At 37.5% G+C, this 121,896-nt stretch overlaps 2 protein-coding genes and 1 long non-coding RNA gene across 6 annotated transcripts; 2 read left to right on the forward strand and 1 right to left on the reverse strand.

The window, feature by feature from the left end:
- The first annotated feature begins 2,455 nt into the window (after positions 1 to 2,455).
- CAMKV (CaM kinase like vesicle associated) lies at positions 2,456 to 61,750 on the forward strand. Of its 2 annotated transcripts, XM_087924109.1 has the most exons (11): positions 2,456 to 2,784; positions 43,276 to 43,384; positions 45,661 to 45,792; positions 47,265 to 47,339; positions 47,884 to 48,026; positions 49,006 to 49,122; positions 50,132 to 50,207; positions 50,483 to 50,619; positions 51,013 to 51,091; positions 51,393 to 51,480; positions 55,421 to 61,750. In XM_087924109.1, exons 2-11 carry the CDS (start codon positions 43,290 to 43,292, stop codon positions 55,775 to 55,777), a joined length of 1,299 nt encoding a protein of 432 aa, XP_087780235.1. In that variant the 5' UTR covers positions 2,456 to 2,784; positions 43,276 to 43,289; the 3' UTR covers positions 55,778 to 61,750. The 2 variants fall into 2 exon arrangements, with proteins under 2 accessions (XP_087780235.1, XP_087780234.1); XM_087924108.1 differs by lacking the exon at positions 2,456 to 2,784 and having other exon boundaries at positions 43,194 to 43,384.
- LOC148126883 (uncharacterized) lies at positions 29,039 to 74,308 on the reverse strand. Of its 2 annotated transcripts, XR_015741677.1 has the most exons (5): positions 73,994 to 74,308; positions 48,290 to 48,418; positions 43,752 to 43,826; positions 40,736 to 40,849; positions 29,039 to 31,414 (listed from the first exon to the last, which is right to left on the reverse strand). It is a non-coding gene; the product is annotated as an uncharacterized LOC148126883 (long non-coding RNA). The 2 variants fall into 2 exon arrangements; XR_015741676.1 differs by lacking the exon at positions 48,290 to 48,418.
- A 257-nt stretch (positions 74,309 to 74,565) lies between these two features.
- Positions 74,566 to 114,824, forward strand: TRAIP (TRAF interacting protein). 2 transcript variants are annotated; one of them, XM_026725746.2, is made up of 16 exons: positions 74,566 to 74,663; positions 76,637 to 76,737; positions 77,795 to 77,852; positions 80,816 to 80,899; positions 83,428 to 83,467; positions 91,473 to 91,600; positions 99,561 to 99,655; positions 100,814 to 100,927; positions 102,115 to 102,202; positions 103,755 to 103,844; positions 104,053 to 104,141; positions 105,298 to 105,447; positions 108,123 to 108,165; positions 108,601 to 108,720; positions 109,485 to 109,535; positions 110,428 to 114,824. In XM_026725746.2, exons 2-16 carry the CDS (start codon positions 76,640 to 76,642, stop codon positions 110,551 to 110,553), a joined length of 1,374 nt encoding a protein of 457 aa, XP_026581531.2. In that variant the 5' UTR covers positions 74,566 to 74,663; positions 76,637 to 76,639; the 3' UTR covers positions 110,554 to 114,824. The 2 variants fall into 2 exon arrangements, with proteins under 2 accessions (XP_026581531.2, XP_087780233.1); XM_087924107.1 differs by having other exon boundaries at positions 74,577 to 74,663; positions 111,399 to 114,824.
- Positions 114,825 to 121,896: the final 7,072 nt, after the last annotated feature.

Below are 121,896 nucleotides of genomic sequence, written 5' to 3' on the forward strand. Positions count from 1 at the left end.
GTTGTTGCATCAGGATGCCAGCCAACAGCCCACAATGCAACTCTTTTATGGTATTGAGATTCGCCACTTCTCAAGTAATGAGACCTTTTGCATATACTAGAGCAGTGTTTCCCAACCTTGGCGACTTGAGGATGGCTGGGGAGTGTAGGAAGTTAGCACCCACCCCTCTCCTAGAAAAATGAAATAGCCTACGAAATATTTAAAAGGCAGAATATTTCCCCTAAAAAGAGTGAAGTAGAAACTCAGAGAGGCAGAAACTCAGCCCCCACCCCCTTTCCTAATGAGCCATTGAGGCCTAGGCCAGACTATTCTACATAATAAAGGCCTCTACCCATCTCACCACCTGGCCTGGGAAGATTGTATCAGCCAACACTCAGGTGAAGCCATGTGGTCCAGACAGAGCCTACAAAATTAGTTAAGACCCCTGCCCCTGGGAGTCTGACAGCCAATGGGATATATTTCTTACACAGGAACAGGAAACACTAAGGTGGGGCCTAACAGAGGGTATATAAGGCTCTCTCAGCATCTTGGCCCCTCTCTTCTCTCTTTTCCTTCACCTTGAAGCATGTGGTCACCCTTTTCACTCTGGAGCTCCAAGCCATGTGGTCCTCTCCACCATTAAACCATCTTTCCAAACAGCCTCCATGTTTCCAGTGTCTTTTTTCCCCACTTGGAACTGAACCCAGAAGGATAATTCTTCCAACAGGAGTAAAGTCCACACATCTCCAAATGGCAATGGTTGGGAAACACTGCAGTAGAGGGATAGCACAGAAACCAGAGGAAAACCCATAGCATCATCTTCCAATTCCTCTCAGATTACTAAAGAAGTCCTGTCTTTAAGGGAAGTGTGCTTTACTGTTTCAGCCTGCTAAAGCAGGGCATGGAGATCAACAGGCCCCGGCTCAAGGAAGTAGCAGTTGGCTACCCAGTAGGTTCCTGGAATAGATGGGTTCCCACTACCGTGATGGATCACCGAGTATATTTTAATATGGACCACAGTAGGAAAAAAAATGTATTATTGAAACAAGTTGACAGGCATCTATTTCCAGTGCAGGTAAGCAAGTCACAACCACCCTAAAATTCCCTGAGCGCTACTGAAGTAGACATATTAGCAAAAGGCTGTTTCTTGAGATTTGGAAAAATGTGATGACTTGAGGCTCTGGAGGAATGCTGTAATTTAATAATTAGCTTGCAAGTCCTTCCGGGTACAATTCCATCTTCGGCTCTAAATCATAAAACTTAACGAGCGGCTGCAGATGATCTGTTGTGCCTTACTTTGCAATATATAGCTAACACTGGTGAGCCTTGTGGATTTTCTGCAAGCAAGCCTATAACCCCAGTTCCAATTTTACTTTTCCCTGTCTTCTGAACACAAAGCAGCTGCTGGGCCCCAGCCCTATAAGAACACTCCGTACAGCAGTCTCAGCCTGTGCCTGTTGTGTCAGTACAATGACTCATTTGGACTATGTAACAATAGGAAATATGTGCATTCACAAAGAAGGTACAGGGACAACTCAGTGATGTATATGAGTATTGAAGAAGTAACTTGAAATGTAGGGGAAAAAAAACTCAGTAAACTTGGGTGCAGCTTCCAAAGTGGTTCCAAAAACTTGGCAGTAAATTGTATTTTTAATGTCAGAAGAGAATTTAAATGCATGACAAGTATATGCTATTCCTAGCAACTACACTTAAATGATATAACTGCAATTGGATTAAAATTAATTCCGTTTTACTTTTTGCACTAATATTTTGGAGGGTGGCCCCAGCAGACTATTCAAAGGCCTAATAAGTTCTTCTCTGTAAAAATGGCTTGACTCAGCTTTCCAATAAACCTCATCAGGCATGATGTTGGGTGTTAAACAAGGAGATTCATTGTTAATGGAGCCAGGCTTTCGGCCACTCCTACCTGCTCATCTCAAAAGATAGGCTTTCATCAGGACTATGCCCTGAAGTTGATGCACAGTACAACACAGTTTTACAACACTCCTCCCAAAAAGTTATTTTGCAAAAAGAAGACATCCCATACACCTCTAATATTCCATCTATTGCTACTGTAGCTGAGGTGTTAATGGAAGTCATCCCAAACTAGGTTTGACAAGAAAGAGTACAGCCTGACCAAAAAGAAACCTGTGCATGCTACAACTCTGGGGTCTAAGTCCATTATGGTGGTGGGACTTAATATCATAAATACCATGAAACTTATATATTATAAACAACATTCCTAGGCTGAAAAGATTTGCATGGTTCCAGCTTCCCTTACTGAAACTGGCTTATTATCGGGAGGAAATCTCTTTTATTCCTACACCTTAAAACAAAAAAAAGGTAATCATGCATAGGACCATCAACAGCCTTGAAAAAGGCGGTGGGCGGGGCTTAAAAGTTTCCGGGTGGCATAGTTGGACGCTGGCCCCGCCTTTCCTGGGCGGGTCTTTGTCAGTTTCGTCTTTCGTAACTTTCCTACTTGGAACTCAACTGAGATGCTCAACTTGCGAGGAGCCGCGGAGCACCGAGCGCTCTCGGCTCCCTCCTCAGTCGACGGGATCCTACGGCGGACTGGGGCGCAATCCCTCCTCCTTTGTAACCCCGCAGTGCCCCTGGCCCGGGGAATAACCGAGCGGGCTCTGGTGGAGTTTTGATCCCATCCCCAGGAAGGCTCCAGAACCGGAGCGGAGGAAAGGACAGGGAAGGAGCGCGTAAGGAAAGGAAAGGAAAGGGAAGCAAACCAAAACACCCCGGACGTTTCCATCCCTCGGATCCCCACCGTCGGCCGGAGCAGATTTGCAAGTAAGTGCCGGTGGCGGCGCGGCTCGGGCAGCGTTTTGCTTGGTGCAGTCTGGAGCTGGGAGCGGGGGAGCTTTGGAGCGATTGAGCGCGGCTGCCGGACCGGGAAGGAATTCTTCCTCGGAGCTTAGGGACGCTGCGGACGCGCGGTGCGCTTTGGAGAGCAGCGTCTCTTGGGGAGGACGGGGCTTCGCCGCGGCCGTTCGACGGGCGATGTATCGCGGCGTGTGGTGTTTGTCATGCTCTCCGCCTGGGGCCAAGATTGCCCCGGACCTTGACTTTGGGAAAGTGCCTCTTGAGCTCAGCTCTTGGGAACTGAAATGTAACCAAAGAAGTCCCTCCCTCTCCCTCGCTCGCGCTCCCGCTTGTTATTTATTTATATTTTCACCCCCCCTGTCCTATGCGCCTCTTCCGCTACTTAACGGGGTCCGCCCCGCGCAGGTAAGCAGGGCGGGCAACCGGGCAGGGAGTTCGGACTGGGCGACCACCGGGGCTCCTAAAAGCTCACACTGGGTGGTGCGTGGCCGGTCCTGGATCGGACCTCGCGAAAGTTGATCTGCGGCCAAACGGCGTTTTGCAGAACCCGGCAGCTCTCCTGCTTAGGCGCGCGTGGTTGCGCGCAGCAATTGGGGAAGAGAGGAACGTGAGCCCCTTCTATAGTCCGCAGCGCCACGGCGGCGCCCCCCCCGCTTTGCTCAGTCTGGGACGGAAGGGAAGGGGGAAGAGGAGCGGGGTCTGGAGCCCCCGCTCCTCACCTCTTCCTCCTCCTCCTCCGGAGAGCCTCGGACCGAGGCGCCTCTCTCCGCCCTAGGGAGAAAAGGGTTGGGGGCAGCTGAGCTGCGAGTTGGTCTGCTGCTCCCATGGCGCCGCGCTGGATTCCTGGCGGGCGCGGGAAAATCTTCTTCTCTCACACACCTACACCGTCCCGTCCGCCATCCCATTTTTTGTGCCTTCTTCTCCAGCGCTCCGCCGCCGAATTCCCGCGGAGCCAGAGCGGGACGAAAAGGCCCTTGCTGCGCCCGAGCAGTGTCGGGAGGGGAGGGTGGCTGCTGATGTTGGGGCGACCCACTCACGGAGCGACCGGAGTTGGTGCCCCCTCCTCCCCAGACTGGCATGAGCAAGTGTGACTTCTCACCACCATCCGCTCGCTCTCTCGCTCTCTCTCTCTCTCTCTCTCGCCTCCCCCTTTCCGTCGAAGCACCTGCTATTTTGATTTCCTTTCAACTCGCACTCTCGCGCTCATTTCCATGACAACAAGGAATGTCACAACTAAAGATTCCGTCTTAATTGGAGGGTGGGGGATGGGAAAGCAAAGACCTGATCCGATTCAAAGTTTGAAGCCTTGGGTTCCGAGCTCTATCGCAGTTGGATCCTGGATGGAAGTGGGGTGGGGGGGTAGGAAGGGGGAATCTAAATTTGGCCTGGCCTGGACACTTAGTCGTCGGGATGTGGGTCTCGACCTGCGCTTTCTCCTCCTCCCCTCTTCCCTAATTCCGATCCCCGAGGCTCCCCCGAATGGAGCCGAGTGCCCTCAACTTGGCTGCAGTGGCTAAAATGGGCCCGCACGGTTGCTTTAACCTGGGAAGTTAAGGGCAGAAAAGGAAGGCCAGGAGGATGGATAATAAGCACGTGCGTGCCCGCCCGGGACCTTTAATGATCTAGTGAACGAAGAAGGGACGGTTGCTGAGAACGAGAGATAAAGATCTCAGTTCCATCTGATCCCCATAAGTTTGGTCACATCTTGAAAGATAAAGATCTCAGTTCCATCTGATCCCCATAAGTTTGGTCACATCTTGAAAGATAAAGATCTCAGTTCCATCTGATCCCCATAAGTTTGGTCACATCTCGAGAGATAAAGATCTCAGTTCCATCTGATCCCCATAAGTTTGGTCACATCTGCATAAGGCTGCATCGTTCCTTCGCTGGGGGAAGGAGGTCCTTAACCGACACTGGGCTTTTTTGACATCTTGACACATGGATAAAAGCAGTGACCTAAATTTTTTTAAAAAAATGGTTAAATGCCTTTGACTGACATCATTGGGATCATCTACCTATTTGATAATCGTAAATGTGCTGGCAAATCCACAGCAAGCATTCAGAGTTTTACAACAAATCTCCAAGCACTATTTGCCTATACAGATGAATTAAAAAATATTTTATTTGCAGGAACCAATGGGCAAAAGAGTATTCAGAGAGGCTTGCCTGTAGACAGGTTGTGCGGTATTTTTTCCAGTATACATTGATGCATGTCAGAATCATATTCTTCATTCAATGTATATGCTTCACTGCTTATTCAGTGCTGTGAGAGTCCATATTGGAAGGAAAGCATATGGATTAACGGTGCATGAAAAAAGGAGCAGAATATGAAATCAAATTCCAAAATCATTCCCTTCCATATGAAAACCAGATGATTTCAAATAGCAAATTCCTGACTCTTCTCAAGTCATGAAATATTAGTGCCTATTGACTTAAATGGGGTAGGGGGGAAATCCAGAGGAGTCAGGATCTTCCAATCTGTCCAGCAACTTTTGGCGTTCTAAATGATGGAGTACAAATTCCATCATTCCCAGCTCTGGATACAAAATCAACCCATAGTGTGACTCAACCATGTGGTCTCTGTCTCCTCAAAACTGACAGTGACAAATGCTGTTTTAATAAAAAGAGCTGGGGAACTGTATAGTTTTAAAAAGATGAGCATCATTATTATCTGCAGTGTTAATATTGGATTAAGCAGTTTATGTTTAACTGCTTAATCCATACTGTAAATATGCATTTATATATTATCAAAACATAAAAATATAAAAAATATAAATAAATAAATAAAAATAAGCCAGACACAATTGAAGAGACCATTTTTTTCATTCCTGGTTTTGTGGTGCTCTAAATCAAAAGATTCTCTCTTTAAAATACAGGCATACCTCGGTATTGCCAGTTCAGTTCCCGACCGCTGTAATAAAGCAAATATCACAAATCAAACACTTTGTTTTTTATTTGGTGGTGCACATCAAAGTTACTGTAGTCTATTAAGTATGCAATAGCATTACCTTTAAAAATCAGTGTACATACTTTAAGAAATATTTTATTACTAAAAATGCCAATCTTCAATGACATATAATTTTTTTCCCAGGGGAAGGTCTTGTGAAAAAAATTCCTGTCATCCGCGAAACACAATGAAATGAAACACAATAAAAACACGGTATGCCGGTATAAATAAATGTGCCCTTAATTGGGGCTCACTGTGCTGTGCCTCTTCAGGTTTTAATTCAACAGTGACCATCAAACAGCCTTCAACAAACTTTTGAGGACAGTGCAGCCCTGCCAAATTCTTTTTCCAGTTGAAAGTTGTGGTTGTTTCAGCTTACTTAGTTAAGGTTGGGAAAAGCAAAGTTGTAAGGAGATACTACAAAGCTTTATGCGGCCATTTCACCTGTTACAGCCTACCACAAGTCCCTGCAAAGGACCCAAAATATTCAGTCCCACCAAATCTAATGATTTGATTTTCACCAGTGCTCCCCGTGGGCTTTTGAATGTCGCAAAATGTAAAAGTAATTAAAATTTTGCCCATTCCAACTGTAGTTGATTGATCTGATCATGTAGCATGTAACCTCTCCTGCCTCAGGTTCCCATGGGCTGACAATTCCACATATCTACACTCCATTATGATACCTGGGGGAGACCGTGTTCCATTGGTATGGTCAGGGGCTGATCAAATAGTGGATATTTTCCCTCCCTAAAGACTTTGCCCCTGCTCTTGCCCCATATGATTACCAGCCCAACTTACTACTGTAACCGATCCTGTACTATATAAAATATTAACACTCATCTCTTTCATATGAATTAATTCTCTTATGCTCAGCTCCAGGAACTTTTCATTGATTTCCTTACTTCATCATCCTACCGTGTGAAAGGGATGGATTTCCAATCCGTGTCAGTTTCACATGTTTGCAGTGAAAATCCTTCCTATCTTCTTTCCGTATCAGAGTGTAATTTAGGAAATGTAATGAATTGCCTATTAAGTGCTGTGCTTAGAGGTCCCCAGACAGCCAAATAATAATGTAAGGCTATGCTTTTCAGGAACATAAAACAACTGCTTAAGAGGTCATGTGTTTATGTACCTATAATTAAAAGCCAGTCGGGTTTTCTTCCAGGTAAAGTGATATGGGGCCAAATACTAATCTGATACTGTTAAAACAATCTCCTTCCAGAGTATGTGAAAATGGATGGGAAATGGATACACAAAACTCGCTAAAGAATTGGTGTTTTCCTTTGGTCTCTTTCAATGAACAGCTTTGGTTTGGCAGAACTAAAAATTCCACAAAGTCCCTTCCAAGATGCATGGAAAATTATAATTAATTGCATAGGGTAAAAGAAATAATGTCATCTCTTGGGATTTCCACACACTTTCTAGACAAGCTCCTGGAAGCAGAGTAGAAAGATGTACTGGTATGTATTTTTATTTTTTATTTTTTGTAGAACAAAGACTATTATAGCGGAATGGATATTTATTATGTTTTATTATTTCTCCAGCAGTTTCAAGTGGGTCTCTATTCTCCTTTCACTCTCTGCTCCCATATCCCCATGTACTAGATTGGAATGTGGGGGACCATAAATGGTCCTAAGTCCCCCATGGAGTTTCTATGGCTGAAAGTACACTCAAATCTGTCTCTAGTCTTGACCACTACTCTTACTCTAAGACTAAGTTGCTACTCTACTCAATGAGCCTCTCAGCCTTGGCAACTTTAAAGTGCATGGACTTCAATACTTAGAATTCCCCAGTCAAAATTGCTGGGAAATTCCAGAAACTGAAGTCCATTCAGTGAACTGTAACATTCTGTTAGTGAAATTGCGTATGGTATTCCCAGACTGAGTCATCTTAGCTAATGATGCCAAAGAACTTGATGCTGAAGATTTAGCAGTGACTTTGGGGTCCAGACTTGGATTTATCACTGACCTTTTAAAGCTAGAGAAGATTTTTTTTATCAATCTAAAATAATTACCACATCATGTTCTTAACATAACATTTCATGAGAATAAATGATTAATCAGATTTGCCACAATTTTGTTCAACTACCCATTTCTTTATATCCATAACTTGGAGATTTTCAGTAAATTTCATTCTCTCATCATCTTGTTTATTTCTAGTCAATGTCAGATTTGATTTTTTTTTCCCCAGTTGTCTCATATTTTCAATCTCGGGGCGGGGGGGATCCAGATAAATATTCACATTTAATCCAAGCATATTTCCTGTACAATAATTAAAATAAAAATGTGTGTGTGTGTGTGCATGAGATTCATTTTTATTATAATGTACTTTTTAAAGGTGAGAACATTATAGAAACAATCAGAAAAGTGCACTGTCCAATAATAACCCTGTTCTAATTTGTGTATTCACAGATTGCAAATTAAATTAAAAATGTGGAGTGAATTAAATCTTTGTGCATCTATATTTGTGGGTTGTTGTACTGTGCACAGGTAGATGGTTGATCTTGTTGCCATATTAACAAAGGCAGTCTTGGGTTAAAGGAGGTTTTCAAAAAAAACTTTTCAAAACCATGGAATAGCAAACAATTATTAAAATGAAAAAGAATTTTACAGTAGCTATTTCTTAAAAATAAGAATATGTAAATAAGCATGTTTTAATGGTACTGTTTATTTTCCTGTGCATGCTACGTTCATTATATATCTTAAAGTAATGTATGAAGTTGCTTATGGCCACACTTTTCATCAGTCTAAAATGAGATTTTTTTTAAAAAAAAAAAAATGCTCAGTTCATATGCTCAGTTCAAGTCTATACTGATACTTGGATTTGGTTGAGAATGCTGAAAATTTGCTTTCACAAAGATACATTGAAGAAAATTTTTTAGAAAACCTTTCATTGCTTTTTCACCTATAAACTCAAGCTCCTTGAGAATTTTTCCATCAAGAAGTAATAATTTTTCTGACAATATGACATATGAGAAGCAATCTGCCAACATGTCACCATTTATAGCTAGAGGCATTTGTTTGGCTAGAGAAATTAAATGGATCCAAAACCAGCATTAAAAAACCCCTTCTGATGGATATAGAGACCAATGCATGGAACACCTTCAAGTCTGGGGAAACATTGGCAATGCGTGCAACAGAGTTTAAGGCCCACTGACTTTAAAGCACACTTTGTAAATCCAGGAATTTTCTACTGCAGAAGTAATAGAACATACTGTTCCCCCTCCTATTGACTTAAAAGTCCAAATTTTTAATTCCGCTTTACAAACGTTGTTTTATTTTTTGCTGGGGTATCTTTCCCCAGGGCACAAGAAAAGTACTGCACATTCTTAATGCATCCAGAGTTTCTTCTTGCACTGCAGCTTAGAAATAGATTCATGCTAGAGATTTAAAAAATAATTGCTTTCAGGCTTTGGAAATGATCTGAAGTAGCAAAGCAGTATTAATGTCTCTTCTACTGGCAGCAAACAGGTTTTGCAAGTTCTTGCTTTGACTAAGTAGAAAAGTGACTAGATAAAGCATACTTATGCTGTAGTTTCTGCCATTAAAATCCCCAAATCTCTAAAAGGCAGCGGATTGGCAAAAGAGAGTGGAGAACACAAACTACAGCGATTTATTTATTTATTTTGCTGCCTCTATCAGTGATGGACCAGAAAATTTGGTTGCTTGGGAACAATGCTGGAATTCTCATTGTTACCAGACTTATTCTGATTTTTTTTTCTGCCATATACTAGCATAGCTCACCTCCTACAATTGTTAAATGGGTGTATTTTACTCAAATGGATGCCAGCATTTCATCTTTTTAGGAAAACGTGCCTTGTCTGTTCCTCTTATAACAATTTAGGGTGAACTTTAAGAGATAAGCTGCATTGACTGAGCCAGGCAACAAAGAAAGTCTTGTTTAATAGTCACATCTATTGATTAGGAAGCTATATCTCATTGTTGTACAACATTTGCTTTTTCTGGACATTGACTCCAATTCTGACCATTCATATTTCAATTGCCAGTTATCTTGTTTTATTTTCACTTTGTTCTTACACGTTTGCACATCCATCTTTAGGAAAGTATTGTTTTTACTGTACAATTAAACAAAAAGAATTTAATAACTGGACTTACACTGTAGCAAAGTTCCTATTCAAAGACAATCTTACTATGAGGTGGGGTAAGACGGATTTGGGGTTTACTGTTAAATAGTAATCATTTTATTGATCAGATCTTTTTTTCTACAATGAGAATGAAATTTCTAATAAACAGCCAAATATATTTTACTTGGGACTATTTATAGCAACCAGCTCAGTGGAAGCTTAAAAAGATTACTAGAATCTTTTTACCATAGCATGATGTAATTGCAAATACTGTAATGTTATAAATCTTTGCATTTCATCCAGAAGCTGCTGAAGGATCTTCGTGAGTTGTTAATTAGCTACAAAGCAAGGTTCTTGGTACTTGCCCATGACATATACGACCTGAAAGATTTCAAAATGTTTGCAGTGAGTGAAAGACATATTTTGTTTCGAAATTCTAGTGAGGATAACCCAATTAGTTTGTTAACACAAAATCAAATTGGTCTTTCCTGATATCTTTACCCAACAGAAAAACAAGTTGTTGTTGTTTTCCCCCAGTTATTACTGTACAGCCATGTTGCCATCATTAAGAGTAGAAACCCCAATAAAAATAAGCAAATGGAGGGCGTTGCAAATTGCTATAGGTAACCCTGCAAAAAACTTTGAATGCCTTTAAAGGCACTATGCTTCCCAAAAGCTGATCGCCCAGAGAATTTAACCCTTTTTGTGACACCTGAACATGGCTTCCCAGTTTCCTTCCAGTCCAGTTACCTTGTAATAAATATATAGATGACTTTGTGGAAATGGGGATGAGGTGAGGGAGAGGGATGCTTCCTCAGAAACAACCAGATAAGAGAGGCAGAATTTCCCAGTGGCTTAATGGGTCACCTTGTAAGCCATAGGGAGCTTCTGAATCTTGTCTGATTGATTTCCAGGCAGTGTCTCTCCCTCTGCTTTCCCCAAAATCACCCCCACATTCCTTTTCTCTTTACTGTACCTCACCTCTGCCCAGTTTCATCCCCTCCTTTCTTTTTCTCCCCCCACACCAATGTTGCTACTTCTTTCTCCTTCTTTCAACTCCATCCTGTTTTTGTTCTTTTCCTTTTCTGCTAAAAGAGGGAGGGAAAAGTGTACATAATTATAAATTTCTGTGTAAGGAAGTGTGGGAGAAATCAGAAGCAGATGGGGCTCAATTAATTTTATAAATAGGCTACCTTATTAGTAATATCTATGTGTGCGTGATTGTCTGGCTCTCGCCCCCTTTTGTGTGGTTTCTGATTATACATGCATATATACTATAAGTGCGTGTGCATTTTGGTGTATATTTTTATTGGGTAAGAGAAATCTCCATGACTGGATTTGCTTGAAATTGAAGTTGGAAGTGATAAGCTAGGTAGACAGCTTGAGAAAGACAGACATTAAAAAGGATTTTTCATTTTTCATTTTTTTTCCTTCCTTGTGAGAAGATTCTCTTAAATACCTGGTACTCAGGACAAAAATAATTCACTGTAATTCACCATACTTCATTTTGATTCAGAGCCAATTGGTGTAATGATTAAGACATCAGGCTGAAAACTGAGAGAATGTTAATCCACTCATCAAACTTCAGATGCAACAAACAGAATTTTTGGGAGACTGCACTTCTGTTGTTTCTGAAGTAGTCCAGACAATTAATGTAATTTTTGTCATTTGCATAATTATGCAACTGATGTTTTTAAATCCCTTGCACCAATGTACTCTTTTGTATCATATTTGGATTTAATGGAGAGCCCTTAACTCTCAAACGATCTATTAAATCAAGATTCTACCATAATTATAGTTGTCACCATGGATTTCTTAAAGGAAATGAGGAAGACAAATGTTCATTTTGAATAGTTACTAACATTTTCTTAATTCTAAGATATTGAGATAAAATCTTACAGCAAAGTGAAAAATTCAAAACTAGATCTAAACTTCATATTTACTGAACTTTTCCTGACATCTTTGCTCATTTGCAAGATTATGTACTGGTGACATATTTCTGTGTTTCTATTCAGAGATTGCATGATATGATCTATGGTGCTCTATCGTACCTGAGTGCTATCAAACACATTAAAAATCACATTGAAGAAAGCAATTGAAAACTCTGATTACTGGCCAAATTAAAATTATTGCAAATCTTAATGACTTCAATGAAGTTATCATATCCCTGTGCAGTTTATACTCTGACCCTGGTGGCCAATCTTGCAGAGGCTGTAGCCCTTTCTTTTGCTATGGTTGTTCACCAACACACTGACAAGAAGTCTGGCTAAACTGTGGAGCTGCAACAAACAAGTAAGGACCGAAAACAAAACTTCAGTTCCATTTTGTCCAGATGTTTCCAAAAGGATGTAAACACCCAAATGCATATGCACTAGAAACTCCATGTTCCATGAACAAAGAAGAAATGCCATACAGAACACACAAATTATCTAGAACTCAAATGCCAACATTACATTTCATATTCCACGCCAATTCCAGTTCCAATGATATATTCAGCCCCACCCCCAAATGAGCTAAGCTAACTCAATGGCTCATTTTTACCTGTGCTGTGGGGCAAAATAACTTGAATAAGCCTTTCCTACAATGGAGGTATTGTTCTTTACTAATGCTATTGTATCTACCAATATTGCTCTTATTATTCTTAGCACTCCTATTGCCTTCTTTCAACTTGTTCTCTCATTGCTAAACCCAAGAGAACAGTAATAAAACACCATATTTGAAGCAAGAACAAGTAGCAAATGTAAGGACAGCTAGCAAATTTGTAGAACAACATATTTTCTGTTATCCTCTTACATTCTGCCCAAAATCCAAGTTCATTTTTCTCTTTGAATTGCTGCTAGATAGCAATGTTGTTAATTTATAGAAGTGGTGGGGGGGGGGGGAGTTCGGCCATCTCTTACTATTTTCCCCTGATCTCAAAAGCAAAGCAGCAATATATGGGCAGAAGTCCAGTAAGAAGAATCCGTTCAAAGAACACATTCTAAAATAACTCTTTGGTTGATCTACACTCTAGAGACTGGATCCATACTTCGGTCTTTTTCCTTGTGATCAAAGATGAGCAATCTTCCCACATGAGCAACTTTGGACAATTAATGCAGATGGGTTTCACTCTTCTTGCATATCACCCATTCATTTTCTCTTGAAATTAGCCATTCTCAGAGATAAATCATTTTTTTCCAGAATTCAAGAGAAGTCATTCTGTTTCAAGAGAAAAACATGATCTTTCCTCAAGTGAGTGCATTCATTTAGCTGCCAATGTTGTATCACTGGCATTACTGGATTGAATTAGAGTTCCCCATTCTCATTCCCACACATGGCATTTTTTTAATACTAGAAAGCCATTGTTAGATTGTACTTTTATTTCATCATTTAGAAAAGAGAATACCCTAAAATACGCAGACACTGAAATAAATATCAGACACCTATTAAACCTCTGTGAGAGGACTTATCTGACCAGCTTTTGTTTTATTTGTTTTTATGGTTAAGAGACAGGGGCAGAGGGAGACTCACTAAAGCAACTCATACACCATAGCAAGTAAATTCAAACAGAGGAATTACATGAAGTACCAATGGCAACAATTGGAGGATACCTGGACAATTCATCAACAAGTAGCAAGCAGACTTAGCCCAATATTCCTGGAATAAGACTAGTCAAGCAGACAAGCTCTGCATATTCATAAACTGCAGCTTCTCATATTTCGGATGAAAAATGTCTATGCTAGCAAAATTACAATGGCTATTCAAACTATATTTCATCCTTGAAAATATAGGCAGAGGCTTTAAAAAAGTTATTGCAAGCAAAATCTGGCAATTATGATCATGATGAGACCCTGCCAGTGAAAAGGGGACAGTTGGAGGGACAGAATCCAGGATTTCAAAGAAAGTCAGACATACGGTAGAGGACCAGTGGATCTAGGAAATCGGAGCTGACAGTGTGAATTTCTTATAAGATGGTCTTGCATGGTTTACATCAGGGGTGTCAAACTCACGGCATCACGGCATCATCACATGATGTATCGGGACTTTTTTCCCCTTCACTAAACCGGGCATGGGTGTGGCTAGCACGTGACACATCCGGCCCTCAGATTGGGAATTTGATAGCTCTGATCTACTTTACACAAGTTTCCCTTGTTTAACTATAGTAATTGGAAGAAGCCATTCCATTGCTAAGAGATATGGTCATAAAGCACAACATCATGGAACTAGTCCAAGTTGTCCAAGTTGTGGGGAGTTCCAGTGAACTCACTTCATTGTTAAGTGAATCCCACACAGTTGTTTCTCATGACATTACACGATTGGCATTATTTAGTTTAGAAAACTAAAATATATTCACAGGAAGTCTTAATAATTAATGTTTATATAGTCTAAAATAGTTTTGGACTATTCTTCTATGTGTTCCTGTTAAGGAAAATCCATTCAGGCAAGTTTCTTTCAAGGACCCAGTTTTAGTTTGCTGTTATCTTTTGGCATTCAGTATCCTGCTAATTTCCATAGCAGCTATGTGAATGAGTATATAATTGGAGCCACAAACAGGACAGGACCATGTATACCTGTCAGACTCCTATTTTCTTCCCTAAGGACAATGGTTGTTTGTCTCCCATCCTCAAATATTGGAATACAATTCCAGTCAACCACATCAAGCAACAATATATAAATGACAAGATTGTGAACCATTTGCCCAGATGATTCTTCCAGTACTCTATGTAGTATTATTTTGAATCTTGGGATATTTTTTTTCCAACTACTTCCTGTACATTTAGGTTTGTTCTTTGTTACAAAAGATTTTTTGTGCCACTCATGGCTGCCTCCAGACAATTAATGAAGATGTTATTGAGCCTGGAACTTAGCCATTAACCTGGTTTTCCTGCATCAATAATCATGTGACTTCGGTTTGCTTTGGAGAAACATCTGAATAAAACACTTGCAAAAATCCTTTATCTCAAAGGTTATCTTCAGAACATGCTGCATCTGGAGGACATAGTCCAAGGCTAATTCTACAAGCAAAGCCCACCTTAGGTATACTCCAAATGCCACAATCAAGTTCCAGTTATTTGGTTATATATTATTCTTAATCCAGTTTATGCTGAGCCACTAATTCTATCATTACAGAAAAATAAAGGCTGTCGAAATTTCTTTCAAGATTTATTTTCAGTAATCTCCTTGTCCTAGTTTTGGCATAAGAGTATTGCTGCCCTTTAACAATTTCAATTGGTTTCTCCCTTCTCCATGATTTTGGTAGGTTTAGTATCTTAGACTGGCAGGACAGTACTGCCCAAGGATCTATTGTATCCCTAGCTTGGAAATTAATTCTAGGTTAGACTTTATATTTAATTCCTAATTGGCTCTCACTGAAAACAAATCACTGCTTTTTGAAAAATAATGGTTTCCTGAATAAAACCTAAAGCCATCACTGTATGTAACATAATGCTTGGCACCCAACATAACGCTTAATGATTGAGGCCAACTTCAAGTGTAACTAGAAGCATAAATGGGGAAAATGGAAGACATTATCATTTGGGCAGAAATCAAAATATAAAATGGATAATATTTTTACTTTAATATTTTCTTATTGACTAATGTACAGACTAGAAGAAAAAGATCCATATATATTTGGCATAGAATCCTCCATATAGTAGGCTACTGAAAACTTCGGGCCATTTAATATATTGGACTTTTAAGCATTAAAATATGTTTTCCTTGTTCAAAGCAAAAGTTGTGAATGGAACAAGTATTGCCACCATGAATAATTAGTAAGGCACAATTACCCCAAATATTTTTTTGTTTATTGTAAAAGTACTATAATTGGAAATGTATACAAATAGAGCCTTATAGGATAACCCAACTCTATTGTGTAATGTATGAAATAAGTTGTTCACTATCTACAAAAAATTAACATGTTTAATGTACGCTGTGCTTGAAAATTGACAGTAAATTGTAGTTGGTTTGCATGAAAGTGCCAGAACTCCTGTTTGGGCTGTAGTCACTATTCAAAATAATAAAGCTGTTTCATGCATAGTAGAGACAATAAAGGTCATTACCAGACCATTTTGACACATTTTTCCTAAAAGCTTCAAACAATTTTTAGTTGCATTTTGAGCTCTCTTTTTTTTTTTTTCTATCACATTTTGAGTTAGCATCTGCCACTTATTTTCATGGTTCTTGATCTTTGGAAGAAAAAAAAAGTATAGACCAGAGCTGAAAGACTTAGACCCAGGATCAAAGGGACCATCCCTTACTGATTTGGACGACAACAAATAGATAGGGTTTCTGAGCACTGGTTTGTTTAAGAAAGGGACATATTGGGTGGGGAAATGATGAAATAATCATACCGTGATGCAGTCTTCCTCTTTTGTACATGCATCCCAATGTTTTCATTGTCCACAAAGACATAATGGGTAGAACTTAAGTATAGTATATAAAATCATACATTGCAATGTCCTACCTGTCAATGAATACTTCAGCTTCAACCATAACAACACAAGAGCACACAATAGATACAAACTCAAGGTAAACTGCACCAAACTTGATTGCAGGAAATGCGACTTCAGCAACAGAGTGGTCAGTGTCTGGAATACTCTACCTGACTCTGTGGTTTCTTCCCCAAACCCCAAAAACTTTAACCTTAGACTGTCTACTATTGACCTCACCCCTTTCCTAAGAGGTCTGTAGGGGGCGTGCACCAATGTGCACTACCGTCTCTGTCCTATTGTTTCTTTTTATTTTTCGTATATGTATCCATTTCATGTATTCATAACTATGTTTATAATTATACCTGTTATCTTGTAAGTGATTGACAAATCAAATCAATCAATCAATAAACTTACGTTGGGATTTCGCAATATATGTTTTATCATTCTGATGAAATCTCAGCTTGTTGTGCACCTCTCTGCTCCACTTGAAAACTTCCCTGAAATTCCACAGTCCTATCATGTTCTGCTCTTAGGAGTCTTTTGTTCCACTGAGGCGGAAAAGAGGAGTGCTATCTCCGCCTCCGTAGAGACATGTGCAGCAGGCAATGATGTTTGCTTCCTTCTGTGTATAGAATTGTTCTTGGTGTGGAGGAATAAGAGAAGATTGCTTCCCACCTCCTTTTGCATTTAAAGAGGCTAGAGTTAGTGGGATTATATGAAGCTAGAGATGCGCAAATCTCTGCAAGGAACAAACTTGATTCATGACCTCACAATAGACCAGTGTTTAAGCCACCTAGGTGTTTCAGAAGTACAGGGACTATTAGGACTACAAGAATTCCCAGATAGCATGGCTAATAGCCATGTTGGTTAGGAATTCTACAGATTACCAATACATCTAGAGCAGGGGTATCAAACACGATTTCATTGAGGGCCACATCAGGGTGGTATCTGACCTTGGGCCAGGGTGGGCGTGGCCAGCTTGACCTCATTCATGTCAGGGTTGCCTGCGGCAGCCCGAACACTCTGCCTGCAAAAACAGGCTCCCGATCTCCGTTTCGGGCTGAGACAGCCTCCTGCAATGCTCTGCCAGAGAAAATGAAGCTAGCACGGTCCACACGTGGCCCTCCCGAGCTCCATTTTCACTGGCAAAGGCACCGCAGGACAGTCCTTTGCTGTTTCCAGGGTGACCCCATGGGCCTGATCTAAGTACCCCGCAAGTCGGATCCAGCTCCCAGGCCTTGAGTTTGATACCCCTGATCTAGAGAATATTAAGATGAGGAAGGCTACTCTAGACCAGTGCAGTGTAATATAATTTCTAACAATGATCCATGCTGTCCTTTTTTTAATGCTGCCCTGAACTTGCTCTTTAGAAAAATCCATGTAATAGCAAGCAGGCATTCTTCTAACATTAGCTCCTCCCTTTTGGAAGTTCCAGTGACTTTAATGACTTTCCCCATCTTATATACAGGTAGTCTTTGGCTTATGACCACAACCGAGACCAGTATTGCAGTCATAAGTCATTCTGATTGTGAATTGAGGCACCACGTAATTGGACCCACCTTTTTTTTTTTTTACCATTTTTATGCAGAAGTTAAGCGAATCATAGAGTTGTAAGTCTGAATCCACCCTCCCAAATGAAACTGATGAAAAACATTGCAAATCCTGGTCCTGTGACTGCGGAACACTACAACCAGCTTTAAATGTAAGACAATTGCCAAGCACCCAAAATGCAGTCGCATGGCCACCGGGGGGGGGCAGGGGGGGCGGGGAGAGCGCAATATTTCATGTCAGCCGGAAGTGCTTTTCAGGCTGTACAAATAGTCCACAACCTACAGTCACCATTGAGTCCAAACTTCGTGTTGCTGAGAAATTTGTTAAGTGAATTTTGCCCCATTTTACAACTTTTCTTTGTTAAATTAGTAACATGGTTGTTAAGTGAATCTGGTTTCCTCACTGACTTTGCTTGTCAGAAGGTTGTAAAAGGGGATCACAAAGACCCCAGGACCCTGCAATCATCATAGCTGTGAGTCAGTTGTCAAGCCAAATGAAAACTACAACCATGCCGCAATGGTCACAAGTGTGAAAAATGCTTTTTTATAAATATTGTCTAAGTGATACAAAGCACCAAGTTCTGTGGATTTTCAAGGCATGGCAAACAGTTGTGTCCCCTTCCATTCTTTTTCAGTTTTATAATGCATAGGACATTATCCAGGGGTTTTTCTTAAAAAAAAACCAACCTACCAATAAACTTAGAAGTGGGAGCATTTTTTAAACTGATTTCACCATAAACCTCCCTCCCTCAAATTGTACCGTGGGACTTTGGTTTCAGTGGGATTTTAAATTAAACCTCAGCCTGATTTCTCATGAAATCATTTGCAGGAAAAAAATAATATAGAACCTTGTGGTACTTAGAACGCTACCAGGTGATTTATCCGTCTATTTATTCCTCTTTTCATTCATGAATTCATGGCACATTACATATTCATCCTTCCTTCTGTTTCTCCCCACAACCGCCCTGTAAGGAAGGTTGCGTTGACAGATAGTGATTGGCCCAAAGTCACCTCCTGCTCCTGGTCCTCAACCATCTCATCATTTTGGCTATGTAGGACAATTAGTGTGGAAATGACCAAGCTGGAGAAGAATGTCTTAAAATATTTAGACCAATCTTTTTTTTTTTTCAGCTCTTAATACAGCTTGCACCATAAGATAGCAATAAAACTTGCGATAATATAAAGAAAATTCAAATATAGTTGTGAATCACCCACACCTATTTCAGGGTAGCTATATCTGGGAACATAACCTTTTGCTCTGAGAAAGCTGGCATTGCTGGCAATCATTCTATTTTTGTTAAGAGAAATGCAAAATGTGTGTCTGTGTGGTGTGTGGTGTGTGTGTGTGAGAGAGAGAGAGAGAGAGAAAGCACACATAAATGATATATATCTCAGCAATCAACTTAAACTGATCTGCCAATATCCTCTTTTATGATTCATGCATAATTAGTTCACTGAGATTTTTCTTAATGGCAACCAAATACAAGACTTTTTTTAATGCTATTTTATATATTACCATTGTTATTTATAGCAAGTTTGCTTGCAGTGATCAAAGTCGGAAGTGGACTGTGCTGTGATGGGAAATGCACACATTTCTCTTTCTATCTAGTAGGTGAATCTGCTGGCTTCATTCCCATGCTCTCTGGCTCTCAATATTTGCTGCATGAGTCACACTTGATGACAAATACATGAGCCGCATCTCTGAACCCTGTTTCCAACGATCCTTTCTTTGTGCAAAATTCAGCATGTTGTTAGTCAGAGCAGCTGTAGTATGCTTTGCGCTATACAAATCAGTTGCAAATTAACTCTTTGAAAACATCGTGGCTCCAAGCCAGAACACTTACCCCAAACAATGTGATTTTATACCAGCAGGCATCCTGTTGAACGTGTGCATTCATCTCTTGAAGACCTGTGGCAGTGATGAATTAGACTCATAAAAAGCAGTTTCTTGCCCTGAACTTCCAAAAGAGATCAATGCATTTGTCCTATTTTCTACCAAGTTCCCTACCCTGTTCTTAACATGGAGGTGTTTTTTTTTTTCTCCCTTCAACTGAGGGATAAACCAGAGGTTGCATTTTAGTCCCAGTTAATTCAGCATGAGTATTTGCAGGATAATAAGCTAGGAGTGACATGTTTCTTTTCAAGCACAACAGATTTCACAATCTCCAAAATAGCATGTATAAAGCATATTAAAAAATCTGTTTCACGAAGGTAAATTTTAAAAATGGTATTCTTTCACAAGATAATGAAGTTATATATTACTTGATTCTAAAAGGGGGCAGAGGACCTATAATGGCATTCATTACTGGTATAAGAACAAAAATGAAGGAAGATAGTGCCTAGATTGCAGTATCTAAGTTAGTTATTTACATTTACAAAGTGATTATATGGGGTTTTGTAAAATTTTATTGATACAACGTGCCTACTCCTGTTTCTTTATCAGATATTTATTTATTTACATAGCTGCACATCTCACTCATGTAACTTTGGGAGGCTTACAATAAAACCATCTAATGCAAAAAGTAAAAACACATATCAATCATTAAAAACCACCATTAACACAGCCGGGAAATAGGCTCAGGGTCCCAGACTTAAGCACAAAATCAAGTTTTCAAAGTCTTGCAATAATACTGTGTAAGGGAAGGCTGTTCCATGTGATATCAAATAGCATTTAGCCAAGCACTTTATTGTTGTAAAATTTAAGTTGTTGTTTTAATATATTGATTTTTTTTTCTTTTACTCCTTGTTATTTTCCCAAGTGGTTGCATTAAGTGCTTCCTATTGTATTTTGTGATGGAAATCCCCTTAGTCAAAATACAAGTTTTGTAATTAATAAATTCATAAGTCAGCCCCTCAAGAACCTTTGCACAAAAACTTCCCTCCTTCTCGGCCTTTTTAAAATGTCTCCCAGTTGTCATTGTAGCAGTTTTAAAAAAACATCAAAAGTTTTTTTTTCTCAAACACATCAATTCATTGGCTGTATATTGATGGAACTTGATGGTATATTGATGGCCCATGTATTGAGATTTCCAAGTCTTTCCTTTTTCCCTCAATGGGAAAGGGTTAGAATAAGTACACACTAGCTTTATAATGAGGCAGTAGACAGCTTTGTAAAACTGATATACAAAATAAACTCATTTCACAGTATATACTAGGAATGTAAGTTTCTTTGGCTAACTGAATTTTCAGAGCATCTCAATTCTGTTTGTTTTGGCTCTGAACTGTTGATATTCAAACTTATTCTCACTCAAAAACTGTCTAGTAATTACTGCAGAGTTGACATTCATACACTGTAGACATATTTGAAAAGCTGTTGGCTTTCTTTTTCACTAGATTTCCTAGCAGAATATTGAGTTAACTCTCTTTACTGTTCATTGCTAAACTGGTTTAAATAATCACCATTTCCTACCCAATTGCCATAAGCTGGAAGCTTGGCACGGCAATCCTTCTAGTGAATTTGTTTTTAAAAATGATTTTCAGTGAAAGAGAAATTGTGAAAGGAACAAAAATTGCTTACATTGCTGTTTAACTGTCTGGGCTCTATCTTAAGTTCTGTTGCTACAGCAAATGCACAGAAACTGCTTTCTCAAAAGAGAGCAAGAATCAAGAGAAAAACAAGAGTCCAAAGACTTTAAAAGGACAGGCTGGGGCAGTTTCGACTAAAAGGTAACTGCACTTCAATAAGACAAGTCATCACTTAGCAGCATCCTGGATTCACTGATGTGAGTTGGATGAAAGACATGCAATTGTTTTGCAGCTGAGACACATTTCTTTCTATTTTTTTTAGGCAGCCAGACAATCCAAGAGTTGTACAGGGTAGATAGTGATGCAATCCAAGAGCAGGCAGAATTTTTCACACCCACACACACATATTTTGGGGTTGTTGTTGTTTTCCTTCCCAGGTAAATCAGAAAATTGAGATGATCAGAAATTGCACTGATATTTTTTGTATTGTTGCTGCCGTAAATTTTGGCATGATGAACTTAGAATACTTTAGAAGCTGTCTATCTATGGGCTACAGATCACCCACCCTGAGGAATACTGGGGGGAAAACACAGCATTTCACCAATGAGAGAGAAGCAGAAGGAGAACAGCCTGTGACTTTTACTAAGCTTGTCCCAGCTGTCCAGAGGATTCCAACAGTTTGCAGGTCCCAGGAATGATATTAGATGCCTCTTCTCTTAACAAAGACACCTTGACATAATTTCTGAAGGGAGATATTCCCATCCAGTCAGTCAGAGTCAGCACCTAGCCCTCACTCTCCTTCTTGTCAATATAGTGGCACATAGTTTGATCTATCTAGACTTTCCCTCCAGAAGCACATCCCTTTCTGTTCCAACCAAGAACTAGTTAATAATACCCAACATTTATTTTATTTCAGAGTCCTCTGGAAATATTAATTCTCCCAGATTTCAATGAAGCACAATGATTTCTACTCACATTCCCAATGTTTGTCTGATTTGCTGTCCACCCTGAACTTTCTCCGCAGTTCAGCTTCCCTGTGATTCTTGGTGCATTTTCAGCAATATATTTGATGCTAGTTGTCATCTTCTGCCAACATTTCTCTATTTGATATCCTCCAATTCTTTTCTAGAGTTGAAGTTTCCACTTGAGAAATCTCCAAAACAGAAGAATTTGAAGAAAATAAATATTTCCTGTTGTGTGTGAGAGAGATCAGTGGAATTTAAACTCAAGATCCTCAGAACTTGACCCTTCTTATCTTAAAGCACATTTCTGTTAGCAGAATTAAGTAGTTCCATTTTTAAAGCAACAATTTGATTCCATTTCACTTATACGGCAGTCCTGGGTTGACAGTTCTTTGTTCAATGAAATGGGTGGATTGACTCAGTGATGCAAATCAATGCTTCTCAGAGATCCTTTATCTTTTTTTAATGAACCAGATCTGCAAACCGATCAGCGATAACAATTCATCATGTTCAATTATGATGTGAAATTGATGCAGAGGCAAACTAGATCAATATATTAGCTAAACATTCTCAACACTGCACCAAAATACTCTGGAATATAAAGCTGAATTTGACTGCATTTCCCCCAGTTTTCAGATGCTTTTTATTTGTAGTAGCTTAGATGGGGCAAGCAGCAACATAAACACTGCACCTAATAACATTTATTTTTCTCAGATCTCACTCTCCAAAGAATGTTTAAAACTATAAATGTGATAGTCTTATATTACTTTCATAATAATGATGCAAAGTAGGTTGCAAAATCACCTGATTATATACACTTGAGTGCCACCCAGAGTTGCCAGATGAGATGGACAGCTATATATATTTGATTAATAAATAAATACTGCACTGATACAGATTTCTCTGATTCAGGATGACTTCTCTTAAGTTCCAACATTAGCTCAACAGATTCTGGGCTATGAGAACACTATTGTCATTTGGGCGATTCCTTAGCATACTTTCAAGAAATGTTTCTTTTTAATGATTTCACCAGAAAAATATATATATTAGCCAAAGGACTTTAAATATTGTTACGTTATTGGATCAATATTTTGTGTATTCAAGTTTCTGCCTAGTCAGGGAGCAGTGAGAATCTGATGACAATTTCTTTTAGAATTATAAGATCTGGTTTGTGCATATCCAAACCACCAATATACAAATCAAAATCACATTTAAGTTTGGCTAAACCATTTAAACTGTGTTTCACCTGTGTCTTTGGCTCTTTTTTATTCTTTTCCAGTGTTTATTGTATTTCATTATTTTATATAAATTATCTGGTTTTTGTTTAGAAAAATAGCTCATAAATATTTAGAAGACTGGTCGAATGAATGAAGTTGCCATTAATTTGTAATAAGGAAAGAAATATGCAATGGTAATGTAATAAGAAAGTATATATAGAAACATGATAAGGAAATATAAATGATGTCTTGATGTTGACATAATGATGTATATAATTTTATTTTATGTTTTAAAATTTGAAAACTGAATAAAGTTAATGAAAAAAAGAAATTGTCAGGATTCCAAGTAATAGACCTATATCAAGCAAAACTTCGAGGCAGGTAGATTTTTCAAAGAATAGCTTTATTGGATATTTCATATTGGCACAGATCTGGTGAAAACCATCTCTGAAGATTCCCGTGGTTTTCACCTAATTAAAAGTAAAAGTTTGTCACTTTCTCAAAACAATCAGTCACATGGTCCAATCATAGTGCTGTCTCATTGCCTGGAGACATCACTCCGCCTTCCTCTGACCAGGTGTGAGAACGTCCTTGGTTCCCAAGAGAAAGTATTTTGTTTTGACTGCAAAATCCTAGCTATCTAAAATCCCCCCTTCCCTATCCCTCAGCTCCAGCGTGGCAACACTGAAGCTGTCAAGATGGCTTCAGTCAGGTCAGCTTTAGGGTTGACAGAAATGGCATGATAGGTTGGGTAGGTGTAAACTCAAACCGGGGTCTAACCACTCAGTTGTCAGTTATTCATTTTAGAAGGTTAAAGTTAGTAGACTAGTAAACTGCAAAGTTGTCCACATATAGCATGCTACTATATGGCTTACAGGAGGGTCCCTCCTCCATGAGGAAGTCTTCTGCAAAGACCTTGCTATCGAGCCTTCTCAGTGATGGCTCCCTCTCCTCTGATACCTCAGGTATTTGGACCATTGCCTCTGTATTAAGCTTTCAAAGAGCCATGGAAACTGAGCCATGAAAAGCAATTGGGAATGAGAAGGAAGGTCTTAGTACTGTGGAGTCAGGGAATACTGGCTGGATGTTATTAGTTGTTGGTGTTTGATTTTTTTTTCCTATTGCATTACCCCTGCTGTCTATTTGGCTATTGTAAGCCAATCAGAGTCTTTAGATTAGAGTGGCATATAAACTGCAGTAAGTAGGTATGTGAATAAATAATTTTGAATTTTGAAAGCCAAAGCTAACATTTGGATTGGGCCTGGTATTTGAATTAGAACAATATATTCTGACTCATTTAGCCATAATTAATACCTAAGTAAACGTTAGAATATTTTCAAGTTGGCTTTAATAAAGTCCACGCAAAATGCAGCACGACAGTTCCATCTGTGTTATTATATTGTACTGCTATTATTACATACTGTCTAAAGTATTTGTATTATAGAGTGATATCCAAATGTAGTGAATAAATAACTAATACAGGTAGTCCTCAACATGCAACCACAACTGATAGCAGAATTTCCATTGCTAAGCAAGGCACTTGTTAAGTGAGGTACACCTGATTTTATAGCCTTTATTGCTTTGGTTGTTTGGCAAATCACTGCAGTTGTTAAGTGATTCATCCAGTCATTAAGCAAATCCTGTTCTCCACATTGATTTTGTTTGTCGGAAGTTGGGTGAGAAGGTGACAAATGGCAATCATATGACCCTAGGACACTGCAACCATTGTAAATACATGTGAGGTCCCAAATGCCTATTTTGGCAACATGACATTGGGGAGGCTGCAATGGTCATAAGTACAAGGATCTGTTGTAAGTCACTTTTTTCAGTGCTGTTATGACTTCAGTCACTAAAAGAATGGTTCTAAATCAAAGACTACCTGTAATGGGAAAGCAGTGATGCCATACTACTAATCCATAACTGACTGTCCTCAGCAGTGTTAAATAGAAGTTAAAAGTTGGAGGCAAGGCAGAAACACCATGACACCCTGTAATCTGAAGAACTGGAATGTCATAAAATCATTAATGTAAGATTTTCCTTCCAACTATAACCAGAGATAGCATAATATTGTGTCTCCTAAGTCCAGTTCAATGGATCCAATCATGTTGAATGAATCATAGCAAAAGACCTCAATGATTTAATTGTTGTGCTTTCTCTTAAGGAATGTTGGCAATGGCATCTACTCAAATTTCCAAGGCTCCCTTCACCCCCGATTCTATCCTGAACGCTGATTATCATGAAGTTATATAATTAATTTCTTCTAAAAATGATATAGATTTAAAATCCACCCACCCTTCAACTCATTTCAATATCTTTGCTCAGAAAAAGTAGAAACAGAGCAGTAATTTCCCTTGATCATATAAACAAAATAGGGAGAATGGGGTGAATGGGACCATCTCGTTAAGGGAAGCAGAAGCAACCCATTTCCAAGGATCGCTGATGAATTTTGATGTCTATTATCCTTTCCCCAGACAATGATCCCCAAAGGACTAATGGAAGATTTTAGTCCTTAGAGTAGTTTGATGCATAGTGTAGCCCATCTGCAATAATCTCTGGGTCTGTTAAAATTATGGCATTCATTAGTGAAGGCTGACTAGCTTTATTCATGTAAAGAAAATCAAATTAAAGGGGTCTTTGAAGTTCTACCTTTTGATCTGTTCCAAAACAGCCTGCTCATCATCAGCTCCAGAAGACAATATTGAGTGGATATGAAGACGCCATTGGAATAGTCTTCCCAACAACATTGGATACAACATTCTAAGTTCTGCATAACTTCAGAGCACCTGTTTGAATGTTCCCTTTAGGTTTTATTTTGGTTGAGAGATATACAACCCACGGGACTTCCAATTGCTGCCCTTCATGTATAACCCTCAAAATCCCCCCACCCACCCCGATTGGGCTGCCAAAATTCAGCATCAAACTGCAAGGCAGGTTGTTTTTATTGATTTTTAGAAACGGGAGATAAATAAAAATGTTAAGCTTTACACAGACTTTTACATATCTTGATATTTTTTTTAATGTTCTAACCTCTTTTTCTGAAAAGGTTTAAAAGGAGTCCAATTTCCATTTTCCAAAATGACCTTTTCTGGTAATGTTACTATGTTACTGCTGGCCATAGTAAAGTCACTTACTCTATAAAGTCACTCTCCTTCCGTGTAACATTTTTACGTCTGAAACAATAAATATGCTTTCTAAATCGAATCACCAACCTGAGATTCGGTATTTTTAAAATCATCTTTATAACATTTTTAAATAGAATGCTTTTAGGTGCACTTTTTTATTATGCAATTTAGAAATTAGTTTTATGGAAAGAAAGATAAACCTATCTCTTCCACATAAGAGATGGAAGATGATATGACATGTTCTTGGTAATCTCCCATATCTTTCTCCATCATTTTCTTTATCATTAAATACCTTCTAAGAAAAGAAAACCAGAATAGCTGCATAACATCTTTTGACTGGGAATACAAAAGTGTCTATCTGAAGTGATGGTCCCAGTTCAGGGACCAATTTCCTGTTATCTTGGGAGCACTTTGAATTCCTAATTCAGAACTTGGCAAAGTAGAACACTAGCTGAGTTTTTAATTTTGTGTAGCATATGTCACTTTGCATTTACCAACATTTAATTTCATCTGCCATTTCATTGCCCTTTCTTCCGACAGTGTGAAATCCTTCTGTAAATCTTTTCAGTCTGCTTTATACTGTGTTGAATAATTTAGCACCATTTGAAAATTTAGTCATTTTGTTATTCATTCCTTTTTTCAGCTCATTCATGATTTAAAAAGCAAATATCACATTAATGTGGTGATTCTTCATTCCTGAAATGGGGATTGGTCATTTGCGTCTGCCATATTTGATAGAATTCTTGTTACATTTGACATCCAGAAAACAATCTTGTTCCTTTATCTGATACCATTAGCTTGTCAAAGGAAGGTATTCCTTTTTTTAAAGTTAAAGCAAGATTTGGATACAGTTTTATGAAGCTTTGATTCGATAAAACATGACATGAAAGTTCCATCAGCTGCTCTTGATATCAATTTTTGTTTAAAACTAGTCTGCAGTTGGAGGATATCAATTACGGCAGGGCTCCCCAACTCCTGGTCTATAGATCAGCACTGGGACTGGGCCACAGCACGCCAGCAACCAGGCCACGCAAACAAGTGAAGCCCCATCTGCGTGATGCAGGTAGCACCTAAAACCATGCCCCCTCTGGTTCTCAGAAAACCCTTTCTACACCAAACTGGTTCCTGGTGCCCAAAAGGTTGGGGGCCACTGAATTACAGCATATAGAAGGAGTTAACCTTTAACTTTAATTACAGCATATAGAAGGAGTTAATAACTTTCTCAGTGCAGTCCCACAATGGCTATTTTAGCAAGGCAGCACAACAGCATAATAGATTATTTAGATATGTGATTTGCATTATGGAATTGACAAATTAAATATTTCAAACCTGATCTATTTCCTTCCAATGCCTTCTTTCTTGTTGAAGGGTGGCACCCTCCCCCCCCCCCAATTCCAATCAATACCATGTTGTCTTCTCTATTTTTATCTTCATTATAATAAGTGGATCAAACACATGACATCATATAGAAGAGATTTCAGTTTTCTTCTCTCATACAAAAAGTTGAATCAAATGACAATCACTACTACATTCATAATATATGGAATGTATCACTATACATTCCATATATTATGGAATGGATGCAATTCTGTTTCTCTGAATTACAGCTAGCTAGAAATAATTAGTATAAAGGGGAATGGATCCATTTAGCTTCATGAGCCACTAATCTTACTAAATTAGTTGTTAACATAATTTCTTCAGGACTATTGATTTCAATGGGTCCCCAAAGCTCTCAGCTTTAGCTAGGCAGTACTCAGTAGACGTTGACCAGTTAATTTTAACAGTTTATGGGTTTTGTAGGAATGATAGACTTTTGCCATGTGCACTTATCATTTATCTGGTGGGTTTTTTTTTAATAGTGAGAGTTGGATACCAAAACAACAGCAAATACTCAAAGTGGAACTTTTTGTTTGTTTATTTATTTGTCTGCTGTTATTCAAAGGGTATAGATCTCAGTATGATCCCTTTTCATTTTTTTCCTAGCGCAAAAAAAACATGGAAAAGAAAGTGAAAGGGTTGGGGACTCAGACAGACAAGATGATAAAAGTCCCAAGGCCCCTTATGTAATGTCCCCAAAACTGAACAAAATAATCACAGCTCTTGTGTGTCCAAATAGCTTACAAAACAAAGATTGGGTCCCCAAATGGATCAGGTTTGGCTAGGGGCTGCAGAAAGAAAAAATAATCTAGCCCCCACCCCATGTGACAAAAGTTGTGTGCAGCGTGTCCTATGAAGATGGGAAAAGCAAGATGGAGTTTGAAAATGGGAGAGGCAGCAACGTGTAATGTTCCTGATTGCTCTGCTCAAAGACCCCACCCTTATCCCTCTCTATCACAGCAGACTGTTAAAAGGTTGAAAAATAAATATAGTAATCTTGCTCCAGTTACTTTCCCTACTTCCTCTCCCAAAGTGTGAAATGAACTACGTGGATATTTATGAACCTATTTTATAAAAATGAGCCACTTTATCTACATAAGAGTAAATTTGTTAGATTCAGAATAGACCTCAAAGATAATTGAAATAACAAAGTTGGGGGTTGATCTAAGTAGGACATTCGCTGAAGTATAAACTTTTGGTTCAGTTTTTGACTGATCTCCAATTTATTTTGGGAATTCTTCCAATTCCTCTACTGATGCTCTTTTGCAGGTGCGCTGTTGTTATTTCTTATTGGGTTATTTTTTTAAAGTTCAATATATCAAGACCAGTAATGTGTTAGCTCATTTAGGGAAACTTGGAAAACTGACAACTTTCTCAATTGTATTCTCTCCTAAACTGTCAACTTACATTGTTATAGCCTTAATGATTTTACTTGACAGGTAATTCAAATGAATAGCGGTGCTGTTTGCATGAATAATTCTAAAAGACACGAAATATAAAAAGAGGAATTGACTGTTAATTCATCAATTTGGAAAGCAACCCTTTTTTACCACACAAAGCCCAACAAACCTCTTAAGCAATAAACTTAATATTTGTTTGCAATAATTGCATACAATGAACCCATATTCCCTGCAATGAGCCCATCTTCAGTTCCATGCAATGAACCCATCTTCCCACTTTTTGGAATCACTTTTGGGAGATTGAATTTGCCAACTACAACCCATTTTTACTTAGCATATCTCTCTTTCTCTTTTTTCTTTCTTTCACACAATATTTGTTACTCGGTTCCATTCTGATATATTGTTTCTGATCATTCCACTTCTGATGTCCATTTGAAAAAAGCCCAGAGAAAGATAGTAATGACATGCTTGTGAAACTACAATTAACAGATCTGGGTTGGAATGAGAACCATTTCTATTTAGCTCTTTGGCTCCATTTTTAAAGAAAGAAATGTTCCACCTTTGAGGTTGTTAAGTTTTGCCTGATCTCACAGGGGAAATCAGACAAGACAGAAGAGATTAAAGCAAAGGGGCTTTAGATTAACAGCAACAGACATAGCAGAAAGGAGAGGCAGAGTCTCACTAAGATGCTGCAAGTGGGCCCAGGACCATGGAAAGCTCCACACAAGAATGTCCTTATTACTTTCATACCTGCTAGGATGCAGAAATAAAGAGAGATTATCACTGCAAAGTTTCTGAAACTAACCGGAGCCTCAAGTAAGTTGCCAGTATCCATGTTGTGATCACTCCATCAGCAGCTGCAGCTTTCAGGATCTTAAAGAAGTCTACTTGATTTATATTTTGCAATACTGGAAAAATAGAAGTTCTGCTAGGGATTCATCCTCTGGCACTAAAACCAAATGCAAGGCTAAGTTGCCTGCCTGGAATTGATCTTCCCCAGAGGATTGGAAGCCATGGCAATAAGGAGTTCAGTACAAAATTGCATTAACAACATCTTTTACTCCTCTCCCTGATATTGCTATGTTTTTATTTTAATGCTTCTATATTGGCAGATATATAGGAATTCATAATTGTAGTTCTCTGTCTCTCTCTTAATATAAAAGTATCTTAAGATTTGGATAATTGTATTAAATGGTACTTAGAAAGATAGATAACAGACAAAGGTTACTGTGTAAGTATGCTACTGAATAGAAAAAAATTCAACTTCTTTTTTCTGCTTTCTGATATTGCAATATGATGACAGATACAGTCTTCACTCTGTAGAAGAAAGGGTGGCAATATGGAGTCATAACTGCACAAACAGTGTCAATACGATGGAAGTAATATATTATCCCCATCAAAGCAGAAAGCCTGTGATTCTCTAACTATTCCTGAATTTAAATTCCCAGCAACTCCAGCACACATAGCCAACAGCAAGTGATATTACAAATTGCAACATCTCAAGGCTCATAGGTTTCCTCAGCATTGATCTTCAGATAACAGATATATGCAATGTGTAGGGATCGGATGTGGAAAGTATCATGGTTAGACACTGCTAGTGACATTTGGGAGGGTGTCTCATAACAAAAATTATAATCCAAATTACAATTCCTAACAGTGGAAAATGATCAAAACTAAAAAAAGAAACATGAAATTTCTCAACAAAAATTTATACTGAAACTATTAATTTCTCTAAGAGATATTAGATATTGCTGTATTTTATTGCTATAATTTTTCTTCCCAAACAATTTTTTGTATTTTGTGTAATTTGCGTGATGTTTCCATGTCCACCAGCTTCTCAGAATCAATAAATGCTGACTTGTGTATACTAATATGTTTTCATGTAGAAGGATACGTCTTCAGTCTGAAATAACCGTCATCTTTTAACTCCCTTAGTTGCATCTTTGGCAAACACAGTTCCTCTGTAGCACAAACTTTTTATTATTTCTGTTCTTCCTTTGGATTCTTTCACAGACACTTCTTCCCTGAGATGATCCCAGATTGCAGCCGTTCTCCTCTGTTTCCTAGCAAGGGATCAAAAATGAGACACATAAATAATTTATTTCCCTAAGTCAATGAAGTTCCTGTTGCTCTTTTGCGGGGTGGGGGTGGCAATAGTTTGTATTACAGCGCCCTCTGGTGCCTTGAGATTCCCTTTAGTCTTGAGCTGAGCCCTAACTTTTCTCTATAAGGAATGTTGCTTTCAGGTCAAACTCAATTCTTGGATCCATGGAGTCTTCTTAGTAGCAAAAGAGAAGGGTTTTGCCATTGCCTTCTTCTAGGATTTATATGGACTCCTATTCTAGTCTTTAGTCCTTGCATTTCATATACAAGTATTACCAAAGACTAATTTTGTTTGACTTCCAGGCTCACATGAGGATGACCAGGGGTTATCCAGTTTTGTTGAGACAGGACGCACTAATCATTGGATAGGGCTGCATGTAATATTCCATGGAGATTATATTTTTTATAAAATACAAAATGTAGCTGTACAATGCCACCTTTGATCATTTTTCTGCTTAAAAACCTTCCAAGCAGTTTCTCTTGTATTTTTCCTCTGTGTTTGGGAAGCCAAGTGGAGATGTGGAATGAATTAAAGGTTTTCTCCCCCATATGGTGATACTCTGTTCAGACTGAAAAATCCCATGACTAATTTTAAGTTGCTTTTGTCATGGATGGAATCTAAAAAGCATCTGCATATAACATACAATCAGGATGGTAACTCCTACAGTTTCTACAATGCAATTTGTGTGCATTGTGGTCAGCTTTTGCTTGTCTTAACTATCAATTTGATTTTTTTTATGTTATTATTTGTCAGATAAAATATGGTAGACTTGTGCTTGAGATGTGTTGGTCACATTTTTAGGTCTGGCACTCAATATATAAAAATAGGTAAAATATACCAGCAGGATGAATTAGAAAGCAACAAAAGACAGGAACATGTAAAATATGCTGAACGTAATCCAGAGTTCGGAATAACAATAGGAGAAATAAAATATCTCAACCTGGAACAACAAAGCATAAGAGAACTAATTGCAGCTCCAAAAAAAAAAGTTCCACAATTTAAGACACAGAGACCATCTCTCTAGTTTCTCAAAGAGGTACTATATTGCTTGTTTTGTGTCTTTTCAAATAGCGTTTTAATCTCACATGTAGCATACTCCTATCTTTATAGGAGCATAAAGATATCCAAAATTAATAAAGTGCGGTTGATAAAATAATATTCTATTCCAGCTCAATTTCTATCAATATATGAGGTTGTCATAAATGTTTGTATTTTGCCTCCAACAACAAAAACAGATTTTACGTGTCATAAGCCATAATTGAATAGATTCACAAATGTTAAGGCATCAATTGTGGTTTATAAATCACAAAGTAGGAGTTTACATAATTCAGCAAACAAATAAAGCCACATTAACCTTAATAAGATGTACGAAATTAGTCAAAACAGTTGGGACATCACATCTGTGACAAAAGCCACTATTTTTTAAAAAAAATTGGGAGTAAGGGTCAGGTAACATATTAAATATTAAATAAATATCTGTTTCTGATTTTGGAATACTGAGTTAACCATGGGATGGGCTCTCATAATCTGTTAAGCCACAAAAAAACTAAAATATAGTTTAAACCTACAATATTCTTTACTGGTTAAGATATTGTATGACAGAGCCTAAGAGGTGCAGTGGGTCAGTGGTTAAAGATGCTGAGCTTGTTAGCTGGGATGCTGATAGTCTGAGACCCAAGCACTGCTTAACAGGGTGGGCTCCCATAACTTGCCCCAGCTCCTATCCACCTAGCAGTTCAAAAGCAAGCAAATGCAATTAGATAAATAGGTGCCACTTCAATGGGAAGGTAACAGCATTCTGCATGCCTCAGCGTATAATCATGCAGGCCACATGACTACAGAAATGTCTTCGGAAAATGCTGACTCCCTCAGCTAACAAATAAGAGTTGGGCATGACTGGACTCGACTGGATAAGGGAAATCTTTACCTTTATGACAGAACTAATTGAACACCACAATCTTTGGCATCTGTGCTCACTTCTTCCTTTAGCGTGTTTCTGATTTGGTGCAAACCAGATTGCTATTTTATTCAAAGGCATGCCATAAAAAATTAATTGTTTGAAGTGTAACACAAGTACAGAATTCACTTCTGAGAGTTGAAGGGAAAGGAATGATTATCTATCTTAAAGTATTACTTCAAGCCTCAGACATCTCACAGCTTCAAGATCTCAGCCACTCTCCTGAATGGTCAAGGGCAAACTTACCTTTCATCTTGGACACATTAGTGACCCTGTGCAGAAACACTAGGCATCATTTGTGGGGAAATGTTCTCTGAATGGGAACGGACAGAAGAATTTGAAACTCCCTTTTTTTCATATTGCTGATTAGCTATTTTTTTTTCCATTAGCAAGCATAATACAACCTTTTGCATTATCTGGGATTTGTACTGTACTACATTTCTTGGGACTGCAAATTTTGCATCTGAATGCACATTTAATCAAATAAAATTCTGACAAGCAGCATTACCTACAAGAAATTGGCATACTGAGTCAACTCTTTTTTCAGGGGGCAAACCTAGGATACAAACCATTCCTTTTCATTTTTGGATAAAATACTAAAGAGTTGAAATTCAAAGCTTGGACTCAATATAAGGATTTGTGTTCAAATGGTAAAATGATGTTCTGAACCAGATGAACTGGAAGAAGGAAAACTAGGTGTTCTTAATGTAGTGTAGACCACAGGTCTCCAACCTTGGCAACTTTAAGACTTGTGGACTTCAACTCCCAGAATTCCTCAGCCAGCTTTGCCGGCTTACAATTCTGGGAATTGAAGTCCACAAGTCTTAAAATTGCCAAGGTTGGAGACCCCTGGTGTAGACAGTGACAATCCCGGACAATCAAAAGAGAAATCAAGAAATTGGGTGCCATTCTGGAAGCCTGAGTCAATGAGTTCAAATGAAGAAAACTTCAAGACAACACTACAATTATGTAACTACAATGCCATGAGTTATGTATTAGATGTCATGACAGAGCTACAAACTGCTATTAGTATGAGATCACAGTTGGTTACAGGCACCCACTGCTTGGAGGTAAAAGTAGTATATATATTTAATAAATACTTTCCTTGGCTTCCTTCAACTAGCTAATGACAGCTGAGATAGCTAGCAGTCTTTTGCCGGACTCTGTTGTTCCCCAGAGAATGTAGAAGAGATCAAGTATTTTCTCAATGGATGCTGTTTTGACAACACCTATGATCCTTTCCTGAGACAATGTGTTAAACAAAGTGACAATATTGACAACAAAAATTAGTGGAAGATATTGATATTTTAACTTGTGAACTTCAGAGTCATTGAGAGTTACGTGGCATATAAATTTAACATAGGATTATGGTTGTTTGCAGAGTTAGCCACAGATTTAGACAGGGTTTGGTTTTTGTCCATTTATTGAGCATAGACAGATGTTATTTGAGGGTGTTAAAGATATTACTGCAGGGTATAAGCTATTCCAAGTAAAGCTGCCTCTTGCAACTGACTGATAGTGATGTTGTCAATGCTGATGGTGTCCAAGTGATGCTCCAGGTTTTTGAGATTGCACCCAAGTCATCTATTATATAGGTTCTACCTTTGCTTTATTTTGCCATAATCGTTTTACTTCTATTTCTATTGTATTATTTTCTCCAGTTCTTTCTCTTCTATTCTGTCTGAAACATCCACTATTCAGACTTCGTTGTCTTTGTGTTTCTTGCAGACAGTCAAATACACCATTGTTGTTACTTTGTCATGCCATTCTTTGTAGTCAGTCGGTGTGATTTTCTTGTAGCAGATAACTAGGTGATCCATTCTTTCTTCAGTTGCTTTGCAGAGGTGGCACTTGCTGTCTGTTGCTGTCTTCTCAATTCTGGCTTTGAAGCATTTTTTCTTAAGATTTGGTCTTGTGTACTCAGAAGTAGCCCCTCTGACTCTTTCTTCAGCTTCTCTGCTCTTAGCCATTGTCAGCTTTTGTTATCTGCTTTTCCTGCTTGGGAGTGTGTGTGTGTGTGTGTGTGTGTGTGTACTGGCCATGTAATAACTGCCCTTGCCATCCCTCTTTTCTATTCTTCATTTGGTCATTCTTATAGGCCACTTTTGTTTCTCCGATATTCATTAAGCTTTCCTAGCATACTAGCTGCAATGCATCTTCTTGCATTATCCTTCAGATATTTTTCCAAAGCCCTTTTTTCTTCTTCAACTGCCTGGTGTACTTGCAACATTCCACACTCAACTCTTATTGTTACTCCTTAATAAGTAATCAACATCAGTGTGGATGAAGGATATGATTTGTTGTCATTATTATTCTGGTCTTTCTATCCAGGGCTTTTCATTTTCCTTGAGTCCAGTCCACTATTCCAACTGTACATCTAATGATTAAAACTGCACAAGTGTTTATTGCCTTGATATATTTCTTCCACTGAGTTTTGGACTTCTTCACTCATATGAAGTGATATCATTTTCCTTGAGTCCAGTCCACTATTCCAACTGTATATCTAATGATTAGAACTGCACAAGTGTTTATTGCCTTGATAATATTTCTTCCACTGAGTTTTGGACTTCACTCATATGAAGTATTTGCTTCTAATCTTCTTCTTGACTTCAGTGTGCTTGATGTTGTCAGCTTGAAGGATGCCCAGGTATTTCTAGTGATCTTCTTTAACTAGACTCTTGTTGTTTCCATAGGGCAACTCAATTCCTTCAGTTTTCAGTATCTTCCCCTGCTGATTGTAAGACTGGCACATTTATCCAGTTCAAACTCCATTGCAATATCTTAGTTGTATATAGGGATAATATTGAGCAGCTATAGAGGAGATGGGATAGCCTAGCGGGTGCTTTTGATGTTTGATAGACATGGCCTGACTTGTTGACAGATGAATTAATGCAATCAGAAACAGTGGTAGTGATAGTGAGTCTCCTTGAAGGATTCCTCTCTTTATCTCTATACCTCTGCTCCACTGACCAACAACTGTGTCTTCCATTGTACCTTTGATTTTTGCACAATAGGTTTCTGTTCTTTTTACTGACTCTTGTTATTTCTAGGCACTTGATTGTCCAAACAGGTGGCAGGTAGTCAAATGCCTTCTTGTAATCAATTGAAACTACCTTCAAGTTTCCTTCTCTTGCAGTTTTCAAAAGCCATGTTGTCAATTAGGAGCTGCTTTTCCGTTCCTCTACTGTTCAGGCAGTTTCTTTCTGTTCAGATAGGGAAAAAGTTGTTTACAAGTAGATACTGTTAGCTACCACACCAGTTAGTAATTTGAAAGTTGTTGATAAGCAGGTGATTGCCGTGCACTTGCCTGGTGCTGCCCCTTTTGTTGTATCTTTCATTATCAGGTAGGTTTTGCAAAATGTTAACCAATCTATAAATTTATCTCCTTGCAGCAAACTGCTTGGCAGTGAGTGAGTGTAGTAGACAAGTTAGATATTTCAACCAAAAACGATGCAGTTCATCTTCTCCTGATGCTGACCAATTCTTGATCTTCCTCTTTCTTCATCATGTCTGCTGTTATTACTAGTTCTTTCATTCCAACTTCTTTTTTATTCTTATCCAACCCCTCTATCCAAACTGAATTCTTTTTGTATTTCCTTGGGTTGTCCCATAGATGCATCCAGAACTGCACTGTTTCTCCTTTGTCAGGTGCTGATTGACAGTCACTCTCCATTATTAGATTGGTAGAAAATGTTTCTTATTGAACTAAAATTGGAGATTTCTGCCTATAGGGTGAGATTCAAGCTTTACGATTCAAGCTGATCTTCTTGGTTACAACTGTTATTTCCTACTTGATATTTCTAGTGCTTCCTTAATCTCCCTTATTTCTAGTAGATGTTTCTTGATCAGGTATTCTTTGATCTCCTTATTCTTCAGCTTCTTTTCTTTCAACTGTTCTAACTTGCTTGCATCTGATCTTATCATGTTTATTTTCCAAAACCTCCAATTATGTTATAGGTATAAAACCACTGGTGTGATCAATTTTTCTGTAACTTCTGAATCTGGAGAGACTAAGTGCATCTGACTCCCAATGCTGAAGTTCCTTGGGGATTTGGATGTAGGTCAGTAAGCTGAATCCTGATTATAGAAGCACTGTTAGTTAAATCTTCCCAGATCTAGAACTTCTGTTAGTACAGATTACAGCACTTAAGCTACTGGTTGGGATAACATCCCTAGACGTAAATTATATTATATGTCTTCTTCTAAAAGTTCTGCATTAATTGGCAGTCTGTTTCTTAAGATTCAAGTTGTTGAAATCAATATACAAAGCCTCAGCAACTTGGCATAAGACAATGGCTCTATTTACACCCACTTCCCAGACACCTACAGTAAGAACTTAGCAGGAAGCCCAGCCTACTATGTCACAGCTCCTTCTGTGAAAGATCCAGAGGCTGACCTTCTCTGAGGAACAACTTTGAGTTGGGAAAGACCTTTTCTTTATAGTATGCCAAGCCCGAACAATTTACTTTAAGCATCTTTTTAAAAGCCCACCTTTGGCCTTTCTTGGACACGAATTCATCCTGAGGTTTTCATCTGATGAATCATTTGAATTCAGCTTTTACTTTATTTTATGCCTTTGGTAGTTGTTGTTTTTAGAATGAATTACAGTTTTTGCAAGCAAGGGATATAATATTACTAATTCCTGAGATGCCATTCATTGCAAAACAGCTTCATGCCAACTTATCTCAGTACTAAATCCTATTCTAAGAAAGGAGGAGAACCCCACTCCACAGGGGAAAAAAAAGAAAAACTGGCAACCTCATTATACACTCTTTGTACATACATCAAAAACTTTTCAAGAACTCCACCAATAGCACTGGTACAATCCAATCTGTGTTGTCTACTATATTTCTCTAAAAGAAAATATGGATATATAGGTTTTCCTCAAGTTACAACCACAGTGGCACCCCAAATTTCTGTTACTAAGCGAGACAGTTGAGCTGTGCTCCCTTTTCCAACGTGTTTGTCAGAGTTGTTGAGTGAATCAGTGCAGTTGTTCAGTAAATCATGCAGTTGTTAAGCTTCACCCATTGACCCTGCTTGTCAGAAGCCATCTGGGAAGGTTGCAAATGGTGATCAAATGACCCTGAGACAGTGCAGCTGTCTCAAATATATGCTAGTTGTCAAAACCTGAGTTTTGATCAGGTAACCATGGGGATGCTTTAACAATTGTTAAGTGTGAAAACCGGTCATAAATCTTCTTTTTTTCAATGCCATTGTAACTTTGAATGATCACTAAATGAATGATTCTAAGCCAAGGACTGCCTGTATACTAGAGCACAGTACCATGTATAATAAACCTGTCAGCTTTGGAAGCCATATTCCACGCTGCCACCTAGCCTGGGAAAGTGTGAGGGTGGGTAGTTTCAATTGAGTAGTTCTAAGTAAACAAAATTCTTTTCTTAGTTCAAGGTTATTAAGTGTGGCGCAGCAGAGAAAAAAAAATCTTACACTGGGACAGATCGTGATTGGTCCATGTGATGTGGTGATGGGAAAAAAGGGGATGGATTGTAGTTTGAGACATTGTGGGAAGTCTGGAAAACTTTTAGTTTCGAGATTCCACAGATGTGCCAGGTACTATTCTAATAAAGGTACTTTTGAAATTATGCTTGTCTCGTAGTTATTGATTGGAATGGAGGCTTGCTGGAACACTAACAAAACCATCCTGCCCCACAAGCAGGTCTAACAATACCAGAATACCCTATAGTAATATCTCTTTTTTTAAAAAAAAAGCTGCCCTGTTTTTTATATGGAAGCAATTACTACCCATCAGGGAAGACTTTTAGAAAATAATATGTACCAGAATCTTCCTGCTCCAGACAGTATGCATGTCAATCGCAGTTAGGACTACTCATTAATTGGCTTAATGTGGCCCCAGGCTGCAGGTTCTCCCCGCCATCTCCCTCCACGTAGATCATCTTATGTTATAGTTAATAGGACAGAAGGATAATGTGCACTCCAAGATAATGTGGCAGGTAATAGGGCAGAGCTTTGATCACCTCCACTTCATGAGGTGTTCTTTTGTGACTGTTTGGGGAATTGCCACTGAGCTAGGATGCCTGCTACACATTCCTGGTGGCATTTCAGGCCAATTATGGGAAAAGTCACAAGCCTGAATATATTCTTAGTCGTGAGATTTTTCAGCTTGCTTTGCCTTGCCTAGCTGTGTTGATTTCCTTGTTCCCCTGTCAAAAAGGCCAGCTGCAATTTTCTGTAAAGGGCCTTCTGATTCAGATTCTGATTAGTTTTAAAAAAAAATTTTAAAGCAGAAAAACTAAATTTGTCAAGCCCCAATTTCAATAAGAAGGGAATGCAATCCCTTCACATTTCTGTTCATGACAATGCAGTGTGATGTGCTTGTGATCAATTATGCTTGTTAAAAAAGTGCTAATGATACCCCTTGTCACTATTACTGTGTGACACCTGAGAAAGCAGCTGCCTGATGAGTAATCCCAGCCTTGACCTAGGACCTAGGGTATGTTACCTGAATACAATTTTCCCCTCTCAAATTAGCTTCTCAAAATTCCTAGAGCCATACTAAGAAGTGGCCTTCTACAGTGTTTCTCCAACAATACGGCCTCCACCAATAGGAAGGTTCAGCGTGATTTCTAGGCATGAGGTGAAATTAAGCCCCACCCCCAAAATTTAAGCCTATTTAAACCATGCATTTCCCCACCATTTCTCACATCGTTCGTTAGAACTACACAAGGTGAAGAGAAATGGGAAGGGAAGGGGGGGAGAAAACTTGCCTTTAGGAGTGCCATGCAGGTAGCCTAGGTTACAATACCCTGATCTACTACCGATAGAACATCGGCTGATAGAAGCTCCCCAAAGGCAGAGTGACCAGCTGCTTCTATCGGCCGGTAGAAGTGGCTGCCGACTCTGCCTTTGGGGAGCTTCCATCGGCCGATAGAAACGGCCTCGTGAGGGGAGCTCTCATTAGTTGTCTTTGAATCTGCCAGCAGGGCAGGAGAGAAAGCACATGCATATCTGTGTCTGGATGAAAATTGTGAGATTGCAACAGAGGGAATGGGAGAAAACGCCTTAGCCCCAATGTATTCTTGTTTTGCTTTCTTGCCCATTCTCTGATCAATCAGGGCAGCTTTTAGCCTAAAATCGCCCAGGTCTCCCTCAGCTAAAAGAGAGGGGAGGTCTCCAAAGACCATCCCTAACCTCTGCCATTTGAGAGGACCAAACTCATTGCTTCTCAAAGGTAGACCCACAAGTTTTTCAAAAGTTCTTCTGAACGCCTCCGACATCCGATGAAATCAAGAAATGTCTCGTGATTGAACTCAATCAAAACAAAGAAAAAAGAACCTGCACCTCGTCGCCAAGTCCCTGGTTTTATGGCTCCTCTCTCGTCCCAAATTATGCCGAAATAAGGGATTCCGAGGCTGGGGTTGGTTAATTGGTTCATGACGGGCGCTCTTTCAGGTACTCAGAGAGAGAGAGAGAGAGAGAAAAGGAGGCATTGCTGAAGTTATCAAACTCCCCCCAACTGTTAGCAACGCCACCCGTGAACTGTGCCAGGATTGCCTCGGATCATGTGCAGAGTGCCTTCGCCGTTCAGCTCCCCCCCCATGACTCAAGGTTCATACTAAAATTAGGCCTTTCCAACCAGCCCCTGCAAATATTCAGCCCTCACCAGAGCAATAGAAAGGACGGTTTAGCTTCTCTCCTGCCCTTCTTCGCTCCAGCTCCCTCCTGCCCTCCTGTGCCATGGCGGTGACCCTTTCACACTCACCCCGCTTCCCCGCTGCATTCCTACGAGGACCTCTCCCACGTCTCCTTTCAGAAGCCCACCTGATCTCCCTTCTAAGGGTAGCCGAGCTCTGCTGCCTCCTCTTCCCTCCCTGGCGCCCCCCCCCTGCTCCCCAAACCGGCGGCGGCAGCAAGTAAAGGGAGGTCGGCTGCCTGGGACTTTGGCAGGGTGCCTGGAAAAGGTCTGGCCTGGGGAGGGGAGGGCAGCAGTGGGAACCCCGCAGATGCTGAGACCTTCCCTCGTTCCTGACCCGGTGCAGGAACAAGGGCTAGCAGGGGTGGTGTGTGTGTGTGTGTGTGTGTGTGTGTGTGAGAGAGAGAGAGAGAGAGAGAGAGAGAGAGAGACTCAGCTTGCTTCCCTTCTGTTAAGAAAAGTTTGCAGCCGCTTTCCCATGCGCACTCCCCTTGCCACGAAGCCATTTCTATCGGCCGATGGAAGCAGCTGGTGACTCTGGCTTTTGGGAGCTTCCATCGGCCGATAGAAATGGCCTCGAGGAGAGTGTGCGTGGGGCGCTCCTCTCAGGAGCGCCCTGTGGGCAGCCATGCCTCATCCCAAAGTGGCTGGTGACTCTGCCTTTGGGGAGCTTCCATCGGCTGATAGAAACAGCTTTGTGGCAAGATGAGTGTGCGTGGGTGCTTGCCCCGAGGCCGCTTCTACCGGTCGACAGAAGCGGCTGGTGACTCTACCTTTGGGGAACTTCCAGTGGCAGCCTCATGGAGAGCTGAGTGTGCATGGGGCACTCTAGGTGGAGGTGTGCATGGGGGAAGAAATTAAGTCACCCCCGAAAAGACGTCCTAGCCGTTTTTTCGGGGCTCAAAAAAAAATAAGACCCGGCCTTATTTTATGAGAAACATGGTATATAACAAAAAGAGTTTAACAATGGTGACCTCCTCCGCTGCCTGCCCAAGGTGTTATTTTGTGCAAAATGAATAATGCCTACTGTACTTGGTAATAGTTCTATTTGTGTCAGCTTTTAAGTAGGACAAAAATTAAAAAAAAGCTGTGTGCATGTTATATGTAAATGATGAGATATTCTGTGTACATTTTTGAGTGCCTACTGTTGGCTGCAATCTTAAAATTCTGTTCAACCCCCATTAACTGAATGGAGCTTTTGAATTGTTATATAGGCTGTGCTATAATTCGTTTATTGCCCACTGAAAGCCTGAGCTTGTAGCCATGATTATTTGGCACACTTAATTCAACGGTACTAGAGTTTAGACCTTAACCCAGGTCTCCTCTGTATGCTTATCAATGGGAGGGAAAATAATGACCAGTTCTGTCACCCAAATCCTTGCATGCAAACCTTTGCAAGGATTATTGGACAATCTTGCAAAGTAGGGTCTATGGAAATTTTTATGCTTTGGAATTTAATTTTGTTCTCAAAATATTATTTTTACTATGAGCTGTTGAAGTACACCACTTGCCTGATCAGTGGCTTTTGTACACAGAAATGTGCCTAAATTATTGCTTATAATGTTTATCACGGAGCTAATTTGGTGTAGTGGTTAAAGCATTATGCTAGAAACCAGAAGACTAATGTATGAGGTCTAGTCCCGTTTTTTGGCGTAAAACCTGTTGTGTGATTTTGAGGCTGGTTACCTTCTCTCAGGCCTAGGAAGGAGGCAAGTTATGCATGCCAGCTAAACTAAAAAAATCCCTATAATGTTGTCTTATTGAGGATCTCCTTTTTGATCATTCTGATAGCATGCACCTTTTCCAGCAATGCCATTTATGATCCGAGGTTTATAATTATCGTTCCAAATGGGACTGCCTCCCTAACTTTTATAAAGACAGGACAATATGGAAGTTTTATTTTGCATTCTGTTTTGAATCCTCGTCGACATGGAATCTCCTTCACCGGAGCTTGGACAGTGCGTCAATCTTTTCACGGAGCAATGCACCACAAATGCTTCCCAGCCTGTCACTGCAGGCCACATCTGAGCATATGTGACTATCTTAACTGCACCTGCTCACATTCAGCTTGCTCAGTGATGCAGTGTTGAGTGGATCTCCCTAGATGCCCAATCAAGTTCCTGGGGTGCTTCAAATTGTCTGTACTCATGAATGATGACTCGGAGCCTTCCATGCACTTATTTTTCAGTATCAGGCTTGGCAATGCCGTTTGGATGCGTTACCTTGGGAGATAAGAAGGATTATAACCAGCCATCTGAGGTGACTGACAGATATGACCTGGGACAAGTAATCAAAACGTAAGTGTTCTATTATTCTAAGCAGTTTTCATACATTTCCAAGAATGGTGTTCTACTACTCTCTGCAATGTTCTTAAGGAATGGTGGACAGGTTGATTGATAATTCAGTATTGGTGACTTTGGATAAAGTTTAGACTAGCAAGGACTACTATTATATTTCAGGGATGAGAAAATAACATAATGATTATCAGGTGTTATGCTTATGGTTAACTACCAGGGATCCAAATGAAAATTTAGAATAGATGGACAGACTGACAGAATGATCTCCCAGAGTCATAATCTCTCTTCTGTGCAAAAAAAAAAAAAAAAGAGCTGTGGTCATACATTGCAAACAACTCAAACATCCCTTTCCTGTCTATAGACTCACCTATATATGGGCAATGAACTATGGAGAATGCCAGGGCCTTTGTCACATAATTGTCCTGCTGTACTCGTCTCCCAGCTGAAAGCCAGCAGGAAATCATGTCACCCTAAATCTTATTGGGTCAAAAGAGGGTTGTGGGCACCAGAGATTCAGTCCTCATCACAGCCAAAAGAGGAATAAAGGGCAGCAAAGAAGTCAGGCACTAGATTGAAAGGGACGTTCCCACAGAAAAATGGCAGAACCGACTTGAGTTCCAATATTTCTGGAATCGAAATGACTTTTGGGCTGCCTCTCCAATGCACATCAAAATGCCCTTTATAAACAACATGCAGCACTTTGAAGGAGGACAGTAGGGAAAATACCATTTCTTCACTGTAGCACATTAAGCTTTTCTCAGGCTACCTCAGATGCAAGAAAAGATACAGCGAGACACATGCAGATGTGTTTGGCTGAGTCTGTCATACACTGGTATGCTTTAATCTTCCCGACCATGCAAAGGACCTGGAACCTGGGTTTATTTTTTTCCCCATTCACAGTCTTTTTTTTTTCCCAACCCAATGTAATATTGGTAAGAGGTTCGGGATTTTTGCTTATTCATCTGTCTGTCAGTGGGATACCTCTCCAAACCCAAGGGGAACAGGACCAAATGTGTTAGAGGAAACTAGCAAAAAAATAGTTTAAAAATGGACTGCAATTGGCAACTGTGAAGGAAGGTTGTTGTTTTTTAATCCATCCAATGCATTCTTATGGACAAGATAGTTGGATAGGAGCTCATAGTGTTTCTGGCTATTCTATTCTAAGCCCTTCTCCCTCATCTTCATGGTCATGTGACCAAGAGCTGAGATTATGCTGCCAGCCCCATTCACATAAGCTATATATAGTACATGGTTTCTAAGGGAAAGGCAGGCAGACACACACACACACACACACACACACAGGGGGGAGAGGGAGAAGGGGAGGGAGGGGGAGAGAGAGAGAGAGTTATGGGTTACTTGATTACACAGAAGAAAATGCAAGTATTTCCTATAGCTACTGCTGGTTGGAAAGAATTCCATAAATCATCTTTTGTATGTGTTACCTATCTTGTTTTAGTATATTTCCCCTTGGCGCAAGATTTTAAACAACACAGAAGTGCAACTGGAGTAGGCACCACCAGGAGTGAACTCAAAGGATGATTGTACCTATTCTTTTCTGCAATTTGTCACACGGGTTCTATGTGGAGAGCGGTATGAAAGCTACACAGGAGATAGAGGTGCTTTTGGGGGAGGGGACTCTGATGAGTCTCATCTCAGGAGCCAAGAGAATTAACTAACTCCCTGATCACTAGCTTACTTTGTTAAGAAAGCTAGTGATCGGGGAGTTAGTTAACTCTTTTGTAAGCTGAGTGAGGGGATTTTAGTTTAGCCTGAAAGAAGACAGGGCTTTCTGACTCTGTCTTAAGTTAGTAAATCTATTTAGGTTAGAACATATCAGTGACACTCTTCCTCTTCCCCTGAATTCCATTTCCTCCCTTTTTGTTTTATATCTTGTCAAGAAGTGACTCAATTGATAACATGAAAACACATGCAAATACAAATACAGAATCCTGGGAGACAGGATTAATTTTAAAGGTCATCCAAAGTTTGCAAATAATAGGTACTTTAATAAACGCCACTTATAGTGTTGTACGTGTAGAATACATATCATGGACAAATGTTTTTTCCTCTGCTATTCATCCCTTTTGTGGTCAATCCCCAGTCAATATGCACTTAATAACAGCTTGTTCAGGGAACACACAATGTATCTTCTGTCTCTTTTGGGAAGTGGATGATTCATAAACTGGAAGCTATTTACCATCTCTGCTGCACAATTATGCTGCTTCAGCAAATGGATACAATCTGTTTACATTTAAAGATGGGTGTTCTTTTCCTAGAGAGGAGTTTTGTGAGATATTCCGTGCCAAAGAGAAATCGACAGGCAAGCTTTATACTTGCAAGAAGTTTCTGAAAAGAGATGGGCGCAAAGTGCGGAAGGCAGCCAAGAATGAGATCATCATCCTGAAGATGTGAGTGGAGAAGGTTGATTCCAATAGATACCAGAATCTGTGCTTCCTCAGCTGCTTTATTGCTGTGCTTGCTTAGCCCTTGAAGCTACACATGTTCAATTTAATTCTTTTCCTAAATGGAATGCAGCTGCAGTTAACTCTTAACACTGTTTCTCCGAAAATATGATCTATCCCAAAAGTAAGTCCTATCTTGATTTTTTACACGTGTGCCCAATATAAGCCCTACCCTCAAAATCAGCCCTAATTAAGACACCGCCCACTCCAGGGTGCACAAGTAAAAATTAAGTTAGGATGGGGATGGGGGAGGGTTGAGCTACCCTACTACTTACCTTTGAACACTTGCAGCCAGGTCTCGCACACTCCCATCACCTATGCCTTGCCAGCCCATTTCTTCTGCAGGCGGCACGGCTGCCAAGACTTTCCTGAAGGCCTCTGCAGCCCATAACGAAGCTCCGGATCAATCTGGAGCTCTGTTATCAGCTGCATTGACCTTCAGGAAAGCCTTGCCGGCCATAGAAGAAGTTCCTGAAGGCCTCTGACAGTGAAAAGGAAGCCGGGGGAGGGGGGGGCAATGCACACAAGTGAGGTGAGTCAGTGGATGACATCCCTGGAAAATAAGACCTGGTACCTTTTTTGGTGGCAAAAAAAAAAAATAAGACAGGGTATTATTTTTGAGGAAACATGGGTAGTTATTCAGGAATAGCGACTGCATCTTTCTTCAGGATTCCATTAAAGTGCCAGCCAAAACTGTATCAGAAAGATAAATACTGTCCTATACGGTCAATTCCTATTCTGCCTCCATAGCCTCTCTCCTGTTTCTCCGCCCCACCCCGCCAGATGGTGGCATCCTGATTTGGGGTGCATAAGGCATGTTCACCACTGGTCAGAACCACTGGCATTGCTATTTATCCCCATTTTAAACATCAGCATGAAGAAACACATTTTTAGCTGCATAAGAGAAATACTAGTTCACAATATGGAACATTTCAGAATAGATGTTGATGAACTGAAGATTCCCCCAAACAAACGCAAAGATAAGACAAAATAATACTTGAAAGCTAATACTATAAAGCAGAATTCAAGGAACCAACATGCTCCAGAAAGGATTAAATATAAAAAAAATACTTTTCAGAAAGGGGAAGCAGTTTCTGCAAGGATCAGAGGGAGGGGGAAATGCCAGCTTGATGAAAGTAACATTGCAATATCACAACGCAATTCCCTTTCATTTTCCATATGATGAAAGCAACAGAATTCTGCGGTAGTCATTGTATCCATTAATAATGGAACAAGTTGTATGGCTTCAGCTATGGTGGAACAGATTTAGGCAAAGTAGAACATCCTAATTAAAATGCAGTAAATGAATACGAGGTGACGTGACAAATTTCTTGAGAAGACTGAGCAGATATCTGACTTCGGTTTTATGTTGGTGCCTGATAGCAGACCCTCAAAGTAGTTTTTCTCTTTTCCCACAGGGTAAAGCACCCCAACATTCTACAACTGGTGGATGTATATGTTACCCGGAAAGAGTATTTCCTCTTCTTGGAGCTGTAAGTAGGTGTTGTGTGAATCTAAACTCCTAAAATGACCCATTGGGTTCTCTTCTCAGGCTGCCAGGGCCATAGGATGATGATGATGATGCTAAACCCTGCCCTTCCCTCCCCCCATCCCAAAATACAACATCTCAGACATTTATCAGAAACTCCTTAAATGTTCATGACGCCATCTAGAACAGGAGGGGGAACATTCCTTCTCATTATATTATCATTTCTTTTTTACTGCAGAAAAAAACCATTACTCAGTAGTACTGTATTTGTTTTTTCTAGGGGAAAAAACCCCTCTGATTCAATCCGTGGCATTTTTAAATAATGCTGGGAAAGAGTCTATTGTGATGACAATTAACATGTACCAAATCAGATGGATTCAAACAAAGGAAGCTATTTTGTTCCATTCTCTATTGTAAAGCTAATTTGCAGTGATGTGAAATGAGAAAGCCATTTTTGTTCTGCTACACCCATTGTAGTTTGTAATACTAGTTCGCATTAACTAGTGTCTTGGTTATCCAATTGCTTTTGTCTGTTTCCTTATTTATAGGGCCACTGGTCGAGAGGTATTTGATTGGATCTTGGACCAAGGATACTACTCTGAGCGTGACACTAGTAATGTCATCAGGCAGGTCTTGGAGGCTGTAGCATACCTGCATTCACTGAAGATCGTACACAGGAATCTCAAGGCAAGTCGGATCATCATTCTTGGCTCATGTACTCTTCCTTCCATTTATAAATTGATTTAAGCAATTGCAATGCCTTCTTTTGCTCCTTTCCTTCCCCCTACTCCCCCCACCCCCAGATTTCAGAAGGGTATCCTATGTATGATGCCATATATACACAGTTGAAGGAATGGATAGAAACATCCATTTCAAATATCATTCCTTTTACTTTTCCCAGAAGCATGATGTGATTGTGTGGATGTATAAGCATGCATGTAAGCTAACACTTACATCTAGAAGGAAATAATGCTCCCATTCAGCAGTTTTATCCTCTTGCCTTCATTCTTTCATCCATATATTTGTTCCACAGAGGAATTATTGAGTCTGTCATCTGCACCTCTAGAACTGTCTGGTTTGGTTCTGCAACCCAACAGACTCCAGAGGATAATTAGGACTTCAGAAAAAAACAATTACTACCCACCTGCCTTCAATTGTACACTGCAAGAGCCAAAAAGAGGGCTGTGAAAATATTTACAGACCCCTCACATCCCGGACATAAACTGTTTCAACCCCTTCCCTCAAAACGACACTATAGAGCACTGCACACCAGAACAACTAGACACAAGCACAGTTTTCTCCCCAAAGCCATCACTCTACTAAACAAATAATTCCCTCAACACTTCAACTATTACAAAGTCTGCACTACTATTACTGTTAATCTTCTCATCACTCCTTATCACCCATCCTCTCCCACTTGTGATTGTAGGACTGTAACTTTGTTGCTTCATCCTTACAATTTATATTGACTGTTTCCTAGTATGATTTGATTGCTGATTGTACCCTATGACTATCATTAAGTGTTGCACGTTATGATTCTTGAATCTTAACAAATGTTTCTTTTCTTTTATGTATACTGAGAGTATTTACACCAAGACAAATTCCTTGTGCGTCCAATCACACTTGGTCAATAAAGTATTCTATTCTTTTTCAACTGTTTCTGCAGCTAGAAAATTTAGTATATTACAACCGCCTGAAGAATTCTAAGATTGTGATCAGTGACTTTCACCTAGCCAAGCTGGAGAATGGGCTCATCAAAGAACCATGTGGAACTCCTGAATATCTCGGTAAGAAGCAGCATACGAATCAGGGCAACATTACAATGAATAGATTATAGGAACAGAAAATAACCCTCCTGTACCTAGTCATAGACTTATTTCCAACCAGATGCCTATAAAAACTCACAAACATAAAACTCCTTCCCTCTTATTGGTCCATAGTAATTTACATTTATGTACTACCTTCTGCCTTGCTGCTTGACTATGAGTTCACCATTTTTGCCATAGATATTTTGTGCGGAGAGGGAAAACAGTAATGTTTGATACTGTTGCGTGCCAGTGACAAGCACTGTAGTCCCAACAGATGCTTTCAGTGGGAATGCAGCCTATGACACAAAAATATTTCTCTAAATATGTTGATTCAATGCAAATGACATTTTTCAACATAGGGATCAACTTCCATATATTCCAAACCATTCTGCACCAGAAATTTATGCATATGCTGTAAAAAAGGGAGAGCAGATTTGAGTGCAAATCTCCTAACATAGATTTTAAATGTTTCTGAAATAATTAACTGCTTAAGGACACAATTTTACCTCTATATTCCAATTCCATTTTCGTCCCACACAAAATGTTTATATATGGAAATTTAAAATACCACTAAGAAAGATTTCAGTGTGCCTTCTTCATTAGGCTTATTCTATAAATTCTCTCAAAACAGTTTGAAATAGAATTAAGAGCAATGCCATAGCATTCTGTATTTAGCTCTACCAAAATATATTTTCTGAAAGTGGAGCGGTGGCCTAGAGGTGGAGCTCTCACCTCACAGTCAGGAGGCTGTGAGTTCGATCCTTGGTAGAGGCAGATATTTCTCTCTCTGGGCACACTGAGATTATATCTGCTGAAAAAAAACCTCCACATTGGTGACAGGAAGGACATATGGGGTTGTTAAAAGGAGGAGGAAGATTAAGATATACTTCCTGAAATGTTGTCTACTGAAATTGTAATTGTAATGTCTTCTGAGAAACATTATGCCTGTCCTCTGGATAGTCCTCATCTTCTACAATTGTCCTTTCAGCACCTGAAGTGGTGGGGCGCCAACGATATGGGCGGCCTGTGGACTGCTGGGCTATTGGTGTGATCATGTATATTCTGTAAGTAAAGAGACATCACCCTGATGACAGGGAGGGAAAGGGGGAAGGTCCAAACATAGAATGGACATCAGGAGAAAAATATTGCTGCAGAAAAAGCAGTAGAAAGTTCTTATGAGAGGAGCTAAATCTCAGCTACAGCAGCTGAGAGCCTTCCCCAAATTTGCTGGGATTCCAGTTTTTAGAATTACCAGTGAGCTGCTACAGTACATTGACCAGGCTGGCTGGGAATTTGAAGATAAATATTCCGAATCTGAACTCCTATTTCTACGCTGTAGCTTGTCGGGAAACCCACCCTTCTATGAGGAAATGGATGAGGATGATTATGAGAACCACGACAAGAACCTATTTCGCAAGATCTTGGCTGGAGACTATGAATTTGATCCTCCTTATTGGGATGATATCTCACAGGCAGGTAAGGCTGTGAGAATGGTGGGGGCAAGAAAAAGAAATTGCACACTGTAACCCCAAATTTTAAGGGCAAATACAAGTTCACTGAGATTCTTAACTCAGCCTTCCCAATCATTGCATCCTCTGGATTATAATTTCCAATACTCCTACCTTTCTGGCAATTTTTAACAGAAATACTGTGAGCTCCCAAGGCTGTTTTTATATACAAAAAGAGTCAGTCATACTAAATTACTTTTGTGTCGTATCTGTTTTGGCCTGAAAGATACACATAATTTTTTTATCTACTGGTAGTCCTTTCAGAATTTCTGTGTTGCAAAGCCATTGTGGCATTTGTTGTGACCTTCACTCCCACTGATGCCATTTAAAAGTAATCTTCCTTCTTCTTTTTTTTCTTTAGCTAAGGACCTAGTAGCCCGTCTGATGGAGGTGGATCAAGACCAGAGAATTACAGCAGAAGAAGCTATCTCTCATGAATGGTGAGAGCCCTATAGTTACTCCATAAGGAAAAAAAGAATTCTAAAGACCACTATACAATGCCAAGAAACATGAACAGGGACAATATAACTTCTCCATGTTCAAAAGGAACAGTTCAAGATGTTCAGATTTCATAACATTTATAATGTGAATTGTTTTGTATTGAGAGCTAATTGCTGCCTCTAGCCTTCCTATTTAGGACCTTGCAATCTAGGCCAATAAGCAAAGCAAGGCATTTAGACTAAGGGAGGGGCTATGATGAAGTGATATAACTGGCTGGATTTTTTTTTCTTTTGTCCCTAGGATTTCTGGCAATGCAGCTTCTGACAAGAATATAAAAGATGGAGTATGTGCTCAGATTGAAAAGAACTTTGCCAGGGCAAAATGGAAGGTAATGTATTGCTAGCAAAGGCCCCCTCTCGCAAAGCTTATGATAGCTTCACTCTGAATGTGAGGAAATGCATCCGGAACCTTTTCTTTCAGTCTCTATGAAAATTCATGGGTTGTTTTTTTTTCAGAGGGCTAAATCTAGATGAAAGAATTAGACTTCACCTCAGATAAATAAGAAATCAAAATAACTTTGTCTATTTCTCACAATACTTATAATAGCTGAACAATACTGGTCGTCCTCCTGGGCCGTCTTAACAGCATTATGGGCAAAGCAGTGTAGTGGGGCCCCTACAACAACTACTCACAAGAATAAAAGTGTAAATGGTCATTAAAATTAAACATACATTTATTTTATTGACAATTCCAACAAATAAATATGTAATAAATATGTTGCTGTATATACCCATATTTTTCGGAGTATAAAACACACTTCTCCCCCCACCCCCCAAAAAAAATAGTGGATGGAAATATCTGTTTGTCATATACACTGAATATTGCAGTGGGGGGAGGGGGGTTGGTATGGCGCTGATCAGCTGTTCTAGAACAGGCCATCGTAGCAAACAGGCCACGGTTAATGGGCTGCAGCAAATGGGCCGCAGCGAACTGGTGGCAGTGAATGGGTGGCAGTGAACAGACCACAGTGACGGCTAATGGGTGGTGGCGAACAGGCGGCGGCAAATAGGTGGTGGTGAATGGGTGGCAGTGAACAGGCCACAGCAGCAGTGAACAGGCCACAGCACCAGCGAACAGGTCATAAAATGGAGCAAAGCTCATTTAACAAATGTTTCACTTGGCAGCATAAATTTTGGGCTCAGTTGTGATTGTAAGTTGAGGACCACCTGTAGTGTGATAATGTGCAATGGAAAGCTATAGTTTGATTATCTGGAAACGCCTAGTTGACTTTGGTTGATCTGGAAAAGCTAAGCATGGTCAAACTTCCTTAGGATCTGACCAGAGATTATTAAGAAATACCAGGTTTGAACCCTGCTGCAAAGGATCTGAACATTCTGCTCCATCAAGGATATTCTGCAAGTGTGGCTCTACAACATTTTCCACAGCCTTCTGCAAAAAGAGGTTAGAGAATAGAGTCTAGAAAATCCTTGTGTTATGGTACCAATCTTCTAAAGACTACTAGGTTCAAGAATGCTGGAATTTGGGAAACCCTGCTCAATAATTATGAGTTAATTATTAATTTATTAATTAATTGACCAATGAACTAATCGATAAATTAGATAAATAAATCTCATTTACCTGTTTTTATAGCTTTTTAATGTTTTTAATATTTTCAACAATAATATTTATTGTTTTAGTTTTGTTGTACGCATGCAGTTGTACCCAGAATCACTTACTTGTGAGATGGACAGCTACATAAATTAGATAAATAAAACAAAATAAACTGCATTTCACAGCTTAACTTCTATATCACAAAGTGCAATACAAACATGCAGCCTTTAAGTTATAATAGGAAATGATAAAACATTTTTGATGGAATATAGATTATCAAGTTGATGTCAATTCTTAGCAACTACAGATATAGTAATCATAGCTATATCTTTTATAATATACCCAAAATATGATTGTTTGAGCCAGATCATTTGTGCCTCAAATAAGAACACTGAATTGATTTTTTTTCCATGACTCATTTGTTTGTTTTCTTGGCCACCTATGGTATTCTTAGAAGTCTTCTCCAACATCGAAGTTCAAAAGCATCAGTATTGTTTCTAACATTCTTTTTTAAAGTGCAACTTTCACACTATTATTACAGGAAAAACATTGCCCACATTGTTCCATATAGGCACTCTGTGGCATTGGAATATTTCTTTTTTGTTACTTTACCACATGCTAATCTGTGATGCATTTCTTGACTGCTGATTTCTTTATTTAACCCTAAAAAGCAGAAGCTATCCACTATTTCAATTTCTTCATTGTTATTCTAAGGATGGTTCCTATATCTGCAGTCATTAATCGAGTTTTTTTATGTTTATTCTTGGTCTCATTTTTTCACTGTGCTCCTTGACTTTCATATTTAGAGCTTGCAAATCATTTACATGTCAAACTAGTCTTCAACATAATGCAAGATATTGATGTTTCTTCCTCCAATTTTAAAAACCATACTTAACTTTTTCTTTACCAATCCAGAGCCCATGCAATTTGCTATGTTTTATCAGGACTATAGCTTCCTGTGATATTGTGATAATAGATGTTCTAGCTTTACACCATCAATGGCTTTTATAAACAATGAGGCATATACTCATTTTTGAGAAATATGCTTTTAATTTTTCAATTATTGAGTGGGCATCAGCAATAATATTTGATCTTTATTTTTTTCTAAAACTATCTCAAATACCTGGCATCTCTCTTTTCATGTAACTGGTGTTAGATAATCCTAAGAATTATTTTACTAGCAAGTGAAAATAAGGAAAATGTATGACGATTTCCACACTCTGTTAAATCTTCTTTCTTTACTATTGGTGTGTAGACTGATTTCTTCCTGATCATGAAAGCAACATTGCTTCTTCTTTGTTTTTGTGTTTTGTATGATTTTCTGAGTAAAACTGTAAATCTCACTCCTTTCAATTTATCATTGCCAAAGATGTCAATTGTAGTTGATTCATCTTTCATTGTATTGAGCTTTCCCATATTTATGCTTATGTTTCATGTTTTCACATGTAATTCTTTCCAGCTTCAGATTTTCTTTCTTTCTTTCTTTCTTTCTTTCTTTCTTTCTTTCTTTCTTTCTTTCTTTCTTTCTTTCTTTCTTTCTTTCTTTCTTTCTTTCTTTCTGTCTTTCTCTCTCTCTCTCTCTCTCTCTCTCTTTCTTTCTTTCTTTCTTTCTTTCTTTTGAATGGCAACCTCAGCCATTCATACAATCTGAAGACTTTAAAAAGAGTCATAAAATACCAGTTGTATTCTGGAAGATCCTTAGCTCTTCCTCAATAATATGTTGAACACCATCCCATCTGAGGGGCCCATCAATCCACATTACATCAACAAGCCCTTTATCATGTCCACCCATGTGTTTCCTTGGTAAAATACAGGAATCATTTAGTTTTGCCTTCTCCCGTGATTATTATCCACATTTTAATTGTTTTCCTCTGTTATCACAATAACATTAAAAATAAAAATTACAAGCTGTTGGTGGATACATCCAAGGTTTTCAGGAATCATGTAATTCTGAAGTCTACTCTCCTTTACTTTTTAAAACAAGTCATTAATGCTTTATATCAATTCATTAACCACTGCAATAATTTTTGAAGATACTATTCCCTAGAAATTGCTGACGTCATAGATATTGTACAAAACTTTCTAAAAGAAATTGTTTCAACTGAATGGTATGAAGAATATATTGGTAGATCAAGCATTTCTATTAACCTAGTACTGATAAGATACTACTTATATTATAAATATGCATTTAAGTATTTTATAGTAATTGCATGTTCCATATATATTTATTTCTCACTATGCCTTGTCTGATTTTTATTAGCCTCAATAAATCAATGTCTTTAATCCCTCTATTAATATAAATGTTCCTGTATTTTTCCTTTATCGGTTTAAAAATGGCATGATTAAAAAAACAGTATCTAAAAACTTCAATTGAATGACAGCCATAAATTGCAATTTCTAAAGACTGCTACTTGGATTAATCATCATCAGATAAAGTACAACTCACAATACATTAGTCGCACCTTATTATTTGCTTTCTGATGCTTTTACCCTTGAGGATCTATTATAAACCCATTCTTTTCTCAAGTGTTTATCTGCAGTTAAGGACTCTGACAGCACATTTAAAAATAAAATGTGGAATTTCCAATGTGAATACATCAAGGTTACTTTTTTTTTTTAAGTCGAGAGGTCTGTGGGATTGTGTATACTGAATTGGGATTATGAAACATTAAAGAGACATTAGATCTCAAAACTATCTTTCTCCTGGCAACCCACAGAAAGCTGTTCGAGTGACCACAATGATGAAGAGACTCCGAGCGCCAGATCACACAGATGCAGCTAAGCCAACCCTTCCCACTGCTGCCACAACAGATGGTGCTGCTACAACACAGCCCAACAACACCCTGCAGGCTAAACCTGAAGCAGATAACACAGCTCCAACAACTGAAGCTGCCCGGGTGGCCACAATGGTATCAGCCCCTGCAGAAGGAAACCCAGAGGGAAAAACATCCACAGCTCCAGCAACTAAAGCAGAAACATCAACAATGACATCAGCAGGTCCAGCGACATGCAACGGGGAAGGAACCACTGCCCCCAGTGCCACCCCCGAGTCCTGGAATGAGGAGACTGGCTGAGTCAGAGAGGAGCCAAGCAAGGGCAGGATTGTACCTCTCTGTGTTGTATCTCTCTTGTAAATAATCACCGGCATGGTCCCTCCAAGTGTCCTGGCTTCCCAATCATTCCCTCTGTGTGTGGCTGTCAGTTTGTCTCACTCTGTGTTACTCCAGCAGAGTTTCTATTTTCTATATGACACAATCCAGAGTGATCCTGATGGGCTCCAATAAAGAGATGCTGTGGAGGCCCAAACCACTGCATGAAATTCTCTTGTTTCTCTCCACCCCTTGTCCTTTTCTTCTCTTGCTTTCTTTTTCTTTGTGGATTTTATTCGTTTTGTAAGTATGGCTGTCCTAAAGGTACCTTTATTTATGTTATGCATTCCCGAGACCACTTTCAAGACTGCCATCTTCTCAGACATCCAGTCACTCACTCACTATTCAATTTCTTGGCTCTTTGAGCATCAAGGGAAGCAGCTGAGGCAAGCAGATGAAATGTAGAAATCACATTCTTCAGATGACCCATCTGTTGTATCATAGGGACATAGTAAATCAAAAGTCCTTGCAAAACTGCTAACTTTAATTGGGTATTACATAAGTCCATACAACACCATAGTTACTCAGTAGAAAATGTATGTAGAATTTGTATGTTTAGCTGCTATTTATTTTTGTTTTATCTCTCTCTCTCTGAGAGAGAAGGGGAGGAGAGAGATCTTTCATAGATTGATTATTTGAGTCTTTCCTCTAAATAAATGAATTTTTTAAATATCACTTAGGAGTAGGCTGAGGTACTGAAGATGAAAGGCAGCTATGATATGACTTTAAATTTATTACCCAAGGAATAAGGATAAGGAGTTATGTTGCATGATTATAGATTATATAAATCTGGAATACAGAAGTCCAGATTATTAGCAATAGTTGTTGAAATAAGAGCAACTTTAAGATACATGTAACATGAATTAACACCACATCGCAGCAAAGACAGATGGGTCACAACTTGACCAAATTGTACTAATAAATTTCATAAGGATTCCACCTGAATATATTATGAAAGAATCATAATCACTTGCAAACAGGTTGTCAGCGTTAGGTAGAGAGACCAAATGCAACTGAGAATACATTGCTAATATTGCTCTCTACATTTATTGTATGAATGAATAATTTCTGTAATCACATTTTTTTTTTGCACCTACTTAAATTCTTTCAGTAAACTCCCTTTTTACAACCCTGTAATCCAGGGGTCCCCAAACTTGGCAACTTTAAGACTTGTGGACTTCAACTCCCAATTCTGGCTCGAGAAGTCTGGGAATTGAAGTCCACAAGTCTTAAAGTTTCCCAGTTTGGAAACCTCTGCTGTAAGGGGTAGAGTAGGGGTGACCAGATGGACTCGAATACCTTCAGTGACACAACTTAAATGTTTTATTTGGTGGAAATACAGCTTTCAAAAACCAAATAGATGATATATATGGGAGCAGACAACTTTGTGGGGCAGAACATATTAAAAAGTGGGGGGATCAGGAGATATATGCAGTGTTGGTACAAAAGGCTACACTCAAACGTGCTATTCACAGAGAAAAACTCCTAAACTGTACCAGACAAAGAAGTAATTTGCCAATAGGTAATAGCAAATGAATATGCTCTTTTTCCTTTTTTTCTTCATTCTGAAAGAAAAACATCATATTCCAAAAATTAATATTCCCGAGGCAGAATAAACATTGCAGTTGCATTTTTTTAAACTATTATTTCCCATTTAACACAATATTCAAAAATATTGTGAACATATAAAATATTAATAATTTATACAGAATTCCTGTCCATAAACCAATATTTTTTCAGCTGTAAACAAATGAGTATGGACACGGCATCTGTCCAGGAGTCTAACAGCTTTGCCCTATGTGTATCATTAAGTCATATTGACAAACACAACAAGTATACAAAACGTATGCATTTGAAAAGTCTGATAAATTTTCTGATTTTAATGGGAAAAGCATGCTGTTCTTCTCAACAGGGATACTCTGATATTCTAGCAAGCAAAACTGCCATCTTCAAAACATGTCATCTCTGCTATTTTTCAGACCATCCTAAACCCAATTTATAGAGAAAGAAGAAACTAGAGTTTTGATGGTATTTAGCATGTCACACGTATGGCATCCCAGTATCACAGAATCTCATGTCATGGGTTTGTTGTTCCTTCCTGGCAGGAGGATCTAACATTTGTAAGACAACTTTTAACATTATAAGAAATTCCAAGTGTATGATATGATTTCCCCCTTAAAAGTCTTTTCCTAATTTTTGATACATGGGTAGCTTCTGGGCCTGTTTGGCAATACATGGAACGCCTGATTCAGCCCTGAGCATAGAACCAGCATCCTATACCGCCATTGCTTCTGCTAATTCCAGATGTTTTGTTGAGGTGAGTCCCAGAAAATTGGCTTAAGGTTTTTATGCACATGTACCTCTGAGATGGACCCCACATGGGTTTTTTTGGTTATCTTTCATAATTCTTAACCAGGGTTGTGTACAATATAATCAATAAAATTAAACATTAAAATCAGAATAAGTTAGGATTAAAAGTTTTTAAATTATAAAACCAAATTATCAGAAGGTAAAGAATTCCAAGATAGTGATTAGCAGCTGTTGACACGGAGGGGGGGTGGAGTGGAAAGTTCTCATGGGACCAGCCAGCCCCATGGTTGTTTGAACTTCTATATCTATCCCCACAAGGCTAGACAGCCAAGTTTTGACTGTGAGAAAGGCCAGTGTTCTCCATCTACAGACAGAATGGGACACAACACGATTTGCTATGTCCGCAGGACAATTCACTATTTGCCACTAGTTTGCCACAGGACAATTCACTATTGGACAATTCAACAATTCAAAATAATTATTTAAAATAGTTAAAAATATTTTAATTTTCATTATTTACATTTCATTTTGTCTCTCCTTTGGCATTCTTTCTTTAATTATTCTATTCTACTATTTCTTCTATATTAGTGTAACTTTTGTCCCATGGCGAGTTGGTTGGCCATGCCAAATTGCCCCATAGCAAGTTGGCTATGGTGAGTTGGCCATGATGAGTTGTCATAGACCCCATGTAGAGCAGACTAGGCTATAGTTCCTGTTGTAGAGTTCAATGAAGTCTCAAGGTTTCTCCTACTGTAAAATTTAGACAAAATCTGATTCAGTTACATAGCAATTATTTACTCAGTTTAAGCATCAAGTTATGCCAACATATAGTTTTTTAGGTTAGCGTGTTGTGTAGACCTCCATTACTGTGCTTTGTAAAATATGATTCATGGCTTGACATATCAGAATTAACCAACTGGGATTTATTCACAAAAACACAGCTTAGTGCCATGTGCAAACTCAATCCTTATGTAAAAAAATGCAATTCTATAACATCAACCATCTCACAGTTGTTATCATACATAGCACACAATTCCTGAAAGCATATTAAAGCATTAGCAATGACTACTTGGAATTTGGTATGTTCATTTGCGAACAAAAACAAATTCCTAACATTGTATCTCAATTTAGAACTATCTTGATTTCCAACTGAGAATGTACCTCTGATAATTATCTGGGGTACAGAGATACAAGCTTTGGTGAGTTTGTAATGCCAAAAGTTAACGTTTCCCAGAAATATACGCACTTATTGTATATGAAAAGCTTAACTCCAGAATAATATTCTTTGTAATGCTGCAGCCAATGGCTGACATAGTTATGTAACAACCAAGAATCTGCGGCCTATGGACTGATATACAGTAGAAGGAACAGTCCAAAGAAGTCTCACCAGTTTGTCTTCTAAGCTTTCATAATGGCATAAGCCACCAATAGTCAAGGACTATAAACATTCGTTCCTGCTTCAAGTTAGTTTCTGAGCCCCCATAGGTGTTTCTTTTATCCAAAAGAAACAGTGAGTGCCATGTGACTGCTGAAGTGAGCAGCCAAAATGGCTTTTCTGACTAAATAATAGCTTTGGAAAAAGAAATGCCTAGAAATTGTTTCATATATGTATGATTTGTGTATAGACACTTCTGTTATGGCTTCACATTACACACACTTGATAAATAAAACAGTTTTATGATTTGTTATAGATATATACATCTTCATTTTTTGGCATACATATCCATGTCTCCCATTCTGCGTGTGTGTGTGTGTATGTGTATTACAGATGCAGCATTAAAAGACAGCCTTACAACTTTGTTGTTATCACCTCTTAGAAAAATATCTAAGGAAAAAACAGGTTATGGTCTTCATTGTTTGTTGTAAGACTGTTCGATGTAAGACAGATTCTTAGATCAGCTGTGGTATTCTATTGTACACTAGTTCTACCTTTGAATGTGAAACAGAGGTGTTTAACTTATGATGAGTCTCAACATTGGCCCTGTTGTAACAACTACTGCCAATATTGACAATGGAACCTATGGTAGACATGGTCATATTTTGTCTGGTGTGTGACCATTTTGAAAATGAAAATGGTATATAGTACTCAGAAATGTATTTCAGCTACTGAACTATAAAATCCTTATTCAAGGCTAAAGCAGTTTCACTATTTTTTCACACAGCTTCCTTCCCATATCTTGAGTGGTTTTTATGTATATAATTTTGTATTGAGTAAATATTTATCTTTATTTAGAAAAATATAAACCTGCTTTCTATTCATTATTTTAAAAATGCATTATAGTATAAACAAGATTGCTGTAAATTAAGAGTATGGATTGAGCAATATCTAGTTTGCTGTACATACAGAAATTCATATACCCAATCCTCATTTAGATATTAACTGATTGATCAATAATTCTCATTAATTTCAGGGAAGACTGTAAAGGATTTTTAGTTCTATCATCTCCACTTAGTATTATTTAATTGAGCTTTCTTTTGAATAATACCTAGTGGACTGCTCTGCAATTAATGAGATATTAGATTGGATTGAACTTCATTTTAAGTGGGAATTATTATCTTACACTCGGCTGACTTTAGCATTAGGCTGTTTTGTAGTTTAGATTAGGTCCTGGGCAATTCAGATTGGAATGGATGAATACTATGGGATCATTTCAAAACAAAAAATATAAGACTTGTGACATAATACTTTCAGAAGTATGAGTAACTATGGTACCAATTCTCTAAATTGTACAACCCTTATATATTGCTTAGCAGTGGTGTACAAAGCCTGATTGCAGGTAATAAGGGAGTGCTGTTGAAGATACCAGGTTAGCAGTGGGTGTAGGGTTGGGCCACTGCTGCCCATGCATGATCAGCTCTTTTGATCAGTGATGGCACAGCAACAATGGAAGAAAAACATGTTTTTTCAAGTCAACTCTGATTTCTGATGACAGCCCTCTACTGTTTTCTTGGCAGCCTTTTTTAGGAAGGAGTTTGCCCCTTGTCTTCTTCTGAGAGAGAGGGACTGGCCCAGGATCATCCAGCTGGCTTTGAGCCCAAGATGGGACTAGAACTTGTTAGGTATACAATTGCTGCTTAGCATTAATCAATTAGGAGGCTCACTAGCTATATGCAAAGATAAGTGCGAGTCCAGCTGTCATTTCTTAATATAAATCTATGTTTAAGAATAACATACAGTTGTATGCTTACCTTTCATCTGAAAGGTAATGGAAGCTGTTTCTACAAAGTTTGCTTATTACAGATCTGTTAAAAGTTTTCCTGTGTCAGGAAAACGTGGCATTCCATACATGAAGTAGATGCAACCTCATTCCACACTAGGCACACGGAAGGGAGTTTGGGTTTATTGAGCAGTCTATGGAGTTAAGCTGCCCAAGGTAAGGCCGCCTCAGCCACTCGCCAGCCTCAGTTCCTGCCTTCAGTATTTTTCCTTTTTCCTTCTCTCACAAGTAGCTGCATGTTTGTATGTTTGAGTTCAGTCTATGAAACTGTTTTATTTCAACTACAGCCACCCAGAAATTCCTGTGTAATTGCTGCACTGTACCACTGAAAAAATAAAGTCCCTAAAAAGAATAAACTTGAGAGAACTTCTGCCTTTGCGCTGTCTGTTTCTGTTTGCATAATTATTATCCCATGTGTTTCCACTAGTAGGAACATCTCCAAACAGAATTTTGCTCAAAATGCTCTTGCCATAATGTAATTTCTTCTGAATTTCCCCCTAATTTACGGTTCCAGACTACTGTTTCCCAACTCCCAGAACTGATTTTCAGAGATACAGAAACTGCACTGAAAAGGAAAGATCAACAACAACAAAAAATAAGGGTAGATCCACATGCTCTGTATGCTATGGCATGAACTTGCCTCGCTAACTGTAAAGGTCATTTCCTCATGACAGAATCTTCAACTTCTTGCCAACTCATCTCTGAGTCAGCTACTGGATACATGTCACCTTTTGGCATGTCCAAATTGAAAGGGTATCGATATCAATACCCTGATATGATAGGAGAGAACAACACTAAAATCACAGGAGATAGTCTAGACATCTGTTCTGGACATTTCACATGAAAATCTCATGAACATGCTTCTAGTATTGCAGCACCTACACCATGGAAATGAAATGAGCAGCTGTACCATAGAAGAACCCAGTTTGAAATATCTCTGCTGCCAGTATCCCTGTAAGGGATGTCAGCTGTAAAATCACCCCCACCCCCACCCCCATGGAAAGGGAAGTCAGGAGAGCTCTGCAGCCAATGGTCTCATTCAGTATCTGCAGAGCTACTCTCCCAGCATCCTTTCCTACAGAAAGAAAAGAGGAAGCAGCAACATCAACATGTGACTTTCTGTAGTTCACTTGCTATTTACCTGCCCACACATTTTACTGCCATTTCTTTAATTCAACCCTGTCAAGTTGTCTGTTTCTTCAGCATGTTGTTTTTAATTCAACTATTATTATGTGCAGCATTGCTAATATACATAAAAGCCATCCTGAAGGAGGGTGGGAGAACAAAAAAGCCCACATAAAATTGGCATAGCTTCTTTGTTTTCTTGGTTTCCATAAGGAAATAGCAAAGAATGGGAATTCTAAAGAGCAGATAAAAAACATTTTGTGACACTTATAAAGTGGATGTCAACTTCGAACCGAACCTGGCAGCAGCCATTTTTCTGTTCTTCAGTTGCCACACAAAGGGGTAAGGAGGTTGGAATGCTTTACTGGACACAACAGAGGGCATTCTCATGAGAACCAAGGTCATCTCTACTGGCAACAGATAAGGTGGGGGAAGCCTGCCAATTAACCCGATTGGCCAACGTGACCTGTGACAATTGGGGATGGAGTTATTTCCTAGTTTAATTATACTGAAACTGTGGGAAATAGAATTGGTTTTCCTTTGAAGCTGTGCCGATATGACGTACTCAATAAAGAAGACTTTTGAGAAGGAGCCTAGTCTCAGAGTTCTGATTTGCTTGGGTTCATGATTTGGAGCCTTGTCAGTGGATTCTTGTCCATAAACTATTATCCTGTGTTACATTTATAAATGTTACAATATACTGTCTGGCGGCAAGAAATCGAATTCTGATAAATAACTTGAAGCTCCTATTCTACAGTGAACAGTGTAATTATGTTAACTTTTTTAAATCAAAGAGAACCAGTGGATACCAATGGAAGGAAAGAGTAGAAGGGGATGACCAATACCAAGATGGATGGATTTAATTACCATGACAATGGACGCACCTTTGAAGACCAGGCTAATGACAGATCACCATAAAGAAAATCTATCTATGTGGTCACTAAGGGTCCACCCAAACCTGATAGCACGTCATCAATAAAACAATTGATCAAATGGGTACCAAAAATTTGTACTAAGAATGGTAATTAAATTCTGTCCCTACTCCATATTCCCAAGCAGATGCAAGGTTAGATCTGAATATTTATTACTGTTGAGAAGGAAGCCATACCTATGATTGAGTGCAACTAATAGCAACTCAGAATCCTGCCTTCTGTATGTACTAGTTCCCAGGTTTAAATCCTGGCCTCTTCTTCCAGCCTTTTTGAGTCAAGTCACACACTTGTTGACTTACCAGGTTTGAAGGTTTCTATCATATCTCTTGCTTATAAAATGATTTTCCCTGGCATAAGAATTAGAAAATATTTCAACGCTTACAATGATAGATATGAAACTAAAAGGAGACTTTTCCTCCGTCCCATAATACTAGATTGGCAGTGGACTTAAAATGTATCTTTATATAATGCATTAATTAATGGATTCAGTTACTACAAAATACAATGGTGGCCATTGATTTACAAGGCAATTGAGACAATTGGACAATCATAGATGACACTAGCCTCCACAGATTTAGAATGTAAGTTGGCACTGAACACCACTTGTTTGGAGAAAGATTCTAGGAGACCTCTTACTTTTATGGTATATTGAAGAACTACCCATATGTATTTTTCTAATCATTATAAAATAGAATACTGACTATCAGAAGCCTTTTGATTTTTCAGTGTTCTCTGTAATTATGATCAGAGTCACTTCAATGCATAGATATTTTTTACTAACTACACATTTCTCACTGTGTAGAACTGGTAATGGAAAAACAATTGTGTAGATTTTTTTAGGGAGAATTAAGTAGATTTTAGATGAAAGAGATAATGCAAGAAGATTCAAATGCAAAAGTATATTCACCTTTTCAAAATTCTCACAGTTAAATTCTTAAAATTTTACAGCACCAAAATTTGGCCCAAGCACTTAACACTACATTTTTCTTTTCACAATACTCTACTAATTTTAAAAGTCTAGCTCAATTATTATGCAAGATGGATGCCAGATTTCTCTTGGCAATCAGTTGTGCAGATAGTAAATATTCTGCAAAACCATGTTGGATTGTAATCCTATACAAACACTGTTGAGAGTAATTCTCATTAAACATAGTAAGGGTTCCTTCTGATAAGATACAAACTGGATTGTAAAGTTCTTGTTTTTTTTTTATACAGTTTTTATTGTTTTTTAACATACAAACAAACAGACAAAACATAAAAACATCAGCTCCCCCATATTTATATACAAACAGTGAGTCGGTTGGTTCATCAGTTTTGTGCACTCATCTCATAGTCACAATTACAATTACCTTATATAATAACTCTTATTGTCAATACAAACTTATAAATCATAATATCACTATTAAAAAAAGAAGTTTGACTAGACTTTTATTCGATCATGCCTTTGTGAGATAACTATATTTTAAGTAATTTATTCTAAAACAAATCATATAATCGTGCCAATTCTATCCTAAATAAGAGGGGGAAAAAAGAAACAGAAAACTATTATATAAATATAATATCCAGTACCAAAAAGAGAAAAGAAAATAAAATCAATATTATTCCTTATTGTCTAACATTTCTATTTTTGTATTTCATCATTCAACCATTGATAAAAAGATCCCAAACTATATAAAATTGTTTATCTTCTTGCTCTCTGATTTCAAAAGTCAATCTACTCATCTCAGCACATTCCAATATTTTCTTTATAACTTCTTCCTGCAATGGAATTTTCTCATTTTTCCAATTTTTGCAAATACAATCCTAGCCTGCAGTCAATACATTTACAATCAAATATTTCAGCTCTTTACTATAAGCATCTGGTAAGATTCCAGTAAAAAGCTCCGGTTTCAAGTCTATGTGCTTCTTGTCATTTTTCCAACCACATGTGGATTTTAGTCCAATATTTTCTAGCGTCCTCACAAGTCCACCACATATGGTAGTATGAACCAGGTTTCTGATGACATTTCCAGCATTTTTCGGATTTGTTCTTGAACATTCTTGCTATCCTTGTCGGGGAAAATGCCACCTGTAAAACACCTTATACAAATTTTCTTTAAAGGCTGTAGACATTGTCATTTTATAATTTTGCAACCATAATTTCTGCCATTTTCTAAGTCAATCCCATATCCAAAATTCCTCCCCAAGCAATCATAGTTTCTTTTAACTTGTTCTTCCTCCAACTTAATTTCCAATAAATAACCATATAATTTTTTAATCACCTTTTCATCAGTACCCATCAAAATCTTATCTAAATCATAAAATCATAAAATCCCTCTGCTTTGGAATCCTCATAATACTTTGAATGTATTTGCAAATATGAAAACCAATTCATCTGTATACCTTGTTCCTCTAATTTTTGCATCGATTTAAGTTCACCCTTTTCATCTAGTAGTTCCCCATAGCTAACTGTTTGTTCCTTTTTATAAATTATAGGGTAAGAAAACGCTTCTATCGTCGATAACCAAACTGGAATTTTCAAATAACATTGTTTTTTTGTCTTCTCCCAATTTAACCACAGAGACTCCCGTATATAATGTCTTCTAAAATACCCCTGTGTTTTGGTTCCCTTATACCATAAAAAAGCATGCCAACCCAACAACAAATCATGACCTTCTAATGTCAACAATCTAGTTTTCCTTAATGTTATCCATTCTTTAACCCACATCAAATTTGCAGCTTGGTAGTACAACTCCCAATTAGGCAGGCCAAACCCTCCTCTAGATCTAGCATCCTGTAAAAGCTTTAACTTTATCCTTGCTTTCTTGCCTTGCCATATATACTTCAAAACAATTTTATTTAAATCCTCAAAATATTCTTTTCCAAGCCTAATTGGTATTGTTTGAAACAAAAATAAAATTCTGGGTAGAATGTTCATCTTAATTGTTGAAATCCTTCCTATTAATGACAATTGTAGGTTTTCCCATTTTTTCAAGTCTTGGGCTATCTGTTGCTTAAGTTTAATATAATTGTTCTCCTTTAATGTACTACATCTTGGCGTCAAATATATCCCCAAATACTTAACCTTATTTGTAACTTGAATTTTTAACAATTCTGCCAGTTCTTCTCTTTGTCTCAGCAACATATTCTTTGACAAAATCTTTGTTTTATCTTTGTTTATTTTCAGACCGGCCACCTCCCCATATGCCTCTATCTTTTCCAACAGCTTCAAGGCTGTTTCTATAGGGTCTTCCAGGATAAAGACTAGGTCATCTGCAAAAGCTTGTAGTTTAAATTCTTCCTTTTAATTTTCATTCCTTTTATAGTTTTATCTTCTCTGATATTTCTATTCAACACTTCCAAAGTCAATACAAATAACAAGGAGAAAGAGGACAACCTTGTCTTGTGCCTTTTCTTATATTAATAGAATCTGTAAATTCTCCCTCCATCATTACCTTAGCTGTTTGTTCATTGTAAATTGCTTCTATTGCTTGAATAAATCTTCTAGCAAAGCCCATCTGTTCCATTAAAAGTAACATAAATCTCCAATTTACGTTATCAAATGCCTTTTGAGCATCTAAATATATCAAAGCCATTTGCTTTTCAGGATGCGCCTCATAATATTCCAAGGTGTCCAGAATTACTCTCATATTGTCTCTAATTTGTCGCTTTGGCAGAAATCCATTTTGATCTGGGTGGATAAAGTTATTCAAATACTTTTTAAGTCTTTCTGCTAATATTGAAGCAAAAATTTTATAATCTGCATTTAATAAGGAAATCGGTCTATAATTCTTGATTTGAAGTAGGTCCGCCTCCTCTTTTGGAATAAGTGTAATATAAGCCTCTGACCATGTTTTAGGTATTATCTTTTTAGCATAACTTCATTCATAACTTCTAACAGTGGAATACACAATGATTCTTGAAAGGTTTTATAAAATTCTACAGGAAACCCATCTGGACCTGATGCCTTTCCATTATTTTGTTTCTTAAGTGCTTGGCTTAACTCCATCATTGTTATATTGCTTCCTAACATTTCTTCAGTCTCTTTAGGTATCTTAGGTAGATTTGCATTCTGCAAGTATTGTTTAACTTTCTCCTCATCAATATCTTCTTTCTTATACAAATGTTTGTAAAAGTCATAAATAATTTCTTTTTTTCTCTTGCTGCCATGACAAGTTTTACCTTGGTCATCTATTAACTGCAATATTTTCCCGACTCTTTCTCCTTTCTCAGCTTATATGCTAGCCATCTACCTGGCTTATTTGCATCTTCAAAATAATTCTGTTTAGCATTCCTAATTTTCTGTGCCAGTTCTTCTTTGTCTATTAAGTCCATTTTATGTTTAGTTATATCCAGTTTCAATTTAACGTCTTTTTTCTGTGGCATTTTCTGCAGTTCTTTTTCGAGTCTTTTATATTCATCCTCCAAGGCTTTGAAAGCTTGCCTTTTCCTAATATTCTTTTTCTTGTATAGTCTATTATCAAGCCTCTGGCATAAGCCTTCATTGTATCCCAAACATTCTGTATTGAAGTGTCTTCTTTTCTATTTTCTTTAAAGAAAAAGGCCAGTTCTTTCTCCATCCATTGTGTGAATTCTTTCTCCTTTAAAATAGTATTATTTAACGTCCATCTCGATCTTTTTTTTGTCCCTTCCATTTAATTGTCAATGGGTTATGATCCGCCCAAGTACTTGTTTCAATATTTACTTCTTGAACGCTAGATATTAAGTCTGTTGAAATCCAAATCATATCAAGTCTGGACCATGATAAATGTCTATTTGAATAGAAAGTATATTGCTTAAGTTTGACATTTCTTTTCTCTCCACATGTCTTTTAAAGTTAATTCCTCTGTCATTTTAAAAAAAGATTTAGGAAGAGTTTTTCTATTATACTTTGCTGCTGTTGCAATATAATCAAGTTTATTATCCACAATTCCATTAAAGTCTCCCATCATAATTATATTAGCATAGTCCAGTCCAGCCATCTTGGTATGTAATTTTTTATAGAATTCTTCCTGTTTATCATTCGGGGCATAAATTGCAGTCAAGAGTATCTTTCTATTATTGTCCATTATTTCCACCATTAATATTCTCCCATCATCATCTGTATAGATCATTTTGCTGGAATAGCCTCTTTAATATATAAGACCACCCTCTTTTCTTACATTGAGACAAAGAGGTAAACAATTTCCTAATTTTGGTTGTAATAACAATTGTTCATGTTGCTTTTTAATATGTACTTCTTGTAGACAAATTATATCAAACTTTAGTTTCCTTAATTTATAGAAAATCTTCCTTCTCTTAGCAGCTGAATTCAGTCCATTTATATTCATTGTAATCAGTTTTTCTCTTCCATGATTATATTTTATATTTAGATTTAACCACTCGTGGGTCTTGATTCACGCTGATCTTTAATATCCACTTGTCCCCTACTGCACCTTCTTCTTTTCCAATCTCCATTTGTTCCTCTTGGGATTCAGTTAATGGAACCTCCTTTTCTGCCTCTCTTCTCTCTCTCCAAAAACTTCTGTAGAACAGTTCTGCTTTCTCAATTGAATCAATTCTATGTCTCTGTTCCTGCCACGTAAACATCAATCCTTCTGGGACCAGCCATCTGTAAGTCACCTCCTTTTTCAATAACATTTTGGTCAGGAATCGATATTCTCTTCTCATCTCTCTCACTCTTCTAGGTATTTGTTTTAAAACCAAAATTTCTTTACCTTTGTATTTCAATATCTTCTCTCTTGCCACTTGTAATATTTGTGTCTTCATGGATTTTTAGTAAATCTAATATGGACTTCTCTGGGCAGATTATTTCTCATCGCATATCTTGTAAAAACTCGATATATCTCATCTATTCCATCCATCATCTTCTCTTCTGTTATCTCCAACGCATCCGCCAAGATTCCTACCATTATCGCAGCCAAATCTTGTCCTTTTCTTCTTCTATATTTTGAAATCTAAGATAGAATTCTGATCTATCCAACTCCCACTTCAACATCCCACTTTTTTTCTTGTTCAATCACTGTTAGTCTATTATCAATATTTCCAATCTTCTCCTCTCTTCGTTTGCCCCCTTCTTCGACTTTTTGAAGTCTCTCCTCATATTTTGTCATCATCTGTTGAATACTTTCCACTTTTTCCTCCGTCCTCCCTGTTCTTTGTTCAATGGTATCTATTTTTACCTTAAGATCTTGTATTCCTTGCATAATCATCTGGAAAGATACTCTTTCTTGTTCTTTTTCTTTATCTTGCTTTAACATTGTCTGAATTGAACGCTGTCCAGATGGTGGGGAGGCAGAAGTAGACATAGAGGCACCCGAAGATATAAGTTTCTTACTCATTTTAAATGGTTCCAGCTCTTCAAGTTCTTTCAAATTTTAATCCAAAAAAAGTAGCCAATTATAATCCAAAATGAAAAGGCCAATAATAAAAAGAATCAATAATGAGAGAAAAAGAAGAAAAACCTAAAAAAAAAAGGAAAAGAGCAAAAAGAAAAAAATTCTTCAAATTCTTCCTGACCTTAATCCAATTAAAAAAATAATCCACAAAAGAGAGTAAAAATAAGAATAAAAACCCAATAATAATAATAATAATAAACAAGGTCAAAGCCAAAAAGAAGGAAAAGAGAAAAAGAGAGAAAAACAAAACAAAAAACAAAAAGAATAAATTTCTTCAAATTCCACACCTTAATCCAGCCAAAAAAAAAAAAAACTCAATTGAAAAAGAAAAAAGAAATAGTCCATTGATATACATTAAAAAGAAAAGCAGAGTCCAAATAGAAAGGAGAAAAATAAAGTAAAATAAATCAAAATAAAGTAAAAATAAAAAAAAAATTCAGAGGCTTCCTTTGAAAATAAATCAAACTTAAAAATAAAGACCTTGATGCTGGTGGAGGGGGTGGCGGAACTAAAAAAAAAAAATTAAAAAGAGAGTAAACAGCAATACACTGCACTCTATTTAATTGTCCAAGGCTCTAATTATGACTCCTTCTCATTCCCACAAGCTTCAAAGCTAAGCCATAAATATCCAGAAAGACACCTGTAATAATATTCTACAGAGCACTTTCCTCTATCTTATCAGAAGATGTCCTTGAGAAGAAGTTCTTCGTCTTTTTCCAGTTCAAGTAAAATGTTTCCAAGCCTCTAGTTGGCAGTGTTACAAAGTTTCTTAGTTCTCACTTTCCCCCTCCTCTGAACAGCATAAAAAAAAGAAAAGCCGGCAAGGAATACACAAACATATAAAAGCAAAAAGAATAAAAAAAATAAACAAAGGAGCCTCTAGCCTAAAAATGAAAAATCCAAAGGAAGAATAAAACATATAAATATAAAAAGGAACAGTCCAGTTATCCAGTAAATAACAATGAAGTCCAGAAGCAAAAAAAAAAAAAAAGCAAATAAATTCTCTCTTGACGTCTCCCTTAAAAAAAACGCCGCTTAGTCAGTTTTGTCAAAAAAAAAAAAAATCACACAGATTTCTTCTAATAAACAGAGCGAACTTTCAAGACTCAAAAATTAAATAAAAAAAAAGTTTCTCACCCAACCGACAGACTCTCTCTCAGACCGTTCTTTCTGGAGCCGCCCGACTTCAGCAGCATGGGGGCTGCCTCTCCGCCGCCAGCAAAGAGAGCTTCACCCGGGTCTTCCAGGGATTTTGCGATATCCCGGAGTCCTCAGGGTAGCACTCTTCACGATAGCTGTCCCTACGGGACAGCATAGGTCCGCTTGGACCGGCCGGTAACGGAGATATCGGCTGCAATCGAGGAGCTCGATTGCAGACCGTATCGTCACGGCGCAAGCTCCTCCCTTCTCTCCGGATTGTAAAGTTCTTGTTTTTATTCAGCATACAAGACACAGCAAGAAAGAAGCTATCAGCGTCCACAATTTTCAAGTACTACCACAATTTTTTTATTTTCCAAATTGCATTCAGAAATGTTAAGTTTCATATTGCTTTCTGATAATTTCCATTACATTTGTAGTTTAGATCTCCAGAATAATTATTCTCTAGCTATTTTTTATTTTATTATTTTTATTTATTAGGTTTGTATGCTGCCCATCCCATCTCGATAAATTATCAGATTCATTTATTTTCTGCAAAATGTTAGATTCAGATACACAACACCTAACAAAGCTGAAGATTTCCCAAGAGTTTTGCCCTGATGTTATTTTTAGATTGACACAGATGGGATGTACTGTAGATTTATTCTCTCCCAAGTGTTGAAAAAAAAAGCACCTGGTCCAACTATCACTGCATTCATTCAAATCATTGTTCCTCTGATAAATTTGCAGAGGCATTAAAATGTACTTAGATGTTGTTATAATCAGTCCAGTTAGAGATGGCTCCAATTGATCTGAAGTAAACTCAAGCCAAAAAGAAAAAGAAAAAAAAAAGAAAATCCTAAAAATTGCCATAGTGGAAAACTTTATCTTGGATAGTTGGAGGAAATAGGGGGTTAAAAAGCATAGAAAGCAATTCTATTTCTCAGGAACTATGTAAAAATAGTTTTATGGCACTTTAATGATTAATCAATTTTATTATCAAATAAGGTGTATGGATTGTGTCAGCTTCTTCAAGTCATCTGAAGCATAATGAAAGCATAAACTGAAAAAGGATTTGTTGTTAAAGCAGCAGTCTGAGGCAAAATATGTATATGATAATTTTTTCATTGAAGAATCTATTCTAAAGCATGCTGCTATGGAACTGAATAGTTCTTTCTCCACTATCTCTCTCCTCTTCTGGCCTCACATCTATTACATTGCTATATAGCAGGGTTGTCAAACTCAAGGCCTGGAGGCTGGATCAGCCTGCAGAAAGGCTTAGATCTGGCCTGCGCCCTGGAAACAGCGAAGGAACAGCCCCTCAGTGCCTCTGCCAGCAAAAACGGAGCTTGGGAGGGCCACATGCACCCCACCACACAAGCTCCTTTTTTGCTGGCAGAGGGCTGCAGGAGGCTGTTGTGGCCAAAAACGGAGCTCATGAGGGCTGCACAGGGCTCTACCAAGCTCCGTTTTCACTAGCAGAGGGTTGCAGGAGGCTATCGCAGCTGAAAACAGATCTCAGGAGCCCATTTTTGCTGGCAGAGTGCTCAGGCCACTATAGGCGCCTCCAACACGAGTGACCTTAAACTAGCCATGGCTACCATGGCCATGCCTACCCCAGCCCACCAAGGTCAAACACAATCCTGATGCAGCCTTCAATGAAATAGAGTTTGACACTCCTGCTAGATAGGATAACACAGTCCCCTAATTTGATGGAAGTTTGAAATCACATTTATTTTAAGAGTTTTCTGCTAAATTGGATAGGCTGCTAACTGGAAACAATTTTAACCTCAACTGCTACAAAGATACAGTCTTCATGTTTTGGTTCATTCTATTTATTTATTTATTTTTAATTTTGTATTATTGACATTTTATGAACTACTGAAAGCCTGAAAGGCAGTTGATATATATTTAAAATAAATAATAAGCAATTTCTGTAGAGACTAAACTTGCTCAGGACTATTAGCAGATGCCACTTAAATAATTTGGACTTATTTGCAAATAAATGTGATTAAGCTGTGATGAAAACTCTACACATACATTTGTAGTAAATTCCATTAAATTAAACAGTTGATAAAACACATAAACTGAGGCTAAAGAAACTATAACATGAAAAATTGATAAAGCTAGGCAGCTAGGAATTAATGAATTCTGTTACATTATTAAATATGTATACTGGTAAATATTTGTGGTTTCTGATTTTTTTCCTGTGGGGACTTTTGACTATAATAAACTTTTTACCAGTAGTTCCTTACATTTCTTATTGAACAGTTTGGAATTTTGAGGTAAATAATAGAGAATTAATAATCAGCTTCAATAACATATAAAAATAGCATGTAAAAACATTGCATAGACCAAATCATCTATACATTTTTAGTCATTGCTTATTTTTAAGCATTAAGTAAAAATAGTAATAGTAAAAAAACCTATTATGTCAATAAATACAACTAAATGTCTAGTTTAGTAATTTCATTTTACACTGAAGTTATTTTAATAGATTGAGCCATCACTAGATTTAAATGATTTTGACTGCAAAATTCCAAATTATCACTAGATAGTAGCAGAGTTGCTATTTTCTGTATTGTTTTTCTATTATCTAACAGTCAATTTTTGCATTTGGTAACTACCTCAGCTGGTACTCTTTGGGTTTATGGATGTCTGATCACATATTTGGGGGAAAATAGAGCAGACCATGTCAGGAGAAATCCTGACAATAAGGTGGTGTAAATGTTTATGGTCAGAATAATCGTTGTAAGAATTTTATTTTTCCTATTACCACAGTACTTCCAAATATATAAACAAATCGGGGCTGAAGAGTCTACAGTCCACTTCTTTCATATAAACCATGATAGATTCGTGATTTCTTCCAAATCGTCAAATTGTCACAAATGACAAAGCAACCTTTGTGTTTAAGGGATATATTGTTGCTGCTTCTGTGCTGCCACATCGCTGCACCACTGCACTGTAAAGATCGATTGCAGTCAGGTAATATCATTTCCAACTTTCTACAAGAAAAGTCAAAGGGAAAGCTGGCTTACTTACTCACTTCAACGTTGGTTGGTTGGCTGGCTGGCTGGGGAATTCTGGAAGTTGAGACTCACACAATCTTAAAAGTTGGCAAGCTTGAGAAATACTGGCCCTACTTCCTCCACCCGTCCCAATTCACACTGGCCCAGAAAAATAAGAGTTCACCTAATACGGGAGAGAATGAAGTCTTTAGCACAGAGGTCTCCAAACTGGGCAACTTTCAGACTTGTGGACTTCAACTCCCAGAATTCCTCAGCCAGCTATACTGGCTGAGGAATTCTGGGAGTTGAAGTCCACAAGTCTGAAAGTTGCCCAGTTTGGGGACCCCTGCTTTAGCATGATACCTGGATGTCTAATTCTCACTAGGTATCCCCCACATGTTAAGCCAGCCTTTATTCCAGGTGTGGGGGGGAGCTAAAAGGGCTAAAACAGACAAAGCAGCTACATTGGTTTAGCACATTTGTTTAGCTACATTGGTTTAGCACCAGTGACGGGAGGGGCGCCTGGACCTCGGATGCCTCTTAGCCACGCCCCCTCCGACTTCTGCCAAATACGCGGAGGGGCAAGAACGTCGCTCTTGCGTTCCCAGAACAATCGTGTCCGTTTTGTGTGTGCGCGTCATTTCCGTCCCCAGCCGGAAGAAGGTGAAAGGAGCCAAATTTGATTTTCGAACCCGATAAGTACCGTAAGTTTGAGCCTGGAAACCAACTGGTTATTTATTTATTTATTTATTTATTTATTTATTTATTTATATTATTTATTGTTACTGGAGGACTTGAACCCGGCGGCGGTGGAGAAAGCGCCGTTCCCCCCCTCCCCCCATCCTGATCCCCGGGAGGGTGGAGAGAATATAGATATAAACCAATGTAGCTGCTTTGTCTGTTTTAGCCCTTTTAGCTTCCCCACCCCCAACCTAGAAAAAAGGCTGGCCTTAACTAGTGGGAATTAGACATCCCAGGTGTCACGCTAAAGCAGGGGTCCCCAAACTTGGCAACTTTAAGACTTGTGGACTTCAACTCCCAGAATTCCTCAGCCAGCTTTGGACTTCCACCAATATATATAGATATATAGATATATGTGTATGAGCATAGAGGCCCCATAGTAATATGTGTATATTAACCCTTCAATGCACCTTGTATCATATAAATACAGCAACATATTATATATTTATTTGTTGGAAGTGCCAATAAAATAAGTATAAGTTTAATTTTTATTTTATTTACATTTTTATTCCTGTGAGTAGTCATAGGGGCCCCAGTACACTGCTTTGCCCGGAGCCAATAATGCTGTTAAGATGGCCCTGCCCATTGCGTCTTGTCCTACCCTTAGGTACTTTGGAGAATAGTTTAACTCTTCTTTGTGGCAGCCCCTGACATATTGGAACACTGCTCTCATGTCACTCCTAGGCCTTCTTTTCATTAAACTAGACATACCCAGTTCCAGCGACCATTCTTTATATGTTTTAGCCTCCAGTCCCCTAATCATCATGGTTGCTCTTCTCTGCACTCTTTCAACATCATTTTTACATCATGGGGACCAAAACTGGATGCAGCATTCTAAGTGTGGTCTTACCAAGACAATATAAAGTGGCATGAACACTTCAGGTGATCTTGATTCTATTCCCCCATTATTGTAGCCTAGAACTGTGTTGGCTTTTTTGGCAGCTGCAGCACATAGCTGGCTCATATTTAAATGGTTGTCCACTAGGACTCCGAGATCCCTCTCACAGTTACTACTATTGACTGAGGTATTGCCTAAACTTTACCTGTGTGTTTGGTTTTTCTTGCCTAAATGTAGAACCTTACTTTTTTCACCATTTCACTGGAAGTTTTTGAGAAGCGATTGGACAACCATTTGTCTGTAATGGTATAGGTTTACCTGCTTGAGCAGTGCATTGGGCTAGAAGACCTCCAAGGTCCCTTCCAACCCTGCTTTTCTGCTTTGTTTCTCCTTAATGGCTGGATGACAGAAAGTCTGTACTTCCAATGGAGAAATGCCCCTGATTTGTTTACAAAGTAGTCAGTAATCCTGCTGATAAGCATCTGCGTTATGAGCTGCACAGACTTCTATTCTGCTTTATAAGTTGCCCAGTTAGGAAACTGGGTGCAATGATGTAATAATGCCAGATGGGAGTAGGATAGGATGTTTTGTATATCAGTTGCAGTTTGGAAGGAGAAGACATTTTTGAGAAGTAACATTCTTACTGACTTTAAATGCTTATAACATCCTATGTTCTGATTTGTAAAAAGCCCTTGTGAGGTTGATAAAACAATACAAAATAATGCTGAGCTTTGATATTTGTATTTGTTCTCCAGTCATCAAACACAACTTAATGTTCTGAATCACTGATATGGGCTGTTCTATTCTACATATTCAACAAGTATATACGTGCGGCAGAAGTTCTAGATATCTATGAGATTCTCAGTCATCCAAATCATGGTTGTGAACTGAAGAAGAACTGAAGAAGTTTCTTGGATGAGAAGACAAACATTTTTAAGGAAAAACAAAGTCCAGCTACCTTTTGAAAAAGCACTTTTGGGACAAGTTCTTGATACATTTTCCTGTGGGACCATTTATTTAAAATCCTTAAGAAGTGTTTTCTTTTGTAGAAGAGGGTCTTCCATGCTTGATCCTGACATTGTTCTTTTGAAATTATAGATCATGCCTATCCGTGCCCATTGTACCATCTGTTCTGATTTCTTTGACAATAAGACTGATGTTGCAGCTATTCACTGTGGACATATTTTCCACCATTTGTGGTGAGTATATGAATAAAAATGGTGTTATATTTTCTTACAGAACTTAAGTACCTTTCTTGAGACTTGTATTTTACCTCATTGTTTTTCACCTTACTTCTGCATATATAATGCAGTTGAAATTTCGTTCTTGATTAGAATTGATGATGACATTGAATAGTTTAGTTAAGTCCTGTTTCAAGATTTTAAATTCTGTAAGAACTTATATTACTGAGTCATTTCAAAGCTTATTTTATAGTAACACTTACATATTTTGTATGTAAAATTTATGCATATTTTCTAAAGATCTGTCAGAAATAACATTTCCATGCAACGTATATATTCCAAAGACATATTTGTATATATCTTAAAATAATACACATTTTTAAACAAGTTTAGAAATACTTTACATTTGCTTCTCCAAAATCTAGCATGACATGCTACTCTTATTGGCAAACTGTTAATTTACTTTAAGCTGTGGTTTCAGTGAAACTTGAACAGCTTTGAAAGCTATAGTGTATATAATGGTACAGTACTTTGACTAGGGGGAAACACTTGTGGTTCTACTTTGAACTCATTTGGAGTCATAATAATAAATATGTGTTCATTTGCCACATAGTGGATTGTTCAAGGATTTATATTCTGCAATCTAGTTAATTTTTAGAAAGTATGGTTGCCTTTAGAAAGGATTTGCACAATGTCTCCATAGATATGTACTTTTTTTCAGTTTGCACAATGTTCCAATCATAAAATAACCTCATAGGCTAAATATATACAGTCAGGTTCTTTTCTTGCAAATGGTTCATTAAGTAACATCATCAATGCTAGCAAGTGTAGCAAGTCTAGCAAGCTCAGAGAACACCAGGGATCCCTCATTTCAACCCTGAGTCAAAAATATTCTTCTTTATTGAGTATACCAATACCCTAAACTAAATGCTTGACTAGCTTGTGCTATATTGTGCTATGCAAACAAAACCACGGTATTACTTGTTTGGCTTTGGTTGTTTTTCGTATTTAATATTTTTAACGAAATGTTAAAAATGTTTTTGTTATCCATTCCCACTGTCATTATTTGCCCTAGTCTCATCCAATGGTTTGATACTGCACCAAATCGGACCTGTCCACAGTGCAGAATCCAGGTAGGTCCTGCAGTGTTTGTTAGTAGGAAAAAAAAAGTTTGGTTGTTAAATTTACAAAGTATTGGTTGTACAGCTTGCCAGTTGTTTGTCTGAGAAAGACATAAAAATTAGTCCTGAATATCAGAGAGTATTACCTATACATTAAGATCTGAAGGAGAGGCCTTGTTAGAGGTGTGCCCTCTTTCAAAAGGTGTTTAGAGGTTTCCTAATTGGGATGAATTCTTCCAGAAGTTTCAGATTCGTCTTCCTTTAGGAATTAAATAATATGTTTGGCCTTTGAATTCTCTTCATTACAATTTTAAATGTGAATGTTAATATTTTAATGTTAGCGATCATGAGTTTTCTTGTTAGGCAGAATGGCAGGATCTAAATTTAAAATATTTTTTTAAAAAATCTTATGAAGTGCTGCTTTTATAAGTAGTCCTCAACTTACAACCATTCATTCAAATTACAACTGTGCTGAAAAAAATGGACTTACAGCTTGTACCCAGAGTTACAGCACCCTGTGATCAATGAACAAACTTTAGGCGCTTGATGCTCTTGCACCTCAGGGGCACTTCAGTTCTTCCCATTTGCCTATCTCCCCCTTTTCGCCCACTGTTATAGGGCAGCAAGCAGCTCCAGGAAGCCTCAGTTATCCCATCAGCAAGTACTAGCAAACATTCACTCATCTAAGTGCCTTCTTTAAACCAGCACCACATGGATACTCAGTTGAGCAGCACCAGCAGATATTTACCCACCTGCCTTCTCTCTGTTCCCCACACTGAAATTTCATCTTTTGAATCCGGCCATCATAGCCAAAGCAAAAGTGCCTCACTACTTGCCCATATTTATGCTACTTTGGGGTATAAATTCCTTTTAAATCATGCCTGAACTGTAGATCATCAATAAATGATGTACTTTTTAGGTGCTGGTTTATTTATGCATAAATAACACATCTATAAAGTATTCTGCTCATGAATTGGTAGCTGCAACCCCTGGGATTTGTTTTTCCTGTTAGGTAAGAAGTTTTATTTCTACCATTTGACTTCAGCTTTAAGAAAAAAAAAGCTGGATGAAGATGATTTAGAATAGAATATTTAGAACACCATATCTACTTTTGGTCACCATATTATAAAAGAGATGCTGAGACTCTAGAAAGTGCAAAAAGCAACAAAGATGATTAGGAGGCTGGAAGCTAAAACATATGAAGAATGGTTGCCGGAATTGGCTATGTCTAGTTTAGTGAAAAGAAGGACTGGGAGTGACATGATAGCAGTGTTCCAATATCTCTGGGGCTGCCACAAAGAAGAGGGAGTCATGCTATTCTCCAAAGCACCCGAGGGTAAGACAAGAAGCAATGGGTGGAAACTTAATCAAGGAGAGAAGCAACCTGGAACTAAGGAGAAATTTTCTAACAGAACAATTCACCAGTGGGACGACTTGCCTTCAGAAGTTGTGGGTGCTCGATCACTGAAGGCTTTTAAGAAGAGACTGGGCAGCCACTTTCTGGAATGGTATAAAGTCTCCTGCTTTAACAGAAAGTTGGACTACTGGTAGAAGACCTGCAAAATCCTGCCCAACTCTGTTATTCTGTTACTTTGTTCGGATTGCTTTTAATAGAAGTCCCATTAGCCGTGTATTTCTCAAGCATAAACTTTCTTATAGGAACACGAGTTTACAGGTTATTATACTGTAAAATTTGTTATGGAGTTGAATGTTGCTTCTCTTGTGCTAAGATTGATGCACACTGTAGAAAAATGATTTGTTACTATTCATCAATGGTAGGTAGCCTGAGTATTACAAAACACATTAGGAAGGAATCTGGTACGGGATAGCTGCATTAAATTGTAGGTTTAGTTAAAGATTTACTGGTCTAATTCGGACCCCATTCTAGTATTTTGAAATCAGATTTCCGTTGACATTGCTCAGGTGAAGAGGCTCAAATCTAGAGTAATCTAACTGAAATTAAGATACACTTGAATAACAGCTCAGTTGCAACTATTTTTTTAATTTCTTTTCAGTGCAATTTGAATGTGAATTATTTTATTAATTTTAGGAGCATTTTTGAAGTTCTTTTCTTACTGAAATTACTAAATTTACATTCCAGTTAAATCAGTTATGTAATATGTTCCATTCAGCTTTCCGCTTATGTTTTGAAAGCTTCAATCAGGATATTGGTGTTTTCCCTCTGCAACACAGAATGAAGTACAAAGTTTCAAATGATAATCGATTGTTGAGTGCTAAGCAGTATGTTCTTATTTAATTGTGCTTCCACCTTTTTCTGTCCTTGCCAGGGTTTGGCCCTTGTTGCTCTTCTGACTTGTTGGTTCCCTCTATTGTTCCCCACCTCTTGCATCTCTGGTTACCATGCAGCAAGAAACAAAATAGCATCTTGTGAAAGAGTAACTATGCAATTAGCGAGTGTCATGATTGCATATAATACTTAGAACACAAAGCTGTAGCTGCACGGGGGAGGTGGGGATAGCTATCACATTCAATTTCAATTATATTTTTTTTTTATAAAGCAAATAGCACATATTTGGATTTGGCACAGCATGAGCTCAGCCTCAGCTGCTAAGCTGAAACTGCCAGAGAACAAATTGCACTGATTTTCCAAAGGTGTATGAAATATTTTGTCGACATTCCAAAACTCTGTGCTGGAATGATGACTGCAAATTTGGGAAAGAGTGCAGAGTGATAATAGAAATGGGAAATGTGTCACCTTGGGGTTAGTCCCCCATGTTTGGTAGGTTACATTAATATCCCCGCTGTCCTTGAATCCTTAAACATGTTTCCAATCTCACAATTTAGATGTCTAGTGGATATACAAATGCATATTATGTTAATGTTGAGGAAAGCTTTGTTTTTTAATGTTCTGAGATAACTTTATTGTATTGTGTTGCAATAAAATACAAATTATTGTTTTAGAAACAATTGTTCGCATTTATTTACTGGGATTTTTTTTTACATGTTTTCTATAGGTTGGGAAAAGACACATAATCAACAAATTGTTTTTTGATGTTGCCCTAGAGGAGCAGTCAGAACTGGATGCAGAAAGTCTACAGGTAGGGAAAATTGGACTTGCCTTGCCAAAGTTTATACCTATTGCAGGTAGTCCCATTTAGGGACCAAAATTGAGGCAGTCGTTAAATGAATCAGTCACTAAGTCAAACTGCAAGCATGCTTATGATCTTACTTTACTTTTCCTTTGCTTTACAGACCTGAAAGGTTGTAAATGCAAGGATTGGTCACAAAGTTGCTTTTTTGACATCAATCATAACTGCAAATAGTCACTGTACAAGGTAGCTCCTAAACTAAACAATGTACTTGGAATCAGATTACTTTTTCCGGTAAATACTTAACACTTACTAGGGTGAATCTGCTTTTGCATTCCTTTGTATTTCAAACTTCATGCAAGTGGTATGGCCTTTTCCTTTTTACCTTGACTTTACTTTATGAGCCTACTGCTCACTCTTTAAACATTATGTTTAAGCTGGATTTAAGTGACTTCTGCTATTGGTGTATTTTTAATGATTGAGAATGCATTGTTTACCCCCAGGTATCATCAGTCTTTGCTTGTAGCAGTTTTGATTATTGCATGTGCCCACTGTTGTGCAATGGGCAGCCATATAAATTATTTAAATAAATAAAGGCCGAGAAGAATCTTTGCTTTCCCTTCTCTTAATTAACATCAAATGAGAATTATGGGCCAGGTCATCCAATGGCATGGAAATAGGTTTCATAAGTATGCTGATGAGGCACAGTTGTATATTCCAGCTGACCAAATGAAGCTGTTGAGACACTGTCGTAGTATCTGGAAGCTTTTAGGGTCTCGATGGAAAAGAACAGGTTCAACCCTGGCAAGACTGACGGATTGGCCATATTCAGGAATTCCTCATTTTTAATTCTTGATAGGGTTACTTTTCTCCAGGCGGTCTTCATGTTTCCTTTGAGGGTCCACATGGGCTCATGGCACTCACTGAAAAAGTGGCAAATCTATCCGGAGTGGTTTTTGCATAGATCTATGGATCCATTATGTTTGGATTAGACCCTTTCCTTGGCCAACAGATTATTCTCAGTCATTCATGCTGTAGTTGCCTCCCATTTGAACTGTTGCTATGCATAGTATAAGGGACCTAGAATGTATTTTTCTATGCCTGTACTTCACAATTTCCCTGGAAACTAGTGAACTACTAGTTATAACTCAAAGTGATTGTTTGTGGATCAGGAACTAGATATTTTCAATCTTGCCTACTAATCTCACAAGAGAAGGTATGATCCAAGTCTAATCTACAAAATAATGTCATTTTGTGAAACTCTAGAAAGATGCTTCTCTGTTATTGCTCCTGGCTTCTGGGATAGCATTCTTCCTGAGCTCCATTGGCCCCAACTTTGCTGACCTTTAAGAAAGCAATAGAAAGTTGCCTTTCCCTGGATCAAGGCAATCTGTGAACTGCTTGAATGGTGGCTGTTTGATTTTTGTGTATTTCCCAGTGCACTATTATTGCTATATTTGGTCTTATTTATTTAAAGTTATTTAAGATATTGTTTGCTGCCTCGCATCATTTGGATTGAGGAAAACCTATGCATTGAGAGAATCAATTACGAAATATTCAAGTTGCTATAAACTTAAGAAAAGGAAATAATTTGCAGTTTTTGAAATAGTTATTGTAAGAAAACAGTTAAATGTGGATGTGCAGCACTTCAAATAGGAAGATAAAAGAGTGCTTAATATAAACACCTTTGAATAAAAATGTGTCTGTTTTACAGACGCACTGATAAGTGTAGTGTTTATGCTCACATCCACTCTCAAGTTTTTGTTTTTTGTTTTTTTTTTGCTTTGGATCAGAAGCACTATACAAGTGGGTGGAAGTGTCTCTGTGTCTTATACAGCGAATATTGCAGTGGGGAGAGGGGGGTTAATCTGCTGTTCTAGAATAAATAAATACTGGGCTGCTGCGGCAATGAATGGGCCGCGGCAAACGGGCCGTGGTGAATAGGTTGCAGTGGCAACGGAGAATGGGCAGTGGCAAATGGCTACAGCGAATGGACAGCAGCGAAACGGGCTGTGGTGAACAGGCCGTGGCAGCGGTGAACAGGCCAGATGAATACCAGATGGATGCTGGGAGCCAGGGGCAGAGGCAGATTTTTTCTTCTTCTTTTCCTCCCCAAAAGCTAGGTGCGTCTTATACTCCGGGGTGCCTTATACTCTGAAAAATACAGTAATAAGATGATAATTTTTCTGATATTAATTCTTCAAGATCTTTTTTTTAGCATTCCTGTAGTTCTAAAGTAGTGATTGTCAAAACTGTGATCCATGGAGGCTCTTCTGCTTTCCCTGCATCAGTCAGTTGATTTGTGATAATAAATTAGTAACCATAAGCTGATTAACTGACCATTATAAGTGATCAGACAAATAACAACATGAATTATATAATGTTCAGAAAATGAACAGTGAACACATCACACATGTTTTGCTCAGACAGAGCCTGCCTGGCCTTAACATACATTACCTATACATACATTTTTTAAAAGTTGTGATGATGTCTTGGACTCTATTCTTTAACCTGATTTGATTCTCTTTGTGTTTCAGAATGAACTAGATAAGGTGAAAGCTCAGCTATCCATGAAAGGTAAGTTGAAAAATGAGTGGCCTGAGACACTAAAATGTAAGTTGAGGACCTAATTGTTGTTATGGTGTTGTCCTAGACCTAGTCTTTTTACACATCTGTATAAAATTTCTTCTACCTCCAAATTTGAGGAATGACATTTCTTCTGCCCACACACGATTAAGAATGAAATGTAGACTATTTGGTGCTGAGCAGTTTTCTTGCAGACATTTTGTTTTCTGTCGTGTAGCATCTTCAGTGCTAGAAGGGAATAGGGTTTGCCCTGTGTTTGTATTGGTACAAGTAATCCTAGACGTATAACAGTTTGTTTTGCAACTGTTCAAACTTATAACTACACTGAAAAAAATGACTGACAACCACTTTTCACACTTATCCCCATTGTAGCTTTCTCATGGTCATTTGATCAAAATTTTGATGCTTGGCAACTGACTCATATTTAGAGAGTCACGGTATCCCGGGGTCATGTGATCACCTTTTCTGATCTGACGAGCAAAATCAGATGGGGAAGCCAGATTCACTTAATCATGTTACTAACTTAACAACTGCAGTGGTTTACAACAACTGTGGCAAGAAAGGGTGTAAAATGGGACTACAGACTTAGCGAGAGAATTTCTGGGCTCAGTTGTCATAAGTTGAGGACTACCTATAGTTGTTTGATTAAGCTGTTTACTGCTTGATTGTTTGTGTAGTGTTACTCCTGCAGCTAATCCCTGCTTATCTTGGTGTTGTTTGCTAGTGAGGAGCTGTTCTGGTCTTTTTGTTTTCTTTTTAGCTTTTTTATTATCTCTTGAATGGTGTATAAATGTTGTTTGAGGGCCAAGCTTCCAGGAATCCCCTGGTGTTTTGGGATTTAGCTTGGTCTAGGATGCTTACTTCTTTCCAGTTGAAATAGTAGTTAAGTCTGTCCATCTGTTGTGAAATTAAGGAGTTTTTATGATGTCTTCTGATTCCTAACTTGTGTTCATGGGTGCACACCAAAAAAATCCAAAAACACTAGGCAGGGATTTAATAGTCAAACAGTAAACAATAGCCTATCAAGGAACTACCAGGGAGAAAATAATACTCCCACTAATGCTGACAGCCAAACTACTGGATATAAACAGAAGGCAAATCCCAGGCCCTTCTAGGATTGAACATGTTACCTACTTGAGTAATGAAACATCTGCAAGCAGTCAACCAAGCTCTGAGAGAGACTCCACAGTTCAACTCTGAGCTTACCTATATTTCCTTCTGTTGGCAATGAACAAAATGCCATTAACCACCATATTTAGCCATAACATCCATAAATAAATAAACAAACAAATATGAACCACTAGTTGATTATGGGCCAAATCTTGTTTAGCCATAGATTTTGCATGATAAAGTTGAGTTTGATGAACACCCAAACACTCCAAATCTTCATAATTATTTTGGGAAATACTGTATCTGCTAAATGTCCAGGGTTGTGCAATAGAAACATTATAGGCTTGGCTCATAGAACTGAAAAATAAACTTATGAAGTTAAGAGGATGTTCTGTGGGTAATTATTCATTCCCTTCGATTTCCACAATTTTAAGAATATGAACTTTTTTATTATTTTCCATAGATGGTTATGAGTCATAAAGAGTGAAGAAAACGCCATTTAATTTGAAAGACAAAAGTCTTAAAATATCAGAATACAATCGATGAGAAAGTTTTATAAGAGCAGCCGGGAAAAGTCATTGTTTCTAAAACATTCATTCTTACTGGATTATTTTCTGTCCCATATATATATATCGTGATGGTAAAATTGACCCCTCCCACCTGCCCATCTCCTGCATTCACTAATTGATCCTGAGCAGTGAAAGGGGGACGAATCAATAGGAGCTTATGGCCCACTAAATGAAATTATTTATATTCATTGACTATATCTCAGACATATTGTGGTATTGCTGGCATGCTGAACTAGTAGGAAGAGAGTGTTTTGGGAGAATCTGTCTGGGTGACCTTATTATGGTCACCCAGACAGATTATCCAAAAACACTCTGAGGTCATGCTTTATAGTAATTTCCACTGGGTCTGCCTTTTTGGTTGCCATGCCTTTGCAATCTACTACGCCAAGGGTATATAAGCTCTGGTTCTGCATTTGATCAGGGTTGACCAGCAGATGCTGCTTTATTGTTTGCCTGCTAGTAAAATTACGTTGCATCTTCAAAGTGATCTGGTTGCTTTAGGTGAGTCAGGTTTTGGCCAACACAATTTTGTACTGTAATTCAGACTGAAAGGATGAGAAAGAGGACAGTCGTTACTTGCAGCCCCTTCCTGCCATTTTTCAGGCTTGTGCTTTCTGCCGCCTCCCTTGTTCTCTCCAATCCTGAACTCATTTGAGGGAATTTCAATTTGACCAGCGAATTTTGTTTTGAAAAAAAAAAACCTTACAAGGCATGAGTACCAATGGAAAGCACCATGAGATAGCAGTATGAATCCAAGTGGAAGGAAAAAATGCATGGTTGAATTTGAATTTTTGCTGGCTGACTCTGCATGTGGCACAAGAGATGGACCGTTTCGATGTAGTATGTATGTTTTGGATTCTGCTGATTGACTCAGGGGACTGAATATGAACAGTATTCGAAGTGAGTACTTGTTTTTTGTTTGTAAGCATTTGTGTAAGTTTATGTGTTTGTCAAGAAAGTAGATGAGATACACAGGTTGCTTTACCATCCTTTCAGTTAATATGGTGCGCTAGTCTGTATGCTTGTATAAGTTTATATACAGTAAATTTTCTCAGTATTGTCTGTCTGATTTCCTAACTGGAAGAGAGGAATGGGAGGATACAGATACAAATTACATTGTATCTTCAAAGTAATTTAATGATTGCTTTAAGTTATCCAGGTTTTGACCACAACAATTCAGGACTCAATAATGTTATTTTATCCAATTTACCTTTTTATATTGAGACTGTAGCAATTGAAATAATATGTATCAGAATACTTTGCTGACTTGTAGATTTCTAAAATCACTTATACATTGCATCAGAAGCATTTTGGAGCAATATTTTTGAAAATAATGATTGAGGCTCTCACTGATGGTTGAAACTAACAGTCTTTAAGTTGGGAGCTAAGCAGAATATCATTATGAATACCAGGGACAGATAATAAACATCCCCCCAAAAGACAAGGGCAAACCATTTCCATACTCCAAGAAAACTGTAGTCACCAGGAATTAAGTTCATCTGCAGGTGTTTCTACCTTTACCTATGAGAGTGAGACAGTTTCATTGATCTTCCTTCCTTGAGTGTAACATTTGTCTTTTATGACACCTTAAAGAATAATAATATTTACAACTATATAAACTGAGCCAGGAGTTTTGTTTTCCTCACCCCAAAGCACAAACTAATGAAAGTGAATGACATGATAGTAGTGTAATAGTTCAGTAAAACAGCCCTGCCCTCTTGTTTCACTGTACTTTTTCTCAATATATATCAATCTATGAGAATCCTCATTGAGAAAACAAAATATAATACTTCTACAATTGGTCTTCAAAACTTCATCATTATATCATTGTGTAACTGTTAGTTCAGGGATTTCAGGGATTCCAGCAAGGCTGTGCTGGAGTACATTCTGATCCTGAAGAATTGCCTCAGCCCACTGAACAAGCTCTGAAGTGGTATAAAAGAGGCTTTGAAATCTGGTGAAGTTTTTAACAAGGATTATTTTTAGCACTTTGTATCAAGTGCTATTGATACAATGGCTTTGACAAATTTCCAAACAATTTTTAGAACAGAATGGGGAATCATTAATCTACAAGAAAAGTCCTTTGGGACTGTAAAAGATTGTAATCGGCCCTGGATGAGATAGCAATAGCACTTAGACTTATATACTGCTTTATAGTATTTTTTTTTTATAATAAAAGTTTTATTTACGTTTTCACAAAACATACAAATACAAATAAAATATCTTTTTTGAGAACAGTGTGCCCCCGGGTTATCACTTCTCCATACAGACATAAACTCAATACATATTTATCTTATACATTCTAATCCATATTTATAACTATTTTCGCAGTTTTTTCAATAGCTTCTCCCTTTCTTTACTTCCTATAGCTTTATTTTAAATTATCTCATTCCTTTCTTAATTCAATTTCATATGTTTTTCTAATTTTTAAAATCTTTCTAATCAATGTTTTTATACTTTTGTCTGTCCTGTTTACAATTTCATATTATCTTTTCTCATAAAAAAAAATTCCCCTGTAATTATTAGACTGGAGTGTAACACCTTTGTATCTTTTTTCAAATCTTGTTTAAAAATTTCAATTACACCTTTACAGTTAACATTCATTTTCTAACCTCTATTTTATAACACATACCTATTTTCAATTGAATTCTGCTTGGTACATTCTTTTAAAAATACACACTAAATTCTTAAAAGAAAAGAGTATGTATATCTGTGTATATACGTATAACAATAGTAAATGGAATAATTATTCTATTCAAGTACAGCTCTGCCATTAATATTACTAACAATCTTTTACATTTCTATTTCTTTTAACAAACATTACCTCGTAATATCAGTTGTCTTTCACTTCAATCATCTATATTTCATATTTTACTTATTACTGTCTTTAAATAAAAAAACCAAACAATAGTTATTAACAGTAATCAATAAAGTTATTATTCTTATTCAAGTTCATCTTGTCAACTGATAAAAATCTTCCATGTTTCTTTTCAGATTTTTTTAAACTTTCTTTTTAAATCATTGAGAGCCTTATTCTCTTTACAAACAAATATTTCACTACACATCAATAGAAATTTTTTCTATCACTTTAATCATCTAACATATTTTCTAACCCTTTTCTATTTCTAATATAACAATGCTATCCCATGCACCCTTGCAGAATCCTCTCCTTAAATTAAATTTTAACCATCTCTGTGTCTTTTAAATAGGTTTATACCTTTAATTCTTGTATGCTTTTCTGTACCTCTATATCTTGTTTCTGTCCTTTGTAGCTTCATTTTGTTTCCCTCTTCCCTCTCTTCTTCTCCCTCCCCTTTTTATTCCCTTTTCTATCTGATTCTCCCTTCTGTGATCCTCCCTTCTGCTTCTTCCTGATATTAAGATTGCTTTTCAAATTACTCTTTTTTTGTTGTTGTTGCTTCAATGCTTAAGTTTTTAACTCCTTTTCCCCCCTCTTTCCCATTTTTACCCCGCTTAAAATTGCTTGGTCATTAAAGATGGCTTCTTCTTTGTCCCGCCCTTCTTGTTCTGCCAGCGTTTCTTGTTGTTTTTCATAGCTCAAGATCTCCATTTCTAAAAATTGAAATATGAAGCCAAAAGATCTTCTTCCCTCTTGTGCTTTCTTCTTTTTGTTCTTTAAGTCTCATTCTTAACTCTTCAAGGAGTGATGCCATTTTAAAAAAATTTAAACAACTCCCAATTGCTTTTATTTTGTTTCATTAGGATCCTCCATCCAAAGTTCCAGGAATCATCCAATAATCCAAAACTGTTTCTTGCTTCTTTTCTCACTTTCTCCTTCCAGGGGCTTAGTTAACTTGTAACAAAGTTTCAGCTACAATGTATCTCTTGCAAGCCTTGTTAAAATTCCACTATCGATTTTTTTTAAGTTCCAGTTGGTCTCCTCCATTTTCCAGAATCCACCCTCTTGTTTCCTTTTTCCCTCCGCTGCTTTCTTTCCTTTTTTTAAAGAATTTTTTTAAATTATCCAAGAATCTTTATCCCTTTGACACTTTATTTTCAGCTAGAAATAGCCTATTAATGTCAAAGTGGATTAGTATCAATTTTTTATTCAAATCTCTTCTTCTTAACGTTCCAAGTCAATTCAAACTGTCAATGTGAGAGGGGAAAAAGCCAATTCCGTTTCCGTTCCCTTTCTCTTTCGCCGCTTAAAAAATCTTTTTTAGGAATAGTATTAGTCTTTAAAATTCAGGTTCCAGGTACCTTAAATAGATGTTCTCCATTCAACCCGGTCCGTCAAACTTTCTTCTTTAAACTTCCTCCTGTACAATCTTGTCCAGTCGGGTTCTTCTTTGAGGTGGCAACCGCCTTTGGGAAAGGAAGTAATGGCCAGCCGAGGAGGAGAGATGCGGCTCTCCTCAACCCCGCTGGCAGCTCCCCCTTTTTCACCACCTCTACAGGGTGGCTTCAGCCCCGAATCCGGGCGGCTCAGGATGCTCCAGTGGTGAGCATGGATCCAAACTGCACACAATCGCAATTTTGGTCTGTTGCTGAAGAAGCCCAAACCAGAAGTCCTGATTTATAGTGCTTTACAGCCCTTTCTAAGCGGTTTTTACGGAGTCAGCATATTGCCTCCAACAATCTGGGTCTTCATTTTACCCACCTCAGAAGGATGGAAGGCTGAGTCAACCTTCCATCCAAGATAGTGGATGATGTCGAAATCAAAAGGAGATGGGGAGTTCGGCTTGAATCTCATCCACAGTATGTCAACCCATCCTTTTTCTACCTTCTTTCTTTGGAATTGTCTCTCCTTGTATATTTGCACATACACGATACAAAAACAAAGTTGAAAAGGAAGCAATTCCCAGAGGAATGTTCCCAGAAAAAAATAGATATGCCCGCAGCTTTTGGAGAGCCAGATAAAGACAGTGATTTTATTGCATTCTTTGACAAAGTGACTAAATTAAGTGGAGCAGTTTTGGTCAACACGGTACAAAAAGGTTTCTGAGACTCTAGAAAGAATGCAAAGAATAACAACAAAGATTGGTCAGCCATACAATAAACACTTCCAGGAACTCAGAATGTCTAGTCTAACGAAGACAAGGACTGGGGATGACATAATAGCAGTTTTCCAATATTTAGGACACTGTCACAGACAGTAGGGGAACAACCTGTTCTTTAAAGCAATGGTCAACAACCAGTGGGCCGGAGACCACTGGTGGTCCATGAGAAAATTTTGGTGACCTGCAGAGAAATGTCACCCCCAAGGCAATTAACGTGGAATGTGAAGGATGTGTGTTTGTGTTTATTTTCATGGTCATGATGTGCACTGAAGATGATGTTTGATTTCATTGTATGAGGTGCAATGACAATAAAGTAAACTAACTAATTCAGGCTGTGCGGGAACACAAGGCTGTGCTGCCCACATGGCCCGTGGGAACACAAGGCTTGTGTCACTTGCATTGCAAACAAGATGAGGTAGTGAGGGGAGGGGGGGAAAGGGCAGAGGTGGGGAACTTGCCCCATGCGCCTCACCTGGCCATGCAGGGAAAGCAGCAAACGTCTTTCTTTGTCTTCCCCAAACTCCACCAGAAATGAGTTTTTTAGGATCCTGCAAGGCATCCTGCTCTAAGAGGCTGAGCTGGTGCAACAAGTCTCACAAAGGCTTATTTCTGGTGGAGTTTGGGAGAGAGAAAGAAAGACTTCTGCTACTTTCCTTGCCTGAAGCCAAAAGTCTCTCTCTCTCTCTCTATCTTCCCCTGAGAACGGAGCTGGAGACAGTATCCTACGATCCCAAATAAAGAACAATCAATCAGTAGGAAAACGGGGTGGGGGATTTTCCTGCAGACTTTTTTGGAATTTTCCCAGAGTCTCTGGTCCGTGGGATTTAAAATTATGAGTTTGGTGGTCCCTGAGGTCCAAAAGGTTGGCAACCCCTGCTTTAAAGCACCCGAGGGCAAGGCAAGAAGTAACAGGTGGAAGCTTAGCAAAGACAGATCCAACCTAGAATTAAGGAGAAATTTCCTCAGTGAGAACAATTAATCAGTGGAATGACTTGACTCCAGAAGTTGTGGGTGCTTCATCACTGGAGGTTTTTAAGAAGTGAGGGGACAGCCATTTGTCTGCAATGGTGTAGGGACTCCTGCTTGAGAAGGCGTTGGACTAGAAGACCTCCAAGATCGCTTCTAACTCTGTTATTCTGTTGCACACACTATTGCCTCTGGCTAAATTCCTTCTCTTTCTCACTCAATTCTAGATCTTTGCTACGGGTATGTGTGTTAAGAATTATTTCTCCACTAAATATAGAAATTTATAAAACTCAGGTGAGCCCTTACTTCCATTATAATTTTTTGTTTCAGAGAAAGAAAAACGAGATTGTCAATGTATTGTAAATTCATTGAGAGAGACCCTGGATCTACGTAATGCCACTATAGAATCACTCCAGAAAGCTATTTCTGACACGGAAATGCTGTGTTCTACACTCAAGGTATGTTGAAAGTTTTCTTCCCCTTTAATGTCCAGTGAAAAGTGATTCTGAAGGGTTGTGCAGAAATGAAGAATAATAGGAAAAGAAGAAAATGCCTCTTTCTACTTTCTAGCGGAGAACTCTTTAAATAGATTTCCACTGATGGGAAGCCAAGTTGATGGTGGATACGCAGTAGAGCTATAAATCCAACATGATGATTTTTAAAACGGAGAAACTTAACTAAGAATATCATTTGATTGTTCAACGGTTGGATACATTTAGGTGAGAGATTTTTCTTTCATAATTGTTTTCTGCAACTGATGTAGATTGGTTATAAGTTCTTATTCCTGCCATTAGATTTTTATGTGAATGCTCTTTAAAAGATTGGATGGTGTTCAACTAATTCTTGTTTAAAGTTGTATTTGAACATACATATATTCATAATAAATATATTGTCTTTTGCTTTTTTAAATATTGTAAGTCTCCTGAACAACTGATATTGTAGTGACGACCTCGCCCCTTTAATTAGGCATGTATTTGCAGCATTAAGCCTGTTATTTAATTTGAAATATTCTTGCAGCATACCCAAGGTGTTTAACTTAAAATGGCTTTTCGGGTTTTCTCTACATCTTTTTATTTAACTTATAATCCCATAATTGCAATATAGAACTATAAATGAAGCTGGTTAGAACTTTCTTTTTAGCCTGGTACATATAACTAACCAATTACTCTAGTGTTTCTGAGATTTGAGAATTAGTTTTCTCTGAAATCAAATCAACTAGTCTATTCTTCCTTACTTTACTTACTTACTTTACTTTTATTGTTATTGCACCTCGTACAACGAAATCAAACACCATCTTCAGTGCACATCATGACCATCACCATGAAAATAAACACAAACACACATCCTTCACCCTTCACTCATTGAACCAAAAATCCCCGACACTACACCAACACTGCACTATACAGCAGAATTCAAAAGAGCTACTGCCATAGACCCCACCCCCCGCCGCTGTTCTAGATGAGTCAGAGCAGTGTGATGAGTGATGGCTATAGCATCCTCTGTAGATCTATTTTTTTCTGTATGCAAACTGGTGTTTATCAAATGTATGTGGAAGACCAGAAATGATGTGCCAGCAGACCAATTTCTCAAAGCACTTCATGATGATAGGAGTGAGTGCCGCTGGTCTGTAATCATTGAGGTTATTGATAGGGAACTTCTTTGGAAGCGGAACAATGGTGGAAGCCTTCAAACAAGATGGAATAGTGGCCTGGGATAAAGACCGATCGAAGATCCTGGTAAAGACTCCAGCCAACTGATCAACACAATCTTTAAGCACTCGGCCAGAGATACCGTCAGGACTGGCAGCCTTTCTAGGGTCCACAGCCCTCAGAATGCTCCTCACCTCCTGTTCCTCCACAATGAGGTGGGGGCTACAATTGGCTGGTGGTTGTATTTTATCTGTCTCTGATGTCTCCACTTCAAAGCGAGCAAAGAAATGATTCAGTTCCTCTGCCAATGAATCATCCCCCTCAGCTGGGATGACATTGGTCAGTTGATGGTTTGTAATTTGTTGAATCCTCGCCACACCTGCCTCATGTTATTGCTATAAAAATTATCCTCAATCTTCCTTTTATACTCAGTCTTGGTCTTCCAAATACCTTTCTTCTGACTAGCTCTAGCAACACTATATCTTACCCCATCACCGGACCTAAAAGCCTTGGTCCTGTCACGCAAGAGGCGCTGGACTTCCTTGGTCATCCAGAGTTTCTGACTGGGATAGATCCTAATACGTTTATCCACAGTGATAGTATCTGTGCAGTGTTTGATATAGCACAGAACAGTTGCAGTGTGCTCCTCTAGGTCATGGGGGTAAAAGACGTCCCAATTTGTTTTCTCAAAACAATCCTGAAGTTGTTGGGAAGCATCTTCTGGCCAAGATTTCACTGTCTTTATTATAGGCAGAGCCCATCTCCTAAGAGGGATGTGTGCTGGTACTTAAAGCAGTGACATATGGTCTGATTGTCCCAAATGTGGTAATTGTATAACCTTATAGCCATGTTTGATGTTGGTATATATCCAATATGTTTGCTCCTCCTTAGGATCATTCCTAAGAAAAGCTAGAGAGAGAGAAAAAAGAAATCAGCTTTGGAGATTTTACTTAAAAGGAATAAACAACAAGACCCTTAAAAGTAAAAGAAAACCTTACAAAGTTAGCTTATTCGTACAAGGCTAAAATATATATGATTCCGTTTCTTTTTCCTAGCATCTTTTAATGTTTTTTCTTGAGCAGGACAGAATCATGAGGCTTTAAAAGGCAAAATATGGGGAGAAACGAGTTTTTGTTGCATTTTTAGATATAGTGATGAGCTACGGTATTAAAACTGAGAACAGATGAAGAAGCTGATAAGAATTTAATTTGTGTGACATCATTTGAAGGAATTAAAGAATAAGTATAATATATTTCTTCTGGTAACAACTAATGATATTTTTATTTAACTTTGAATTATGAAGTTTTAAAGATGTTAGATAAGATATGGGAAGAAGAGGTGTTTTTTCTTTTTGTATCTAGAGAAAATGACAAGATACTGTATAAAGAAATGTAAAATTGTAAGTATATAGTTACTGAAAATGTTTGTACTTGTACTAATGAAAGGGGAAGTCATTTCTATATTTTTTCCTCTGTAAAATTATTAAAAATTTGGTTTAATTCAAGCTTTCAATAATGGTCAATTTTTGTGAAAAATGAACAACAAAATATTTTGTTTGATTAGAAACACTGTGATATAAATATTATGGCACATTTATCTCTGATTGATTGATCGTGTAACCATCAAATCAGTGTCAGTTTTTAGCAGCTGGTAGTCCTCAGCCAGTCATTCAGCAGCCATTCAGAATTAAGAGAGTGCTGAACAAGTGGATAAAACAGAGATATGGAAAAAGATATCACAAAGGATGCATATTTGAAACTGGCTAATAACTAAACAAATACAAATAAGTAAGAAGAATGATTTGGAAAGTTTTTTTATGTTGTGTTTACAAAAGGACATTTTAAACTACTGAAGCTTTTCCTGAAAATAAATAAAAAGAAAATAATATGAAATGAACTTCTGGGGCATTACTTGAAAGAATTAAAGGCCAAGCTTTTTAGAAAGAAATGGGAAGACTACAAAATGAACAATTTGACCAGAGTTAGAATATGTATATTATGGTTTCTGATAGCTGTAAGTCAGGGGTCTCAAACTCACGGCCCATGGGCCAATTGCGGCCCGCAGGACGATATCCTGTGACCCCCACCATGATATGAAAGTATAATATTAGTGCGGCCCGCAGGGGGAATGGACCTCTGAAGGAAGTCCCGCCCGCCGTTCCTCGTCGTGGCTGACATTCGGGCCCGGCAAGTCCGAGCAGCCAGCACATAGAACAGGGCGGCGCCGGATGTTGGAGAAGCAGAGCAGAGCCGGAGATCATTAGCCGCCTCTTTCGCAGCACAAGAAGCCTCCCCCAACTGGCCAGCTGCTCTTCTCCTTCTCTGCCTGTTTGTTCTGTATGGCCGAGGAGGAGGAGACCAGCTGGCTGGTTGGGGGAAGCTTTCTGCGCCAAAAGAGGCAGCTACTAATCTCCAGCTTTGCTCCGCTTCTCCAATGGTCCGGCTTCCCCTCTTGCTCCTCACAGTTGCCCTGAGCTGGTGCGGTTCTTTACTTGGGCAGCCAGACTCCCGCAGCAGCACCCACAGCAGCAACAGGCAGTTCCGCTTATGCGGCCCGGCCTTATGCGGCCCCCAGGTAAATTGAGTTTGAGACCCCTGCTGTAAGTGGATTTTTTTAAATCAGAACTGAATGTCAATGCTTTAAAGTTTTGTTTATTAAGAGGGAAGATATTTCTTTTGCTTTAATTCTTGGTGAAAGTTGAATTACAAAATAGATTTATGTTGAATTACAGAATTTGATTATTGATAAGGGATGAGAGATGGGAATTTTTTTTTTTTTACTAAAATACTAGAAAAAGAATTAAGTTACTGAACGTTTATACTTGTCTGGAGGGAGTCCTTTATATGTTTTTTCTTTTCTTACATCTTTGCACTTCTTTTTTTTACTTTTTATATTTTCCTTAGTGTTAAATCTTTCTTCTTACTTTAATAAAATTATTTAACATCTGATATTTCCTCCAGGGCCTTCATTTCAATTCTACTGGGTGCTAGTCTGCAACATGTTTCTTCATTGCTGACTTGTTTGCTCTTGATAGTTAATCCTAAGAGGCAAAAGCTATCTGCCACTTTTGTATCTTTACTGCCTATTCTAAGGCAGGTTGTTGCGCTGTTCTCATTGATTTGGGCCTTATGCTTAAAGTTAGTCCCATTTTTGTCTATGCTCCTTGACTTTTATTATTAGAACTTGCAGGTCCCTTGCAGTTTTGGCTATTAAATTAGTGTCATTGGTATAGTGTAAGTTTTCATTTCATTTTACAGCTATGCTCATCTTCCAAACAAGATTCCCTTAGCATATATATTTTTTAATTTTTTTAAAAAAACAAACTTTATTGATTGCAAAACCAAAACATCAAACAAACACAACACACAGAAGAAGAAAAAAAAGAAATAGAAAAAAAGAAAATGATTAAAAAACGAACAATTCTATCGACAGTCTATGGTTCCTTTGTTATCGATATTGGTGATACATTTACAAATACATCTTATTGCGAATATATAATTATGATTTACATTTAACATTATTTACTAATATATTTTCTATTTTTGTTCTATCCAATCATACCAGTATTCCCAGCTTCCATAATATTCTGATGTTTCTTTTTCCTTAAGTGCTAAGGTTAACTTGTCCATCTCTGCACAGGCTGTTATCTTCTGTATAACCATCTCCTCTGTTGGAATATCTGCTTGTTTCCAACACTGTGCAAAGGTTATTCTGGCTGCAGTAAGAATATGCAGTATTATATATTTGACATTTTTAGGAATTTGTCTATTAAATATCCCCAATAGGAAGAATTCTGGTTTTAATTCAATTTGCTCTGCCGTTATTTCCTCTAACCATTTTTTTATTCTATGCCAGTATCTTTGGGCTTCAGTGCAGGACCACCACATATGAAAAAATGTTCCCTGTTTCTTTTTACATTTCCAGCAATTCGGATTCATGTTAGGAGACATTTTCGCTCAAGGGTGAGAGATGCCATCTATAAAACATTTTATAGGCATTTTCTTTATATGCTGCTGATCTTGTAATTTTATTATTCCTTGTCCAAACCTTTTCCCATTCTAATAATGTAATTCTACGTCCTATGTTTCTGCTCCAAGCTATCATGTTGCCTTTGACTACTTCCTCTTCTAATTCAGTCTCTAGTAAATAATTATAAAATTTAGTTATATATTTTTTATCTGGATCTAATAAAATTTTATCTATTTGTTGTTCCTTAATATAAATTCCAAAATTTTTCTTTTCTTGGCTATATCTATTTTGAATTTGCAAGTAAGCCCACCGGTCTACTTGTAGCCCCTGTTCTTGGATATCTTGCCATGATTTTAAAGTTCCTTGCGCATCAAGAAGGTCTTTGTATTTTATCATTTTATTAAGATCTAGATTGTTTGGATGTATCATCGCCTCCATCGCTGAGATCCAAATTGGGATTTTTAAATAATGTTTTTTTTTTTGTTCCAATTAGCCAATAAGGAATCTCTAATTATATGTCTGTGGAAATACTTCTGCTTAATTTCCCCAATGTCCCATAAAAATGCATGCCATCCCCTCTGTAAATCATGGCCTTCTAAAAATAAGATCCTTTTATTCGACAAATTTACCCACTCTTTCAACCAGAGTAAGGAGGCTGCACTATAATATAATTCCCATTGGGAATGCCATACCTCCCCTACTCTTCATATCTTGCATTGCCTTTAGGTTTATCCTCAGTTTTTTCCCTTGCCAGATAAATTTGGTGATTATCTTGTTAAGTTCTACGAAGTAATTTTTAAGTTTTAAATTTTTTTTTAAAGTTTTAAGCATTGTATTAGTAACGGAAGTCATTTCTTGATGACTTCTTGATGACTTCTTGTTTTTGTTTTTGTATTATATTAAATATGTTGTCTCAAATTAACATTCACTATTAAGAAATATCAACTATAAATGGCCACTACGCTAAATAATATGATATGTTACAGGATTAACCTCTCTTATCAATATATATATATATATATATTCCAGAACACTTTTACAGCTAATTTCTAAATCAAATATCTGGATTTGTAATTCTTAATAATATATCAAATTCCTCTATTTACATTTAAATAATATTAACCTGTATATCTATAAATACTATAGAATCCCAAATCTCAAAATAGTGTTATAAAATAATATTTCAAATATTTACAAATCTAAATATAGATATATGAACCTTACTATACAATAATTAATTAGTTAATCTATAATAATCACAATTAATCACAATTAATTATTTAATTCAATCTACTCAACGCCTACAATCAAATATACCTAAATAATTATCACCTCCCTTTTTTATATGTGTTATAAGCAAATATAAACTACAATATTACTAATGTATCAATTAAATATATATAAATTATATTTACCACATTCAAAAATCAGTTAAGTTGGCGTCAAGAAATAATTGTTGCAATCCGCAAATTTAAATGCTTAAAGTGTCTTAATATAATTGTTCAGTTCTTCAAGATTCCTTCACCGAGCGCACCGGAAGTACAGAGTTGCTGAGTAATGTCTCTGATTTCACTATCTCACCACACTTTCCGCTGTACTCGTTTCTCCTTTCGTTTGAAAGTTTAACAAGTCAATTTTTAGATTCAAATAGTCTCCCTTTAATAAATCTTTTCCACTTACTACAGCTCCAGTCCAATAATCCAAAAGGAGACTAGTAAATTATTCAATTTTGTTCATGGAATATTTAAAGTTGTAATTTAATTCCTTACTTCAAGTCTCCCCCCATCTCAAGTTCGTCCTTCCAATTTTCCCCAAAGTCCACAATTCAAATCCTTCAAAGTTCCTTTAAATTATTGTTCTTTCTTTCTTCTTTTTTTCTCTCCCCCAATTATTATCAGTCTCTCAGATCCATCCAATTTTCTTATCTTCTCTGTCCGATCGCTTGTGTCCTTACCCTCTTCCATCTCACGAGCCCTTTCGCTTTCACCGCCGCTCATATCTGCTTTGGCCGCTGTTTCCGGGCTTTGCTCCGACTAAGATACTCCAATATTCAACACGAATAGGATCACAAATTCTTTCACTCACACTCTTCGTTCACCACAGTCTGTCACTCACTCGCTTCCTCTTGTATGCAACGATCAAGGCTTTAGGACCGCCATTGCTGACAGTCTCTTGTGGTCGGTCTCCACAGGGTTTCTCTACGTCGCAATGAGAATCGCCTTTTCCACACCATGACTTGAGTCTCCCCACACTGGTACACTTCTCCACAAGATGCGTGCACCCCTAAGGGTCACTCCAACAGCAAGAGGAGGTAGCATGAAACCCAGAGCGAGCTTCAGCACCTCCGTTCGCCCATATCTCGTCACTGGAAGTCAGCATATATATTTTAGCACATAGGTTGAATATATAAGAGGAGACTATACAGCCTTGTCTCCTTCCTTTGCCAACCTAAAGCCAATCTGTTTTATAATGTTCTGCCCATTCTGTGGCTTCCTGACCTATATTGATTTCATGTGAGGACAATGAAATGCTCTGCGATTCCTGTTTTTCTAAGCACATTCCATAGCTTGACATGATCAAAGGTTTTTCTATAATCAATGAAGCATATATTAACTTCTTTTGGGTTTTGTTTGCCTTTCTCAGTCGCTTAGTATGTGGAACAATAAATTTTTATTTCCAGGAATCCAAAATGTGGATTTGTGAACTAAAGCATTTGAGATAGATTGATGTTGAGTCTGTATTGCTGTTATGGAGCTGTTTTCCATACATTAATATTTCTTCCTTTCTTTTTTTTTTTCAGAAACAAATGAGATATTTAGAACAGGAGCAAGAAGAAACAAAGAGTGCAAAAGAAGAAACTCAAAAATTGCGAAGGAAGGTGAAATCTATGGAAAGGTTAGAGAAGCTTTTATCTTTTATAGACAATATTCTAGAAAATATGTAATTCCAATTTCATGTGCAAAAGAGATGGTTCTCTTTTGAGTATTGAATTAATATCTAAACAATATAATATTTAAACAATGGTAAGAATAATTACTTGAATTTTCTGGATCCAGAATATTGCAGTGATTTTAATGAAGGATGTATTTTTAACTAGGTTTTTATTGCTAATGCCACCATTGCCATTCTGAATCATTCCTGGATTTGCTGGACAAACAGTCTTATCTTAGTCCACCAAGAAAATGTAATTCTAAATTAAGAGTTTCTTTTTGAGGGCCGTGTACGTACAGGTACTCCTCAACTTACAACAGTTCATTTAGTGACCTTCAAATTATGAAAAAAGTGACAGGATCATTTTTCACACTTACAACCATGGCAGCATGCTCATGGTCACATGATCAAAATTCAGGTGCTTGGCAACTGACTCATATTTGTATGACGTTTGCAGTGTTCCAGGTTTATGTGATTGCCTTTTGTGACCTTCTGACAAGCAAAGTCAAGTCAATGCGGAAGCCAGATTCATTTAACAACCTGTTACTGACAACATTTAACAAGTGTGTCAAGAAAGGTTGTAAAATGGAGCAAAATTCACTTAACAAATGTCTCACTTAGCAGAAATGTTGGGCTCAATTGTGATCGTAAGTCGAGTACTACCTGTACTCTTAGTCCCTCGTCCTATTTTTGTTCATGACTCTGACTGAAAATGGTCCAGATTAATAAAATGGACAGAACTCCAGTACTCCAAGGTTCTGATGGGCCTTCATTTTTCAGGGTATATTTAATAAATACAAGAAATGGCATGTGAATAGCATGTATTGTTCATATTTCTCAATCCAATAGGCTGATTATAAACAAGGAACAAAAAATCTAATTGTTCCTAAACTGCTTTGAAGTGATCAGATTACAGAGGCTCATTATTGGTTGTATAACTTCTTAGTAGCAGAGCAATACTGCAAGGCTAAAATATACTAGTAGATGTTTGAGGAAAGCTTTGGGCTGGAGGGGTTTGGAACTTCTACCATTCTGAAATACAGAATGAGCTATTCTCTTTTTTAATGTTATATTATGACTAGCAGGGGCAGAAAACTCCTAACCTACCTGTCTCCTTTCCAGAATTGAGACACTGTTACACAGTCAGCGTTCTGAAGTAGAGGAGATGATCCGTGAAATGGGAGCAGGGCAAGCAGCAGTGGAACAGCTTGCCATCTATTGCATCTCACTAAAAAAGTATGTTAGAAAGTGTCTTGGCTTAGGCATTTTGCGTAGCACTCTCTAAAGAAACACGAGTTAGAAATGAGAATAATGCTGAGACTCTTAGCTACCAACTGGATTTCAAACAGTATGTTTTATTTATTTAGCAAATGCTGTCCACTTCCCTTAAGGGCTCTGGGAGGATTACAGCAATATTATAAAATTTAGTTTCTTCATAATTAAAAACAATATTTTTAAAAAGCAAATCACTTTAAAAACTATAAAAATTAAATTTTGGAGCTATTAAAAGATCTGGATGAATAAACAAATTCTGAGCCCTTTTCCTGCTGGCAGTTTGTTCTACAACATGAGCCTTGCTGCTACCAAGGTAGCATAAAAGGGTAGATTTTTCAACACAGCAAGCATACTATTGTTGTATTAGTGGCACATCATTGCTATGGAAACTGCTTTTAGAGGTTTGCCAGGGTTTTTAGGAGGTGATTGTTTGATGGGAATGGAAGAGATGGATGATTGTAATGATTCTGAGTAATGCAGCCTGGCCTCTGAATATCTCCCCTGTGCAGGGCAAAGCACTTTGTGTAGCTGTGGCACAATAAGTACAGTGTACTTGCTGGTCCCTACAGGGTGTGTGAGAGGTCTTTCTATTTATACCATATTTAATTTGCAGCTTGTGCAGGCAACATTAGCAAATGGATAATCACAACTTTTAATAATGAGCTAAATCATGAAGTATCTGCATTGTAACCAATAGCTTCAGCACTGTTTTATAATACTGCTGAAATGATTTCACAGCCTAAACTTTGTTTTTAAACCAAAGCAAGTTACATATCATTTTAGTCTTGCTACATATCATTTCAGTGAGGTGTGAATTCAGTAGAATATAAAACATTGCATATAAGTAAAGTGTTCATTTGAGTTTTGATATATATGCTTTTCTGCCATTTGAATACCTGTTCCAAACCTAACAGTGCTCCCTTGTGAAAGTGTGTTTTCTCACTTTCTCAGTGGTGTCAGTGTGTTAATGCTGTGCAAATCAATGCTGGCCTGTTCAACACTGAAACTACTTGTTTATATGTAACAGGAACTTTTGCAGCCACTTAAATAATGAATTGCATATTTGTTTACTGGCTTTATTCTGTCAGTTTAAGTACTTCCTTGGAAACACATTCCATAGGTTGACTGACTAGTTCTGGCTCTTTCAGGGAGTATGAAAGTCTGAAGGAATCTCAGAAAGCATCAAATGATACAGTGGAAAAACTGAGAAAGGAGTTGTTTTCTGCTAATCATAAGGTAAAAGGTTGCATTAATATTCCTGCAGACACATGCAGTGCATCTATTTGAAATTCATTCTTTGTACTGTCACCTAAATACATATTTGTTTGGCCAATGGCATAGTCAATTTGGTAACTACTTGTTAACTGGAAAGTTAAGCTCAACTGAACCCTTCTAATTAAAATTGTCACTGTTTCATCCATCAGTTTGTCCGTGTAACTATGCAAAGCACCCAATACTTAGCCTATTGTTCATCAATTTCTTCACACACACACACACACAAAAGAGAAAAGTCTAATGAAGTGTGATTTATACCAATCAATTTTTGCTTATTAAAATCTCTGTCACCAGTGAGGACAACATTTTCACAGGTCAGCCAGAAGGGGTCAGCAACTATTTGTTAGTAGTGATTTCAAGTTAACATATAACTGCTCCTTTCCTGGCCTCTTTAATTAAGCACTGACTGGCCTGAAATATTCACAATAACACTATCTCAGTGGAATAAAGAGAGACACATGTCCTAATTAGGATGTGCCTTAATGCCCTGTTCTGAGGATGCTCAGAATTAATACAAGGAATGTGAGCCTAAAAGATTAACTCAGAATGGCAGATAGAATAGAATTATTTAATGATGCTGAGCAATTGCACCTTTCCTCTATATCGTGTTCCGGGGTGCTTGGGTAAAAGTAATTTGTAATTGGAGGTTGGGTCACCTTTGGTTTCTTGGTAATTATTCTGTGAAAAGCTGTAGGGAGAAAAATCACCCTTTAAATCCTGTTTTTCGTGCTTATTTGTTCCTATTCGGGAATGATTAAAATAGCAACATCTCTTATACAATAAATCCCAAAAGTATGTATAGGAAATATCGTTAGCCAGTCAAGCTCCCAAGTCACTGACATAAACATCACAACTACCAGAGAGAGCAGAGTACATGCCTTTTAATCTATAGGTCACTGAAATATATTGAAATATTATTCTGCTTCAATATTGATACATTGTACTTAGTACAGGCATGTCTTAATAATATTTCTGCGCGTGCGCGCACACACACACACACAAAATTGCATAAAGTTAGTGGTTAATGTGTTCAACTGAAATTGGAGAAGACTAAGTTCAAATTTACACACAGGAATGAAAATTAACTGAATAACTTTTGGGTCATTCTCTTTCTGCCCATCCTACCACATAAACTATCTGGAGGGTATTAGGGCAAGATATAGAACAGAAGGCTGGAAAAAAAAATTTGAGCACATGCTGGGGATCACAAAAATTCATTCTACATTTACAACTAATAAAGTAGTGCTTCAGGATGCATTGATAGCTTCTCATGAGCCTCCCTACAATTTCTTCTGCAGGCAGTTTGATAGGATAAGAAATTATTCTTTAATAGGTGAGCTGTTCACATTCAAGATGGCTCTTTCAGGTTTAAAATGTGATACATTTTAAAACATTGCATTTCGGAATATGCTTTTATTAAGTAAATTATTGTAATTTGGGGATACATAAAACTATGTGTAATTTTATTCCTCATTGAATTCTGTTTCTCTGACACATAATTTTTAATCTATAGCTCCAGAAAACTGTTCTAGAGTTGGAGAAAACAACTGAAGAATTGAAAAATACACAGACAGATCTGAGAAATGCAGATAAGGAGATTACGGTAAAACTTTTCTTTCAACTTTTATTCAATGCATTATTTGTGCTCTGTACTCATAACTTAACATTCTTTTCAAATATTTTTTTCCCACTGAAGTGAAAGCATGCAGATCTCTCTTCCTAAATATCAACACAGAATCAACATAAAACAGGAAATATATATCTTAACTTTAATAAATTTTCTTTTTTTTAATTTCTACTTTTTTTCCCAGAGCTTGAAAAAAAAGATAGGAGTCCTACAAGATACCATAAAAGTACCATCATTAACCAGTGAAGCACTTAGCCGGCTTGTCTCTGAAAGGTTAGCAAATTAACATTTGAAACAATGAAGATATTATGCCTAAGCTGTGTATAATATGTGCAGACATGTGTAAAATGTTGAGATGGTTCTTCAAAACTATGAAGTTTCTTCTGACATCTTGTCAATTAACTTGGCCATTTAGTCCAGTAATGATCTGAGTGGCAGTGGTATTCCAATATTTGAGGAGGAGAGTTTTCCTTTTAAGAGAGTGTGATCCTTTTAATTAACTTCAGTGTTTTGCCATTTACCATACCAATATCTATATAATCCTAACAAAATTGCAGTGGTAATGTAGAACCTCTTATAAACAGAGCTTCTCCAGGATCATTTCATTTCTACCCAACCTGGTCCTTCAAGATTTGCAGTGGTGTACCCATTGCTACTTTAATCAAGTCCTTGCTGCTGGCTCCCTTCTTTCTTTCCACCTTTCTCAATATTAGACTTGTCATCATGTCTTTGCATAATATTCCTAAAATATTATAATTAGAACCAGTCATGTATGCATCAAGTGACATCTCTGGGTTGTTAGTAATATATTCTACTATATGTCGTACCTTGTCTGGATGTATGGAATCTTCTTTTTATTGTTTTCTACTTTTAGTGTAATTTAAATGAGTCATTCTAATATCCTATGTTTATTAACATTGTGAGTGAGGCAACTCAAAGAACAAAAAAAACCATAACTTTCAATTCTTCAATTTCTTCTGGTACTCTTCTGAGTATATTCTGTTACTGAACACCCCCAGTATTTTTTGCTCATCCCTCCCAGGAACACTGGCCTACTCTGATGAGGCAGGGTAACAATATCTGTTGGATATGTCATGTTGGATAAGTTTCCTACCTTTAGTCATTTGTAAAACAATAAAAGAGAGAGAGAGATGAATGGGGTGGGTGGGTGTGTTTTCCAGAATATTAAGATGGGGTATAAAGATACACATAGCCAGGATCCAACATATAATACTTGTTCATTGACTTATTTCTAAATTTCTAAATTTCACTTATTCTTTTGTATGGCCTTTTCCTTTTTCTATCAGTATTAACTTTCAGGGTGATAGCATGCGAAAATAAGCTAGAAGCAGAGAAGGATGCACTCATGTTGTTATCCAATTGATCATGTGATACTCTGTTGTGATATTTGCATAATTGATCCTTACAGCCCTGCTCCTGCACAATTTCTGAACCCAAAGTTTCATCAACCTGTTCACACTGATGAGATTGACCTTAATGCTACTTTTGACGTAGATACGCCAAAGTCTCATAAGAGAGCTGTTGCTCCTGCCAAAAAAATCAAGCTAGATAAAAACTCGTAAGTACAATTTCTTTACTTTTATTATCCCTGTATTTGCTCAATCTGCCTCATATTCCATTTGATGCGAATGCCATGAACAAGTTTTTTCAATCATCTAAAATTCTATGGCTAAGCTTTAGGAATAAAATGTAATCTAGTAATTCTTGAGCTCTGCAGAAACATGACTCAAATATAACTGAATTTATAAACATGATTGCCCTTATTTTTCTGATTTCTATAAACGTCTTACAAAAGCCATCTCAATTGTTTCACATCACAGAGTTCTGAAAGAACAATTTGTAACTTGCAAGTCCACTATTTAAAGATAATTGAAGCCCAATAGAAAAAAATAAAGAGTTATACATGGAAGGATACAAATACATGTTGCTTCAATTTCATACTAAATAATCTATGACTCATAAATTTCCTATACTAAACCAGCTTACTAATATATTACTAACCAGACTTTTATCTATACAGTATTTCAGCAGAACACTAAAGGCAAAAGCAGGAGTACATTTACTCCCCTATGTTAAGAATTAGCTCAGTTTGATTTAGTAGTTAAAACACCAGGCTAGAAATGAGGAAACTTTCCCGCTTTAGACATAAAAGCTGGCTCGGTGACTTTGAGCCAGTCACTCGCTCTAAGCTCATTACATCAGGTTCTGCAACAATTCCTGTCACAACGAATGAATCAAGAGGAAGGAGAGGGGGATTGTTAGACTTCAGCTAAAGAATGAAGACTAGCTGTAATGCAGAAACAAGAGATGTTCTGAATCCTTTGTTGTTGTTGAGATTGTATGTTATTTTGTGAGCAGGAACAGTAAAAGCCAGAGCTTATTGCAGTAACATTTATTTTCTCTGTGAGTCCTAGGTATTCCTCTTTTCTGTGATTCTTCTCAACCAACTAATAATTTTTATTGAAGATCACATTATAGAACTAGAACTAATACAATCTACTTAGCATAGAAATATATAAAAAAGAAAAGAAAAAGGTTTTATAGAAAGGCAAAAAAATAAAATAAGCATAAGAAATCCCCCCCTTCATTCACAGCAAGTATAATCAAAATGAGCAACTCATTTGTCTTTCTTATAGTGAAACCAAACATCTCTTCATCCCATACCTCACTCTATTCTCTATAAAACAGTTTCTAAATCTTCATTGCTTCATACTAATCAGAAAGTTTGTTAAATAAACTTTAATCAGAAAGTTTTCACAAATAACAATATGCTAAACCCAGTTTGAATTTTCTTTTTCTATTTATAGCTGCCTTTTTTATTTAAATAAACCTCCCTGTTTCCTCTCTTCATATAAACAAAATCTTTAAAGCATCATCATCCAGCCCCAAGCAACGTGCCATTAAACATTCCCAGAAATAGCAATTCATGTGTTTAACTTTGATCAAATAAATCAATTTTATATTTTTTTCTTCTTTCTTCCAACAGTCTTTAGCTCCCTCAGACAAAGTTCTGACATTGGCTTTTTCATATTCTCCTTGACTCTTCTTTCAGAATCCTTGGCATTTTTATCAAACCCTCTTTGTAAGTGTAATAGGAAAAAAAAATCCATGTCACTTCATATTCTCACTGTCACTTCTCAGAAAATCTTTGACAGTTTTGTAAACTTACTTCTAAATACAAATGCAGAGAAATTATTCATATTACTCTTCTGGTTTAATATCTGTATGTCTTTTTAAATTATTAAATAACCATTCAGTTTTTCTTGTAGCCTATCATTTTTGAGTCTACATTCAATTCAATTTCAATTTTATTCAATGGGGCCCGTTCCTCTTCTATGTCTTCTAATCTTTTTGACATAGTAAATAACTTTATAATTTTCTGTGCCCATTCATCGTAGGTCTCTCTTAAGGTAGCTGTTGATCCATTTTTTTCAGTGCCTTTTAGTGTTCAACGTTCAAGATTATCTCATCAGTTGTTTTTAAATATAAACCTATATTTCCCCAAGGGAAGGATTCTTTCAATTAACTTCAAAAATCTTAATCCATTTAAAACTTTCTAAAGCCAATGATCCTTTTGCTACATATTCTCTCACAATTATTTTTGATAAATCTTTAAATTTGTAGTTAAAACTTATTTTTTTAAGGATTGAAGAAAACTCACCCAGTGTTTTCAATAAGGCTTGCCAATCTAAAGGGTCTCAATCTTTTAAGAAGTTTTTAAAAAATTAAATCCAAATTATTAGGAGGTGTGCCTTGACCAAACCTAGCATCCATATAGGCTACATTAGCAGCTTTACACTAGATGAAATCCTTCAACTTCCAGCCTATTGCAAGCTGACCACAAACACAGTTTCTGCCACCTGCTGAGCAAAAAAAAAAGCAGCTGTTTGGAGTAGATGTGGGTAATCTGGAGATATCTTTTTTCTCCAGAATGATTTCAACAGTCTGAATCCAGCATTCAGATGTTATTTTCAGCTACCGTCTTGTCCCTCTGTTCTAGGGAGGTCAGTTCACCATGGCATTCACTGGTTTTCGTTTAGTCTTCAGATGGCTTATTTTTAGGTGAAAGCTTAGAATGAGATGTCTATGGAGATTCTCAGTCATCCCGGTCATGGTTATCCCAAAGGTGCTTTTTCAAGACACAACTGGACTTTCTGGACTTAGAATGAGACTAATTTAGGACATCTAAGTGGCAACTATTAACACTGTGCTCTTTGTATATGTTTGTTTTAGGGCATCTGTGACAAATTTATCAAGAGTCAAAGGAACAATGGAGGTACAGTGATTAATACATTTAGTAATAGAGTTTGTTTATAATTGCTTCTACTCATTCTCCTTCAAGGCTGTATAGAAATATAGTTTTATTTAAACATTAATTATTGATTTAACTGCAACACATTTTAGGTGGTATATCTATCAATGCTATGATTGAGGCCTGAGGTCTATACTGTGAGCCAGCTTTGAATTTATTTATTTATTTATTTGCTGATTTCTGTTTTCTGTTATCTGCTGGGACCGGAGCTACTGACTTTGAAAACATTAAAGCTGTTATTTAAAGAAAAATGGATTTCTCAAAGAATATTAGAAAAATCTGGTTTCTTTGCCACAACACTGGACTTGCCACATACTCATTGCCTATTAAATATTGTATACATGGAAATACATTAATTTTAGTTTTAAGTATTAATACATTAAACTTCTTAAAAAACAGAACCGCTCTACTGACACAGATGATGAACATCTAGAAGATCTTTTACCTTCTTTTATAAGAAAGTCAATCCTGACTAAGAAAACTGTTCTAAACAGCATACCCCAGAAAAATACAGGAATTGTAAGTATCATTCAAATGTGATTAACACAACAGGCACAGTGTTTAAGGGTTTCTGATCAATACTATGGTTAAATTATGAAGATCTTGGGTCTTGGAATTTTAATTTTTCTCATAATATTTTAATACCTACAAACATTGAAATTCTGCTAACCTTATTGGTATCACCATGTTGATTTAGTAATAATCTTGACAATGTTCAGTTTGCTATTAGAGTGTGCAACAAAAGAATCTAATTGTAGCTGTCATTCCTGGTACTTCTTTCATTATTTGAAAAGAAAGCATATTTCTTTCTTCCGGCACTATCTGTATATCAACATTTGCCATTTTAATAAGATTGAGGCTGCTTGATACATCTTTATAATGTTTGAAAATGTGGCCAGTCTGTCATTTTTCACATTTAGAGTAGACCATATCATCCTAGTGTCATTTTTACTGACTTTTAATTTCCTTTGGAACACAGTTATTTTATTTTTATTTATTTATTAAATTTATTTGCCACCTATCTAAGTGTTCGTGACTCTGAGCAGCCTGTCTGATGTTGAATTTTAAAGCCCTTACAAGTGATACTGTGCCCATAAATTATGTCTTCATCCATACATTTTTATTCAGTTTCTTGGAGTCTTTTCACAGTCCTACCCAAGTTCAGATGTTCTGGAGAGAAATTTTTAATGTTGTTGTCTGCATTATTAGAATTACCTGATCAAAATAGTATTTGACCCTTTTTAACATCTTCCTCAAAGTAATTGCTAAATTCTCTTTTCTAGGTAAGAATTGGGTATGATGGTTTAGGAGGCAGAACCAAGTTCATTCAGCCTGTATCCTTTATGCTAACAAATTAGAAGTTAAGACTGATTTCCAGTTTTAGACCTGTTGCTGAGGTATATAGATTACTTAAGGAGAATACATTTTGTCCCAATGGTGTTTTTTTTCTCAAGAGGCAAATGAACTTTCTGGATTTTCTTTGAAGACATTTTACTTCTCATCCAAGAAGCTTCTTCAGCTCTGGCTGGATGGTGGGGAATGGAAGGATTTATACTCCTTGCAGACAGCTGATCATTCTCATTCTTTTAGTGGTTGTTGTTAAGGTCACCTGGAGGTTTATCTGTATCATCAGGGTCACCTGAGTGGTGCAAATTGGTGTGGAGCCGCCTTGGAACTTTGAAAGGACTGTGTTATAGATTGGAGATAGATGATGTCGTATTCCCCCCTCTGTAGAGAGAAGGATGTTCAGTTTTGACATAGATGGCCTCTTTGACCCCTCTTTGAAACGTTTTCAAAGAAAAACCAGGAAGTCCAGTTGCCTCTTGAAAAAAAGCACCTTTGGGTCAACCAAGACCTGGATGACTGAGAATCTTCATAGACATTTAGAGAACACATTTTATTCAAAATAGTTTTGCCCTGCAATTTATTCAGCATCAGGAACAGCTGGGAAAATGGAATTTACTGAGAGGAAAATTATCTCTATGTAATAATTGCTTTGAATTCATTCAAATGGTCTTGCTATAAACATCTATAGTTCGTGGGGGAAGATAAATCTAGAAAATTTTACTATTGTTACCTAGAATTAAAACAATCTAATTAGTTCCCATTTGAAATAGTCTAGACGAGCTTTTCCTAACTTGGTGCTTTCCTAACCTTCATAGGTATTTTAGACATCTATTCTATTTTTGCTTTAAATATTTGGCTCTTTTCCTTGACTTGCTTTAGACTTTTCCAACAGAGATTCGGCCCCTGACTATGAAGAACAAGAAAAGAATTATTTCAAAGCAAACAGGAATAATGCCTTCTGCTTCTGGCATCAATCAGACTAAATTAGACAACTTCCTTAAGTAATCTCCTCAGATTAAGCACAACCTGGATCATCTTCTACATTAGGTAGATGATATAAATGATACCCATCTGCATTAGGTAGATGTTGTCAGCACAAGTGCACAGTGAAGACTGCTTGGTCATCAGATGATTTATTATGCTGTTATTTATTATGTTGCCAGTCCTTGGGATAGGATGGAATGGAAGTTACAGTGCTAAAATCCTTTAGCCAGTTTTTCTATGTTTCTATGTTCCAGTTTTCTAGGTAATCCTTATAAATTATGATTTGGGAGTATTAATTTATATTAAAGACACCAATAGCTCTGCTTGCAAATGAATTATCCACATCTTCATATTTTATATTAGAAGAGAGTTATCTCTGCAGCTGTCAAGTTATGTTACTGTCCTGAATGATGAAGAAAGAAATATTCAAGAAAAGAACTTCATTTATATCTTTTGCCTACAGATATGAAGGATTGGGGGAAAGAGCAATAGGCCTTGATGGTTTTTTTCCCCTGATCCACATTTCTGTTTCATTGCCTATACTCCAACACACAATCCAATGTGCTTCATAGTCTTAATTCCTATTTTCAAAAGGGCTTTGGAGCATGAGTGTAGCATCTGTTTAAATAATTTAGAACAGCTGTGACTATTTCCTGGGCCTGTTACAGTTGCACAGGGAAAAGATGGAACTGCTTTCAGGTGTTTGCAGTCCAGAGCTCTCTGAAGCACGTTTGGAGATCAAATTCAAAGAGCTTCACTCCCCTATCAGGAACTATACAAAATATACAGGGATGCCTTTGGAGATATTTGTTTTCACTATTTGGGCTTCTTGTTTTTTTGTTTCTTTCCTTTACTGGCTGTAAAAGATGGTGCTACTTTTACCACAATGTTTTCTTTTGCCTTCATTCAAGTCTAATGAACAGAATAATTCCAGGATAAATTTGAACAAAAACATTCAGATGTATTTTGCTCAGTATAAGAAATGATTAGATTCTTTGTAATTAATGTTGCTTAATGCTTTAAAATTTGGAACAAATCCCTTGGAATCTGCAAACTTTTTCCAGATAAAGAGATATTGTTGGTCTGAGGCAAATATTCAGTTTTCTTTGATATTGTATTGGCAGGTGGCGTCTTTTAACTAAGAGTGAATTCAAACTTTTAATTCTAGGAGGAAAAAAATATTAAAAAAAACATTAGCCCAAAATTAAACCACACATGAAACTATGGCACTGATGTACCTGACCCTTCAATAAATTAATGAAGAGTACTTTTGTTTGAAACTTCTAACTGAGCATACGAGTGTATTGAATAAATGTCAGGTGTATTCTGGGCAAAATTGGGGTTGGTTAGTGTGTGGTTTAGCTTACTGTGTGTGACAGCCAGTTAATAGACCAAAGGTTATCTAGTGATCCTTATAGTTTAAATGAATTTTTTACCTAACTCTTCCTGTTTCAAGTAAAGATCTGTTTTTGTTATACGACATATACATCAGTTCTCCAACTATTGTACCAGGAAACTCAAAAGGAGAAACATCAGAAGTAGCTACTACTAAATATTTTATCCCACAAGCAAAACCATTGGAATCCAAGAATCCCCTCAGATCTCCATTTCAAAATTCCAGTTAAGATTATTTAACTCTTAGAAACTTTAATGAGAGTTCTATTCAATTATTAAATTTTGTACACTAAACGAAACATATTGCAGGAAAACGGTAGAGACAGAGACATAAACTCTCATCAATTTTTTCCCAAAATAAGGTTTAGTTCAGCTTCACTGACACTTCAGTTGAAAATGTGATACAGTTAGCTCTTGCCTTATGACCAAAATTGAGCCCAAAATTTATGTTGCTAAGTGAGACATTTGTTAAGTGAATTTTGCCTCATTTTATTACCTTTCTTGCCACAGTCGTTAAGCGAATCACTGCCGCTGTTACATTAGTAACACAGTTGTTAAGCAAATCTAGCTTCCCCATTGAATTTGCTTGTCAGAAGGACATTGCAACTGTGAGTCAGTTACCAAGTGTCTGAATTTTGATCACATGACCATGAGGAAGCTGCAATGGCTATAAACATGAAAATTGGTCATGAGTCACTTTTTTCAGAGATGCTACAATTTTCAATGGTTACTAAATGAACTATTGTAAGTTGAGGACTACCTGTAGTTGAATCTTGATAACTTACTCGTTTCTTCCGTTTCCTTCTTGTTACTTGTAAGTTGAATTTCTTTTCAGTTGGTATTTTCCCTGTAAATGTATGCTTTTTCCCAGTAGGTAATCCTGAAGGTGCTTTTTCAAAAGGCAATTGGACTTTGTTTTTTCCTTGAAGAAGTTTCACTTCTTATCCAAGAAGCTTCTTCAGTTCTGACTAAATGGTGGAGGATGAAAGGATTTGTGTTCTTTGCGGTCAACTGGTCATTAGCACCCTGAGAGTCGTTGAGGTTACTTGGAGATTTATTTGTGCCCTCAGGGTCACCTGAATAGTGCAAAGTGGTGTTGAACCTTCTTAGAACTGTTGAAATGACTGTGTTGTAAACAGGAGATAGGTAATATCGTATCCCTCTCCCTCTGTTGAGAAAGGGCTGTTCAATCTTAATGTAGATCGGCCCCTCTTTCAAACCAGCAATCCTCTCCAGAACTGAAGAAGCTTCTTGGATGAGAAGCAAAATGTCTTCAAGGGAAAAAAACAGTCCAGTTGCCTTTTGAAAAATCACTTTTGGGAAAACCATGACTGAGAATTTCCATTGACATATCACTAGGTAAGTATTACACCTAGAACAAAATTCTTCTTCCAATTTAGAACTGGAGTTAAATTCTTAGCTATACTAACTTGATCATTATAAGAAACCTACTGAGTTAAAAGAATGAGTCCCTTAGTTGTATTCATGACTTTCTGAACAAATAATATTTGACTGAAATGAGATAAGCCAAGCCAGAGCAAATTATTGTAACTCAGCACAAATGCCCACAGTCATTGTGACTATTTTGAGGAATAGATTCTCCTAAATTCTCTTTCCCCATTTGTTTGAAGAGAGGTACTTCTACACTGACATTATTGAATAATTTGCTTTAATATTTTAAATCTCCCAAACATTCTAGGAGTAATCCAATTACGATATAAATGATACAATTGTCATTTCTGATTCTTTTTCTTAAGCTTTCTATGTTCTGGTTTTCTTTGTTACGCTATTAATAATGTTTCAGAGTAATTCAGAAAAACTCTGTTCCTTATGGTCTATATGTGTGACTGAATAACCACTTTAGAGAGAACTTTTTGTTTATCCACATCAACTGTAATTTTGTTGGGTAAGCTTTGGAGATATCCTCTGTTCATCACATAGTCTCTTTTCCTTCAGTTATTGCATAGAACAGAAGGCAAATTGTAATCTAAAGGTGATTACAATAAATGAGTCATGAGTACAATACAATAATCAGGATATGGTATAGATTTATAAGTAAATAACCAGAGATATTTTCATTGTGACACTATTATTGACACAAGAGCAGGCCTAGTTTTATTTTCAATAAAATGTCGTCGTCTTCCGTGTCTTGCATAATTTCATTTGTACTGAATCATCCATCTTCGGGAAATATTAAGATACCATTGTTGGACTCAGCTGTATTGGACCATTTTCTTTCTGTCTCCAACTTTCTAAGGAGGATTGTTGGCAAGGGAGTTGCGCTGAAGAGAGAACCTTCAAGAAGTGGATTATCTCGACCCTTTCACTTAAGTTTCAGACCTGGATATGGGACCAAACAGAATCATTGCTCATGCTTGTGGGTGACTTCTAGAAAAGGAAGTGGTGTGGTCTCCATAGTATTCCTTAATATTTCAGCACCTTTCAATAGCAGTATCCTTTTGGACCTACGAGAGTAATGAGCACATGAAGCTGCTGGCTGAGGTCATTTGCTGGCCCAGAGTAAAGTGTTTTCAATATTCTGATGACATTGTTATCTACCCCAGGATAACCAAGTAATAATATGTCTCAGGTGATTTTTCAAAGTCCAGAGCCTGGAGGGGGACAAAATGGAGAAGAACAAGCTTTAGCTCAACTCGAGCAAGATTCACTGGCTTGGTGTTTTCCATCTAGGCTGTAAAATCAGTTCTGTCTTTATGTTTTAGAAGGAAGGAAAATCTTACCTCTAGAAAAAGACCATAATATTTATTAAAGATCTGGGGAAGGAAATAGAATTAGTAATAGTACAAATGGAGGCTGTATGAAGGAATATTGTTTAACAGCAATGAGGAGGAAATGGAAGGTTCAACAAAGAAAAACCAGTGGGAAAAATATTTTTGTTATGTGATCTATATATATTGAAAAATACCGAAAATCCAGTATATATTAAAGTAGTATGTAAAGAACATTCTACAAATTGTAGAGAATATAGTTCAGGTTGTCGATTTAAGCAAAACATCTTATTTCTATAAAATAGAACATCCTGTTTTTGTGTTTCACTAATAAAATTGTGCAAAGTAGCTTTTTATGGCTTTTCTAACCCAATTCTCAGAATAAATTCTGAATCTTGTTTAAAATTGTATTTCTTAAAAAGAATTATAGTTATGCTAATACCCTGTTTAAATGCTGGATCCTACAATGTCCAGCAGAAAAGGAGGCAACTCTCCAGTCCGCAGAACTGAATCCAAGTAAAAAATCTCAAATTTTAAATAACTAAAGTTTCTCTTCCCCCACACACCTAGCTACCCATGTATTATGATCTTCAAATGAGATCTGAGAATTTTTCCACTTCTGCTATCAAAGGGCGGTTTCTGTACTGATACCCTGTTGAGAATTTCTAGAACTACAGAAGGCTTTTTTCTGCTCATGCATATTAAAAGGTTTTATATTTTAGTTTTCATCTCTCAGTTCTTTTATTTATGCGAAGGTAGTTAACTTGCCTTAAATTGAATTGGCTATAGTGTAACTTATGTCCATGCACAATACTGATTCTGTTTTGATCAAAAATAATTTAGAAATTTTAAAGTAAAATACATCTCCAGTGTTAGATTGTATCATAACTCTATTCCACCTCTTCGTCTTTAAAGTTAGTAACTGACTGTCAGAGTCAGCTATTCAACTTGTAGCTCCTGTAGCTCTTGTAGTTGTTCTCTATATTCACGTGGCAAGTAATCCTGCCTACTTTTCAAAAACTGATGAAAACAGGACCAAGTTTGCCAGCAAGAAGGGGAAGATGTTAGTAAAAGATGGATCAAGTTTAGAAGAAACTTCTTGAAGACATAGCTGGGCTCAATGTTGCGAAGTCTCCCATTCTGAGCTCCCTCTCCTTTCTTTCTGGTCATGTGATTCCAGAACCCACACTGCATCCTTTCCCTACCATATGCTAATTATAGCATAAGTAGTACCATTAGCCCTTGACTTAAGGCAGGTTGTTTACCACCCATTCAAAGTTTTGACAGACTCCAGAAAGGTACTTCAGGCCTGATTCCAAAGTTCTAATGGCTGCTGCACCCCTGGTCACATGACATTTTCAACAACCAGTCTATTCTGATGCCCATTTGCAGTTCTCCATAGTCATGGCTGTGATTTATGACATTTTTGAAAAAAATAGGCATATATTTCTAGTTTTCAACAAAAACACCCCACAATTGGTTTAACAACCACTGCAAACATAGGTAAAATTTGGTTGGTCACATGTTGACCTGCTTTATGACCATAATTTGCAGACTCCATTGTGGTTCTAAGTCAAGGACTGTAACAGTGGAAACATTAAAGGAAGTAAATGTTCCCTTATTTTGTTAACTACATGTGGTAGGTATATTGTACTAAGGCTCCCTGACAAAATACATTAAAATACACTGCTCAAAAAAATAAAAGGAATACAAAAGTAAGACATCCTAGATCTGAATGAATGAAATATTCTTATTAAATATTTTGTTCATTACATAGTTGAATGTGCTGACAACAAAATCACACAAAAATTATCAATGGAAATCAAATTTAGCAACCCATGGAGGTCTGGATTTGGAGATACACTCAAAATTAAACTGGAAAAAAACACTACAGGGCTGATCCAACTTTGATGTAATGTCCTTAAAACAAGTCAAAACGAGCCTTCACGTGCCTGTATGACCTCCCTACAACACCTGGGCATGCTCCTGATGAGGTGGCGGATGGTCTCTTGAGAGATCTCCTCCCACACCTGGACTAAAGCATCCCCCAACTCCTGGACAGTCTGTGGTGCAATGTAGCGTTGGTGGATGGAGCGAGACATGATGTCCCAGGTGTGTTCAATTGGGGAATGGGCGGGCCAGTCCATAGCATCAATGCCTTCATCTTGCAGGAACTGCTGACACACTCCAGCCACATGAGGTCTAGCATTATCGTGCATTAGGAGGAACCCAGGGCCAATCACATCAGCATATGGTCTCACAAGGGATCTGAGGATCTCATCTCGGTACCTAATGGCAGTCCGACTACCTCTGGTGAGCACATGGAGGGTTGTGCACCCCCCTAAAGCAATGCCACCCCACCCCATTACTGACCCTGCCAAACTGGTCATGCTGGAGGATGTTTCAGGCAGCAGAATGTTCTCCACGGCGTCTCCAGACCCTGTCACATCTGTCACATCTGCTCAGTGTGAACCTGCTTTCATCTGTGAAGAGCACAGGGTGCCAGTGGTGAATTTGCCAATCTTGGTGTTCTCTGGCAAATGCCAAATGTCCTGCACGGTTTTGGGCTGTAAGCACCACCACCACCTGTGGACGTCAGGCCCTCATACCACCCTCATGGAGTCTGTTTCTGACCGTTTGAGCAGCCACATGCACATTTGTGGCCCGCTGGAGGTCATTTTGCAGGGCTCTGGCAGTGCTCCTCCTGTCCCTCCTTGCACAAAGATGGAGGTAGCAGTCCTGATGCTGGGTTGGTGCCCTCCTATGGCCTCCTCCACATCTCCTGATGTACTGGCCTGTCTCCTGGTAGCGCCTCCATGCTCTGGACACTATGCTGACAGACACAGCAAACCTTCTTGCCACACTCGCATTTATGTGCCATCCTGGATGAGCTGCGCTACCTGAGCCACTTGTGTGGGTTGTAGACTCCATCTCATGCTACCACTAGAGTGAAAGCACCGCCAGCATTCAAAAGTGACCAAACCATCAGCCAGAAAGCATAGAAACTGAGAAGTGGTCTGTGGTCACCACCTGCAGAACCACTCCTTTATTGGGGATGTCTTGCTAACTGCCAATGCTTTCCACCTTTTGTCTCTTCCATTTGCACAACAGCATGTGAAATTGATTGTCCATCAGTGTTGCTACCTAAGTGGACAGTTTGATTTCACAGAAGTGTGACTGACTTGGAGTTACATTGTGTTGTTTAAGTGTTCCCTTTATTTTTTTGAGCAGTGTATATTTTGAGCTCATACACCTGGTTTCCATAATATTCTTGTTATTTGTCATCTACAAGAAAGATTTTCATCAGTTGCCACATTCAAATACTGGAGCATAGATATGCTGAATTATTACCTGAAGCTAATATGAAGTAACCTACAATATGTAAATTAGCAGAACTTTGCTCAAAGAAATAATACTCCCATACCTTAAGGCAAGAGTGATTGTAATGTTTTGAGAGAAAAAAAAGGACAATTTGTTAATAGTTTGTAATTTTGGTTCATTTTGAAATGTTCCCAACTACTTTGGTGGGTGGGCAGATTCTATAACCCGTGCCTATTAAATGATGGGTGCAGGAAAACCAGTGTGGAAATTAGAAGAATAGTGGGGTGATTTGATTAGTGGAAAAAGAAAGCTCCAAAACAGTAGCTAATTCATTCAGCAGTGAGGATCTTCTATGCTAAAAGATGCATCTACAGAGCAGAAAAGGGAATTTAAAAGGCCTTTTCTTGTTTACAAATATTTTAGCTTGCCCTTCTGTAAAATAGTTTCTGTATATGTGTGTTTTAAACTTAGTACACCTAGCAAGGGAAAAGTTTTCTCATGATCTCGTCTGCTGACTCCTTAAAAGATTGAAAAATCCCATTCACCATTTTACTGTAAACATATTGCTGCTTGTCATTTTTTTTCTTTAAATCAAAAATCTCTTTCCTTATAAATGCTTTGTTCCTAATGACTTCATTTTACATTCTTTAATGATATAAGCATAGCCATACATAAAAATAATACCATGCATTTTTATTAAAACTTTATAGCAATATTTCTTCTCTCCATCCTCATTTGTACATAAAACATCTCGGACTTTTCATTTTCCCTTTTTTATGTTTCATGGGGTTTTTTTTTTGTTTCTTAGATTTCATCTTTCACTTGTTTTGTATATACGGTAAAAGCTACGTAAAAATGTGTTTATCATTTTAGAATTGTTACCTAATCCTATATAATCATCCCTTTAAGCATCCATAAAAAGAATTAACATTTTTATACAATTGTAACAGGATTGAGTCTCAAGTATAAATCTAGCATAGTGTTCACTAAATAGCCTTAACCAAGACTGGGAAAATGGACAAACATCCCCAGAGGAAAGGGCAAATCACTTCCCTGTTTGTGCCAAGAAACTACGGACACATACAAAAAGTTATCAAAGTCGATGTTTTTATTTTTTATTTTATGTCCCATATTAGATTATCCAGTGTCCTTAGTTTGTGGCTAATCAACCCCATGGAGTGAGCTCCTTTAATGGCTCCAGCAAAGAACCTTAATCAAAGTGTAACTATCAAGTAGTGAGCATCTTTTATCTCATCTGTTTCAGGAACTGGCATTCTCAGTGGGATACACGGCCTAGAAAAGGGAGACCAGCACATAAAATATGGCCTTCTAAATGAAATGTTAGTGCCCTCCAGTGGCCTATCTTGGAAACAATTACATCATATTGTAACAAATGTTTTGATGTGCCTTGCAAGTTCTTGCCAACACAGTATCACATGAGAAGTAGGAAGTGCTGATGAAAAATAATATTGGAACATAAAGACAATTAACTTTTATTACTTAAAAGTGTTATTTGACCTCAGTTCTTGGAAGTTTCATGACACAACCAAGTGATTTTCCTTGGAAAATTGAATAGGTTAGGATTTATTTCTTTAAAAAAATCTTTATAGTCTAACCTACAGCCCTGGCACTCCTTTGAAGTCTCTCCTTCTAAGTACTAATCAGGCCCAGTCCGGTTAATGTTCAAACACAAATGAAGTCACCCTAGTGCTGCCATTCGAGTTTTTAGTTTTCTTACATGTTGCATATTGACATTATTCATCAATACCCTTCTCATTCTTCTGCAGAGGGAAAAATTAAAACCGCAAAAAGCTCTTAACCACTGCTAAGGAATACAAAATGAGTATAGGTTATCCTCAACTTACACAGTTGAGCCCCAAATTTATGTTGCTAAGCAAGACTTAAGTTGCACTCCATTTTACAACTTTTGCCACAGTTAAGTAAATCACTACCGTTAAGTGAATCTGGCTTCTCCATTGACTTTGCTTGTTGGAAGTCAGTTGGAAAGGCGACAAATGGGGATTACATGGCCCCAGTACACTGTAATTATCATAAATGATGCCAGTTGTCAAGTGCCCCAAATATTGATCATATAAACATGGAGATGCTGCAACAATTGTGTGAAAACCTTACGTCCATAAGTCACTTTTTTCGGTGATGTAACTTCAGTCACTAAACAAATGGTTGTAACTTAAGGACCATCTGTACCAGTTTCAAAGCTGCTTAAAAATCAGTTTCTATAATTACAATTACAGTATAGTCATAATTATAAGATTATAAACTTTGTAGAAACACTGGCTAATCTTATTTTTATTTGGCATTAGTATATGAAAAGTACCCCTCTTCACAGTGTAAAAAAATGTAATGCCTGACTCAAGTAGACCTATAAAGTACTGCAGAAAGTTTGCTGCATCTGTGTAAATTCCTGTTGTAGTTGTTATTATGATGGTTGTTTCAATTCTGGCTGTTTGTGTTGCTCTTAGAACCAGAGTGGGTATCTGTAACAAATTTAAATAATAATATGCATATACCTATTAGTGGGATATAGAGCTGCTTATTACATTTTAACACCAAGATTGTCCTGTGAAGATGATTCAGGAATTGCAGATCTGAGAGAGCAAGTAGGTTTTTAATAGACATATCATCATGTATTGGAAAACCTGTACTATTACCAAGTTTTTCTGGGACTCAATTCAAAATACTATGGAATAAAACATTCATGTAGTTTAGGGCCAAGTTGTTTCCAAGATTTGCAATTATTAGGATCTTCAGTTGATCCTAACACATATATGTTTTATAGTTCTTTCTCTCTAGTGAGCTCTGTATTATGGAAGAATTTCAAATGAAGCTGAACATAGCCCTCCTACTGTAAAAAAAATTCAAGAGAGATTTAAAATATTTTTGCATAGGCTCTTTAGATATTTTATGTTACAAATTTTAATAGTTATGACACTGAATTTTAGTTAAGGATATTTAGATACCTACATCAAACAACAACAGCAAGGTTGAAAAGACAACTGCGAGACAAAATTCAAAAAGACCAAAAAGACTGTTAACCTAATATTGTTTCTTTTACATTAATAGATCACAATATGGAAGTAAAATGTACTAGAAAACTTCTTAAAAAGCTAAATCAATTACTTAAGAAAATTGTGTGTTCCCACATAACTGAATATAGTCAGAGGCTGAATAGTTTTCTAATATATACTTTGTTTTTTGCAGTAAACTGAGTTCCTTTCCAATTCACTGATTTGTGAAGCTTACATGCCCTAAAACAATGATCCTCAGCTATGTAATTCTAGTGTATTATACTGAAAAATTATATCACCCAATCTGGCAAAAGAGAAAACTTACAATATAGGTAACAGACAATGCTTATGTTAGAAGCAAATTAACAATTATTAAAAGAGATACTAAGAACATTAGCATTTATAGCCAGAGATAAACTATACCTGGCCGGGGGGTGGGTGGGTGCTCTGTAACAGTAACTGGGAAGACCCCAAAAAGTCAAAGACAGTTGCAGCAACATGATGTACATAGGAACAGAACTGAGATCAAGCTATCATGACTTTAGTCATGAACCTATTTAACATACCCCTCTGGTGCTGTTGTCTTCTAAAATCTTGAACTTTTAAAAACTTTAGATAAAATCTTCAGTGAAAACTATTCTTTGCATATAGGTGACATAGATCTTTGTGATTCCATAGAAAGTCCATTTATCACCTTTCACCGTTCAGATTTGTATTCTAGTTGGGCCCTAGACTTTATGATGTGTCTAATTTTCTAGTATTACTCTTTTAATATTTGCTAGTTCTGAGCTTTTAAAAATTGTTGTAAGCCATCTGAATGTCATGAAATATAAACATAATAATTTAGTACTTATACTATCGTTTCACTAATTCATTTGGTAGAAACTAAA

This window comes from Pseudonaja textilis, chromosome 2 (assembly GCF_049901715.1).
Source record: "Pseudonaja textilis isolate UNSWEBS1 chromosome 2, rPseTex1.2, whole genome shotgun sequence".
Taxonomy (NCBI): Eukaryota; Metazoa; Chordata; class Lepidosauria; order Squamata; family Elapidae; genus Pseudonaja; species Pseudonaja textilis.

Bases quoted from the DNA above. Each gene is read 5' to 3' on its own strand.
- CAMKV (XM_087924108.1), top strand. From the start codon at position 43,239: ATGATGACTCGGAGCCTTCCATGCACTTATTTTTCAGTATCAGGCTTG. The intron at 50,208-50,482 runs GTAAGTAAAGAG...TCTACGCTGTAG, and splicing joins GGTGTGATCATGTATATTCT to CTTGTCGGGAAACCCACCCT. The intron at 50,620-51,012 runs GTAAGGCTGTGA...TTTTTTCTTTAG, and splicing joins GGATGATATCTCACAGGCAG to CTAAGGACCTAGTAGCCCGT.
- TRAIP (XM_026725746.2), top strand. From the start codon at position 76,640: ATGCCTATCCGTGCCCATTGTACCATCTGTTCTGATTTCTTTGACAAT. The intron at 104,142-105,297 runs GTTAGCAAATTA...TGATCCTTACAG, and splicing joins AGCCGGCTTGTCTCTGAAAG to CCCTGCTCCTGCACAATTTC. The intron at 105,448-108,122 runs GTAAGTACAATT...TGTTTGTTTTAG, and splicing joins ATCAAGCTAGATAAAAACTC to GGCATCTGTGACAAATTTAT.